Genomic DNA, 142,117 nt, shown 5'->3' with positions numbered 1-142,117 from the left:
CGGGGCCGCCGCGCACGCCCCCCTTGCGCACTGGCGCCTTCCGGGGACGTCCCTCACGCCCCGCCGTCCTGGGGACCCTTCGGAGCACCGCTCCGGGGCCGGCGGGACCCCTGAGCACTGGGGCCGTGGGGAGAGCCTAGAGCCGGCCAGCGTGATGCAAGGCGGCTGCGATTTGGAAGTTCGTTTTGTGACTGGTCGATTGTCGTCTTGCTTTTCACCATAAAGTTTAGAAATTGTTCTGTTTCTTGGTGTGGAATCCTTGTGTTCGAGCGGAGCGGTCCTGGGAAGGCTTGGGGGCTGACGTTTCTTTGGGCGTCCCAACAGGAGACGGCCGGCGTCGCGGGGCCAGCCTTCCCTGCCTGACGCTTAAATCCTTCCGGCCCCAGCTTTACCATATTCCCCCATCCCGAATTTTCCCAAGCCTTTTTTTCCTTCTGATCAGGCCCACAATGCCTTAAGGCATTTCCCTCCCCTGTTGAAAGTCTTTGCTGTGGTTGCCCTCTCTGCTCGCTGTCCAGCGCCACCCCTCATTCTCGTGGGACTTTGTGGCTATGCTTTCAGGACTGACAAGCTGCCATACAAGTTCGTTCTTCACTCCACGTTCACCAAATATGTGTTGAGGTCTATGTCGCATTTTCCCCAGGCTCTTGGGGCTTCCGTCATACTGGTGGGATTGAGATATTGGGGTTAGGGGGTGGGGGACCAGATAAACTATAGACATAAGCAAATATTGGAAGATGAGAGGGGGATGGGGAGGTGCAAGGGCAGTTCAGTGGTTGAATTCTCGCCTGCCATGTGGGAGACCTGGATTTGCTTTCCCCACCCATGCACATCTAAAAAAAATCAACGAAATGGAGCTACAATAACTGGGTACTCAGATGGAAAAAGAATGAAATGTGACCCCCAGCACATAGCATACAAAGCAAAAAAAAAAAGGGGGGGGGGTAGGGGACAGGAGTAGCCGAAGGGTTTTAAGTAGAAGGCTTACTGTGTTGTTATTGAGATGGTGGCATCTGAGCAAAAACTTCAAGGAAGTGCTTTCCAGCAGAGCTAACTGCCAATGCAGGGGTCCCAGTGTTAGAAGCCTATTTTCCTTAACTGGAGAAATAGAACACCGTGACCGCAGTGAATGCGGAAGGGAGAGCGTACAGGGAGTTGGCATCTGGCAAGTCATGAGGGGAGCAGAAAAAGTAGAACTCCAGAGGGAGATTGGAGACCGAGAAAGGGGCTAAAGCAAAGAACTGATACGTTTTTACCTATTTTAGATCGGTGGTTCTCAAACGTTTTGGCATTGGAACTCCATTACTCTTTACTGGAAGATCTAAGAGAGTCTTCGTTAATGTGAGTTATAGCTGTCAATATTCGTTTTAGAAATTAAGATGGAGAAAAATTTTAAATATTTAGTATTTTACTTAAAAATAATTAATGAAACCATCACATGCTAACAAAAAACCCATTGTAATGAAAAACTGTCTTCTAAAATGATTTAGTGAGAAGAGTGACATTGTTTTACAGATGTCTTGTCAACATTTGAATTAATAGAAGATAGCTGGGTTCTCAGTTTCTGCATTCAAACTTGGACTTTAAAGTTACAGTTGAAGTAGAATAGTTGAGAGTACTCTGGAGGCTATTCTTATGCAAGCTTCAGCTTGATATTGCTATTTATCATGATTTGCCAAACCCCAGTCAAAACCATTCCTGCCAGCCCTAAAGAACACCTAAGGCTCTATCTGAGGTTCTACAAAAGTTCAATGGCCCTATGATTAGTTTCCAGAAACCAACAACCTCCAGATAGGTTCCTAGGACAGGTAAGTCCTGAAACCCAGAGGGACCAGCCTCTTCAGGATATTCACTAGTTCCATCCCCCAACCCATATTATCAACAGCCCTTTCCAACAGGAAAAAGTTAGAATGGGCATAACCTAAATACCCCTAAGGATTGGGAAGAAGACCAAAGGAGAAGGTGGAGTTATAACAGATAAGATAGAAGTTAATGAATGAATTTGATTACTGAATCAATACATTGATATTTCTTTTAGTTTCCAGTATCTCAGAGCAGCTATGTTCTAGCTTGCTGGCTGCCGGAATGCAATATACCAGAAATGGAATGGCTTTTAAAAAGGGGAATTTAATAAGTTGTTCGTTTACAGTTCTAATGCTGAGAAAATGTCCCAATTAAAACAAGTCTACAGAAATGTCCAGTCAAAGGTATCCAGGGAAAGATACCTTGGTTCAAGAAGGCCGATGAAGTTCAGGGTTTCTCTCTCAAGTGAGACAGCACATGGCGAACACAATCACAGTTCCTTTCTCATCTGGAAGGCACATGGTGAACAGAGCATCATCTGCTAGCTTTCTCTCCCGGCTTCTGGTTTCATGAAACTCCCCGGGAGGCGTTTTCCTTCTTCATCTCCAAAGGTCGCTGACTCATGGACTCTCTGCTTCGAGGTGCTGCAGCATTCTCTGCTCTCTCTGAATCTCCTTCATTCTCCAAAATGTTTCCTCTTTTATAGGACTCCAGAAACTTATCAAGACCCACCCAAATGGGAGGAGACATGTCGTCACCTAATCCAGTTTAACAACCACTCTTGATTAAATCATATCTCCAGGGAGATGGTCTGATTACAGTTTCAAACATACAGTATTGAATAGGGATTATTCTGCCTTTATAAAATGGGATTTAGATTAAAACATGGCTTTTCTAGGGGACATATATCTTTGCAAACCAGCACATTCCACCCTCTGGACCCTAAAAAAGATATGTTTTCTCCATATACAAAATACATTCATTTCATAACAGTATCACAAATCCTTAAACCATTTCAGTAGCAATATACATGAAATACAAAGTTAGAAACGTACAAACTCCTATCAAAGTTAGTTACACGCATGATCTGTTCTAAGGCAAAATTATCCTCTGGCTTTGGACCTCTGAAAACTCATAACAAGTTATGCTGCCAACATACAAAGGAGGACCAGTCATAGGAAAAATATACACATTTCCATAGGGAGGAAGGAACACAGGGGTCACTGGACCCATACAGTTTCGAAAACCCTCAGGGCAGAGTCCATTAGATTTCAAAGTCTGAGAGTTATTTATCCTCGGGGCTTTTGAAAGTGGCAGTTCCACACTTTCCAATGGCCTAAGCAAAGGCCTGCCTCTCTCTGAATGCAACACTGGGGGGGACATTGGGGAGATCACCTTTTTCTCGGCTCTACCCTCTCCAAGCATTGGGGCTGCACCCGGGCTCTCTGCCATCTCTGGGGCACACACTCAACTCCTCCATGTGGTGGCAGCCAGGCTCTCCCCAAACCCCAAGGAATGTGCTTCACCCTCTCCAAGACCTGAGATGGCATGACTCTCCCACTGCAACAAGGTGGAAGGTCCATTCTCTGCCTTTGGGGCAAACTCATCCTCTCCAAGGGCTTGGGTGGGTCCACTCTCCTTGCCCGAGACTTCTTGACTTTAGAGTTCAGCCTCCATGGTTTTGCCTCTGAAGTTATTTTTCCTCCAGTGTGTCCCTTTGCTGAACCCCCCAGTCCAGACTGACAGTGGCTCTGTTTATACAGGTCCCACAGCACTCTCGTTGGCTTTCTATGCAGTAGCCTTGGATTATGCCCATCAGACATAAGGAGTTTCCACAAATCCTTCCTGGATAACTCCATGTCCAAGCCTGGCTTTCTCTGAAGTGGCTGACTGGTTCCACATTTGGTTAAATCCTCACATGGGGCACTTTTTCTCTGGGGTCTCTCTTCCTGGAAGCCCACAATTTTCCAGAATATCAATTTCTAGTTTCTTTGTACTCAAGAGTTCAGTTCTCAGCTTATCTCTTTCCTGTCGCATTTCACTATAAGCTGTGAGGAGAAACCAGGCTGCATTTTCCACATTTAATTTGGAGATCTCTTCTGCTAAATATCCAAGTTCATGGCTTTTAAAATCTGCCTTCCACCCAAAGCCACTAGTCAATTTTGCTAGATTATCTGCCATTTAAAAACAAGGATTGCCTTCCTTCCAGTTTGCAATAACACGTGCCTCATTTCTGTCTAAGGTCTCGTTAGAGGTATCTTTAGAGCCCACATTTCTACCAACAGTCTCTTCAAAGCATTCTAGGCCTTCTCTATCAAGCTTCTCACAACTCTTCCAGAATCTTCCCCTTATCCATTTAAAAAGCCATTCCAACATGTTTGGTATTTGCAAACCGCAGCAGCAGCACCCCACTCTCCTGGTACCAAAATCTGTTCTAGTTTGCCGGCTGCCGGAATGCAATATACCAAAAACAGAATGGCTTATAAAAAGGGAATTTAATATGTTGCCTGTTTACAGTTCTAAGGCTGAGAAAATGTCCCAGTTAAAACAAGTCTATAGAATTGTCCAATCAAAGACATCCAGGGAAAGACACCTTGGTTCAAGAAGTTCAGGGTTTCTCTCTCAAGTGAGAAGGCACATGGCAAATATGGTCACAGTTTCTCTCTCATCTGGAAAGGCACATGGTGAACATGGTCAGGGTTCTTCTCTCATATGGAAGCGCACATGGCGAACACAGTGTCATCTGTTAGCTTCTTCTCCCGGCTTCCGGTTTCATGAAGCTCCCCGGAAGGCGTTTTCCTTCTTCATCTCCAAAGGTCGCTGGCTCATGGACTCTCAGCTTCGTGGTGCTGCAGCATTCTCTGCTCTCTCTGAATCTCCTTCATTCTCCAAAATGTTTCCTCTTTTATAGGACTCTAGTAGACCAATCAAGACCCACCCAAATGGGTGGAGACATGTCATCACCTAATCCAGCTTAACAACCACTCTTGATTAAATCACATCTCCAGGGAGATGATCTGATTACAGTTTCAAACATACAGTGTTAAATAGGGATTATTCTGCCTTTATGAAATGGGATTTAGATTAAAATATGGCTTTTCTAGGGGACATACATCCTTTCAAACCAGCACAAGCTAGAAAGAAAAACATAAAATTGTGGAATTATAACCCATATCAAACTCTGAAATCTGTTCTGTAACTTACTGCTGTGGGGTGCTTTGAAATGTATTAGTTTTTGTATATATGTTATTTTTCACAATTAAAAAAAAAGCAGCCAGGTCAATCTGCAACTTGAATAATCACAAGTTTTTCCTTGGGTAAACCATCGTGCTTTGGTAGGCAGTAGAAATACTTTGTGCCTCCTATCAGTTCTTTCACATAACACTGAAAAGATGTGTCCTCCACCCTAGACTCAGAGTTAGAGCACTGAAGCTATGAAAGTCAGCATTACTCCAACCAACAACTTAGAAAAGCTGAAAAAGTGACCAGACTTTGTCTAGAGAGACGATGAAGCTGAGCTGGATAGGACTGAGGTAAATCAGAATACTGTGTAAAGGATGATATGGTCCATATTTTCAAACTTCGACCTCTATACAAGACCAAAGGGAGAGATGTTTATTTAATGCAAAATTTATATTTTGGGTAGCACATTATCTAACTTAACTTGTATGATCAGTTTACTTGAACACCATAATTATATGGAGTCTTGAATAGGATGTGAGATCTTTTTGGCTTGTACAGGTTAACATGATGCCCTGATATATCCCAGAGTAATTTGGGCAGAGAATAAAAAAGTCTGCTAAGTCCCCTTGGGGGACTGGGGAGAAAAGAGGAAATATTCAACTTCCCCATCTGGGCAATTCCTGATAGTCTCACAAGCAGTGGAGACAACCAAATCAATAGGCTGAGCCCTCAGTCGTGGGGTTCACCCCTAGGAAGCTTTCTCCTGCAAAGGAGTAGCTAAGCCTACTGATAATTTTGCCTAAGCATCAACTCCAGAGATCCTCTTTTGTTGCTCAGATATGGCCACTCTTACTAAGCCAACTTGGCAGGTGAACTCACTGCCCTCCCCTCTATGTGGGACATGACTCCCGGGGTGTAAATCTCCCTGGGGACTTGGGACAGGAATCCCAGGGATGAGTCAGGACCAGGTATCATGGGAATGAGAAAGTCTTCTTGACCAAGATGGGGAAGAGAGAAATGAGATAAAGTCTCAGTGGCTGAGATATTTCAGAGTTGAGAGGTTATCCTGGAGCTTATTCTTACGCATTTTACAAATATCCCTTTCAGTTTATGGTATATTGAAGTGGCTAGAGGGAAGTACCTGAAATTTTTTGTTGTTGTTGTTAGTACCTGAAACTTTTGAGCTGTGTTTCAGTAGCCTTGATTCTTGAAGAAGACTGTATAACAATATAGCTTCTACAATGTGACCCTGTGATTGTGAAAACCTTGTATCTGATGCTCCTTTTTTCCAAGGTATGGGCAGATGAATTTTAAAAAAAATAAGGAATAAAAATAAATAAATAATAGGGGAGAGATAAGGGATAAAAATTGGGTAGACTGAAATACTATAGGTCAATGAGTGGGTGGGGTAAGGGGTATGGGATGTATGAGAGTTTTTTTTTCTTTTTCTGGAGTGTTGCAAATGTTCTAAAAATGATCATGGTGAAGAACCCACAACTATGTGATGATATTGTGAGCCACTGGTTGTATAATATGGTTGGACTGTATGTGTGTTTCAATAAAATTGAAAAATTTTATTTTTCAATTATAAAAAAAGATGTGTCCTCAAATATTAAGACGGAGTAAAACTGGTCTCTTTCCTGCGTCATCCAGACATTCTTTGGGGAAGCTGTTGTTCTGTTTGGCTTGGTTGTGCGCACGTGGCAGAGGGGAGTGCGTGACCCTGTTGCAGAGTGTGCAGCTGTCCTGCTCCTACTCACCTCAGCTTTTCACCAGCCATGCAAAGGTCAACACAGTGGAAAAGGCAAATAAAGTCCTTTATAACAAAAATAGTTTTGACTTCATGGATTCCCTGAAATTTCTCCCCCATCATTTTTCCTTGGCTGAGAGACATAGTAAATGTACTGTTTCATTTTATTTTTTGACTTTGGTTATTTGGCAGACATTTTCTCAAAAATGAATGAAATGGGCTGTCACCCCAAAGAAAACAACGGAAATGCCATTTCAGAGGATGCCCCTGGCTTCTGTGACAGCTGAGGCAGTGTAAAAGAGAAGAGACTGTAATTGACGGTATTTAGATAAAGATGTCAACACGAATGCTTTTTTCCCCTTACCTTCTGAGTGAAGCTGTAAGTCACCACCGTTACATAACTTGATAATCAGTGACCGCAAGTGCTACTTGGAGGCCACACCGTGGACTCAGAGGGCTGATGACCTGCCTGTGGGAAAGCCTATGTAAGAGCCGAAGGAATTTAGGAGGAAGTTCATCATTTAAGCAGAGACCCCCCTGCACTGGCGAGGATTTATATTGTTAGGTGTCACCAGAGCAGCAATTACAGTCGGATCCATTCACCAACCACTGGTCTGTTTCAGAAATGCCTGAACAGTGAGTGGCTGGCGCCTCGCAGGTGTTCGAGAGATGTTGAGTGTTGAAAATGGCAGGACGGAACTTAATCCAGATGACACACTGGGCCCAAGCAATTCACCAAAATCAGTCATGCCGAAGAAAAGAGATAGTGGAAAGCACGTGCTTCCTGTGATCGTAATAATAGCTAGCATCAAGGACGTGGGAGGTGTGCTATTTTACCTTCTGTCGTCTCTGGGATGGATTACCTTCATCTCACAGATCATGCATTTCCGGGAAAGTAATCTGCTCTACGGCACACACTGGCAAGGGGCTAAACAGCATTTGAGCAAAGTCCTTCCAATTCTAAAGTATAGTCTTAAATATACTGTTTGTGCAGATCTAGCACATAAAAATCCCATTAGGATGATTTGTAATTGGTTATTGCCTCAGAGGAGAAAAAAATTGGAAATATTATAAGCTAAGTAGATAATACTGAAGGAATATCAGACCAATGTGAACGTCTTCATATAAGTAAAAAATTTAACTTGAAATATATTGAGTAAAGATAACAATATCTCTATTTTTTTGCATAGAAAAAAATTCCTAGTATCTGCTAGTGACGAAATGCAGTCCAGATAAATTTAATTGAGCCAGTCATTATTCGTTCTGATAAAAAATAATGTTTGTTTCAAATACAGGAGGACAGCAGATGATACTCTGATAAAAATTACTTCTGGAAAGAGCTCCAAACTTGTAGATCCCAGCTAACTTGGGAGAAAACTCAGTTGTTTCTATGTTTATTCACAGAGTGATGTTGTCATTAGAAACGCACTTTACGAATTATAAAGCAACGGACACATTTTTCATTTGCCAAATTTGTAGTGAATTCTTTGGCTCATGGTACATACAAGGATGGAACGAGATCTGAAGCCTGGCGTTGCAGTGATACTAGCTGGAGAAACACATCTGGCAGCACATAAACATGACCTGAAGCAGAAATTAGTAAGTGCTAAAGGAAGGTATGGAAACAGGCCCCAGGAGTTCACAGGAGGAGAGGACTGCAACTTCCCAGTGAGGGAAGGGGCGAAGAGGTTGTTGAGAAAGAGGCTTGGAGCAGTCCTTTGAGTGGGATGCAGGATTTGTGCTTAGTGAGAGGAGGGAAAGCCTTAGGAGCCCCTGGGATGTTAACCCTCAGCCCAGGAAGGGGAATCCCAGTCAATGTTTCCTGCTCGAAACTTTCCCATTACTTCCAGTGACTTATGGGTTACAAGGTCCTCCACTCTTCCGTCTCTGCTTTCTTTATAAGGCCAGAAAAATAAGTGAAGGTCCAAATCTTAGAATGACAACAGGACAGAACAGCTACTTACTAAGTGCTTTCCCTGTCCCAAAAAGTTATCTAAATTACCTCAATCTTCACAGCAAACCTGGGTGGGTTATTTTCCCAGTGAGCAAACAGCCATAGGGAAACCGCCAGCAGCTGGTAAGCAGTGCAGCAGGGTCCAGTTCCAGGAAGGGGCTCTGGACAGGGCCCGCCTGCGTTCCCAGGCTGTCCAGAATCCTAATTCCTTGAAAAGTTGCAGCGTTGGTTGTGTTTGTTTTCGGGATAAGGGGAGACGGGGCATTCAACTTTAATAAGCTTAAAAAGTGCCACACTTTCATATGAAACTTAACTCCACAAAGGATAGGTCAAGTCTACTTAAAATTTAGGCCTAACAGTCACCCCCAAGTGAGCCTCTTTTGTTGCTCAGATGTGGCCTCTCTCCAGCCAACACAACCAGCAGTCCCACCACCCTCCCCCTCTCTGCGTGGGACATGATTCCCAGGGGTGTGGACCTTCCTGGCAACGTGGGACAGAGATCCTGGAATGAGCTGAGACTCAGCATGAAGGGATTGAGAAAAAACTCTAGAATGAGCTGAGAATTAACATCAAGGGATTGAGAGAACCTTCTCGACCAAAAGGGGGAAGAGTGAAATGAGACTAAGTGTCACTGGCTGAGAGATTCAAAACAGAGTCAAGAGGTTATCCTGGAGGTTATTCTTATGTATTAAGTAGATATCACCTTGTTGTTCAAGATGTAATGGAGAGGCTGGAGGGAACTGCCTGAAAATGTAGAGCTGTGTTCCAGTAGCCATGTTTCTTGATGATGATGGAACAATGATATAGCTTTCACAATGAGACTCTGTGATTGTGAAAATCTTGTGTCTGATGCTCCTTTTATCTATTATATCAACAGACGAGTAGAACATATGGAGTAAAAATAAATAATAGGGGGAACAAATGTTAAAATAAATTTAGTTTGAAATGCTAGCGATAAATGAAAGCAAGGGGTAAGGGGTATGGTATGTATAATCTTTTTTTTTGTTATCGTTTTATTTCTTTTTCTGTTGTCTTTTTATTTCTTTTTCTAAATCGATGCAAATGTTCTAAGAAATGATGAATATGCAACTATGTGACGATATTAAGAATTACTGATTATATATGTAGAATGGAATATGTTAATGTTTTTGTTTGTTGTTAATTTTTTAAATTAATAATAAAAAAAAGTGCCACACCTTGCAGACTCCACTTCAGCTTAGTTTAGTAGAGCTCCGCAGAAAGAAAGTTTGTTTGACCCATCCTTTCCGAAAGCTGTTTGATCTTGGCATTCCTTTCCTAAAACAAAACGGGCAGAAAATTCTGACACACACGTGGGGAGGCAGGGCCGGTGGCCCTGAGCGGCGGCTGAAGGCTGCGGACGCCGAGAAATGGCCCGGCGGCCTCCGGGTGGGGCTCAGCGGGCCGCCTCGGGGCCTGCGCGCGGGGCTCCCCTCGGAAACGCGCCCCGAGAGCTCTTCGCTCCCGGCTCTGCTTCTTTCCCTCTCGCAGAGACCAGCGCCCTGAAGCTACGGCAGAGAAAGGAGAGGGGACTGCGGGCGCGCGGCCTTTGGCCTCCCTTTGCCCGGCGGGGCTGCGCGCCCCCCGCCTGCTCCAGGCGCCCCGAACGCGCCCGGACCCCGGGGCCGCCCCGTCCCTCGCAGCGCCCCACCTCCCGGCCCTCCTTCCCCTTCCCTCATTTCCTAGCCTCTGTCCTCTGGCCTTATCTGGCCCCGGCCTCCCTCTTATCACTCCATCCTCCTGCTTCCTCCGGGCCCCTCACACAGCAGTGGCCACCGGACAGGCCGGTCCCCAGACGTTCGGGTGCGCGGCAGGTGGGCCCAGCACGGGGGCCCGAGGCAGCCCCGGAGCAGCGCTCTCCTCCTGCGCCCCCGCCGCTCGCCCGGCCCCTCTCCTGCCCCGCACCCGCAGGCCCTGCTCGGCTGCGCGCCCCCGTCTCTTCCAGGAGACCCAAGGCCCCAGCTAGGGGCACTTGTTAGAAAAATGTGTCTTTTTACATTAAAATAAGACAGAAAGAGACGACGAATAACACGCATATCCCTTCTATCTGAAAATCAACAACCCTTTGTATTTCATCAAAATTTCCTGGTTTTTTCCTGTTAAGTAATTATACGAATGCTGTGTGTCTGCACGCCCTTTGAAAACCGAAAGGAAGCGGTGCAGAGAAACCCGCTGCCTCGATGACCACCTGAGTCCGGTTTTCCCTCTTTGCAAACCCCACCCCCGCCCCAACACCCAGGTGCCCATTTCTGCAAGCAGGGTCTTCCGAGGCACCAGTGACCCTTTTAATAGCGTGTATATCAAGAGCAATAGAGAAGTGTTCTTAGGTTTCAAAGATTGATAAACGGTTCTGTGCTCTGCGTATAATTCTCTGTTTTTTTCACACTCTGTGCTTTTGAAATCCAGCCCGTTGAGGGGTAGAGACGCGCTGGCTCCTCTTTGTTGCTACGTCATGGGAATATGCCACAATTTATATGGCTGTTCCCCCGATTAAGGGCACCTGGCTGTTGGTAGTATTTACAGTTTCTAGCAGCATTACCTGTCTGCTCAGGTGTGCACACAGGTGCTGGAAGCTTTGAAGCGTTGTATAAAGGTAGGTGCGTGTCTTCATAGCTTTACTCTTAGCTCTGTGTTTAACGTGTTCCTGAGCCTGCACCAGGCGAACGGGGCTGTAGCCTTGGCGGGCCTCAGGCCCTAAGTGGCCCCAGCCAGCAGCTGCTCGTCACACTCAGGGTGACGGAGCCCACGTACCTGCACCCTGAGAAGGCAGCTCCTTCCACTCTCGGGGCCCATCTCGACCCTGTGCCGCCCCTTCCCTCCCTCCCACTCCTCCCCAGTCCTACCATCCCAGCATCCTTCAAGAGTCCCTTATGCTTACTTCCTCTGAGTCAGCTTGCAAAAAAGTAGAAGCTTTGGAAGAAATGCATCTAAAAGTGAGTTTGAGGGGGGCGGGCCATGGCGGCTCAGTGTCAGAGTTCTCACCTGCCATACTGGAGACCAGGTTTCGATTCCCGAGTTTGAAAGAAAAAGCCAAATGTGGGGTGTGCACACCTCAGCTGGCTTACTTGCCCCTGCTACCACGACTTATGATCGAGCAAGGGCCGTGGATTTAGCCGATGTGGCTGAGCATCAAACCCACCAGAGAGGCTCTAAAACTGTTTGCTGGCTGGCGACAATGGCTTCTCCGGCAAGTCTGATGCAGAGAAGAGTAGGGGAAGGGCCTGCCTGTCTGTCCGTGCAACCCCCTTGCTCTTAGAATAGGCACTCAGCCACTCCTGGTGGAATGAACACACGAGGAAACAAATGCAGCAGAAGCTGGGGAGGGGGAAACTGAGATGCACTGAGAAAATGCAAACCGTGTGTGGACTGTGCATCGGATACGCTGAAAAACCCCCCGAGGCCGGTGGTCCTGCCACATCCCCCAAGCACCATGCGCAGCACCTTCCAGAGAAACGCGCACTTCCTCCTACAAATTGGCAAACTGACGGCTGATGTGAAGACGATCAGGTGCACAGGTGACCTCCCTGCAACTGATTTGATTATTCACGTAAAAACAAAAGCCTAAAGCAAAGTACACCTCACAGAGTATTTTCAATTAAATAAGCAATGTCACAACATCCTTTTTTTAGGGTCATGTGGGAATTCTTGCTCTTGGTTTCTTGAGGAAAGGAATTTGCTAAATATGAAACAACTTCATATTGCAGAAGACAGCAATTTTTGATTTGGTGGAAAATGAAATCTAAGATAAATGCCTCTCAGCAAGGCCCCATCTAGGGGTATTGACTCCAGGGTGGTAGCACAGGGGAGCTATGCACCTTGTTTCCCGGGTAATTTATAAATATACCTGTAATGCTTGGAGTGGGAGTTGTGGAAAGTCAATATATTTACACTCATGAGGTTGAAAGCTGATCAGACATTCCTTTTTTTTTTTTTTTTCTATTTCTGCTGGCATTCTCTTTGGCTTTTGGCCAATCTCCCTCCCCATTTATCTCCTCTTGGTCCCTGCTGTTCTGTGATAAGAAATGGAGCAGGTGGATTAGTGTCGTGACACCAATGCGTGTTTAACACTTCTCTCAGCCCTAGGGCTTCTTAGAATTCACATATCTAGACTAGAAGTGCTAATTACGTTTCTCATACTCAGAGGCCCAGGGCATAGAAATTCAAAAATTTAAGGTGGTAAGTACGGCACCTTTGTGAGAAGGAGCCCACCATTTGACATTGTGATAAAATAAGCATTATTAATGGATAATTCTATGCCAGAGAGCTTTCACACACTTGTAGGGTGGGCTTCAAAGAAAACGGTTGCAGGGTTATTCCTTTTTAGCAGTACCTGGGAATGTTCAGTGCACTAATGCTATCTGAGCTTCTCATCCACACTTCCCATCAAATCTCTGAAAACAATTGAGGTGGTTCGTGTTTCCGGGTGAGCTGTGCCCCCCACGACCTATTCCAGTCCTGCCGCAGGCCTGTGCACGGGACCTTACTCGGACACAGGGTTCTTGAAGACCTGATTAGGTAAGAAGAGGCCACCCTGGAGCAGATCCGAGAGGCCTGGGGCCCTTATACAGGAGGAAATGGGGGCTGGAGACAGAAGGCCACGGGGGAGCCAGCCCCGTGACCGCAGAGGCAGAGATTGAAGTGCTGCAGCTGCACACGGTGGCCGCCAAGGCCTGGGGCCGGGGCCAAGAGCTGGGGGAGCCCCGGGGCCGCCTGCCCACACTGGGCCTCGGGCTTCTGGCCTCCCCCTCGGGGGAAGACATGTTGGTTGTTTTAAGCTGTCTGTGGCTCGGGAGCCCCTGGAAACTAAGACAGGTGTTGCCTTATGGGATCGAAGTCTCTTGTGAATGAGACCATGGTGTGTGTTTATTCACTTCTAAGCCGGCTGTCACTGCTCACTCCACATTCTGTAGGGAGACACAGCATGCCCCGGCCCGGCCGTGCTCCAGAACCTGTCTGGGCACAGCGCCCCGAGAGCCCCCTGGGCGCCTCCTGAGATTTACGCTTCAGAGAGTCAGCTTTGCAGAGGTGGTGGTTGGTTGTTTCGGGGAGAATTACCTCCATTTTTAGAAAAGTTAACCAATAACATATACATAGCTATCAAATTACAGAAAGTTTCTTTGATATTTAAAGCTGCAAAATTGCCTCAAATTGGTTCTGGGCCGAATTAGGGCTGCCTCGTGCCTTCATGAAGGTGATGTTTGTATATTGCAATGGGCCCTTCCTCTCTAAATGAAGGGTTTGCCTAGGCCCTGGTTGATTTTAAAGGTCTTTAGGGTCCCTTTGAATTCAGAAGTCTCATTTGTATCATCAGACACAAGGTTGTAGCAATCCCCACACTAAAAATTGGTGCTCGTTGTGTCATGCCTGGCCAGGTTTAGGTTTCCGATAAAAATGATACAAAACTTATAGCGATAGCTGCTGAAACCCACTGTTCCCACTTCCTATTTGATGTTTTAAATTCCTATTAGTATTAATAATATCTAAGTTTTTTTTTTTCCAGTATGCTCATGATCACACTAAGTAGCTCTGGGCTTTAAGCAGGCTCACTTCTTCTGAGCAGCTCCGAGTGAATGAAATCTCCATCTCAGACTCTGTGGAGACCCTGGAGTGCGAGTTCCTTGCCCAGCTGTGTTCACCCACAGCCCTGGCTTATCTCTGCTGTGCGACACACACGCGCGGAAGTGAATGGGGCATTGATTCAGACAGCAGGTGCTTGTTCCCTAATGGGCACACCTTTTCCTTACTCCTCACCCTTTGTGCTGAGTATTTTCTGTCCCAGATTTCCCCAAATTAGCTAAACCTTGAATATCAATAGTGCACATGGCACGTAAGCCAAAAAGGGGTTTACTTCCAGCTGCTGTCCTCTTTCTCTGTAGGTATCTTTAATGTCACCCGGGAAATAGGACTGCTGGTTTTATGCGATGATGTTAGCTCCTTGTTCTAAATTGCAGTCGTGCTTTATTGCAGTCACAGATTACCACTTTGATAAATAAGGAGTGTGTCACAACTGTGGGGTTTTTAGAAGTCCAGACGGTGTCTATCCTACAGCACACCTGTGGAAATTCTGCCTAACCAGCACACTTATAGAGTGTGTTAGGGAGCAGAGGAGCACTTAGCAAACTTGGAGGCTCGTCCTTGCTTTCCAGGGGGAGCGTGAGTGGAGAAACACATGGTATTTTATTCACTACCATAAGCTTGCCTTTAGTAGTGCCCATGTACAGTAAGTGTGCAACAAGGGGTTATTTTTTATTTATTTTTAATATTTTTATCGAGGAATCTTCTACACATATATAGCCCATCCAAAGTGTATAATCAGTGACTCACAATAGCATCACATAGTTGTTTATTCATCACCATGATCATTTTTAGAACATTTGCATCACTTCAGCAAAAGAAAGAGAAAGAAAAAAACTCATACATTCCATACCCCTTACTCCTCCCTCTCACTGACTGCTAGTATTTCAATCTACCCAATTTTTTTACCCTTTATCGCCCCTATTATATATTTATCTTTTATCCTCATTTTGTCACTCATCTGTCCATACTCTAGCAAAAAGGATCATCAGACACAAGGTTTTCACAACACAGTGTCACTTTGTGAAAGCCATATCGTTACACAGTTGAGAGAAGGGTTTACTGGATGTGCCCCTCTGCCTAGGGACTCGTCTTCTCTATTTTGATTCAGGATTATCTCAGCTGCCAGAGAAGGGTGTTGAGATCCACTGGCAGAAGCCAGAAGGGAGCCGGTGGCCTCGTGGCCCTGACCAGGCTCTAACTTGGCCACAGCTTGGCCTTTCTGTCTCTCGAGTCTTCTTTCAGATTCCTCAGCGCTGCCTCCCTTCTGGGAAGCTCCGCAGCTGTCTGGGGGCTGCCAGTCCCCCCAGGGCCGCTAGGCATCCGGGCTGAAGTCCTCCGGCAGTGCTCAGACTGTCCTGGCCTCGCGTCCCCCCACATGGAATCTCGTGGCCTTGGCTCAGGCTCCGCTCCGGGGCCACTGGGGGACTCTGCGCCCCCAGAAGGACCCAGGCCCAGGGAGGGTCGGCAAGACGTTGTTAGGGTAAAATTGCGTTCCCCGAGGGGTGTGATGCAGCCCCAGTCCCCAGGACCTCAGCATGTGGCTGTAGTCGGAGGCAAGGCCATTACAGCTGGAACTAGTTGACAGGATGTCATACCGCAGTAGGCTGGCTGCCTCCAGCATGGCTGCTGACCTTGAAAGAAAAGGACAATTCAACTCCACCAGTCGCAGGGGAAGCTGCGGGAGGAATGAGGCAGAGCCTAAAGCCCCAGGACTCGAGGCAAAACGCCAGAAGCCAGAACAGGCAAGGAAGGATTCTCCCCAAAGGGTACTGGGCATCTGGGACTCAGAACGGTGAGACCATACATTTCTGCTATTTTTAGCCATCTGGCTTGTGGTGCTTTGTTATGGAAGCCCTGGGAGACTCCAACGGGGTGGGCCCACAAAGAGGGAACTGGCTTCCAGGCAGGAGCAAATGGGTGCTGGACAGAAATCCACCCCAGCTGCCCCTTACGGACACTTGGGCTGAGTCTATGTGTTCAGTTGCCTTCATGCTGTACACCGCACTTTCATTATTCTAAGACACACGTTTTCTCACATTCTCTTATTTCTTAGGTCGGGGCCCCCCACGGTGACTGCCAGCTGGTGGCCATGGTGATGTGGTCGTTAACATTTGTGCCACTTCACGACTCATCAGAGCAGTGCCAGCAGCTCAGGGAAAATCCAGAGACACAGGTGGGGCAAGTGGGGCACCCACTCAGCCCGCAGGAGCCACGTGGTTATGGAAGAAGGGCTGCGGGAAATGGATCCAAGCTGCTCGGTTACCTCCCTGAAGCGGGAGTCAAAAGGAAATTCTCTCTAGAGCCTTAGGGCCAGCTCGAGAGCCAGCACTGGTAGATTTCAGTGCTTTCATGGAGTCTTTTTAGAAATGCTGCCTCACCACAACTCTTTACAGTGCAGAGATTATATAAAAAAGCATTGTGCCCTGGGTTAAGAGGCAGCATTACCTCTTAGTGATATATAAAGTAATGGTGCATCCTACATCTGAAGGCATTTTAGATTTGATAAAATATGGCTCCTGTGCTATGTCAGGATCAGTTAGGAAACGAAAGGAAATGTGAAGGAGTCTGTCCTCTAGCCAGGAGGTAAAGGCAACTATTGGCTGTTGTGTTAGTTTGCAAGCTGCTGGAATGTGATATACCAGAACTGGAACAACTTTTTAAAAGGGGAATTTAATAAGTTACAAGTTTACAGTTCTAAGCCTATAAAAATGTCCAAACTAAGGCATCCAGATAAAGATACCTTAATTCAACAAAGGCTGATGGGTCAGGAACCCCTCTGTCAGCTGGGAAGGCATGTGGCGGCATCTGCTGGTCCCTTGCTCCTGGGTTCCATTACTTTCAGCCTCTGCCCTGTGGAGGTTCCTCACTTTGCTTCCCTGGGGCTGGTTTTCATCTCTTGGCTTCCCTTGGCTCTCTCCAGGTTCTGACTTGCTGAACATCTCATAGGAAGGCACACAGCAATGTCTGCTGAGCTTCAAGCATCTCCAAACATCATATCTTTGCTCTGTCTGTAGGCTCTGAAGTTTCTGTAGGCTCTGCCATTTCCATCATTTTGGACTCTCCAAATCTTTCCTCTTTGGAAGGATTCCAGAAAACTAATCAAGATCCACCTGGACTGCGTGGAGTCACATCTCCATGTAATCAAAAAGTCACACTTATAATTGGGTGTGCCACATCTCCATGGAGATAACCTAATCAAAATTACTGGTACAGTATTGAATTAGGATTAAAAGAAACAGCTGCTTCCACAAGATTGAGCCAAGATTAAAAAATGGCTTTTCTGGGGTACATAATTTCAATCCGGCACAGCTGTATTTATGCACATGTAACAATACGTAGCCGATGGCACTGGCCAAATGAATGGCTTTGAATTTCTGAAGAAGCAGTGATAACTACAGAGAACACTCACCTGGGAATGAGTACCCTCATCTGGGAATGAGTCAGGGGCTCTCTGCTCTAAGAAGTGGGTCTTGAACTTGGCATTTAAGTAAGAATTTGACTCAGGTGAGCCAAAAGGAAGGCAAATGAGAACATTCTAGAAGGAATAGGTAGTAACAAGAAATGGAAGTAGAAATATGTACCTTGAGGAGAGAAACAGTCAAGATTGGTGGGTCCTTCAAGCAGATTGTTGTCCCCCAATGTTCATGGCAACTTTACTCACAATGGCCAAAAGGGGGACGCAACCCGAGTGACCATCGACAGAAGGATGGATAAACAAAATGCCATTTATCCAGGCAGGGGAATGTTATTCAGCCATAAAGAGGAATGAAGTTCTGAGACGTGCTGCCACATGGATGAAGCTTGAAGACATTGTGCTAAGGGAAAGAAGCCATTCACAAGGGATAAATACTCTCTGATTCCACTTACATGAACTATGTAGAATAGGCAACTTCATAGAAAAGAAAGTAGATTATAGGTTACCAGGGACTCAGGTGGGGTGGGGAAACAGGGAGTTAAGGCTGAATGGGTGCATAACTTCTGTCTGAGGTGATGAAGACATTTTGTTTATGGGTGGTGGTGATGGTAGCATTACATTCTGATTGTAATTAATGCCACTGAATTGTACACTTAAAAATGGTTAAAATGGTGTTTGGGTTCAGTGGTAGAATGCTCGCCATCCACGCGGAGACCCGGGTACAACTCCCAGACCAGCACCCCCCCACCCCCCAAAAAAGAAAGGCTAAAATGGGAAATTTATACATTCTATGTTACCACAATAAAATAAAATAAAATAAAATAAAAAGAGATTAGAGGCTTTTAGAAGAAAGCTGTGCTTGAGGCCAGATTGGAAAAGAGCCCAAATGTGCAGGCAGGGCGGCTGGTTCCAGTCCCTGGCGATGGGAAGTCTGAGCAGCGATGTTCTTGTTCAAAGCTGTGCTGAGAGAAGGCAAACCCAGAATCAACGTGCAGGAGAGGAAAGGGCCAATGAGGTGGGGGGGCCAGGGGACAGGATAGAGAAGGAGTGCAGACTTGGGAGAATGAAAACCAGGTGAGAAATCTGAGAAAGAGAAATAAAAGCCATGGAAGGAAGTGAAAAAGCAAAATATTCATTTTAACAACAACAAGAAAATCATTGTGACAACAGCTTTCCGGGTGGTTCAGCATGGTCGCAGGGCATTTTCCCAGACACCTAGAGCGGTTTCTGCAAAAACGAACCAAAGGCTAGCAGAGCTGCAGTGGCTTTGACGCCTCCTTTCTCCAGGAGTGCGTGCCTCCCAGGGCTCTTTGAAGGTCTAAAGGTGGCAACTTCTGAAGGGTGGAAGGACCTGGGACCAGCAACCTTTCACCTAGTCGCGTCCCCAGAGCTGCTCCCTGCAGTGCAGCCCCCTCCCCACTTGTGCGGGGGTCAGGGCACCTGGCGGGATGCCGCACTCAGACCATCTTCCTTCTCCAGCTGCTGTAGCTGCTGCAAACTGACGAGGACCTGTTCTGTCCAGGAGGACAGAGGGGAATGCAAGACTCTTTTGGGTCTCCAGAGGCAGGGGATCCCCACTGCTCCTCAGCAGGGTCATACCTGCCCATGCAGCCCCACATTTCTTTGGGGATTTCTTGCAGCCCCTAAACCGAGAAGTCCCTTGGCCACCATGGAAGGAGACAGTGGCTAGCAGCCTAGAATCACCCCGGGCTCTGCCTCACCCTGGTTGGGAGAGGAGCCTTGGAAGAGGAATTTCACTGCTTTGAGCCTCTTTTTCTGCATCCGTTAAATGGGCGTAACTGGAGAACCTATATCATAGGGCTGTTGGGAAGTCTGCATGGTTTGTACACATTAGGAATGTGAACTAGTCCTGGAACTTTGTAAGTACCCAAACATGTAAGCAATTAAAATATTCATGCCTTTATGAATTTTCCTGACATTGAAAAAGTATCATCAAGTTTACAGAAGCTATTTAGGAATGCTGTCCTTATGCAAGAGTTGTGTTCGATAAAGCTGTAATAGCTGCACACACTTGGGAAAATCGCTTCCCCTCACCAAATCTATAAAACACAAGATTCCCCACCCGTACCCCTAACTGCACCACGAGATGAATCCAAGAAAAAAGGGAATTGCCAAAATATGTATATTTTTATGAATGACCCATAGGATAGGGGAAAAGCATACAAAATGTAAAAATCAGAACAAGTGGTCTAAGTTCACAGGAAATGGGGATAGAGGCGCGCGTTGGTGAGGTGGGGGAGCATTCCGCAAGTGGAAAGGTCTCAGACGAAGCTGAAGGTGGGACGTTCTGCGGGACGACAGGCGCAGTTTGTTCCACAAGCCACGGCCTGGCAAGAAAAGACTGAAGGGTTCTGGAGACATGAGAACTAAAGGCAATGGATGGAACCAGTGGAGTCCTGATTTAAAATAAATAAATAAATAAAAGCACATTTCTCAAGACCATTGATAAAATTTGAAAAGATGGAAGTAGGTGTTATATGACGCCAAATAATTGCTGTTATTTTGTGAGCGTGACAATGGCACCGATGCTGGAGAAGAGATGTGTGCGGAGGTGAGTAGCAGCAAATCAAGCTCATGCCTGGAGTTTGTTTTAAATACTTCAGCAAAAGTAAGGAGAGGGAAGAAGAAAGGAAGAGAGAGAGGGGAGAGGAGAGGGGGACATCCATGATACCCTAGTGACACATCTTGATAATAATTGAAGTTGACACATGGTTATATGGGGATCATTTCACCATTTAACCTCTTATACAAGTAATAGACAAGTAAAAGTATAAAATAAAATTATTTTAAAAATGTTACCCCTTTTTTCTAATGGGCAAAATGTATTACAATAGCATATAATTTTAGCCTTTTAAAACTAAATTATTAGAGACAAAAGTTAAATTTCACATCTTGTGCTTGTCATGAATAACTTATTACAGAATGAATATGACATCACCGCTATTACCCAAAGTATCTAAATACTACTCTCTAAATTTCTCTGTACAGATTTTCCTTGAAAACGGTTGCCTGCTGCAGTTGAAGAGCACAGTAAGGTGGGTATCATGATGAACCACACGCTGAGCTTATTCCGAGTGCAAGCCTGATAGAGACGGGGGAGTGCGATCTGGTGAGGGTGGGGGAAGCGGCAGAGAGGGTTGCAGTTTCACATCTGGGCGGTCCAGGAGGATGGTTAGCAGAATTACGAAATCGGAATATGAACCATCATAGGGGAAAGATGCGAAGCTCAGTCTGGACGGTGAATTAAAGGGGGGCCTACAGTGTGCACTGCAAATGGGGGTCTGACTCAGCTCTTTCTGGCCAGCGATGTGGAAGGTGCCTAGAAGTGGGGGCTAAGGGCTGAGCAGAAAGGAGAGTGCGAGAAGGCAGGGTGGGGGGAGGTCTCAAGATAAATCGGGAAGGAGCACCCACATCCAGGAACGGGGAAAGAAATGGGGGAAAGGGACATTTGGGTGTTAGGGGGACCAGGAGACACAGAGGGGAAGGAGGGCTGGCCTCTTGCCACAGTGGGCGTTATTTCCTCCACACAGCCAGAATGCTCAGGGCAGCCTGGTACTTGAGGGGTTTCCCACGGGTTCTTGATCATGGCCTTAGCTCTGCCAAGAGCTGTGAGAGCGCCTCTTGGGGTGAAATGCTCGCCCCCCACCAAGTGTACAGGTAGAAAATATACAGAGAGTAGGTAAAGTCTAGCTATATAAAATCTACATAATTTTGGAATATCAGTGCATGACCTGGGTTGCCTAAGAATGGGCTATGGTCAGTTTTGAAGTGTTAAAACTCACGAACTGTCAAAGGACCAAGATCTTCAAATAAGGGTAACAGCAGGTAGATGCTAAGTGGCCAGTAAAAAAAAAAAATCCTTTCTTTAAAAAAGAAAAAAAAAAAGAGGAAAATAGTTAGAAGAAGGAGGGACTCGTCTCCCTGTGAAAATGGTTCAGAATGATGCTGAAGAATGAGCCTTTGGATTGGCAATTAAAACATTCTGTTGATTGACGGATTTGGTGATAAAGGAACACTGAGTAAGTCGCTAGTGTGAGCAGATAACCAGAGTCATTGGAGACTCTTTTTTTTTTTTTTTTTTGGCATGGGCAGGCACCGGGAATCAAACCCGGGTCTCCACCATGACAGGTGAGACTCTGCCAGCCACTGAGCCACCGTTGCCTGCCTGTTGGAGATTTTATATTAATTATAAATGTTATTATTTAAAGAATAATGGAGACTGCAGGTTGAAGTCAGAAGGCCAAGAGGGGACAGTGGGGGATTTTTTTTTTTTTTTAACATGGGCAGCCACCAGGAATCGAACCCAGGTCCTCTGGCATGGCAGTCAGGCATTCTTGCCTGCTGAGCCACCCTGGCCCACCCAACAGTGGGGGATTTTGGAATGGCAAGTAAAAGCAGACAATCAAGAGAGTTCAATCCTCAAGGAATAGTTCCTCAGAGAGAAGAAGGAAGAAATATAAATGACGGGGAGACACAAACCTACTTGGGGTAGCCTGAGTGGGAAGATGTCTTTTCCTTTGCGGTGGAAAGTAAGTCCATCTCCTGGAAGTGAGGACAGTGAGCAGCCGAGGCCCAGGGTGGAGAGGTTTGGGGCTGTAGAGGTGAAGGTTGAAATGGAGAGATGAAAAGGATGCTAAAAAGCATTAAAAAGCAGTACGTGCTCTTCTCAGAGTCCACGAATTCACAGTGAATCCCAATGACGTTCTCTTCTGACCTCCCAGGAGCACGCAGCAACAAGGGGAACTCATCAGTAAGGTGGATGGTAAGATTCCTACCCAGGAACGAGGGAAATTAAGGAAATGAAGACTCCCATATTGGTAAGAAAATGAACTCATCAGAAACGCACTGATCCATATAAGGCTGGAAGTCAGAAAGGAGGTGATGGCCCAGGAAGTCGGAAGGGGGTCCAGGGACTGAGGGTCACAAAGAAATAAAAAATCGGAGAAAGACAGGGGTGGGGCAGACCAGGAGGCCGTGGTGGGAGATAGGGATTCCATATCCTTGGTAGTGCCTTACTTAGAAACCAAAGAGTTCCTGAATATGTACTCAGAAAGCAAATGTATAAGGAAAAAAAACAGAGATGATAGCAATGATTCTCACTGCTAGAAGACAGAAAAAGATGACAGAATTCCTCATCATGGTTTCTGTAGGGGTCTTCCTTCAGTCTGGGCAGCCAGGAGGCAAGTGAGGGCTAGAGCCTCCCACCCCACCCCGGGGACCCCACGTGGGAGGATGGCTGCTGAAGAGGTTCAACAAGCTTCCAGGGCCATGCCCAGCCGTGTGGTCAGCAGGGCCTACTAAGAGCTGACACGCTGCCCCAGGGTTCTGGGCCTGGAAAGGAACCCCGAGCCCCCCTCACAAGGGCCATCTGTTGGGGGACAGGGGTTAGGTCGGGCCGCAACTCTAGCTCTCCTGCAAGGAGGGGACTTGAGGGCACGGCTGATAGTCCTACCACCGCACAGTAGGGGGTGTTACCCCCCAGCAAATGATGGCCTAGAGGGGCATTTGGCATCTGAAGGTGGTGGGTGGGTGCCCAGCTGCAGAGTGTGTCTGGGTGCTGGGTGTGTGGACAACCCGCACATGAAGACAAGCCCAACCAGGAAGGAAGGAAAGCCGCGGGCATCTGGTCTACCTGGTGAACTGTGTGGAACTTGAGTTCGTTTGCTCTTCTCCACCAGTGTCTAGACTGGGAGGGCACCCTTTTCCACCCGCGGGAGGCACGGCCCCTCCGCCTGCCCACAAAACCCAGTATGGCCACTGCTGGTCCTTTGACTAGAGCCACAATTTCATCCCCTCTGAACTTCTGAAAAATCACCTGTTCCTTGAAAGTTCTGTGGACCTCCCCCTCACTTCCTTTATTGAATTTGTTTGTGAAAGTCTTTGAAAGTTGACTTCCTGCAGACGGTTCTCATGCCCTGGGAGAGGTGGCAAGCCCGCCTTCCGCTTGTTGCACACTGCGGCAGCCTCCACCGCTCCCAGAGCCACCAGGACTGATATCTGGGGGGAAGCGGTGCAGGGCACGGGTGGCCTGGGTTCCATTTTATTTTCTATGTTAACAAAATGTTGCTTTTACAATAATGAAATGAAAATAAAAGGACAGCATAAATCAAATAGAGAATTTAGTGTACTTTTGAAGCCTTTTCATGTTTCTCCATGATATAAAATCTTTTCCCTCTGCGAAGCAATCAAGGAAAGGGTGTTTCCCTTATCCCCTCACCCCCACCCTATGCCTATGTCCTCTTCTTCCCTGTTCTTTCCTTCCTCCACCCTCCTTTGGCTCCCTTTTAAAATACGATTTCCTGATTTTATTGCCAACAGTAATCCAAGAGCAATATACAGTGGGAAAAAATGGAAGAAACTTAAAAAAAGCCTCTTTGCTATCCTGTCATTCTGCAAGGCTTACTGAGAGGCTCCCAGGGAAAGTCCCGGGTCAGTGGTTCTCTGATGGATTACTTCACTCACCGAACACCCTGCCCGGCTCCTGCCCCTGACCCAGGCACTCTCTGCCCCTCACCTGAGAAAACTAGGCTGTGGGTCGAAGCTGTAGGTTCTGCTCCTGGTACAGAAACTGAGTTTAAGAAAAGAACCCCTGGAATGTGATACTATTTTTCCCCCATCCTGTGAGACATAAATAATTTTTGGTAATTTCTTCTAGGATAGTTGCTTCTACCCAAAGAGTAGAAAAAAAAGGCTTATGACCCAAATTGGGTTCAAATCCTGGCTTTATCTATGCGAACTTGGGATACTGATATTTTTGAGCTTTCGTCAGTTAACAGAGAGTAATAACCCCATGAGAGCCATGTGGGATTTCAGCGAGCCAAGCGTGCAGAGCACCAGCCCTTTACCTACCTGACTTGCCTGGCCTGTGAGCCCTCCCTCGGTGGAGAGAGAATCACCCACAAATTGAAGCACAGTGCATTAGAAACGGCAGGAAAGGTAAGCTCGTCCTGCTAGCATCAAGCCAACGTGTGATGGACCTCATGTGAGTTAAGCCTTGTACCGATTTTGCAGTGGGGTGTTTCACACCCAGGAGCGCGGTTTCATGAGCATCCCTCGCCGGCTGTCTGCTGTACAGAGCTGGCGAGGTTGTGCAGTGAAAATTCAGAAGTAGGTGCTTCTGAGGCACCTGGGATCTCTCTTGGGGGAATGGCTTCCTTTCCAAAGGACAAGCTCTAGTAGACAGTCACAAGTTAATACTTGTGAGGTGGAATAATGGAAGAACGTGTCCTTACGACCAGGCAGAGCTGGGATCTGTGTGGGGTGGGCAAGGGACACTTCTCCGAGCCTCCCTTCTTTGGGCTGACACCCCGACTTCCTCCCTCCCAAATTTGAGGATGGATTCAAGGCAGAGTCTGTGTTAAATTCAGTGTGTACATGGGAGACACTTGGTGCATGACTGACAGGGCTGTGGTCCCGCCTCCCGGGCCCACCTGGCCCTCACACCTGCTGGCTGGCTGAGGCCATGTGGCTTGGGCCTCAGGCCCCTCAAGACCTGGGTCCAGCTTTGAGTTTGCCTTGAAGTGACCCCCCCTCACATTTTGTGGGTCTCAGGTCCCAGCGGAGCTGAGGGCGAAGTGGGGGGGACCTGGCAGGGACAGGGCCGGCGTGGAGGGCAAAGGGGTCCAGGGACCTGCAACCCCACACCCCAGCCAGAGGAGGGACAGAGCTCTGGACTTCGAGGGGGGTTTGGCCCCGAGGCTAGGCCCAGGGGCAGTCATGGTGGGGGGCAGTTGGTAGTGTGGTGACCACGGGGTGGGCTCAGGAAGCCGAGAGCGGGTCGGAGGCGCTGAGGTGGCCCCGCGCCCCGCTGTGCGTCCCTCCTCCAGCTGGGTCGGGGTTGGGTGCCTGGTGTGGGCGGGCGGCGGCCTGGGAGGGGCCACGGTGTTGTCCCCGCGCCCCGCCCCGCCCTCCCCCACCGGGCCGAGAACTCCTTCTCCAGAGTTCTGTGTCCGTCCACACGCGAGGGGGCGGCGGCACCCCAACCGCCCTGATGGGACCTCGGCGAGCCCCGCGGCCCAGCCCTGGGGACGGCCGTCCAGACCTGGGGGACAGAGGCTGAGGCCGGCGTGACCAAGCCCCGGGACGCCTGCGGACGCGCAGGCAGAAACGCGGGAGCCGCCGGCGGGGTCGGGCTGTCCTGCAGGCGCCGGGTTCTGGGTTTGCATCAGCGACAGCGACCGAGATGCAGTGGGGGACCCTCCCCGCGGCGCCCCCACCCCCTCCCCACGGTGCCAGGTCCGCTCCGGGAGAGTGGCAGGGCCCGGGATGCGGGAGCCCTCATGCCCCTGAGCAGTAAGGAGGCCACTAAGCGGCGACTGTCCTGTCGTGGCCCCGAGCGTTGGGTGGGCCTCAGGCCACACCTGGCCAGGTCTGCGTGGGCGCTCCGGGCTGCCCCACCTGCAGGGACTCCATGTGGTGCCCCCCCAGCCGTCGGGAGTCAGAATAGTGGGTGATTCAGCCTGGGGGTTGGGAGGGCATGTTGGAAAAGCTCCCCAGGCTTGGCTGGGTGCCCTGGGTGTGTGTATGGGGGGTGGGGGTGGGGCCGTTCAGGAGGCAGAAGCTGGGAAGCCGCATCTGAGCCCTTTCCTTGCCTGGGAGGGGCTCCCCGAGGACTCTGGCAGAGCAGGTGGCCCAGGCTGTGTGCAAGCGAGCAGGCGCACTGGTGCAGGCGCACAAGACGGGGCCAGCTTTGGTTCCAGGGGTGTCTGCATTGGGAGTGGGGTGGGTGGGTGAAAAACCTGGGCAGAGAAGCAGAGGCAACTCTTTTCTGGGGCTCCTGCTGGTGACAGGGTTGGTGTAAATGGGAACTCAGGACATCGGTGTCCAGGTGGAAAGCACACAAGCTCCAGCCTGCCGCATCTGGAAAGATGTTTTGGAAAATGCACTGGTTAACTTTTCTCTTCCTGAGAACCAGATGCTTCAGATGATTTTCATTGAGGTAAATGTGGAGCCAGTCGCTGCACAGGTGCCCTGCTGGAAGTTAACGCCGTCTGAAGGCTGCATGTTTCCTGCTAAATGTGAATTTTTATTCCATAAATATGCATTTATTCATCTCAAAATGAACACAATACAGCTTTCTGCCCTGACCTTCTCTGGCTGGATGAGGAAACTGATGTAAAACATGCCACACTAGAACCTGGTTACAATTTTAATACCAGTGTAGAATAAAAAAGTACCTGGTGGTGCTTTATTCCTTTGTATCGGGGGGTACTTTTAATTCCCAGGGAAAGGGCTTCACCGAGGTCACCAGCCCGGGCCGCCTCTGTAAAAGTGCTGAGAATGTAGCATCTTGCTCCAGTAAAACCTGTGCCCTTTTATTTTTCTTACTCTGCTAAAAGCTTGGGCAGCGACATGCTAGGAGTCTAAACTGGAAATGATTTGATTTCAGGACAGTTCTTTTTAAACGTACCTGGTTTTCTGTCATTTTTCTTTGTGAAAGTCTCAGCTATGTCTGAAAAAAAAGGTTGTTAAAAAAAATTTAAATGTGCTCTGCATTCTTAATAAAATTTTCATTCCATTTAAAAACAATATTCAGATAATGTCTTAGTTACATGCCCTTTGAAAAGTCATGCTTTCATTTTTTTCTGTCCTCATGTGTTGATTGTGAAAGCCTAAAATTCTGGGAAAGGTGAGGGGTGCAGAAGGAAGAGGGTCTGAGGACCGCAGGGGAGGGGCTAGAAGCAGGGAGGTTGGGGTCACAGGCTTCAGATGGACCTGGGGTTGGGATTGCTGGGCAGGGAGCGTGAAAAGGTACAGGTGAGTCAACTTGGCTTCCAGCAGCTTCCTGGGGGCCCTATCATCCTTCACGTTGGGATTCGACACTTGTACAGGTGTCTAGACTATGAAGTCCCTTTAAACTAAAGGTGGCGGCAGGCAGTGGCATGTGTGGTCAGTGCCAAGCACCAGTGGCTTAAGTGCCGGCACCTGGGCAGGGCCCTGCTTCCTCCAGCTGTTGCTACCTACCGTCCGCACAGGGTGCCCCGGTGGAGCACGGGGCTGCAGGTGAGGCACCTGGCAGGCAAGGGGGCCGCCCTCCCCTCCTCTGGTCCTCCTGGCGGGAGCGTGGCCAGTGCAGCTGGGAAGGCCCTGGGCTTTGGAGAGGCTGCCAAAGCCACTTAGCCTGAGTGAAGAGACCCAAACCTACTCTGGCCTGCCCCACTGTGATCGGTGACCGCCGCTGCGCCTGGTCCTAGGAGCCCCTGGGGTCAAGGCTGTGGCCGTGGGCGGCCCCAGACTCTCCTCTGCTCAGGGTTTGTTTCTGTGAGTGTTATTTTTCTTCTGGGGTGGGGGTCAAGTCCTATGGGGGGGGCGGTGCAGAGGGAAATGCCCAAGGAAGCCAGACATGGAAGGGCTTTAAAGGGGAGCCCCTCTCCCCACTGTCCTGCGATGGGCTCTAACGTAACCAGAGACCCCGTAGTGTCACCACTCAGCGACTTCCCTGCCAGTGGGGAGGGGCGGTGGTGTTGGGCATGACGATCAGGGCCCCTGACTACACTTCGCTCTGGTCCCTGGAGGGGGGTGGGGGGCGGCTAAGGGCCCAGGGACGGGGTCAGGGTGCACTGAAAGCGGCAGCGGGCAGTGGAGAAGTCCGGCCAGGGCGCACCACGGCAGAGCATCCTCTGAGGGCAGCTCCCACGCCTTTGCTTCCCTTGTGAAGAGGCACCTTAGGCCACCTTTGAATTTCGCATGCTGGCAGCCCCAACGCCACATTGTTCAGTTCAGCACTTTTAGTCCCCCACCCCCACCGAGCAATGAAAAACGGGGTGCCGGGCCCAGGCGGCTCATGAAGGGAGAGGCACATGGGTTCTGGGAGCGATGGAGAAAGGAGTCAGGTAGGAAGGGCGGCCACGATGAGGTTGTGATCAGGTTTCGGAAAGTGGGGTTCGGGGCTTCCGTCAGGGCTCACCTTTGTGGAGGGGCAGAGGGACAGGCCCTTGGTAGCCGGGGGCCGGAGGGCTGTGTTAGGGATGGAGAGTGGAAGCAGGGGGAGTCCCTCGGGGGCCCTAAAGACCAGAGCGGGTTTCCTGGGTGGGCGGCCTCGGGGGGCAGGCGGAGCCCACCCGGCCCAGAGCCCAGCACCCTCAGGGTCACGGGCAGCCGGCCTTTTGGTTGCTATCCCAGTTGAGTGCGTTTACTAAGCATGTTGAAAACACCTGGGTCGGTTAACGCTTTTGGTAGGCACAGTGTTATCAAAGTGCCAACGCTCCTTCTCCTGCTGGGAAAGGGGGTCAGGGAAGAGGGAGCCACAGGGGCTCGGGAATGGGGTGTGGGGGAGGGTCCGGGACGACCACATGGGCCTGGGAAGGATGCGGGGGCTGGGGGGTCCTGGAGCCGCGCAGACCCCCGCAGGCTCGGCGGCTCCGATGCAGGGCACGCGGACTCACAAGCAGTGTCACACACACGCGTTCCCAGGCGGCTGATTACATCAGAAAGATGAGCTTATGGGGCAGCCCGCACGCATGAGCCGGGAGGGCGGGGTATTTTCCTGGGGCAGGGGGCCCAGGCGCAGGCTGAGGGCTCCTTGCTGGTGGTGCTGGGGCAGCCGTGGGCAATGGCAGGGGGCAGCACCCCTGTGCAGCTGGAGCTGCCACGAGCTGCTCTCCCTGGGCCCCAGCCCACCAGCCTCCTGCTTGCATCTGCTGTGCCTGTCATTCACTGGATTATGATTATCTCCCCCAAACAGGAGCTCATGTCTCTGAGGGAAGTTCTCGTCCATGCGAATTTACCTCGGCCTACCCTTTAGGCAACTTGGAGAGTTTGGCTTCAGCGCCAGCACGTAGACTGTGGAGTGGCGCTTATGGGGAGTCGCTAGACAAATCAGGTGGGCCCAGCCTGGGCCTGAGCAGACCCGTGGGGCAGGGCCGGCTGATTGTAATAACAGGTGCCTCTGGACAGGTGTTCGCATGAGTCCCTGGACCCGAGGATTCTGAGGCTGAAGGAGGAGAGAAGTAGCAAGTAGAGAAAAGAGAGATGGAGGGGTCGGGAGAGCAGAGAATGGGGTTTTCCCTCACCCCATCCCCCAGCTTGGATTCCTGAGACTGGCTTTTGGGGAGAGAGGTGAGAGGCCTGAGCCAATGCAGGTTGTATCCGTGGCACCGTTTGAGGGGGTGGCAGGGAGCGTAGGCCAACACCTTGAGGTTTGGCATCTTTGGGGGCACGTCAGGAGATGGCACCCAAGGCAGGGAGGGCACGAGGCTCTGGGGATCGGGGCAGCTTCCTGAGCGGAACTGCAGGGCGGGACCCTCCTGTCTGCCAGACAGCCCTGGGGTGGGGGTACAGAGCTAGCGTCTCTGTGAGCCGAAGAAAATGATTTTTAACATATGTGTCATCCAGCACCGTGCAAAATGTTGAAGAACAGCTTGTTAATGTTTGGGGACAGCAGGAACGTGAAGCTTTTAGGAAGCAAGAGCTGTAGACCACTCCCTACAGCAGCCCATTTGCAGCTCGTTCTATGTACACACTATGTGGTCTCCTCTCTGTTCAGTAGAAGTGAGCGTGGCTAAGTGTATTAAGTCGTGGGTCCCGAGCTGGCTCTCTGGAGCTCAGAGGTGCCCAGAGGTACCCGAAGGTGGGTGTAGGGAGCAGAGGGAGAAGGAAGGACGAGAGGGAAGTGAGTGGTTGGCACTAATTGTGTTGCATCTTCAACTCATCTATTGAACTTCTCTCTTTTGCATGTTGAGCTTCTGATCTGCTTTCACTATGAAAGGGGTGTATCTGCTTTCAAAAGTACGAGCACCGCCATCATGTGGGCTTTCAAAGGTTAAATTTTAGCCCAAAGGACCTGGCCACCGTGTGCTGTGCAGTTGCATCTCATGTAACTACAGCACCCAAATCGAGACCCCTGGAGAGGCCGATATTCCCCCCAGGCTGCCTTATCAGTATTGGAAAGGCACCTCCCACTCCCCTCAATGGGCCCGTCCTTGGGATTTTTCTCTCTGACAACTGGGCCGCAGAGGTGAGCATGGCCCCATTTCCCTGGTGAGGGGAAGGGCAGGGTCTGGGCAGGACGAAGTGCAGCTTCTAGTGTGCCTGCGGGCCAGGATGGGGGCTCCCAGGGTGCGGAGGAGTCAGCTTTGGGGGCAAAGGCAACGGGGAATAGATGGAATCTTACACTTAACCCCCTCGTATGTGCGCCAAGCCTTGTGTGTGCACCGAGCCTTGTGTGTGCACCAAGATTCCTTGCACTGGTTCCTGGTGCAGGCAGAGGCAGGTGAGGCGCCGGGCTGCCTCTATTCTCAGCTTTGTGACCCTTGGATCTGTTTCCTTATGTGTAAAATCAAAGTCCTTATGTGTAAAATCAAAGTATTAACCAAGTGCTCAGAGCCTCCTTTCTGCTGAATACCCGACTTCTGGGTGAGTGTGTTTCTCGTGAATATCTACTGATATCTGGTTTCCAGCATTCGTTAAGTATTTCTTTTACAATATATGTGGTCCCTCATATGTAAAGAATGGTTTTCAATACAGAAGTCTAGCTTTGAGCTTCAACAAAAGTTGATTGAAAGCTTTTATTGTAACAATTCATGTTGGAAAGGTTCTGGATTAATGCATTTTTCTCAAGTTTTTTTGTACATGTCCCAACACAGGCTGTATTAGATATAAATGGTCATTAAATTTTGCATCATTATTAAACACCATTTCATTTACAGAGTTAAAGTTTTCTAAAAACATTTTTGTAGAAACATAGCTCTAATATAGCTCACACATGAATATACACTTGCACACGTTTTCCTTGGATTAGTAGGAAGTCTGGAAGGACATCTATCAAGCTTAATCACACCTTCCTTGGGGAAAGTCCAGTTTTTAGTTTATGTTTTTTGCATTATTACAATGAAATAACTTAATTTGATAATTTCATGCTTGTAAAAGGCCCAGAATGGGCCTTTGTGACTATAAAGTATCTTGATTTATTGGATTTGTAGATGCAATTGCCCTATGGCCCATGTAATTTAGGGCATGGAATTAAACAGTATCATTCTGTTAGAGAAATGATGCCCCTTCCCTGAAAGGTTTTGGAGTTGAGGGTGTTCTCTTTGGTATGTATTTTGGGGAGGATTCACAGACAGTTATGTATGCAAAGACTTCTCCCCAAGCACTTACAGAGGCTTGAGTCCAGAGGTGACAAATGGGTTTCATCATATTGGCCAACAGATTGGCTTGTGACTGCCTAGCGGGATGTGTTAAGGATTCTGAGTCCTACCTGGGTGCCATAGGCACGAATGCCATGTCTGGGAACTGGCCTGACAGAGGCATAAGAGGGCAAAGGGGAGGGCTGGTCGTTCACCAGGTACTTGCCATCCCTGAAGCCTAGGATTTTAGGCAATAAGTTTCTTTATGAAGGAAAAATGTTTATCTTTATCCACCTTTCTTCAGGACTTACCATCTTTACTATTTATTACCCTTAATCAGATAGCCTTCCACACAGTTATGGAACTGTCTCATGGCGGATCAGGTTAAGACCAAGGGGGCTGTGCGTTTTTGCATCTCTTTTAGTAGCTACTATGATAAGATTCCTAGAAGAACGACTCAACAAATAACGATGAGCGGAATAAATGACCAAACCATTTGTTTTGATAAAGTGAAGTACGGGTAACAAAGATAATCCAGTAGGATTGGACGTCAGTTAAAACAATTTCATTGCTGTTTATTAAAACATTTATCAATACTGGTGGTAGGCTGAAAAATTGAGTTCAATGATTTGTCATTTCTTCTTTGACCCCCTTCATATCAATTCATGGCACCAAGAAAGTATTAAATGGCTTGACTGCATCGACAAGGAGAAGCTCTTTTTTTTTTTTTTTTTTTTTTTAATTTAACAGTTTTGGCCTAAGAGGGCACAGTATTGCATATATCCTAGATGCCGAGCGAAAGCTATACACGCTGTTTCTTTTCATGAGCACAGGCTGTTGAACAGAGAAAAATGCAGAAAGGAAGCTCCACTTGCCCAAGCTTTTTTTGAGTTGAAGTTGTAGAAAGAGGAAAGTGCTTAGTCAACCCCAGGGTCATGTGACACTGCCAGGATGTGGGGTCTCCACACGGCTCAGGCAGAATTTAAAAGCAAAATCCTGCCTAGACATACCACCCACTCACCCCCAGGGGAACAGGCGACCTGCTCTCTAAACAATGTGTGTTGAGCATCCACTGCACGCCAGGCTCTGCAAACAGAGTGATGGACAAGGGACAGTCCCCATCCCGCGATGCTCACTGGAGCCAGACGAGGAGATCTCCACTGGTGTGTCTTGCCAGGAGTGGCAGAATTGGGACTTGGACTAGGCACCTGGAATCCAAACTCAGCGCTCTGCTCTCCGCACCGCTCGGCCCCGCCTAACGTACGAGTGCCTGGCTAAGCACTGCAGGGTTGCACGGCTGCCCACTCTTTGCCCCTCCCTGTGAGTCCCATGCTTCTCCGTGCTGTGTGGAATGGCATGCATGCACGTGGAGGAGAAGTACTCACAATGGGGATCACTTATGCCTTTTTCTGGTTCTTGGGTGAATCATATTCATTTTCTGAATAACAACCCAGAATCTTAAAACTAGTCATTAAAACTAATGTGTGAATAAAATATGCAAAGTTAATGGGTCATGCCCTTAATTTGGTTGGATAAGACCTGCAGACTAAATACACACACACACACACACACACACACACACACACGAGATATATAATATATAAATATATATATACAAAATAAATACTATATACTATATATATACAAAAACAAATCCTAAGGTGCATTGCACTCAGTAAGTTCAGTATTGTTAGATGAACATTCTATCTCATGAATGTGTTTGCCTTAGATTGCAGCATGAAATTGTTTTCTTACTGTTGGTCGTGGTAAGAAAAAAACTTTTTAAAAAACTGAAACATTGGTTTAAAGACCATCAGATAAGGTACTGTTTGTGAAAAAATTAGGATATAATTATCCTTAGCACTCACTGGGGTATAATGCACGTGTGCACTATTTGCCCTTATAAAGGGTTCTCAGCAGCAAAGTAGAATCTGGGTGATGAAAGCAGCATCTGGGTGATGCCAAATAGAAGGTATTTGGCATCAGTGTGTGCTGGACATTCTTTTATTAGACACACGTGTGCATGCACACACGTGTACATACACACGCACATACAAGTGTTGCAGTTACTGGTTTCCCTGTGTCTCGGATGCTTGCATATTGTGGTTTCCTGTAGTAAGTGGTTTCGTTATTTTTTGAAATTTATTTGTTTTGTCATTTTAATTGCATGATATATCAAGAAATCTGGGGAAATCAAGTTCCTAGCTGAGGCCCTTTCCTTTACATAATCTGATTATGGTGAAGTCTGTAGCTGCTTGGACTTTAACTAGGATTGTTAAATATTATGTACTAACATTTTAAAACAGAATTAAGTTTGTTTTCATTTAATTTCTAAACATTTGTCAGTGAATTTTGCCTGAAGGTATGTGTAATAAAAATAACTTAGACTGTGTGATAAATTGGTCAAGAATTAGACTAACAACTTGGAAAGATAAGAGTGATTGCCCAAAATCAGAATTTGTGATAATCTGGTCAGGAATTAGACTGATAACTTGTAAAGATAAGAGTGATTAGCCAAAAAAATGAACACTGAAAAGACATTTTAGAAGTTTTTAGAGCTATTGAAGGATGCACTTTTGGAAGCACTTGAGAAAAAAATGGACTTTTCTAGGATATAACTTAGTTCAGAGATATGCACAGAATCTCAGTTGCTGAGACTACTGGGAGGAAGATGCATTTAAATATCGTAGGTTTCTTCTTTGCAAGGACTGAAGGAGACCTATTACTTCCCGAGAGCAAGGTTATAGCGTCATCTCCGAGGCAGAAAGGTAGAGACGTCTTCTGCTCCTGGGGCAGGGTTCTCAGAGAAGGGTCTGCCAGGACAGCGGGCGAACCTGGGGGGCTGGTGGAAGGGTGCGGGGGTGCTGCTGGGTGGGGCTGGGCCTACCAAGGTCCAGAGGGAGCAGCACCCCCTCAGGAGGCTGGGTCCTCTGCGGGCGCGGGTCCTCTGCGGGCGCAGGTCCTCTGGACCCCTAGCGGGCTCGGCCCACGCCTCCCCCCAGCCAGGGCAATGTGCCGTTGCGCGCTCCCAGCAGCCTGACGCCACCGCGTGCGGACTTGGCGCCCTAAGTCCTTCCTCCCCCTTGCCCCTCCGCCCCCACCGCATACCTGCTCAGCTCCTTGTCTCCGGGTCCCTTCCTCCGTGCCGCCCGCCGTCCACCCTGTCCCGCAGGAGAGCCTCCCGGCGGGGCCCTCCGCTGCATCCAGGGGCAGCACCGCCGCTCGCACCCTGTGGAGTCGGCGCGTGGTTCCCTCCGCTCCCACACGTGGGACCGTGCGGGCCGTTTTCCTCCCTGTGCCTCGGTTCCCCGCTTCTGACGTGGGACTCGGGCACTGCTGGCCGCGTGGTTCTGTGACTGCGTCTGGCCCAAGCTCTCCATGCGTCGCAGGGCCTGCTGTGCCCACGGCGGCCACCTGCGGTCGGCCACCTCCGCGGTTGTGCCCACGGCGGCCGGCCATCTCCGCGGCTGTGCCCACGGCGGCCACCTGCGGCTGGCCATCTCCGCGGCTGTGCCCACGGCGGCCGGCCATCTCCGCGGCTGTGCCCACGGCGGCCACCTGCGGCCGGCCATCTCCGCGGCTGTGCCCACGGCGGCCGGCCATCTCCGCGGCTGTGCCCACGGCGGCCACCTGCGGCCGGCCATCTCCGCGGCTCCGCTGCTTCCCACCCTTGGCCCATATGCTTGCTGAGGCACTTCCTGTTCTGGAAATAATAAAGCCAAAGATTGCTTAAGATCTGCTGTGTCTGCTTCTTCACCTCCTACTACCTTTTTCCCCCCTCTTTTTAGACATTATTTTTTTAAGGTATTGAGTAGATACAAAAATTACCATGTTTTGGGGGCTCACAAGCCTGCGTATGGGTCGCCACCAGACCTTGCAGCCCCCCTGGGGGGGGGGAGCCCCTTCCTTCCAGGGCCCTGCCGGGTCTTCCTTCAGTGCTGCCACCAGGCCCTTATGTTTATCTTGCCCTGACTTTCCTCTTACTTTTGCCTAAAATCAAGTGTACATTTGGTTTTGCGTGCTTTGGAAGTATAAACTATCTGGACATTTGCTTTTTTGAACCTAACATTCATCCATTTATATTGACATAAAGAATTTCATCATATGAAGATGGCACAATGTATTCATCTTTCTATTGAAACACACTTGAGTCTTTTGCCATCATACGCAGGTTTGCTGTGAACATGCTTGCACTTATATCCCAATGTATGTATGCGTGAGGTTTTCTAGGATTTGTATCTAGGAGTGGAATTTCCAGGACATTTACTCTAAATGCCCTTTATATTCACTAAATATTAGAGTGTTGGCCCCCAAGTGGTTACGTTAATTGATAACACCATCAGGTATATAAGTGTTCTTGTCAGCCTTTGGCTGTGTGTGATGGCATCTGGTATGTTAAAATTGTGTTATCTGATTAATAATGAGGCCAACAATCTTTTCATTTGTTGCATGGTCATTTGGGTCTGTTCTTTAGTGAAGGACCTCTTCATGAGTTTTGCCCATTTTTCCTTTGGGTTTTTCTTATTTATTTATTTATAATAGTCCTTTGCAATTCTAGACAAATAAGCCCATTTCTAAGTTTGTGGCTTCTTGTTTCACTTTCTTTCTGTCCTTGCCCTCACTTTTGAAACATTATTTTATCACTGGTTTCCGGCAATTTGGTGTGCCTTGATGTATTTTTCTTTTCTTTTTAAAACTTGGCTGAGGTGACATTCACATACCATAAAATTTACCCATTAAAGGGCGCAGTCCAATGGCTTTTATTGTCTTCATAGACTTGTGCATCTTTCACCACAACCAGTTTTAGAAAACCTTCATCACCCTAAAAATAAACCCTGCTCACCTTAGTTGCTACCTCTCAATTCTCCCATTCCAGCCACCCCCACCCCACTCCAGCCCCCGACAACCACTAATCTACACTGTGTTTCTATGTACTTATCTAACTTAACATTTTATGCAAATGGATCGATCAGCATGTCGTCCTCTGCGTCCACTTCTTCCACCTATCATCGTGATCTCAAAGCTCTCCGTATTGTAGCACGGATCTGTATTTTCATGCCTGTTCATTGCCAGGTAATGTTATTTTGTATGGACTTATCACATTTTGTTTATGCATTCATCAGTTGATGGACATTTGTATTCTTTGGGGCTGTTATGAAAATTATGGCTGTGAACAGTCATGAACAAGTTTCTGTGTGGACATATGTCTTCATTTCTCTTGGGTATATACCGAGGACTGGAACTGTCACGTCTTATGGTGGTCCATTTTTGAGTTAATTTTTGTTCATGGTATGAAGGAGGGGTCCAGCTTCAGTCTTTCGCATGTGGATTTCTAGTTGTCCCCTGCACCACGAAAAGGCTCTTCTTTCCCTCATTGAATTGTCTTGGCAGCCTTATTGAAATCAATCAGCAGAAAGTGTGAGGGTTTATTTTGGACTCTGAAATCAATCCCATCAATCTACGGCTATATGCTCCTGCCAGAACCACAGTCTCTAGATGTCTGAGTCCTGCAATTTTGTTCTTCTTTTTCAAGATTGTTTTGGTCACTCTGGGTCCCTTGAACTTCCATCTGAAGTTTAGAAGCAGCTTGTCAATTTCCACAAAGAATTCAGCTGTGAGTTTGATAGGAACTGTGTTGCATCTGTTGAATGACTTGGGTTGTATGATCATTTAACAGGTGTGGTTTTCGGTATTTCTTCTGCCTGGGATCTTTGAGCTTCATGAATCTGTGGATTCATAGTTTTTATCATATTTGTAACATTTTCAGACATTATTTTATCTAATACTATATCTGTCACCTGCTCTCCTCTCCTTCTGTGACTCCAATTTACATATATGCTAGGGTAGTTGATATTGTATTAAGTGGTCTCTGAGGTGCTGCTACCTCGTTGCTAATCTTTTTTCTGCTTTTCTTCAGCGTGTTTCAATTTTCAAATATTGTATCCTTCATCTTCAGCAATGCCATTTGTTGTCCTCTGCATTCTTGAGTGTAAGGAGCATATTGGTAGTAGCTGTTTTAATGTCCAAATTTTATTAAGATCCAGAAGTGACATTTCCTTCTGATAGATTCCTTTTCCTAGTTATAAGTCATGCTTCTTTGCATGCCTGGTTATTTGTTTGATGTGACGGCACTCATTGTGATTTTACATTGTTTCATGTTGAATTTTGTGGTAGTCCTGCAAATATGTTGGACTTTGTTCTGGCATCCAGTTATAGGACTGGGGATTGGTTTAAAGCTTGGGATTGTCCTCAGCTAAATATCCAAATTTATTGTTCACAAATTCTGCTTTCCACATACCCACAGAACAAATTCTGCTAAGCTTTCTGCCACTGTAGAACACAGATCCCCTTTCCTCCACTTCTGGTAACATGCCCGTCAATTCCTTCTGAGTCCTCCTCGGCAGCACCTTTCATGTTGACATTTCTTCCAACATTCTTTTTAAGGCATAATAGGTTTGTCCTGTCATACGTCTTACTGCCCAAGTCCAAGGCCATTCCACATTTTCAGATATTTTTTACACCATCACACCACTTTTAGTGACCAAAGTCTGCATTGGTTTTTCTATGGCTGCCATAACACATTATCATAAATCAGACCGCTTAAAGCAACACATTTTGATCTCACAGTTCTGTAGGTGACAAGTGTGGGTTGGCCCGTCAATAGCTCTTCAGCATCATCTCTCACCATTCCTTACATATTCCCGACACTCATGATAACGACAGCTGGTGGTGCCTTGTGGACATCATGTTGGTCACATATCTTTGCACTTCTTATATTCTTTCTCCTTTCTTTATTGACTGCAGTCCTTATCTTCTAAGAACCATCTGTAGACCTATCTCTTCTAGAAACTTGGACTCTGCTACTGACTTAAGCTAAGTAGCCCAACTCTGTGTGTCCATAATAGCACATGGTCCTTTGTCCCCTCTTACCATTTTGTATTAGAATTACCGATGTCATGTCAATTGCCCTGAAGGACTGTCTCTGTCACCTCTGTCCTCCCAGAGCCTAGTAATTGCCTGGTACACAGTAGCAACTCACTAGGAGTTGAGATGTGCAAGTCCAAATGATACCATTCTTTTCTAATCAAGTTTTCAAACACAAATAAGATCTTCTATCACCTTCAATAACTGTGAATGACACATACCACTACCAGAAATATAATTTGGCAAACACTTTGGGAAAGCAATTCCACAATGTCAAGAGTCTTACAATATTTAGACCCTCTGGGTGATTCTACTTTTAGGTATTTATCTTAAAGAAATAATTTACTTTTTATTTGTTAATATATAATTTTTTCAAATAGGACTACATTAAAATGTTTTTAAATTCAAAAGGCACTAAGGATGGACAGTAAAAAGTTAGCTTGCTGCCACAAAACCCAGACATCTAGTTTCTTCTGTTTCTTTTTAGAAAATTATTGTGCGTTATTCATCCATATCTCTGTGCATGTGTTCCTCCCCCACCTCCAGTTTTACACAATAAAAGCATGCTATCTACATTGGACTATATTTTGCTTATTCACTTACTAATAACTTGGAAATTGTGACATATCAGTACATAAATAGCTTCTTCCTTTTTAAACAGCTGCATGGTATTCCAGTGTATGAATGTACAAAGATGAATTCATGTTCTGTTATTGGACCATTGCTATTATAAATAATGCTTTATTGTATAACCTTGTTCACAGAGGTCATATTGTATGTGTTAGTTTATCCACAGGATATGTTTTTAAATGTGGAATTGTGAGATCAAAGAGTATAAACACCTAGGCTTTTGACAGTATTCGGTTTGCTAAAGCTGCTAGAATACAATCTACCACAAACGGATTGGCTTTTAAAAAGGGGGTTTATTAGGTTAGAAATTTACCATTCCAAGTCCATGAAAATGTCCAAATTAAGGCATTCACAAAAGGATGACTTCACTAAAGGCCAATTGTACCTGGCGTTTCTCTGTCACATGAGAAGGCACATGGTGATGTCTGTTGCGCTTCCCTCCTGGGTTGGTTTCAAAATGGCTTTCTCAGCTCCTGTGGGTCCTTCTGGCTTCAGCTGGGGTATTTTCTTTCTTCAAACATCTGTTATTAAAGGACTCCTGTAAGCTGATTAAGACCCACCTTGAATGGGTGGGGTCACATCTCCCTGTAAGCAGCCTAATCAAACGGTCCCACCCAACAGTGAGTCTGCCTGCGCAAGATTGGATTAGGAGAACGTGGCTTTTCTGGGGTGCCTAACAGCTTCATGCCAGCACAGACAGGTGTTGGCCCACCGCCTTCCATAAGCTCTACCAATTTAAGCTCCCACCAGCATAGCTGACAGTACCTTTCTCCAAACCCTTGACAGCACATTTTCTCCAAAATTTCTGGTCTGTTGCCAATCTGATAAGTGAAAAATTTCAGGGTAGTTTTAATTTGCATTTCTCTTCTCATGAGACATATCTTTAAATAGATTGATGAGTTATCTCTATAGCTCTCGCTAAATGAACCAAGTCTGTTCATATTCTTTGCTCATTTTTCTACTAAGTTGTTATCTGTAGAAGCTTTCTCTGCATTAAGGAGATTAGTCCTTTATCATGAGTCACAGGTTTGGTGTTTTTCTCTCAGCTTGTTATTTCTTGACTTTGCTTGTGGTTTTGACACTCAGAAAATTAGATTTTGTTATAAAGTTAAATTGATCAATCTTTTCTTTCATGGCTTTTGGAGTTTCAAATCCCAAACTCAGGATTTCCTTACTTCAAGAAGCAGTTTTAAATATATAAATAAGCTTTGCATGTAAATGTATTCATTGTATCCTTTATAAATTTACAAAATTGAGAGCAATATATAAGTTCAATAACTATAGAGATTGATTACTTTGTGATGTAGCGACACCATGGATTACTATGTAACCTCTAAAAATAAACTTTATAACAAATCCCTAATAACATACAGCAATAAAAGGTTTACAGACATGAGCCATGAGAAGATGTCTGTGTTCACATCGAGACCAGAGTCAAACTATGTATTGAGGATCATCTCAATTAAATAAAAGAGGGAGATAAAATGATGGAAGGCACATACTTGTAATTGGATGGTGAGAAGATTTTACTATTATTTAAAAAATACATTCCACTTCTTCATAATCTTCTAAAACAAGCAAATCTTTTTATAATAAGGGGAAAAAAACGAAGCCATATGGAAGCTGCTGCAGCCCCAGCATGCATTGTGTGGCATGCGTTGTGTGGCGTACGTTGTGTGGCGTGCGTTGTGTGGCGTGCGTTGTGTGGCGTGCGTTGTGTGGCGTGCGTTGTGTGGCGTGCATTGTGTGGCATGCGTTGTGTGGCACGCATTTGTATGGTGTGTATATAGGAGCCATGCAGCTTTCTCCCGTCAGCAGTCCGGCAAGAAACCAGCGGTGGTTTGTCAAGAATAGCGCTCGTTTATCCTGATTTTCTCCTTTTCTTCTCCTCTAGTAGATGTCAGCTTCTTGGGGAACATAATCTTTTATTTATTTCATGTGTGGAGACACGGCTCAAATTAGAACGATACCCTAAAATCGGCAGGTTTAATAGGGAGTTTTCATTTCTCTCTTTTAAATTCTTCTAATAGTGGCCTGGATTTCTCTTTTTTCCTTCTTCTTTTTTTGGGTTCTATCTACTCTAAAGCTGCTCTATCTACTCTAAAGCTGCTCTATCTCCTCATTACCCATGGTAGGATCTTTTCTTTCTTTTTACTTTTTTATTGTATACTATAACATATATACAAAGCAAAGAAATAAAAAAGCAATAGTTTTCAAAGCACTCTTCAACAAGTAGTTACAGCATAGATCCCAGAGGTTGCCATGGGATACCATATGATCCTCTCAGAGTTTTTCTTCTAGTTGCTCCAGAATACAGAAGACTAGAAGTCTTAAATATTTTGGAGGATCTTTTCTTTTTTTTAATGGGCTTTATTGAGTTATAATTTACAAACAATCACATGCACCTAAGTTAAGTGCAGTGTAAGTACTGACAAGCATTGATTAAGTAATATATTCTGGAATACTTAAAAGAGTAGCAGTTAACTTAAGATGGAGTGTCCAAAAGAGCTATAAATGTTTGAAAAGTTAATGGCTTATACAGTAACTATACACAGTTAAATAATTAACTTCACGGAGGAACCCAGCTTTGCTTGTGGTATAAGATAGTAAGAAGTCAAGTCACGACAAACCACACTCCAGCCAGGAGTTGAGTTCTTTCAGGGCTGAGACTGCAAAGATAGAGTCCAACGTATTTTTAGAGTTTTGATTTCTGTGTTGCTTTTGCATTATTTCTTTGTCCTCTTCCTTTTTTCTCCTAAAATGCTGCAAGGCATTTGTTTATTCTTATATCAAAATTAATGATACTTGGAGACAAATGGAATATCTCTATGTATCAGGAAAATCCTTTCTTTAGGATTTTGTCACACGAGTCTGGCACATATTTGCAAGACTGAAGAAATTGAGATCAAGTAGAGGATGTGATGGCAAGTTTAGTAAATATCAGGAAGGGGCTCCCCAACAGAATACAGTGTTTCCCAGGAAAGAGCCCATTTTAAACGTCTAAGCTCATTTCAGAAAAGGAACACTTGAAAACCTTCCATCTGGTGGAGCAAGGGGCTATGCGTGTGCACTCAGAGTATGGCACGGTACCTGTGCAGGGTCTTTCCACGCTGTGGCAGGTGGCACTGCAGGACATGGGGGGGTGGGGGATCTCAGTGCTGTCATTTGGCTGTTTTCCTTCCACGTCCCCTCCCTTGAGGGCAGTCTCGGGAGCAGCTTTGTCTCAGCGTCTCAAAACTGCTGCTCTCCCTATTTTCCTAAAATTGGTCCTTTTTCCTCTTCCCCCCAACTTCTTCTCTAAAGAGTCCTTAGAAGAAACTCCAAAAAAGGTCCTCCCCTTCAAAACCATTTTTTATTTTGAATACCAAGGGATCTAACTTTTTTAAAACTTTATACTTCAGATAAAAAAATGCAAAACCTAAATATCATCAATATGCTTGATTGGCACAGGGAAGCCTAACTGCACTGATCCAACCTGGAAATCTTAACTGGAAAAGGTAATTTTTTAGGTCTTCAGATAGAATATTTTTCCATCTGCCTTGCCAGAAGTTGCAGTGGTTTGCAGAACATCCAAAGGATTAAATATAATTGATCTTGAACATTGCTGTATCCATGTGGAAATGATCTTGAGATTACAAATGTGTGTTTATTCTGACTCAAAGTAACAGTAAAAGAAATTTAGTGAACAAAGTCAGGAGTCTGGCTATAATCAAATCATTGGAAGATCGTGGAAATATAGATTTCTGTAAATAATCAACATCAGAAAGTTGCTAGGCTATTTGTAGAGAAAATTTACCCTGCAATTCTGTGTAGGTAGTAAAGTCCAAAGCCCGAAAGGACTAGCTCATGGGACAGCTACCTTAAATTCCTTTTTGGAGGTATGGTAGAATAAAATTATAAAGAAATAATTGCAAATATGCCACAATACTACTTAGGTTAAGGTTGTTGACCAGTTAGCATCATACTGTTTTGTTTTGTTTTGTATGAATCATAGCAAACAGTTTCGTTGTTTTTCTCTCCAAGATGTACTTGTCTCTTTTCCCTACTAAATCTAAGCCCCTTTTGGCCAAGGACTTAACTTATTGCAGTAGTTTTCAAATTCCTTTGGCTTTAACCTACATTTAAGAAATGCATTTTGCATCAGAGTCCAAATCACGCAGCACAGAAAACAGTTTCCCAAACCACACCCTTACTGTGTGAAATGCACTCTGATATGTTTTAGTCTTACATGTCATTAGGGAGAAATGCTGGTCCTGACCCCGAGGTTGAGCACATGGCCTCCGGATGGGGTGTGAGCCCTGTTTGGACAGGAGTGTCTTATGGGTTTGGAGTCCTAGTGCCTTGCAGGGTCCTGGCACATGGTAGATAATCTGTGCATGCTCACTGAGGGTATAAAGGAAGGTGGACAGGTAAGGAGGCACGGGATCAGGTGGAGGAATTCTCTGCAGGTAGATTTTGCCCATTACTTGCTGTCACATGGTAGTTCCGTTTGCCTGTATTTGTGGCAATGTCCCCAGACTGGCTGAATCCAAGTGTCTTCAGGAGGAGCTCAGGCAAGTGGTTTTGTTTTTTAAATAAACTTTTCATTTTGAAATAGTTTCAGATTTCCAGAAATGTTGCAAAGATAATGCGGAAAGCTCCCAGACACTCAGTCCCCATTCCCGCCCCATCGTTAAATCTCACAACTCTGGTGTGTGTTTGTCCCAGTAAACCAACCAGCCTTCAGCTATTGTTACTCACTAAGCCCCGGACTTGACTGGGACTTCCTTAGTTTTTTTCTAATGTTCTTTCTGTAATCCAGGAGCCCACAGGACACTCGGTCATCACGTCTCCTTAGGCTTCTCTTGGTTGTGACATTCTCTTGGACTTCCCATGCCTTTTGATGTGCTGGACGGTTTTGAGGCATCTTGGTCAGGCATTTTGTAGAAGGCCCTTCCATTTGAGTTGGATGTTTTTCTCGTGGTTACACAGGGGTCGTGGGTTTTGGGAAGAAGACCGCATAGGTGATGCCAAAGGGTCCGTGGTATGCATTTGACTGCCCTGGGGACGCTGACCTTGATCACTGGCCGAGTCCCAGCTGCCAGGTTCCTTCTCCTGGAAGCTGCTTCCCCTCCCTTCCTGACTATACACTTTGGAAGGAATTCACTGTGTGCAGCCTACACCTAAGGGCTGGGGGGCAGTGCCACCTCTCCTGGAGGGTGGAGTAGCTTCATCAATTATTCGGAGTTCCTCTGAATGGGAGGTTTGGGTTTTCTCCCCAATTTATTTGTTTATTCTGCCATTTATGTCAGTGTGGACTCATGGATATTTATTTTATACTTTGGACTGTAATTCAGTCCCACATGAATCATTTTGTTCAAATTGTTCCCACTTTGCCCAGCAGAGCTCTTTCACGTCAGCTCCCAGTCCTGTGGCGTAGGCCTGTCTTAGCTATGGATTTTGTGGACTTTGTGGCATTACAAGATGTTCCAGGCGTGTCTGTGGATTTTCTGCCCCAGCCCTGCCCCACTTCTCCAAGGAGCCGTGAACCCTTTCATGGAGAAGGGCACCTAGGGACCAAGATCTGGGTTCTGGGTAAGCTCATTGTTCCTGGGGTGTCCTCGCTCTCCACCCCTTGAGTGGAGGGAGCTGGGTGATACGTGTGTGCTAGCCTGTGTGTGTCTGTAAGCACTGACATCACTGTAACCACTTCTACATCCAGCTGAATCTTTATTATAGTTACCATGAGCTCACACTGATGTCTGACTCTAATCCAGTACTAAATGGCTTATCCAAGCTTTCCCTTCTAGCTTATCTGTGTAACTTCCCACCAGCCGCCATCTGTTTACTTATGTTTTCATTCCCAGTGTGCATGTGGCACTTTCAGAGTTGTTAACTTGTACCTTCCTGAGAAATAATCTTATAACCTAGAGTGCAGTGATTTATCCAGCTTCTTTTGTCTCTGTTTTCAGTTATCTTCAATGCTTCTTAGGTCAGCCCCTTTATTTCTCCCTCACCACCTTTAATGAGTTATTTCTTACATTTTTAACACAATTAGATGCTCTCATCACATTCTGCATTCCACCCTGGGATTGCCCTGCCTCCTACTTGACTTTTTAAAATTTGTATACATTAAGGTTCAGTCTTTGTGCTGTAAAGTTCTATGGGTTTTCTACAAAGTATAGTGTCATGAACTCAGTACTACATGACCGTACAAAATGGCTTCACCCTCCAAAAAATGTGTCCCCTGGGCGTGTGATCCGTCAAACTTGGTTAGTCCTTCCCCTTTCCCAAACCCTTGTGGAGTTTGATCTGTTTCCCATCTCGATAATGTTGCTTTTTCAAAAATGTCACATGAATGGAATCATAGATTAAGTAGTCTTTTCAAATGGGCTTCTTTCTCTTATAATATGCATTAAAAATTCCTTTTGTTGTCTGGGTTAATAACTCATTCCTTTTTTTTGTTTTGAGTTTTTTTGTTAAATGCAATTTTATTGAGGTATATTCATATACCATATAATCATCCAAAGTGTACAGTCAATGATTCACAATTATCATCATCTAATTTTACATTCAACACCACAACTTTTGAACATTTTCATTACTCCAAAGCATACACATAAGAATAAAAATTAAAATAAAAAATAACACCCGAACACCCCCATCCCCCTTATCCCCCCTATTATTTATTTATTTTTGTCCTTTTTTTTTTACTCATCCATCCATACACTGGCTAAAGGTAGTATTGGTCACAAGGTTTTCACAAGCAAATGGACACATTATAAAAGTCATATAGTTATACAATCACACTCAAGAATCAAGTCTACTGGATAACACTCAACAGTTCCAGGTTTTTCCTCCTAGCTACTCTAATAAACTAAGAACTAAAAAGGGGTATCTGTATAATGCATCAGAGTAACCTCCAGAATGACCTCTCGACTCTGTTTGAAATATTTCAGCCATTGAGACTTTATTTTGTCTCATTTCTCTCTTCCACTTTTTGTTCAAGAAGACTTTCTCGTTCCCATGATGCTGGGTCCCAGCTCATCCCTGAGAACTGTCCCACGTTGCCAGGGAGATTCACACACCTGGGAGTCACGCTGCATGAGGGGGGAAGGCAGTGTGTTCACCTGTGGAGCTTGCTGAGAGAGAGAAGCCACATCTGAGCAACAAAAGAGGTTCTCTAGGGGTGGCTTTTAGGAGCTCACTCACTTTGATTGCTGAATAATATTTCATATTATGGGCAGATCATAGTAGTCCATTCATTCATTGAAGGATATCTCATTTGCTTCCAGTTTCTGGCAATTATTAATAAACCTGCTATAAACATACATGTGCAGGTTTTTGTATGGACATAGTTTAAAATCAACTAGGACGATCCCTAAAGGCACGATTGCTGGATTGCATGGTAAGACTAAGTTCAGCTTTGTAGGAAACTGCTCAACTCTCTCCAGAGTGGCTGTACCATTTTTGCATTCTCATTATCAACAATAAGAGTTCCTGTTGTTCTGCATCCTTGTCAGCTTTTGGTATTGTCAGATTTTTGGATTTTAGCTTTTCAAACTAGTGTGTAGTGGTATTTCGTTATTGTGTTAATTTGTGATTCCCTAATGACACAGTGTTGAGCTTTCTCATGTTTTCATTTTCCATCTGCACATCTTCTTTGTGATGTCTCTGTTCAGAAATTTTGTCTACTTTTTGAGTAGTTTGCTTTCTTATTGTTGTGTTTTCTGGTTCTTTGTATATTTTGATACAAGTCCTTTATTGGCTATGTGAGTGGCCAGTACTTCTCTCCTAGCCTGTGACTTGTCTTTCCCATGTGGGATTTAATAAGCTCTTGAGTGATTCTGAATTCTGGTCCAGCCCCTGTGTCTGACAGAGACAGGAGAGCAGGTACCTCTCTGCAGGCACCTTCTCCTGCCTTTCCACCGCTCGCTGGCCTGGCTCCTGGGACTCTGTGGCCTCATTGGCAGAATAGGGACAATAAGTTGCTCTCAGAGAGCAGGTATCTTTCAACTTTCATTTCCAGGATCCCATGACACCCTGACCTTCTGAAGCCCTCCTGGCACGCCAAGTGCACAGTCGGCACCCTCCTTCCTAACTGTGCCCACAAAGCCGACAGGCTGCGCCGTCAAGAGTCGTCAGTTTCTTTGTGGAATCCCATGACTCCGGCGGCCTGGCAGCGCGACCACGGTGACGGCCTGCGGGAACGAGCGCACGGTTCCAGCTTGTCCCCGAGGCCCTGCCTGCAGCGGTGGCCCCCAGGCTCACGTGCACCCCGCACTCGGATGCTAGTGTCCAGTGAGAGAGTGACTGGGGGCTTAGGATTCCCCTGTGCCCATCCTCAGTACAGAGCGACCCCATTTCCTGCAGGAACTGTTTTCTTCCTGCAGAAACACTGCTTGGGGGGAGAAGGCAAACCAGACCGCTCCGAGCCGAGGGGAGGAAGCTTTCCCCCAGCAAAACACCTCGAAAATAAATCAGGGAGACCTTAGAGCGCTCACCCGAGAGTGCGGCCCTCCCGCCGGGCTGGGTGTAAGGACAGCGGCTAGCACGGCCCACGGCCAGGACGCGCTGACGGCCACGGGGTAGCCCAGTGCGGCTCCGGAGTCGGAGTCTTAACTTGACCATATCTAGCCAAGAGATTTTCGGGGTTTTCTTAACCCCCCTAGACCTGTTTTACGGGTACAGGTAGATAACAGGCACACCTGCTTTGGATTGCTGTGTCACAGAAATCAGCAATGCACAAAAGTGCCCACCCTGTGCTGTTGCCTCAGCCACACACACACCCCGACAGCTGCTGGCTGAATGAGGGCCCCGGGTGAGGGGGCGCCCAGGTGTGGGGGCCTCCGAGGGAAGACCACATGGCCAGGGGCATCTCAGGACCTGTGAGAGGCCAAGGTCCCTGCTGGGAGAATTCCCTGGCAAAACCACCCTGGGGGGGAAGGCTGTCCCCCCTGCCCAGGAGACTTGGGCGGAAGGAGCAGGGGCAGGACAGAGGGGGCCCCAGAATGGGACATCCCGGCTGTGGAAGGGTCCCCAAAGGCAGCGAGGGCCGAGAGGGGTATGAGGCCGAGGAAGGGCCCAGCGCTGCTCAGGTCGTGGGGCTGGGGGCAACAGGAGGACAAAATGCAGTGGAGGGAGCAGGGCTGTGGGCTTTAGTTCTTTTCAGGTCATTAGGGACGCAAATGTGTTGTTTCTGGGGACCAAAGAGCCCATGGAGGGGGCGGGCGGGAGGGGGCGCAAGGCTGAGGGCCATGGACTGGGGAGGCTGCAGGAGCAGGGCCGAGCTCCCAGGGGCAGCTGGGCAAGGCAGGGAGCCCGCCCCCTGTCCCCCGCACCTGCCCCCGCGCCCTCCTCCATGCCCTCCATGCCCTCTGTGCCCTCCGCTCACTAGGGAACCAGGCCCTGCATCCCCCTCCCCCTGACCCCCCTGTCCCCCCACCCCCCCATGCCCTCTACACGTCAGGAGGCAGGAAGGCGGGAGGGAGGTGGCGACGGCCCGGACACACGGACACGCTGCCCAGCAGGCGGGAGTGCTGCGTGTGGGGAGCTGGTGAGGTCCTGCTGGTCGGACCTTCCCCAGCCCTTCTCCCGGCGCCTGCACAGCCATCCTCACATGGTGACTGAGCTTTGAAACTTATTTGTTTTGAAAACTTTTAGAATAAAAAGTTGGAAGACTGGCACAGTGACCTCCCTCCTACTTACTGGGACTCATCCGTTGTTTGCGTTTTGCCTTCAAAACTGTGCCAGTTTTTTGTGACTGCTTCATCCCTCTGGTGGGTACCATTGTCCCTTCCACACCAAGACCTTCCCCACTGCAGTGTTGACATATCGTGGTTGACTTAAGAAATTAAATGAGAATTCTGGGGGAGTTTTGCAGAAGCCGCAAACAGCATGCAAGGACGAGCAGATGATACAGAAAACATTTAGAAACACAGAAATGTGCGATACATGTATAGTTTCGTATAACATCAACCTGTTTTATCTTTTAACACTGTAATTGTACACAATTTCCTTTTTAATGTTAAAATAAAAAAGTTAGATTTGCAAAAAGAATGTGAAAACCCCCAGGCAACACGCAAAGGGCTGGAAATGTAGAGAGATCTTAAAAAGTGTAGTAACTCATAAGTGCATAAAATGTGTATTTTTTTCCGAGGCGAAAAGCACCTTTCCCTCTTTTGGCAGGCTGGCCCTGCTGTGGCCAGGGTCTCCTCCAGAGCTGGCCCGTCCTGGTGGGCAGGGCCTGGGGGCACCTGAGCCTGCCTTCTCCCGGCCTGGAAGCTGCTGCCCTGGGGGACCCTGGGGGACCCCGGGACGCTGGCTTACACTCCATGGGAGTTTGAGTGACCTGAGGCAGGGCGCCCTGCCCTGGGGCATTTCAGCGTAATTGCGCCTCACAGGGTCGCAGCTGTCGCAAGTGGCTCAAGACCAACCCTGGAGGGCCAAAAAGCACCACTCAGCTTTTCCAGATCGGGTGGCACTGCCCCTGAGCCCCGGCGATGTTGAAGGGATAGCTGCTGTGCCTACTTGGCTTTGGTCCCCTGCTTACCTTCCAGAAACAGCGCTGTTCTCCTGTGGCCATGGCACAGTTATGCACGCAGGACACATGCACAGTCGGACGCATGGCTGCACCCAAGTCTCCCCAGAGCTGTGTCTTTATAGCCATTTCCTTTCGGGTCAGGACTGACCTTCAGACCCGACATTGCTTTTCATCCTGCTTGGTCTGGGGCAGGGTCCCGGCCTTTGTATTTTCCATAACGCTGTTTCTGAAGCACCCAGGTGAGACACGTTTTTAGCCCTCCCTCAGTTTCGGCTGTCAGGTTCTTTGCTCGCTTGTCCCCTCACCAGCAGTGGTACCCTTGAGCACAGGGTGGAGGTGGTGGCTGCGAGGTCCCTGCCATGGGTAAGCCTCTCCCACGAGGCGACAGCGGGCTCCGGCCATTCCTCTGCGTGCACGAAGCCTCGGCCCTCCCGGTCCTCTGAGCCTGCAGCGCCCGGTTCCTCCGTGAGGCCGCAGGGCCCCTAGGTGCCTTGGGTGCAGGGACGGGGTGTGAGGATCTGAAGACCAGGGTATCCAGGGCAGGCCATGGGGTCGGGGGTCCTGGCTGGAGCCGGAACAAAGTCAGGTTCCCTAGAGAGAGGGCAGGAGGCCGTGGGCAGGGTGCGGGGGGCTGTGCGTGGATTCCTTGGTGGAGAAGGGGAGAGGCCCCAAGGGGTCAGGCCTGCGTGACTCAGACGGGAGGATAGTGAGCTGTCCGGGGGACAAGGCGGCTGGAGGATCGCCGTTACCTCGGGGAGCGGGAGCCACCAGTGTAACTCACAGGCCAGAAGCCATGGCCTGGAGGCAGTGCTTTTATAGGGAGCAGTGCTGGGAAGTGGGATGGGGTCCAGTCACTGCCACCTCTAACCGCTCCCCGAGGTGAGGAGGTGCTGGACCCTTGGGGGCGAGGGCAGGGGCAGGTGGCTGCAGGAGTGGCCAGAGAAGAGGGCGCTCAGGGCCCTGGGCTGAGAAGGCCTGCCTGGCGGTCAGGATGGGAGGGCGTGAGCTGAAGGGGCAGCCCTCTGCCGGGGCCAGGGGGACCCGCATTCGGGTCCTGTGGTCTGGCCTCTCTGCACTGCTCCAGCGTGCGCCAACGGCAGGACTGAGGACAGGCAGAGGGGCGGGCGTGGCTGGGCTCCAATAAAACGTTATTTATGGGCCTTTAAATGTGTTCCATATAATTTCCACATGTCACCAGGTATTCTTGTTTAGATTTTTTCTTTTCTTTTGGCAACCTTCTAAAAATGCAAAACCCATCCTTAGCCCATAGGCTCTACCCAAGGCTGGTGGGACCTGGTGGTGGGGGTGTGGGGGCGTGGGGGTGTGCGGGCGTGGGGGTGTGGACATAGGGGTGGAGGGTAGGGAGTGGGCGGTGTGGGGGGGGAGGAAGGTGAAGGCGGAGGCGGAGGTGTGGGCGCGGTGAAAGCCGAGGTGGGGAGGGGGTGCTGCGTGGCCGGGATGCTAGGGGAGGGCGCGCATGGAGCTCCTGCTGCCGCGAAGCAGCGGGTCCATTGGGCAGATGCAAGCTGGGCCTTCGCGGGGCTGACTCCGTCAGCAACAGAAGACTGCTGTGCCTACCACGAACAGTTAAGGGCATAGCAGAAGGCAGTTTCTTGATGCTTTAATTTTTCAAACATTTCAAAATTTCTAATAAAGTGGGTAAGCCTTCGTCCTAAGCCGCTCCCCTTGCCTGAGGTGCCTTGGAGTCGGGATCTTTCTCGAATCAGCTGTGCAGACCACGGCTTCCGGGCTCCCCTGGGTGGGGGCACGTGGATGCTGGGAGGCCGAAGGGCCGTGCCCCCCGGCTCTGGGTGCAAAAGGCAGAGCCCACGCCATCCTGGCCAAAATGGCTCCACCCAGGCACCCCGTACCCTGTGGTGCCCCTGAGTTCCCTGGCTGTCACTTCGGGTGCCCCATGCTCCTGGGTGCCACCACCCCTCCCAGCCATCACAGTTCCACTCGCCTCCCGGTGCCCCTCGGTGCCCCCACCCCTCCCGGCAGCTGCTCCTACCCCCAGTCCCCGTCAAGCTGGGGGTGGGGAGGGGGCCATGATGCCTGGGGGAGATCCGCGGGGGCGGCCCCTTCTGTCAGCCGCGGCTGCTCCCCGCCGCCTTGCCTGCCACCTCCTTGCCTGTTGCTGCGGAATCCGTGATGAAATCGTAAGTATCATAGAAAGAAATGGAGATGGTATCAGCCCTTGGCATTTGTAAACGGCTTTCCCCTCTCCACGGAGGGCCGGGGGCCAGTGAAACAGGAATGAAATCTGACGCTGTTGATTCCTTTCTTTTTTTTTTTTTTTTAAACATTTGCTTTTGTGAAATATAGCATATATGCAAAAAAAGCAATTGCTTTCAAAGTACATTGTGACAAGTAGTTACAGATTTCAGAATTTGGTATGGGTTATAATTCTACACTTTTAGGTTTTTCCTTCTAGCTGCTCCAAAACACTGGAGACTAAAACAAATAGCAATGTAATGATTCAGCAGTCACACTATTTGTTAAATCCTATCTTCTGTGTTATAGCTCCTCTTTTTCCATTGATCCTCCTCACAGTCTTTAGGGGTATTTGGGTCATGGCCTTTCTGACGTCTTCATGATGAAAAGGGGCATTAGCAATGTGGGATAGGGCGACAGAACTAGTTGATGTTCTGGGAGAGGCTGCCCCTCTGGGTTTTAGGATTTATCTGGCCTAGGAACCATCTGGAGGTTTTGGGTTTCTAAAAAGTAAGCTTAGCGTGTGAAACTTTTTGTAGGATTTCAGAGCCCTGGGTGTTCTTTCCTGTTAGCAAGAATGGTGTTGGTTGGTGGTGGTGGGGGGGGGGGTTGCAAACATGGTGATTAGCAGTCACTGATTCCATTTGAAATCATTTCTCACTGGTTCTTGCTTATTAATAAAAGTGAAGTTTTTTTTTTTTCTTTTTCATTTCTGAAATGCATTTTAGGGTCAAATCAGACTCTAATTCTCCTATTTAAAAATGCAGACTTCCCGCCTGCCCCTGTCTGGGCTGGGAAGTGGCGCTGCCAATGGGCGGGCCGCCCTGGCCGCCTCCACGGGGGCTCAAGCTGGCCTGGCCTGCACACCGTGGCCCCGGGGTCGGCCCAAGCAACACAGCCCTTGGCTTCCTGCACTTTCCAAGACGTGCAGGACAGAGAACAGCCTCACCACAGAGGGGAAAAGCTGCCAGTGGAGGAAGTGCTGAGAGCAGAGATGGACTGGGAACTCCGGGGCTCCACGGAGCCTATCGAGGGCAAAATAGCAAAGTACTGTTGGGGGCCCGTCTGGGGAAGTGACACCTGGACGGAGAAGTGATTGCAAACAGAGGCAAGGCAGGGAAGGGGAGGAATCGCCTGAGCCAAGAACTGCAGCCTCTACGAAAAGGAGGAGGAGCTGGAGGTCCAGAGAGCTGGGGCTTGGCCAGGAGCCATTGGCCTCAAAGAGCTATATGTTTGTGTCAGGTTTAAAATGTTTCTTCTGTTTTGGTTAGAGATAACTAATCGTGGGTGCTGACTGAGTACTTGTTGAGCTGAATTCACCAGGAGGTTGCACAAGTTGTTTTGGATTAAATCTGTTTTGCAGCAGGAAGATTTTGTGAGGTTGTGCCCGCTTGGGTTTGGGTTTGGGCTCTGGGAGACAGCAGCCCCTACCCTGTTAGGGACCAAGGGGTGGGGGTGGCACATGCCTTCCAGCTTCTCTCTGCCTGTCAGTGCTCATAGGTGAGAACGGTAGCTCACCCTGGACAAGGGGTGCTAATGGAAAAGGGAGCCAGGAAGGGGGGGGAAGGCAAATTCTGACCCAAACTGCTACAGCTAATGATAAAAACAACCTCCTAAGGGGGTGCGAGGGTAGTTCAGTGGTAAATTCTCATCTGCCATGCGGGAGACCCAGGTTTGATTCCTACCTGTGCAATTCCCAGAAAACAAAAAAAATTCAACAAATGGTGCAGCAATAATAGGATACTCACATGGAAAAAGAATGAAATGTGATCCCACCACACAGCATACAAAGAGGTGAGAAAAAAAAAAGCCAGCCTCCCTCATCTTCCTCCTCATTCCATCCACATAAGAAGAGAAAGTGTTTAGTGGATTTCATTGTGATTTACATACAATGAAATGTACACGTGTTGAGTCTGTTCCTGGGGAAGTTTAGCAGCTCGGTCAAATGTAGAACATTTCCAGCCTCTGAAAAGCTCTCTCCAGCTCCCCCTCTATCTAGCCCAGGAAAACAGTGACCTGCTTTCTGTCACTGTAGATTAGATCTGTCCTTCTAGAACTTCATATAAATGGAGTCATATAGTATGTCTTCTTTCACTGCATAATGCTTTCTATATTCATTTATGTTTTTGCGACTATTAGCAGTTTGTTCGTTTTTCTTACTGACGTTTGACTTTTTTCATAGGCATGTTACTGTCCCTCCTGGATAAATACCTGGGGTGGAGCTGGTGGAGCATATAGTCAGTGTATGTTTACCTTTCTAAAAACTGTCAGGCTGTTCTCCCAAGTGGCTGTTCCATTGTCTCTTACCACCAGCTGCGTGGGACGGTCCCAGTTCCTCCACAAACTTTCCCCTCTCAGTGCGGTCTTCACTCCTAGCCATCCAGCGGGCAGGCGGCGGACTTGCCTTCTGGTTTCACTGGGCATTCCTCAATGGAGAAGCGAAATGGAACCTCATTTGTGTCCTCACTGGCTGTTCTTGGGTCTTATTTGGTGAAGTCTCTTTTCGAGTCTTTGACCATTTTGATGGCATTGTTTATGGTAGAATAGGAGTCATAGGGGTTCTTTAAATACCCTGACGCAAGTCCTATGTCATATGTATGGGGAATATTTCCTTCCTGCATGTGGCTTGATATTTCATTTCCTTAATGGTTAGTCAATTTTGAAAAGCAGAAAGTTTTATTTTTGGCAAAATCCAACAACCGGTTTTACTTATTCTTTTATGGACATTGCTTCTTATGTCCTGCCCGAGACTTCTCTGCCTACACCTAGATTTCCAAATAGAAACAGCATGCACGACACATATATAAACTTAAATATTCCAGCAGCCACACTGCAAAAGTAAAGAGCAGTTGAAAGAATTTAAATAACATGATTCTTTAACCCAATAGATCCAAAATATTATTTCAGCATATAATCAATATAAAAATTACTAATAAGATTTTTTAGTGTTCTTTTTTGTTCATCCTGTCTTCAAAAGTCAATGTTTATTTTCCGCTTTTGCCTGACTTAGTTTGGACTTGCCGCGCGTTTCAGATGCTCCACAGTGGTAGCTGCCCCACTGGACAGGGGATTCTAGAAGTTTCATCGGTCTTGATTTTGACTTAAGTGTACGATCTAATTTGATTTCATTTTTGTTTATGGCATGAAATACAGGTCAAATTTTTCTTTTCCATAGGGATAAGCAGCACCTCATGGTGTACTGAGAAAACCCCTGCCCTTTTCCCGTGGCATTATGCTGTGTCTTTGTGAAAACCAGTAGCTCCTGCATCCGGCCCTGCTCTGAGGGCAGCGCGGCTGCCTTCCCGTTCTGGCTGGGAAGCGCTGAGATCAGGTCGCGCAATCCTTCCCACTCTCTTCCTCTTTCTCAAGCTTGCTTTGCTCTTTAGATTGCTTTCCTTTCCATGTGAATTTTAGAATCGGTTTCTACAGCCAAGCCGGCTGGGATGTGGGTGGGGGTGGGGGCGCGTTAAGGCTGCGGTGGATTTGCAAGGGGCCACGTGCCAGCCGCTGCCTCTCCCGGCCCGCGAGAGCCGCACGCCCTCCGTCCACCCGGGGCTGCGTGCCTTTCTCAGCAACGCCAAGTTTGTGTCTAGATTTATGTTTTTTGATGCTATAGTAAATGGTATATTTTCCTAATTTTCATTTTCCAATTTGTGGTAGTCGCAAGATGGGCCCGTCGTGGTCCCCCCCATGAGTGTGCGGAGACCTGAGAATATGAGGGACACGCTGCCCCTGGGATGAGGTCCCAGGATTACTGCAGGTGAAGAGATTCTGCAAATGCAATTAAGCTCCCCAAAGGGTTGCCTCGAGTGAACTGAAAGGGAAGTGGTCGTGGGCTCCTGTCCTCGGCAGGTGACCCCGCATAGGGGACCAGCCCTTGCTGAGAGATGTTCACCATGTGACAGGACGGTGTGGCAAGGACCTGCGCCGGCTCCCAGGAGCTGCCAGCCACCTCCCACCGCCTCCTGCCAGCCCCAAGAATGAGCCCCATGAGGACACAGCGATGGCCACGTGGATTTCCACCTGGGGACCCTGAGCACAGGAGCCGGCCGAGCGCTGCTGGACTCCTGACCTAGCGGGCTGTGAGCTGGTTTCTGTTGTTTGAAGTCTCTAACCCTGTGGTGGTTTGGTACACAGAAATAGGAACCTCGCATGAGGACTGTTTGCTCATATAGATCTAGAAGTAGAGCAGATCGTCGCACATTAACCTCACCGTCTGCAGCCATGCCGAATTTGCTTGTGAAGTTTAGTTGTCTTTGGCAGACTCTTTAGGATTTTCTTCTCAGATAATAATGCTATGTAGAAATACTGTGTTTCTCCTCTGCCCCCCCCATCTGTGTGCCTCTTGTGGTTCCCCCATTTGTTGTACCAGATAGAAACACAGAAGCTGAGTGGGAATGGACACCGAGGCCCTCAGCCGGAGTCGCGGCTGTTTCCCACAGATGCCCGGGGCGTGGTTTGAATGGTGGCCCCCGAAGGCCTGTCCACGCCCTAATCTCTGGGACCTTGACCGTTAGCTTATCTGGACCAAGGGTCTCTGCAGCTGTAATGGAATCCGGGATCTGGGGCCTCAGGCCTCAGGGGTGGTGTGATGGGCCCCAGCCCCACAGCAGGTGCCCTGAGAGCCCAGAGGGCCGAGGGGCGATGGGGTGAAGTGAGGCCTGTGATCGGGGACCCTGACGTGGTGGGGGGGGGTAGGGTCCTCCCCCGGGACCTTCGGAGGGCACAGCGCCCTGCCCACACCTCCATTTGGGACTGCAGGTTTCCGGCACTGGGAGGGGACAGCTTTCTGTCTTTTTTAAGCTGCCCAGCTTGGGTATTGTGTTGTGGCCGCCTCAGGAAACAAATACATTCTTCATACGGCGAGGAAGTCCCCTTCCATCCCTGGTTTTCATGTTTTTGTTTTCTCCTTTTCAAGAATGGGTGTTAGATTTTGTCAAATGTCTGCTGCGTTCCCCCCCCCCCATTATTTTGTCAGCGCTGTCAGTCTGTCCTGCGGGCACCCCATGGGGTGTTGCCCACCAGCTCGTGGCTGTCACCCCTGGGGACTGTGGTGAAACTGATGGGTCCTAACGTGTTGGGTCAAAATGGAATTAGGTCAGAATGGATATTTGTGCTCTGGTGCGTTAGAGAAACTTGAGGAAGTCACTGCAGGCTTTGTAGGACAAAGCCATATCTTAAAATCGTTGGGAGAAGGGGAAAATGGGGTTCCTGCATTTATATTGGATGTTTCTCTATAGAACAGAGATCATGAACTGGAACAAATGGGTTCAGTTTGGCCTTGAGAGAAAATTCATTTGAACTCCAGAGTGTTTTCAAAATTAGGAAATTTCTAATTATATATTGAAACATCGAGCATCTTGCTTCTCTTGAAGTATTCCGCACGTGTCAGCGCAGCTCTGCACCCCAGCAGGGCAGTCTTGGCCCTCCAGGAAGAAGGTTCCTGTCACTCTGTCACCAGCCCCCCTGCCCCGGGCACTCCTGCTTGGTAGAGATGCCTTCACAGCCTCAGCTTGAGGGCCTCTGCCAGGGCACTCTGCAGCGTCGAGGATGAGCCGCTGAGGAAGGCTCAGGGGAGCTGCAGTCCCTGCCACCAGGCCGACAGCCACATACAAAGAGGACTTGGTGGAACTAACCTGAAATCCAAGCAGGGTTTTCATATCGTTCAGTACCGAAGAGAAGGAAATAGGCAGACGGGGTGACTGGCTTCTGGAAATAGATAGCAGAAAGAAGCAACAAAAAATCAAAATGAAAACCCTAACCCATGCACAGGGAAGAAGGCAGTAAAAAAAAAAAAAATAAAACAAAACCCAAACTCTCCTGCTGCAACTGAAAAATGATTAAAGGGCCACCTTATCATGCAACATTAGAGAGGCAATGGCAAAGCAAAGATACAGGAGATTCTGTTGAAGTGTGGTATGTTTCCAAAAATGCCCATATTGGCCCCAACCCTCTGCTTACTACAAAGGATGCCTAGAGGGAAAAGGGGAGCCGAGCAAAGCTTGAGGGTCCTCAAAGCTGCCCTCCAGTTTGGAAAGTGGTCATGGGGCTGGTGACGCCTCTGTAGACCATCACTGGACAGTCCCATCACCACTGGATCCAGCCTGAGGCACAGACATTTGCCTTCCTGGGTTCTGGATTGGGCAAATAATGCCCTTATCAGTGTGGGACAGTCCCCTGCTGGCCTGAAGCTGGGCTGGGCAGGACTTACAGGGGCCTCAGAAGTGACAGCCGATCTCCCCAGCAAGCTCTGTATTCAGTCCCGGCTAAGTTTTCCTCTTTTCAGCCCCCAAAACTTTCAGGCCACAGAACAAAAGTGGTTAGAACCTGCACAGCCCTAAAGCTGAAGCTCCACAAAAGGAAGACAGGGCGAGACAAAGAGGCAAGTGTAGCAGAAATTCCCCCTCAGTATAATGGTGCAAATAGGATGTCTACTGTTGATCAAGGTTAAGCAAGATGAAAAGATCTGACATAGCTGTTAGGCAAACATGTCATAACATGGGAGACAGAAGTGAGAAGCAAAGAAAATAGCACGCAGAGGGTAGATGAAGAACCCAATTTGGAAAAAACATAATCAAGGAAGAAAAATGTGTATTCCTTATGTGTGTTGCACTTTATAGAAAGAAAAAAAAAAGAAAACCGAAATTGCTCAAGGACAATATAAAATGAGAAGGTGAAGGAAAGAAAAATTGCATAGGTAAGAAAACCAAGTCAAAATCAAAACACCATGTTTTTAAAATCCAATAAACTGGAGAAAACAATGCAGAGGGTGTTTTGAGATAGAGTGTGAATCAAAGGAAAATGGATGTGAAGATAAATGTAAAGATAATTGGTGAGCTAGAGTGGGAAATGAAGCATGTGAAAGAGGAATCCATTCAGATTTATAAAATGAATAAAATTTTATGGTAAGAATGGAATCCGCAGGTTGAAAGATCATACCATACACGGAGGAAAAGCAGAGAGAGACAAATTGACACCAAGCCATAGTTTAGTGTCCTGGGGCTGCCGTAACCAAATCCCATGAACTGGGAGGCTCATGGCAGCAGAAATGTATTCTCTCTCCGTCCTGGAGGCCAGAAGGCTGCAGCCAAGTGGGGGCAGGCCGTGGTGCTTCAGAGACCCCGGGGCGCCCTCCTCGCCTCTGCCAGCTTTGACGGCTGCCAGCACTCCTTGGCTTGTAGGCCACCCCTCTGCTGTCTGCCTCCTTCCCCACGTGGCCCTCTCTCATCTCCTTTCTGTCCCCTGCTCTGTTGTCCTACAAGGACACCGGCCGTGGAATTTCGGGCCGCCCTCCTCCAGTCTGACCTCAACCTAACCTATCCTCAACCTCATCTTAACTTCTGCAAAGACCCTATTTCCAAAGAAGGTTACAGTGACAGGTACCGTGGGTTTGGGACTTCAGTGTGTCTTGTTGGGGGTCCTAGTTTGACCCACTGTGTACCTAAGATAATAACATTAAAGGGTGCTTTAAAGATTATTCAGGTATCCCAGTGGAAAACTCAGATTGCTTCCATGGGGAAAAGCGGGTAGGATTCAGATCCCAGCACAAAAATCTGGGGTCGCAAAGGTCAGGGAGATGATTGTCCTCTTACTTGTCTCTTTGGGTTGTAAAGGAAGATGTGAATCCAAAATATCTAGCCAGCTCCGTTTTCATTTAGGTCTGGAGATAAAAGGCAGATCTTCCCAAACATTAAGTCACCTATAAGCCCTTCTTTAAAAAAACAAAAAACAAAAAACTTGAAAAAGAAAACAGCCTGTCAAGAAATAGATGAAAAGAAAGATGTCCAGGGAGGGAACCCAGTGGTGGGGAAGGCGGGATTCCTTCCACTGCAGCATCCAGCCTAGCAAGGGGGACACAGGTGGTGGCGCAGCTGGAAATGGTCTAATTGCTGGTGGAGGCCAAAGCACCTTGAGCCCTGGCAAGGGCGCCGGGGGTGGAGGGGTACCGGGAGGGGTGCTAGGGTGGCGCGCCGGGAACCCTTTAGACCTCTCTGGTCTCTTGAGCGAGGCTTCCAGGCTTCACTCAGGAATGTGCGTTTTCATTCACTTCAGTTTCCCTTTTCAAAATGTGAATAACATTAAATTTTTAAAAACTGGGAGCGCACAGAGAGGGTTCCCTCAGGACGAGCGCCCTCCCTGTCTGGCTCGGGAGCGGCGGGCAGGTTGGGGTGAGCTCATCCCGCCAAGGCCGGAGGTGCGGGTGGGGGGCGAGCGGTGACCCGGACCTGCCCGAGGACCCGCGGCCTAGCGGCGCGTCCGCCAACCGGGTCCTCCTACGGGCCACTCGGCAGCCCGCGGGGTTGGAACCGGCGGGGTCCGCGCCGCCTCGGGCCACTCGGCTACCTGCGCCCGCGCACCTGGCCACCGGGGCCACCCGGGCTCGCGCTCCCCACCCCCTGCGCCCTCTGGCCTGTCCCGGCGCGTCCCCGCGTCGCCCCCCCTCCGCCCCCAGCCCCGGGCGCCGACCCGCGCCCGCTCCCCGCCCGGGCCTCCTCCCGCCACGTGACGCCCCCGCCGCCGCCCGCCCGCCCGGGACGCCGTTCCGGCTCCGCCCGCCCGCCTGGGCCCGCCCGCTCCGCCCGCGCCACGGCATCTGCTGCAGCGCGGCCGGCGACGCCCGCCCGACCTGCGCGCACGGCAGACGGACGGACGGACGGGTGGCCGCGGGCCTGGCGCGGCGGCGGCGCCGACATGGCCGCGGCGGAGGCGCGCGTGGGCGGCCCCGGGGCTGCGTAGCCCGCAGGGTAGGTGGTCGGCCAGGCGGCGGGGGCGGGCGGGGGCCTCCGGGTCCGGGGTTCCCGGGGTCCCCAGGGTCCCCACGTCCCCGAGGCCAGGGCAGGCTGCACAGCTCGGGGCTCAGAGGAACCGAGCGCGAACCCGGGAGCTGGGGGCAGCGGGCTCGGGTCTCCGGACCACCCTGGGCGCCTGCCCGGGTCCGAGGCGCGCAGTGACGGACCCCGGGGTCCCAGCGAGCGGACCGGATCGCTGAAGCCCGCGCCCCTGCTCGCTCCCAAGGCGCAAAGGAAAATGAGAACCGGAAAACAAGCCGGTACAAAGTAAGGAGGGGACGAAACGTGACATGTTTGCCTTTGCATCCAGGATGGAAACCGGGACCCTTTCTGTGCCTCGATCTTGCGGACCCTCGGCGAGGGCGACCCTGGGCGAGACTTTGCTGGTGCCAGCCCTGGGCTCCCGAGCGGTTCCCTGGGCAGGATAACCCGCGGGGCCCCGCCACTCAGCATCAAAGTTTAGGGACGCTGCTGGGGCTCCTGATTCAATAGACTCCTGTAATTTTGAATTTTTTTTCCAGCAAACGTGTTACTTTTATGTTTTAGGAAACCAATAAAAACTAAAAATAGACCCACCCCACTTAGGTCCTCCTTCTTCCAGGAATCCCTCCCCGCGCTGCCTCCCGGGCGCGATCGCAGGCCCCTCCCTGCGCGCGGGGGGCCCTGCCGGGGCTGTGGGGGCCGCGCTGAGCTCGGGGCCGGCGCCCCTCCCGCCCCCCGGTGGCGACGGGCCCGCGCTCAGCTGTTGGACGCCGGAGCGCGGAGATTCCAGGCTGACCTTTCCCGGGCGCGCGCCCACACCGCGCGGTGACAGGCTCGCAGATGCTGGGGTGAGGGCACTCTGCAAAAAGGGACGGGTCTGGAGAAACTGGCGTTCGCGGCCCCTGGCCCGCCAGCTCCTTTCTTGGCGCGTTGTCTTTTCCGAGCTGGAAACCCATTCGACTGGGTCGTGAAATCCATTGCGTGGAACATGCTGGGTGTTTGTTAAAGGCGCAAGGAGAGAACCCGCCATTCAGGAGGTGTCTCTGTCGTGGGGTACTTGCCTCCGCGAAACTTTGTTTTCTTCTCTCCCTCCCACCCCAGTTTTCTACACACATGGATCTATGCGTCAGGATATAAAATGTCCTTCCATATTATGAGTCATGGTCAAAAAAGTTGAAAAGCCACTGCCCTAGATAAATTTTCATACATATACAACAAGCAGACGCATTCATGAGCGTTTTTGCTGCACGGCCCTCATGCAAAAAACTCTGGAAGCCACCTTGAGGTCCCTGCGCAGGGGAAAGCCCCGGTTTCCAGTGAGTGGAATGGGTTTTGTATTTCCGCACAAATGCATCTCAGGGTTGAGGGGAAAGAAAAGCAAGTTGCAGAATTCTGTGTACATTTATGTAAAAGGCAGAACTTGAGAAAGCTGAGCTCCCTTTTAGGGGTGCATTCTGGGCTGTCCAAGTACTAAAGAAAAAAACGTAAAGAAGTGAATCACATGAAAGTCCAGCAGGAAGAAAGGGGCTTGTGAGTTGGAAGGGTGGCTTGGAGGCTTCTGGGATGTTGGAAACTTTTAATTTCCTGACCTGGGGCCCATGCTAAACGGGTCATGAAAGTTTCTATGTTAAATTTCCAAATAAAATCTTTTAAAGTCTGGGCATCACAAAATGAAGAAGACTGAAGCTATAATCTGGTGTTCTTTTGAGTTCGCTCTTAAAAGAATTATCCTCAAGGAGAGGTATCTAGTGAAGGTCAACCATAACACCCAGATTTGATTTCATACACTGTGTGGTGGGTACACATCAGGGCTCAATAAATTATCTCTAGATTTTTTTACCTTAAATAATTTGTAATATTTGAAAAATATTTAGATGAAAATTACAATTCAGAGGTAACAGAACACTTTGGTGTATTTGTGTTGGAAAAACAGGAAGAAAAAACTTGAGGAAAAAATTAATTTTTACAAAATGTATTGAAAAGTGTATAAAAATATAACTAATCATCATGGACCTTCATGCAGAATTTAAAATGTGAGCTTTTTGGTGTATTTACTTCAACAATTTCAGAACTTCAGTCTCTCTAGGCACATTTCAAGTGTTCAGTAGCCACATGTGACCCGAGACTCTTGTGCTATATATTGTACCATAGTTATTATATTACATTATTAGCAGAACATGTCCATCATTGTAGAAATTTCCATTGGAAAGCATTTTCTGGATATGATCCTTAGTTGGTTGTATAAACCAGACATTAATCTCTTTGTGCATTTTGTGTCTTAAGCAATTCTTCTAGAGAAATATATTCTGAATTTTTTTTTAAGCTTTAAGGGTTGCATTTTCCCACGCTTAATTCTTTAATTTCCCTGGCACATGTATTACATATGTGTATAGAAATGTATATGCTCTTGTTATGCTGTGAGATCAAGGTTAGTTCATTTTCTTTACTGATACAGAAGGGTGCTGCCCCAGGCCCAGTGGTTGAAGGCACTGCCACCTCCATCATCGGGATAGTTCAGATAATTCTCTCGCTGATTTCTGGGCTCCCTACTCTGGTTCATGGTTTTGTCTGTCTCTCTGCAAATATTATTGAATGTTTAAACTACTGTCACTTGCCATGTTATATATTACTTAGTTCTAAGAATTAAAAGAAAATTTCCATTATAGGATTTCTCTGCCTATGAGGTTTTTAGAAATATTAAAGTATTTTTTTAGTTCCAAATGTGGAAGATTTTGTGTTATCCTCTTTGTATTCCTAGCTTACACTGTACTGATTCTTTGAAATTTGAGAATTGATTTATAGTCTCATGGCTATTTTTCAACCACTCCTTGAATGATTGAGAAGAATATATATTCGCAGACAATTGGGATAAGGTTGTGTGTGTGTGTGTGTGTTATCCAAAGATTTTTTAGCCTTATTATTTTTTCTGTCTGATCCATCAATCTCTGCAATAGGTATATTAAAAATCTTACAGTACAACAATGAATTTTCTAAGTTTTTCTTGTAGTTCTGTCAACTTTTGCTTTATGAAAGTTGAAAGTATATATAAGTTTAGAAGTGCTCTAGGTACTCTGTGACCGGGACCTTTGGCCATTATGTCTCCCTTCCCAAATGCCTTTTGCTGTAAAGTCTTTTTGTTTCATATTACTGTAACATATTCTCTTGGCTAGGATCCACTTAGAATATCTCTTTCCTTATTCTTGTATATCATTTTTCTCCTTATGTTTTAGTTTGTGTCTTGTGACAAGGTTATAGCTGATTGTTTGTTCTAATTCATTCTGAAAATCTTTGTCTTTTAACAGACACTGTCAAATTAGGTTTAATATAATTACTGACATATTTAGGATTAAAGGTAATATTTTAGGATTTTTAATCCTGTCTTCTCTGTGTTCTGTTTTCTCTTTGCCACCTTTTGGACGGTTTCTTATTTTCTTCATTTTGGTAATTTCCTTTGATGTATAAACTGAACTTATACATTTAATGTATAAACTGAACTAAACATTTATTAATTGTTCTATTCTTCTGCTGGATACTTTAAGAACCCTAGATTACTTTAACTCCCAGTTAATCTCTTGGTTTACATGTGGTTGTCAACTTTTGCTTTATAAAAGTTGAAAGTATATACAAGTTTAGAAGTGCCCTAGGTTCTCTGTGACAGGGACCTTTGGCCATTATGTTTCCCTTCCCAAATGCCTTTTGCTGTAAAATCTTTTTGTTTCATATTACTATAACACATTCTCTTGGCTAGGATCCACTTAGAATATTTCTTTCCTTATTCTTGTATATCATTTTTTCTCCTTTTAGTTCCATCTTGATTGTTTTCTGCCTCCAATTTAACATTATTTTTCCCATTTTTAAGAATCTTTTCTAATTATTCCTTCCTGCTTTATGGTCACCTTTTTTCTTCTCCCTGATGTACATACTGTGGAAGCTTATTTATTAAGGGACTATTGATGACAAACTATACATGAAATGTTTTTATTTTCCTTTCATTCCTGAATGATGGATTTATTGGGTGTATAATTCCAGGTTGACAATTCTTTTCTCTCAGCCCTTTGGAGACAGCGTTCCATTGACTTCTCCCTTCCGATGTTACAGTTATATAATAACCATTATTTGGGGGACCCGTCTTTTCTTTTTTTATTGAGATACAGTGTAACATGAAATTTGCCATCTTGCCCATTTCTAAGTGTACAATTCATTTGCATTAATTACATTCACAATATTGTGTAACTTCACCACTATCTATTTCCAGAACTTTTTCATCATTCCAAATAGAAACTCTGTACCCATTAAGCAATAACTCAGTCTCTCCTCACTCAGCCCATGGTAACCTCTATTCTACTTGCTTTCTCTTTGACTCTGCTTATTCTAAACACCTCATATAAGCGGAACCATAGAATAGTTGTGTTTTTGTGGCTTAGTTCACCCGGCATAATGTGCTCAAGGTTCATCCATGTTGTAGCATGTATCTGAACTCCGTTGCCTTTTGTAGAAGAACAGTATTTCATTGTCTACATGTGCCATATTTTTTCATGCCGTCATCTGATCAAAGCTTGGGTTGCTTCCACCTTTTGACTATTATGAATAATAATGCCAGGACGAACATTGGCGCGCAGTGTATCCGAGTTCTAATTTCATTATACTGTTATATGTCTGGGGATGGGATTGCCAGGGCTTATGGTGTTTTGATCTTTAACTTTTCTAGGAGATACCATACTGTTTTTCATGGTGGGTGCAACATTTTAAATTCCCAAGAACAACATATGTGTGTTCTAATTTTTCCACATTCTCATCAACACTTATTATTTTCTGTTCCGACTTTTTGAAGATAACTATCCGGGTGGGTATGAACTGGTATCTCATTGTGGTTTTGATTTGCATTTCCCTGCTGACTAATAATGTTGAATATCTTTTCATGTGCCTTTTTGTCCATTTGTACATCTTTTAGAAGAAATGTCTGTTTAAATCCTTTGCCCATTTTTAATTGGGTCATTTCTTTTTTGTTATTGTTTGTTGAGTTTTAGGAGTTCTTTATATATCTTGGTTATTAATCCTTTATCCAGATATTAATTCTTTATCTGATATATGATTTGCAAATATCCCAATCTTTGGGTTGTCTTTTCACTCCTTTAATAGTGTCCTCAGTGCACAAGATTTCTAATCATGATGGAGTCCAGGTTATCTATTTTTTTCTTTTGTTGCTTGTGCTTTGGTGTTACATCTAAAAAACCATTGCCAAATTCAAAGTCATGAAAATTTGCCCCTATGTTTTCTGCTAATAGCTTTATAGTTTTAGCTCTTAAATTGAAGTTTGAGGTTTTTTAAAAATATAAGGATTATGATAAAGGGCCAAACTTCATTCTTTTGCATGTGTGTATCTGGTTTTTCCAGCACCATTTCTTGAAAAGCATGTCCTTTGAATGGTCTTGGCACTTTTGTCAGAAATCAGTTGACCAGAGATGTGGGGTTTTTCCTGGCTGTATTCTATTCCATTGGTCTATATGACCATTATAAATAGTATGACACTGTTTTAATCACTGTAGATTTAAAGTCGATTTTGAAAGTCTCCAACTTTTCTTTTTAGAGTTGTTTTGGATTTTCAGGGTCCCTCGAAATTCCATATGAATTTTGGGATTTGCTTTTTCCATTTCTGCCAAACAGTGCCTTTGGGATTTCGATAGAGGTTGCTTTGAATCCTTGTATTGGTTTTGGTCTACTTGTCATCTTAACAATATTAAGACTTCAATACATGAACACAGGACGTCTCTCCAGGTATTTAGGATCTCTTTAATTACTTTTAGCAGTGTTTTGTAATTTGCAATGTGGAAGTCTTTTGCCTTCTTCAGTACATTTATTCCTTAGTATTTTATTCTTTTTCATACTACTGTAAATGGAATTCTTTTCTTTATTTCCTTTTCTGATTGTTAATTACTAATGCATAGAATTACAGCTGATTTTTAAATTTTTGTTTATGCTATTGAGAAATGTTTACACACATACATACTATACATGGTGTACAATTGGTAGCTCACAATATCATCACATACTTGTGTATTCATCACCATGATCATTTTTTTTATAGGGAGGGCAAATATCTTTATTTTTCTAACTAGAATAAAAGAACAGAAAGTGAGAACAACTGCCTCATAAGTTTGACATTGATTCCTGGCAAATTCTAGCATAATTATTAAAAAATTATTTCAAGGAATTTAATGATGATTTGTAATAATTGGTCAGAATAAAAATGGTTCATAAAGAATACGTCTTTACAAAGCATTTCCTTTTCAGATTGAGAACAGGACTGTCATATAATGGGTACTCCATAAGAATTTATTTAATGATAACCTAGTGTCTGTTGTTTTCAACACAATATTTAACAAAATTGTACTTGGTCTTTGTAAATAAGGAGGTGATCTTCAGATGACAATAGTGCTTCATAGAGGATAACTGCCAAATGGCCAAATCCAGGAAACAGCAATTGTGTAGTATTAGCCTACATGGTTTTACTGGTTGTGTGCTGAACTTAGCTTTCTTGAGGTGTAAATGAAAATGTAGCATTTTTAATGAAGGTACTAAATAAAGATACTGAAGCCATGATGATCAGATTTCTCAGGAGGGACATCTCATCTGGTAGATGATTAAAAACAAGATTTAGAATAACCTCAACAGTCCAGACCCTTGGGCTAAAATCAACAAGGTAAGAGTCTGAAAGGATGGATCTCATATCCTGTGCTTTGGTTGTACAATAAGGAAATTCAAGTGGTAAAGATCTGACATTATATAATCACCACACAAACTTCATATGAGCTTGCATTTATGATTCTGTTTTTTAAAAAAACACAATTAGAATTTCCCTCTGTCATAGACGTCAGTTAAATTAATGGACTGCAGTGTCCAGATGAGAGGAAATTACAGCATTCCTGTTCTGTGGTGGTCGTTTTCCATTTGGAATTCAAGTTTTGGATATCATCACACTTTATAAAGAGTGTGACAAGCTAGAGTGTTTCTACAAGAAGATAAGTAGGTATAGTGGTTCTCTTAGGAACCAAATAATTCAAGGAATGCTTGACAGAATTGGTAATTTGTGGAATCAAGGAAGAAAAATAATAGTTTTTACTATCTAAAATTGTTTTATATGATGGTTACCATGATAATTTTTTAGAACATTTGCATCACTCCAGAAAAAGAAATAAAAAGAAAAAACTCATAATATACCTTACTCCTCCCTCTCGTTGACCACTAGTATTTCCATCTACCCAATGTATTTTAACCTTGGTCCCTCTATTATTTGTTTATTTTTTATTCATATTTTTTACTCATCTGTCCAAACCTTGGATATAAGGCTCATCAGACCCAAGGTTTTCACAATCACGTGGTCACATTGTAAAAGGTATATTGTTATACAGTCATCTTCAAGAATCTAGGCTACTGGAACACAGTTCAACAGTTTCAAGAACTTCTCTCTAGCCATTCCAATATGCCGTAAACTTAAAATGGGATGTCTATACAATGCATAAGAATAACCTCCAGGATAACCTCTCAACTTTGTTTAAAATATTTCAGCCACTGAAACTTTATTTTATCTCATTTCTCTCTTCTCCCTTTTGGTCAAGAAGGCTTTCTCATTCCCATGAGTCTGTGTCCCATCTCATCCTGGTGAATCCTGTCCCATATTGCCAGGGAGATTTACGCACCTGGGAGTCATGTCCCACATAGGAGGAAGGGCAGAGAGTTCACCTGCTGAGCTGACTGACAGGCCACATTTGAGCAACAAAAGATGTTCTCTGGGGAGGGTGATTCTTAGACCTAATTTTAAGTAGGCTTAGCCTATCCTTTGTAGGAATAAGTTTCATATACAAACTGACTTTTGCATGGTGAATTTGTATCCTTCAACTTAACTGATTTTGTGTGTATGGATTACTTAGGGCTTTTTATCTACAAGATCATGGTATCTGTGAACAAACATAATTTTACTCCTTCATTTCCAATTTGTGTCTTTTTTTTTCTTTTTCTTACCTAATTGCTCTGGCTAGAATGTCCAACACCCTGTTGACTAGAAATGGTGACAGTTGGGCATCTTGTCTTGTTTCTGATCTTAAAGGAAAAACTCTCAGTCTTTCACCATTTTTTCATGTTTGCGTTTTATCATGTGGAGGAAGTTTCCCTCTAGTTCTAGTTTCCCGAGTGTCTATCATAAAAATGTGTTGGATCTTGTTAAATGATTTTTCTGCATCAATTGAGATGATCATGTGTTTTTTCTTTCTATTAATGTGCTGTATTGCAATGATTTGTATATGCTAAAGAACTCTGGCATTGCTGGGCTAAATCATGCTTGGTCATAGTGAATCATCTCTTAGTATGCTGCTGAAATTTTTTTGAAGATTTAAAAAATTTTGTTGAGGATTTTTGCATGTCTATTCATGGAGATATTGACCTGTAGTTATCTTTTCTTTTAGTGTCTTTGTCTGGCTTTGGTGTCATTCTATCTTAGTAGAGTGAGTTAGAAAGTAGAAGAGTTTGAGAAAGATTGGTGTTAATTTTTCCTTAAATATTTGGTAGAATTCACCAGTGAATCCATCTGGTCCTGGGTTTTTCTTTATTGGGTTTTCAATCTGATTCTGAAATTTTCTTTGATAGAATAAGTTTGATTACTGGTTCAGTCTCTGCTTGTTATATGAATATTCAGATTTAACATTTAACATTATTATTTTATAGTGAAGATAGTTACAGTTCTAAATATCCCTCTTAAGACTGATTTCGGTCAATTTCCTAAGTGTTGGTGTGTTGCATGTGTGTGTGTGTGTTTTGTTTTTGCACAGGCAGGCTCTGGGAATTGAACCCGGGTCTCCGGCAGGGCAGGTGAGAATTCTGCCACTGAGCCACCATGGCCCGCCCTGGTATGTTGTGTTTGATTTTCATTCTTCTCAAGGCGTTTTCTAATTTTCTTTGCGATTTCTTCTTTGGCCGATTGGTTGTTCAAGAGTATGCTGTTTAATTTGTGCATATTTGTGAATTTTCCATTTTTCTTTCTATTACTGATTTCTAGTTTCATTTCATTGTGATTGGAAAAGATTCTTATGATTTTATTCTTTTTAAACTTACTAGATCTTTGCTTTGTGATCTCATATCCCATCCATTCTGGGGAGTGTTCCCTCTGCAGTTGAGAAGAATGTGTATTCTGCTGCTGTCGGGTAAAGCGGTTGGTAGATGCTGTTACTTTTGTTGGTTTATAGGGTTATGTCCTCTTTTCCTTACTGTTCTTCTGGCTTCTATTATTGAAAGTGAGGTTTTGAAGTCTCCAACCATTATTGTAGAGTTGTCTCTCTCTCCCTTTAATTCTGTCGGTTTTTGCTTTGTGTATTTTGGGGCACTGTTGTTAGGTGCATGTTGTGGATTGAATTGTCTCGCTTCAGAAGACGTGTTCTTGTCCTACCTCCTGTCTTGTCACTATGATCCTGTTGGGAAATAGTCTTTAAAGATATTAGTTAAGATGAAGCCAAATGAAATTAGGGTGGATCGTAACTCATTATGACTTCTCTTAAGGAGACAGAATCAGTAGGAGACAGACACAGGAGATGGGCCTGGGGTGGAGGCAGAGATGGAGTTATGCTGTGAACTGCGGGGCATTGTGCGTTGCAGCAAGTCCCTGCCAGAAGCCGACAGCATCAGAGGATGCCTGGTGCTGCAGGCGCTTTGATTTCAGACTTCCACCTCCACAACCATAAGACAATAAATTTGTGTTGCTTAATCCAAGTAGTCTGTGGTCTTTGTTACAGCAGCTCTGGCAGTGTGTGTGTGTGTGTATTTATAAATGTTGTGTTCGTGATAGATTGATACTTTTATCAATATATAATATCCCTTTTTGTCTGTTACAACTTTTTTTAAAATTTAATATCTTTTTTTATTTTCTTGCATGGGCAGCCTCCAGGAATCAAACCTGGGTCTTCAGCATGGCAGTGAGAATTCTGACACTAAGCCACTGTTGGCCACCCCTTAATGTCTATTTTGTATGATGACAATATAGCCACCCAACTCTCTTCTGATTACTGTTTAAGTGGAATATATTTTTCTACCCTTTTACGTTCAACCTTACTGTGCTTTTGTATGCAAACTGAGTCTTTTGGAGACAGTTTATAGATGGGTTATGGATGTTGTTTTTTTAAAACCATTCTGCCTATTCTGTGCCTTTTAATTAGAAAATTTAATCCATTTAGATTTAAAGTAATTACTTATAAAGAAGGACTTTTACCATTTAGCTGTTTATTTTCTGTATGTCTTATATAACTTTTGCCCTTCAATTCTTCCATTATTGCCTCTTTGGTTAAGCTTTTTTTTTGTACTGTGCCATTCTAATTCCTGCCTTTCTTTCTCTGTATATTTTTAGGTTATTTTCTTAATGGTTACCTTGTAGATTATAATTAATATCTTAAACTTATAACATAGTTTAAATAATATCAAGAGAACCTCAATCGTATATAAAAACTCTGCTCCTATACATCTTCAACCCTCTCTCTTAATATTGTTATTGTCATAGATTATCTCTTTATACATTGTGTGCCCATTTACAGATTTATTATTTTTTTATGCATTTGGCTTTTAAGTCATATGGGAAAAAAGAGGAGTTACTAACCAAAAGTCTAATGACACTGGCTTTTACATTTACCTGTGTAGTTACCAGTGCTCTTTCATTCCTCTATGGCTTCATGTTACGGGTTGGTGTCCTTTCATTTCAGCCTGAAGGACTCTCTTTAGCATTTTTGGTAGGACAGATCTACTAGTAATAAGCTCCATTAGCTTTTGATTATTAGGAAAAATCTTAATTTCCCCTTAATTCTTGAAGGAGGGTTTTGCTGGATGTATAATTTTTGTTTGTTAGGGTCTCCTTTGGAATTTTGAGTGTATCATCTCACTGCCTTCTGGTCTCCATAATTTTTGATGAGAAGTTAGCAGTTAGTCTTATTATAAATCCCTTGTACATGAAGTGTTGCTTGTCTCTTGCTACTTTCCAAATCCTCTCTTTGTCTTTGGTTTTCAAAATTTGAATAAAACGTATCTCAGTGCAAATCTCTTTGAGTTTATCCTGCTCAGAGTTCATTGAGCTCCTTAGGATTTCTATACTCATGCCTTTCTTCAGATTTGGGATGTTTTCAACCATCATTTCTTCAAATATTGTCCTAACTCTTTCTCTCTATCATCTCCTTCTAGGGCTCCTATGGTACATATGCTGGAACTCTGGGTAGTGTTTCACAGGTAGCTCAGTCTCTGTTCATATTTATTCATTATTTGTTCTTCTTTTCAAACTGGCTAATTTCAAATGCCTTATCTTCAGCTTTGCTGATCCTTTCTTCTGTCTGCTCAAAGCTGCTTTTGAACCCCTCTGTCTGTTACTGTTGCTTTCAACTCCAGAATTTATTTGATTCTTTTTTATAATTTCTGTGTCTTTATTGATAATTTGCATCTAATTAATACATTGTGTTCTTGATTTCCTTTAGTTGTTTGTCCATGGTTTCAGTTAGCTCACTGAGCATAATTAAGACAGTTGATTTGAATTCTGAGAGTAGAAATTTCAATATCTGATCTTCTTTGGGATATTTCTGTGAATATCCTTTTTTTCCTCTTGTGAATGGGCCATATTTTCTCATTTCTTTCTATGTTCTGTAATTTTCTGTTGAAGTGAACATTCAGAATATTTTCATGTGGTAACTCCATTTAGTTGGGAAGCCATAAACACAAATAATTGAGGATTCCAGAAGAAGAGTTTCTGTCTCAAGTGACACCCTTTAGTCCTCCAACCTGCTTGCTTTCTCTGTGGATCTCAGACTCAAGATTTCAACATCTGCTCTTACCAGAATTTCAACCTTGATAGCCTCTCCTACAGATTTCAGACTTGTCAGCCTCCACCATCGTGAGACTCAGTTCCTTAAGATAAATCTCTTACTTTATCTAATAGACCCTGACTGATACAGGTTGTTTCAGTGAAGAGATTGACCCTAGAACTTCTACAACACTCCACAATGCCTTTTACTTGTCTTTGGCTTTTAGAAGTTCTTTTTTCCCTTTCCTGTTCTACATAGTCATTACCTGATCAAGGTAATGTTTCTTCCCTAGAAAAGCATTCTCCCTCCCATCCCTTCTTGTCAGTCACTCTCCCTCTCTCCCAACCAACTACTCTCCTAACTTTTATCAGGATAGATAATTTTTAAGTGTTCTTGAACTTTGAGTAAATGGAATTATACCATTTATTGCTATTTTGGTTTTCTTTTGCTCACATCATCTTTTAGAGATTCATCTGTGTTGCATGTGTAAGTTGGTTTTTTTTAAATTTTTGTGTCTTTTTTTTCTCTGTAGAAAAGGTTGACAAAGTATGGCCCATGGGCCAATTCCAGCCCATTGCATGTTTTCGTAAATAAAATTTCATTGGAACGTGGCTGTGTCCATTTTGTATAATTAAGTAGTTATTACAGAGACCGTATGGCCCACAAAGCCTAAACAATTTGTATCTAGCCCTTTACAGAGAAGGTGTGTTGACCCCTCCTCTGTAGTATTGAGTTATATGGATATACTAGATTCTATTTATCCTTTATCTTGTTGATGAATGTATGAGTTATTTTCAGTATTTTGGCAGTATGAGTTTTCTTAAAATACGAATGTTCTTGAAACTACTGCTGTGGACCTCTTCTTACATCTCTTGGGTAAATACTAAAAAGCTGACTTGGGGGTCTTGAAGCAGAGTGGTTGCATTTCCAGGAATATTAATGATGTTGACCACATTTTTATGTATTTATTGACCATTCAGATTTGTTTTGCAAAGTTCCTGTGCAATTTTTTTGGTCCATTTGTATTAGTTTCTTGATCTTTTCATTAACGATATTTATTTATTTCCTTTTATATTCTGGATAGGAAACATCAAATTTGCAAATATTTCCTACATGTCTGAATTTGCCTATTTATTCTCTTAATGGTAGCTTTTGATGACCATGTCTTTTTTTAATAAACTTCATTTTATCAATGGGGGTGAATATTAGAGCTTTTTATATATCCTACCACCCTGCGCCCCTCCCCCCCAATTTTCTCCCAACTTCATTTTTGCTCCTATATGGACACATATGTCTGTGGTTTCCTCTAGAAGTTTTATAGTTTTCGTCCTTATATTTAGGTCCATAATTTATCTGCAGTCAATTTTTTGTGTACCATGTGAGGTAGGTCAAGATTTATTTTCCTTATGGACATCCAGCTGCTCTACATCATACATTGAGAAAATGTTTCTTTTCCCACTGGGGTTCACTGGAGTCTTTGTTGAAAAATCATCAATCGTGTGTATATATATATATATATATTTGAGTCTATTTCTGACTCTATTTCTGTTCCACTGAGCTATCAACTTTTGCATCAGCACTACACTTTAATGACTGTGCTGTGTAGTACAACTTGACATACAGTAGTATAAACACTCCGGTTTTGTTGTTCTTAAGGATTGTTTATGTGCCTTGTGTGTCTATGGATTTTTCTTTTTCTTTCTTTTTCTTTTTTTTGCATGGTCAGGCACTCAGAATCAAACGGCTCTCCAGCCTGGTAGGCAAGAACTCTGCCACCATGGCCTGTCCTGTGTTTATGGACATTTTTAAATTGGCTTGTCAACTTCTATTTTAAAATGTCTACCAATAAAATATAATGAAAAAATAAAATAAAACAAAAAGTCTACCAGACTTCTGATTGGGATTGCATTGACTCTACTAATCGATTTTGGGGAAACATGGTGTATCAGTATTGAATAAGTTCTTCAGTTACTCCCAGCCTTGTTTTGCAGTTTTCCATGCAGAGGACTTACCCATCATTGGTTAAATTTGTTTCTAGGCCATGTGATTTTTTTGATGCTATTGTAAATGGTGCGTTTTTAAAAAAAAATTTTTTTCCTACTGTCTTGTTAGGATATAGTGATTCAATTTATTTTTAAATATTTACCTTATATTTTATGACCTTGCTAAATTCACGTATTCACTCTGATAATTTTTATATTTTGGAAGATTTAATTAATCCATGATCGTGCCATCTGCAAACCAAAACTACATTTAAAGCTTCCATTCCAAAATCTGAGCCTTTTATTTCTTTTTCTTGCCTTATTGCACTGACTGTGCCCTCTAGAACAATATTTAATAGAAGAGGTAAGAAAAGTCATCCTTGTTTTGTTCCTGATCATGAAGGGGAATAGTTTAGTATTTCACACTCAAAGATGATGTTTAATATGTAAATTTTTTTGTAGTTTCCTTTACCATAGTGAGGACATGTTCTTCTATTCCTGGTTTACTGAGGTTTGTTTTTATGAGTAGGTAGTGGATTTAAAAAAAGCTTTTCTGAAATAATTTTAGATTTACAGAAGAGTTGCTAAGATTGTACATTGCTGCTCTTTACTCTTTACTGACCTTCCTCTTAAGTCACCTTGCTACATTTACAGAGACTTAGAAATTGACTTTGGCATAGTACTGGTGACTACACGACGATTTTATTCACATTTCCCCAGCTTTCTCACTAACTTCCTTTTTCTGTTCCACATCCAGTCGATGTGCACCATTGTATTTAGTTGTCCTTTCTCCCACATCTGCTCAATGTGTGATCATTTCTTAGGCTCTCCTCATTTCTCCCGACTGTGACACACTTAAAGAGTATTGGCCAGTATTTTGTAGACAGTCCCTCAGTTTGGGTTTCTCTGATGTTTTCTCACAATTATACTGCAATGATGGATTTGGGAGAAGAGGCCATACATACCCTTTTCATCACATCACATCAGGGACACATGGTATCAGCATCAACTGGTAATGATAAGCTGGCCGGGTTGGGTGTCTGCCATGCTTCCCACTGTAACATCACCGATTTTCTCTTGTGCACCTGTCTGTTAGGATCAAAACCACCTTCAAGAGGAAGGGAGGAAAGAGGATCAAATATTTGTGGGCATATGTTAAAACCACCATGGGAATGAATACATATTTTGAGGGAGACATTTTTAGGCTATGCAAATACCTATTCCTTCTTAGAATTTTGCCCACCAATTTTGGTATTCCTCAGGGGATCTTGTCTGCAGCAATTATTATGGTATTCTAATGGTGATTTTCAGTTTCCTTCTTCCTTTCTTCAGTTATTAATTGGAATTTTTCTCCAAGGATGATTTGACCCTTTCCTCCCATTTACATATTTATCCAATCATTATTTATATCAATGTGTATTTATGGATATTTATTATAATCTCTGGGTTATAATCCAATACTATCATTGTTATGTTGCTTAAATTGCTTCAGCTTTGACATTTGTGGCATTTTAAGATTGGGTTCTCTGTCCTTTTGACATGGCCTGTATTTTTGAAGCATTTCCTTTATGTCTAGTACTACATAATACTGCAAATTCATTTAGTATTTTCCTTGTGCCAGCCTTAGAATCAGCCATTTCTCCAGGAAGCCCTGGTTCCTTTGATTGGAGGATGGTATTTAGAAACCAAGTTCTGGGTGCTGGGTGTGCTCATTGTTTTTGGTTGTTGCTGTTTCAAGGCTGTCTCATTGGACAGAGCAAGGAAGTAAGTGTGTGTTCACTCACTGTTGATTTTTTTCAAATGCTTTTTTGTGTCTATTGAAATTATCACACAGTTGTTTTTCTTAGTCTTGCGATACGGTGGATTTACAAATCACTGACACTTTAAAGGATATTTATCTTATATTTTTAGGTGCTTTACTGTAGGCCTTTCCCCTAGAATGCTTCCAATATTGTCTGAAAAAAATCTTCTTGAGGTAACTCTGTAATCCTTTTTGATATGACATGGGGCATTTCCCTTTTTCTTGTTATTCTGAATTGTCTTGGCTTTTTTTTGACCTTTCCCATTCCAAGTGAACACTACTGTTCATTTATGAAGTGGTTTTACTCTTTGGCTTATGACTTGGTTTTATGAATTAATTTTCAACTATTAAAATATTTTTACTAATTAATTGGTTTTGCTTTTGTGTTTTTCAAGTTTCACAGAGTCCTGCTGGATTCCTTGAAGTGGCTCGAATATAGAGATCAATGTGAAAAGAATATATATACTTATAATATTCAACCTTTCCATTCTCCCAGTTTGTGTCTCCTTTATGTCCTGCAGTGATATTTTATAGATAAGGGGCATTTACACCTTCTGTTAAATTTACTCCCAGACCCTTGTAACTTTTTCATTTTCCTCTATGTGTAGAGACTACATGATTTGTAAGAAATGGGATTTTTTCTTTTCCCTTATGATTTTCACAGTTCTTGTTTTCTCACGTTTGTGTCATTTCACTGGTGAGGAGTCCACACACAATGACAAGTGGTGGTGGCAGTGGACAGCTCAACTTGTCCTTGACTTAATTGGAAATCTTTTACCATGCCACACCTTCCTGGGACGTTGTTGCTGGGTATCTGACATTCTCCTTTGCTTTTAGTTCTCTAAAGGTTTATAGCATGAATGGTGTCAAGTTTCATTAGGTACATTTTCTGGATCCATTGGTCTCTGAAGCCCCTTTCTGGCCCTGTAATATTGGGCAGTTACTTACCTTCTCTGTCCTAGGTTTCCTCATCCATAACATGTAGCTAACAAGTGGTCATCTTGTGAGGTTCTTGGGAGAATGATGCACTAATGCTTAGCTGTACTCATTCCCCCCTGTACCTTTTTTTAATCTCTTAAGGTAGGATGTTATTTTAATTTTAATTATTTTCATAATTATATTGAATATATGATTATTGGAGCAGCTTGCATTCTTGGGCAGTCCTTATGTATTGTGATCTGGATTTAACCTAATATTTTATTTGCCTTGTATTTTTTATCATGTAATATTCATGAGTCATAAAGTGGCTGTTTTGTTTGTTTGTTTTTGCTGTAGCAAAAGGCATAATGATAGATTCTTATAAAAATATTGCACAAGAGCTTAGCAGCTCAGTAGACAGCATTCCCAATGTCTTGGAGTGATTGACACCTTTGTCTTTTGTTAAAGATAGAGATAGAGATAATTCTTTCATGAGGAAATTCAAAGTTTGGCACACTTTGTAAAATTTGGCCTTTGATATGAAGGAGAATTGATTTGAGCTCTTCTGCATGTTTCACCCTGAACATCATATTATTTAATTTTGTGTGTAGAGATTTTAATGCTTAGAATATTTGAGAAGGGTGGTTCACCAACAATATACTGAGTGCTTCCTATGTGCCAGGAGGGGGTTTGGTGCTCTGAGCTATCCTCTGCTTTCAAGGAGCTTGTGGACTGGTCAAGACTGTGTAGAAAGCTGGAGGCAGAGCCACTTGTGTCATTGAGGGAAGCTCAATGTCCGCTCATAAAATTGAACTTTCTGATGTCTTTCTATCTGTCTGTCCATCTGGCTCCTGCTTACCATTCTGCAGAAATTCTCCCCATGTCAAGGTTTTCCTTCTCGTCCTCGCACGTGGAATGGCCATGGGGGCTAAGCCCACACACCAGGACACTCCAGCACCCACCCCCTCAGAGAACGGGCTTGCCACCTGGATGCCTGGTGTTCTCTTGCTCCTCAGAATTGGCCTGGTGGGCCAGCTGGCCACAAGCATTCATCTGTCACCGTGTTTGCAGCTTGGCTTTTATTCACGCCATTTCCTCAGCTTTCAATGCATTTTCCCCAACTAAAGTTCAACAAAAATGTTCCAGGCCCTGTTCAGAGACTGCCCACAGCACGGTCCTCCCAGCTCGATAAGAACCTATAATTTGTAATCTATAGTCCTTGTTAACTCCGCACCTTTCATCATGGACCATTGTATCTAGATGTCATTTCCAGATGGCAAGCTTCCTAGCGATAAGGTTCAAGCACCTGGCATAATGCTCTGCCTGCGAAGAGCTATTGCTTAATAGCTGCCACTCAAGTGCCTACTACAGTTGTGCTACAATTTTGCAATGTAGGCACTATTATTTCTGTTTCAAATTGTGAAGAAACTTAGTATCAAAGAGTTTGAGAAACTTACCCAATGCCCTATAGCTAGTAAGTGGCAAAACTGGTTTGTCTGATTCAAAAGCTCTTGCTGTTTCTTTTATGTGGGCTGCCTTGGTGCTAAAAATAAATGGTTAAATAAATAAAATTATTGAACAGGTACATTTATGGTAAAACTCACGGCCCAATTGTGCTTTGCTCTTGCTGCCACCCATGGAGACTCTTGGCATCTCTAAGAGCTGCATGGACTCACTGGGTACTCCCACTTTGGAATTTCCTTTTAGGTTCTTTATTGATACTATTGGATAAGGTATTAGTATCTGTTTTTGGTTGATTTTTGGGTCAGTGAAACAGACACTCCAGCATGGTTTGCTTGGTCTTTGTTTTGTTTTTAGTAACAAAATTTTGCATTTGCTGAATAACCTGGACCAGGCAACCAATAAGGCAACAGTAGTCAGCTTAGCTTTTATAAAAGCTCTTTTTATTTCTTTCTATGGAGGTATAAAATACATGCAAAACTTTTATAAAGTGTACCAGTATTAAGTATGGTTTCTTGATGAACTTTTGCATAATTGTGCACCTGTGTACCCACCACCATGCGTCAGGTAGATGATATGCCATCCGTCCAGAAAGAGAAAATCTGTGCATATCTCCTGGCCACTGCATGCCCTCAAGGCAACAGCCTTCTGATTCCTGTCATTGGTGTTAGTTTTGCCTCTTCTTGGGCTGTGAGTAAGTGTAATCAAACAGAATGGGTTCTTTTGTATCTGAGTTCTTTCATTTAGTACAATCCAGGTTGCTTTATCTGTGTGTAATTCTTTATCTTTTTCCTTTTTTTATGTTCTTAGCATTTGATTGTATCCATATGCCACAATTCGTTAGTCCACTCTCCTGTTTATAGCTACATGGGTTGTGTACAAGTTAGGCTGTTGTAAATAGAGCAGCTGTGAATAGCCTTTTGGTGGGCATTTGTGGAGTCTCACCTGGGAACATATTGAGGAGTAGAATTGTTGGGTCATGGGTTAGGCGTATGCTTACCCCCTGACCCCATGTTTGGTAAATTCTGCCAAACAGTTTCCTGAAAGGGAATGAATCAATTTATGCCCCCACGAGCAATGAGAGTTGTGGTCATTGTTGCACACTCACCACTGTTCATACTGCCCTCCCCTTTCACTGCAGGCCTTCTGTTGGGTGTGGCACAGTGGTTTGCATTGGCCTTCCCTTGCCGGTTCATCATGTTCAAGCCTTTCCATGTGTTCCCTAGACAAGTTAGATAGCTCCCCTTGCATTTCTATCAGACTGTTCATCTTATTGATTTGTGGGAACTCTTTATATATTCTGTATAAGAGTCCTTTGTTGGATATGTATGTCACAACTATCTTCTTCTTGGTCTGTGACTTTTTCATTTATTCTCTCTAGTGAGAAAATAACGATAATGTCATTTGATAAACAGCAATTCTGAATTAGTGAAATCCAGTTTACCAGTTCTTAAAAAGTGTTCCTGTCCTGTTTAAGAAATCTTTGCGTATTCCACAGTCATGAAGATATTGATTTTCCTTTTGCATTTTGAGTCATGTTCCAAACTGATCTTAAATTAATTTTTGTGTATGATGTGAAATAAGGGTAGGTAGGGAAATGCAGTGGCTCTGGAATTATTTTTTTGACAAGACTTTCCTTTGCCCACTGAGCTGCTGTCATGCCCTTTGGGAAATCAAGGGCTCCTCGCATACATTAGGGTCTGCTTCTGAACTCCCAATTCTGAACTGTTGTTCTCTTTGCCTCGGGGTTAAGCCCCAGCTATCACTTCTGTGTTCCAGCCAGCAGGAAGGAGGAAGAAATCAAAGGGTATGTTCTTCTTTCAAGGACTATTCCCTTCATTTGTATATAATGCCTCTGTCTACATCTCACCATCAGTAACATGACAATTTTAATCTTCAAGGGAAATTGGGAAATGTCTTTAATCTGAGGGTTTGTGCCCACTGAAAAGTCAGAGATTCTATTACAAAGAAAGAAGGGAAGAACAGATGTTGGGGAAAATTGGCATCTTTGTCATGCCTTCTATTTGTGGGCACTTTGTAAATGCCGGATAAATATTTTCATTTTATTGACTCAGCTACCTCCCACTGCAGCCTTTTTGGCTGACACATGCTCATGGTCACGTGTGCAGATATCACATGTCTTTACAGGAAGAGCCTCCCAGATCCACGAAACAAGAAGTGGCCAAGTCGCTATGGGCTGCTGCTTCCTGGTGAGAGAAGTGTCCAGACCTTGCTAAAGTTCCTCCCAAGCTCTCCTTGTTTCCTCTTTGTGCGGCATCACCATGACCAGAGCCGTCCCCAGACAGGGAACCCTAAATCAGGGGCGCCCGAAGGAAGGTGTGGGTCAGCAGCTCTTGCTCTCCATGGCAGGAGGGGGACAGGATGGAGCATCTTTGGCCTTGGTGGGCTCTAAACACCCTTGCCCTTTATATTTTGGGAAAGAGACTGGAGGTATGGATTCTAGTGCTTTCATTTCTTGTAATTTTTCTGTCAGATGCCATAGGAGTCAGTCAATGGGGATAGGTTTCTTATGGAAATCCTCAGTATTACCAGGCCTTCAAGAAATGTCTCTGACACTTAAGGTTTGGGTGAACTCAGTGTTAAATTTCCTTCCCTCTTTCGTCCCAGGGAAAGGTATTCTGAAATATACACAAGAGTGGCCCCGCTTTCTTCCTTTGTGCTTCAGGCAAAAAAAGAAAAAAAAAAAATCTGTTATTGTTTTCATTTTCAGACCTGAGTTGTTTTATATAAGTATAAATATTATAATGGTTTTAAGAGTTTAAGTGGCATGAATGTTTTATGACAAAACATGTCAAATAGCTTTTTAAAATATTCAGCTTAGAACTTGTTCACATGTTCATTGAACGAGTATTTGTTGACAGGAGGCAGATGTAACTTCAAATTTTGACCAAAAACAGTTCACCTATGCAACCCAAAGTGTAGAAATCTGTTTGCGTTCTGCAGTTTAGAATCCTAAGTTTCCTTGATAGTTTTAATCCACTCTCCCAAATAAATTTAGTACTCAACTTCTGTTTCTGAGCATGAAACAAACAAAAACACATCAACAAATAAACAACAACAACCTCAAATCATGCAGCATGTAAAGGAGCCAGAGTCCAAGGGCAAAGTTAGAGGGTACAGTCCCTGCAAGGCCCCCTGCTGCACCTCAGGGCCGCCCCCTGCCTTCGCCTCAGGCCACCTGGCTGCAGATTGGGGTGGGGGTTCCCCATGCTGCGCTGAGGCTCAATGGTTCACCGGAGAGGCTCCCAGAGCTCAGGAAAGTGCCACCCTGACGATGGCAGCTCTGCCGTAGCAGGAAAGAGGGCATCTGGGTGAGAAGAGAGGCAGAGGGTGTGGCCTGGAGCTTCTTGATGTCATGTGTCCCCCTCCAGTATCGAAGCACGACAATACTTGGAGCGTTGGCAACCAGGGGCACCCAGGGGGCTCATGGCCAGAGTGTGTGCTGGGATTTCATTCCACGGGCAGAGCTGGATGGACACCCAGGCACCCAGGTGTCTCCAACTGGACTCAGTCTCCAGCCCCCGCCCCCAGGGCTGGAGAGATGGGACAGGTGGGTGCGAGCACCAAGCCCTGGCCACGTGGTTGACCTTTGTGGTGTGACCGGCCCCCACCTAAGACGGCAGGTGTGGCCAGCTCCTCCTTTCCTGTCATCAGCATAAACCGAGGCACCTCGTCAGCATAAACAGGTGTGGTTGGGGGCCCAAGCAAGACACTCCTGTCACTTGAGAAATTCCAGGGATTTGTAGGTTACCTCCCAGGAATCAGGGAAAAAGGCCAGCCAGAGTCTTTATTTCACAATCGTTTATTCTAATGTTTGATATGAAATTTCAGGGAAGCACAATACGTGCATGCGAGCATCTAGTGATGCTGCCACTTTGCTTTATTAATGAACTTGAAGAGTAAATTCCATACATTAAGGGCACTATCAAGAGGCTGCATCCTTCTTCCATCTAAGTCAAGGTTTAAGGCATGTCATCAACACATAAAAAGTAAAAGTTAAAAATAGTGAAAAAGCAAAATGAAAGTTGCCAAAGATGTTTTGACTCCCTAGAATAATTAGGCTGCGGAGAACCCCTGGGTAGCTGGGTCAGCTGTGTTTCTCCACGGAAACTCTGTGTGCAAACCTACAACTCCGTGCTGGGGGAAAGGAGAGTGGGCATATTTCATGCTACAAAGATAACCATTCATGGACAGCAGCTCCACTGGTGAATAGGTGCTTTTTGCAGATCAGTTAGAAGAGAGATCAGAGCATTCTTTACATGTCCAAGGAGAGGAATAAGTCACTCCTGACATTTGGTGGGGACCCTTGGTTTGGACTGGGCACCTCTGCCCTGGAGCCAGCCATGGGCGGGTTGTCCTCCTAGCTGGCTGTGGACCCAGCTGGTGTTCATTTTCCTCATCGTGACTCCTGCCCCCCACTTTTATTCTCATTAATTTTTAGCCTTAGTTTTCTTTTTTTGTGTGAAAACCAAATTCTTGTTTTGTATGAAGAGACATCTGATCAGAAAACTATTAAAAATCTTACAAAACTATAAAATCTTAGCCAACTTTAGCACAACCACTAAAATTTACTTCCAACAAGACTTCTGCAACTTTCTTTAGCCATCCGCTTTGTCCTCCATGCTCCTGCTTCTCATTCTGAAACTATCAGTTATTTTACTTTAGGGGGAAAAGTACTCTTTTACCTTACAAAAACACTTCCTGCATACTTTACGTATTTACCAAAAAAGATCTTGAAATCAATCTTCAAGCCAATATCCTACAAAACACAATTCTTTTTTCTTTTTTTATTGTGAAAAATGGCATATATACAAGATGGTACATTTCAAAGCATATCACGACGATTAGTTGTAGGAAAGTATTCAGGGTTCAGTATGGGTTAATTCCACAATTTTAGGTTTTTACTTCTAGCTGCTCTAAGATACTGTAGGCTAAAGGAAATATCAATATAATCATTCAGCAATCAGACTTGTTTGTTAAACCCGACCTTCTCTGTTTAACTCCACCATCACCTTTGATCTTTCTCCCACGCTTTAGGGGTATCTGAGCTATGCCCACTCTAACTATTTCATGTTGGAAGAGGCTGTCGATAATATGGACTTTCCCCCTTTTATGTCTGCTTGTCCTGTTTCTGCATCTTTGCTTTGCAAATCTTAGCAAATCTTTAAGCTGTTTTGAATTTTTGTGGGGAGTGTGTGCTGACACCTGGTTTTGTCACCTGGAGCTAAAGTCCTGGGGGCCATGGCTGAAGACCGAATGCTTTGGGGGGCTTGCTGTCCCCCTTCCCCATGGCTGTGTCCCCCCCTCAGGGAGTGCTGCCCAGAAAACGTGTGTTACTGGGGATTGTGGCGTTTTACCCTTACATAAGGAGGTGAGGGTGGAGCAGCAGTTCTCATAGCATTGCCCTCTTCTCCTGGATTATCTGAAGCTGCATTATACAAGCCTGTGTAGTTTATTTATTGACTTATTTATTTGTTGTGCAGAAACGTATCTTGTGAGAAAGGAGACTTCCCTCCAAGTCACCTGCAACTCTCTGAACTATAAGACAATTCTTGAAATAATCATTTAACATGAGGTGAGGATAACTTCTGGGGGAAAGTGAGGGCCTGAGGACTTATGGCCACACTGGGTCCTTGAAAGTCTCTTCTGGAGGCCGGCGGTGCACGGGCTCCGGATATAATCAATCTACTCAAGGATTTCAAGAGCAGTGAAGATGTTTGGATCCATTTCCTCGGCCTTGTGTTTTTAAAAAATGGGACTCTCGTTGACGTTGCCTGTTCAATATATTATTTGTACACATGTTGATAAGAGTGTCACCAAAGCTTCGCCCTTGCAGCTAGCATAGACACTCGCGAGTGCAGTAGCTTTGAGCCTCGCCCTGATGTACGAGGCTGGGCCCGTGCTCACGCACCCAGTCTCTGGGATGGGGCTGGGTTCCAGGGAAACCGCCGGGGGTTTTCTAGAAGGGCATGCAGTGGCCAACGCTGAGACGGACAGCGAGCTTGGGTGCCCCTTAGCAGGGTGGGGCGTCCAGGGGGGCCAGTAGTCTGGCCCCTGCCACCGTGGCGCAGGGAGCAGGGTGCAGTGTCCCCACTGTGTGCTTTAAAGGCCACACCTCATCACCGCCGAGAGAAGTTTAAACGTGCAGTCTAGAAACTTGTCCCCTGGGGAGGCTGTTCCCGTTCCCAGAGGACAAGACGAGGGCTAGGTGGGCTTGTTTGGCCGTGACACTTTGAAACCGCGGTGGAGCAGGAGCTGTTTTTTTCTGACACGTCTTGTCCAGGCTGTCGAAACAACGCAGGTCGCAGCAGTCTTTGGGCTTTTGTGGACCGCACACTCGCCAGCACACTTCACCAAGGGACGGCGTGTGTTTGTCATGACTTCCCTATGCCTGCTAGCCGCGTTCTGCCCCGCCAAGGCGTCGAGGATGGACAGTGACCCGGGTTTTAAAGCCTAAGTGTGGAGCTCAGATTTTTCCTAAGTGTGGAGCTCAGATTTTTTAAAATGATAGTGAGCGCCGTCTTTCTCTCTGGCTGTGTGTAAGCAAAACAGAGAGGAACATCCTGTTTTTTTCTGTTAGGCCGACAACTCCAAGTGCCCTCGAATGGGCTGCCGCAGACAGCAGACGGCCGTGCAGCTGCGACCACCAACCCAAACCATGCACCTTTGGCCTCTTCCCTCTTCTCCTACAGCTGCAGGTTCACTCGGCAGCCAGGCTGCCTCCGAGATCCCAGAGGCAAAGTTTTACCGAATGTTTTGCCTCTGGCCGTGGCATGTCACTGTCTCTGCAGGCTCAGTGTCGCTTTCCTCGCTTCTTCCTGGCCACAAAGCCAAGGCTCCTCGGTTTAGGTGTTTGCTGTCGGCCTCCTCCTCGGGTTCCTGTGTCTCCGGGCTCAGGGTGCGCCCTGCTCTGCACAAGCTCCCCCATAACCAGAGGCAGTTTATTTGGTCGCTCCCACTCAGTGTCCAGGGTGGGCTTGTCGGGCACCCCACAGCCTGGCCTGCGGACACCCAACCCTCCGGGGAGGGCACCCGGAATGCCCTGCTCGTCACAGCCCAGATCCAGGCCCGTGGCGCTGCCCGGCAAGGAGGGGCCCCCTGGCCGGAGGCCCTGGACCGCCCAGCCCGCTGTGGAAGAGCTTATCAGCTGAGCCCACAAACCCAACTGGTTCTGCTCTTTCTCAACCAGATTCTCGTATTTGACAACCTACTTTTAGGTTGTTGTGATGATTAAATAAGATGACAACACACCAAGCGGTCAGCACAGAGTCTATCAAGGAAGGTCCTTTAGCACAATGAAAAAAATAATGAATATCAGATGTTCCAAGGAGCGAGCCTGAGGCGGGGGGCGGGGTGGGGTCCCTGGAAGGTGAAGGAGGTGCTGGGGCAGCCCTGGGCACCCGTGGCCCCTGGGCAGTATGCCTGGCCCTTGTTATATGAGCTCAGGGACCTCTCGTGAGCCTCAGTGGCCTGATTTATGAAAGGAGGGCAATGCTTATGGTTTTGGTGCACGTGATAAGGGTCCTTTGATGGGGTAGCGATGTGAGAGCCTGGGAAGGGGTTGGAGAGCCCATGGGAGGTGAGGACGTGGGGATTGCAAAGCCCTTTCCAGAAGTTTCCCTGAGGAAGGGTGGGAATGGTGTGGGGGAGTGGTCAGTGTGCCTGGGGAGAAGCGTCCAGGAGGGTGGCCGCGGGGAGGGAATTTTGCGGGTGGGCTGGTAGGAGAGTGGCCCTGTTAGCTGAACGGAGCAGGAGGTGGGGATGTGAACAGGGAGGAGTGAGGACAGGACCGCAGGGGGCACCTGGAGCTGGTGGGCAGCGGGCACCCCTGGCTGGCCTGGGCACCTCCGGAGCCCCTCCATGTCCACTGCGGGTGCCTCAGGCTCTCTGGGGACGCTTCCCATGCGCCGAGCCGCCCCCCGAGGAGCTCGTGGGTGTCGGCTGCACAGTCTGTTGACACGGCTGCACAGGTCATGCGTGCTCTCCACCTTTCTCCCCACTGCGGTGGTTTTGGGTGTGGACTGCGGGTCTCACCCAAGTGCCTGAACCAGCTTCCTGCCAGCAGAGGCTGTGGCTGGTCTCCCTAACCCTAACGTTTCACCCAGGGCCAATGAGGACCATCATCTCCCTGGCAGGCGAGTGAGATTCAAAGGGGAGCACCCACTGTGGCTCCAGACACTGGACCTCACCTTCCAGGGACGGCCTCGGTGCCCCCTTGCCTCAGGGCCTGGACCCTGCAGCACAGACCTGCCGTCACCCGGCCGTGGACTGCTCGTCGCGCCTGGTGTGGATCACGCGCTATGCGCACCGCTGTCGGCTGTCTTTGTCCCTGAAGACTAACCATTTACTAAAGCAATGACAGCACCTGACCATGGCTGGGGAGGCGTGCTAACGTGGGGCTGGGGGGTCGGACGTGATGTGAGGCCCCAGGGCCGGCGGCAGTGCCAGCTCTGCACAGACACTGCCAGGGCGCGTGGCTCGTGGCATGACGCGAGGACGTTTTGGCTTAGCCTGCTTACTGTCGCTCTCTGGCACCTCCCGGGAAAACCCGCTGGGAACCGGGAAGGGGACTTCTCAGCTCTCAGGCTGCGCAGAGAAAGCTTGAAGAACAAACAAAATAGAAAAACCACTCCTAAGCGCAGGGAGACGGGCCACGCTGAGCCAAAGGGGGGCCATGTCCCTCTGGGAGAAGAATTGGAGGGAATGCAGCTGACGAAGGAAACCCAGCCTTTCTTCTTTCTTAGAACCTTGAAGTCCATTTAGTCCCCGTTTCTATACATTGAACTTGCAGAGACAATTCTGTTTGCCCTCAGCCTGCTGTTTACCCAGGAAGGCCAAAGGGCAGCTCCTGCCATGGAGCTGCCTGCAAAGCTCCTGCACTGGGGCCCGCCGTGAGGGGCCAGCAGCCGCCCCTGCCCTGGCCTCTGGGTCCCGGGCAGGCGGGTGAGCAGGCCATGGGGCGGTGCCCCGGGAGGGTGGACACCTCTTCCTAGACGCTTACCTGCCCCACCCCTGAAAGGGAGTGAGTTTGAGAAACTGGGAGAGGTGCTAACATTTGGTTGGGATGAATGAACTAATGGTAAGTTCTAGAAATTGTTTCAAACATAAACACTCTAAAGATGTAAAGCACGTCGATACTAATGAGGTAATGAACTCATCGCCCCCCTGGAGGGGGACTGGCACCCCGTAGGGGACAGGGTTGGCCCACAGCTCCCGGGAGCAGCCTGTTGCACGAGCACAGTCATGAGGGCAAGCCGGGCCTGGGGGGACCTGGTCAGTATTGGGGACAGTGGGCCGGAGAGCAGAGCTGCACGTGGACATGTTTGGGGTTTCCCAGAAGAGAATGGTCTGCGTGAAAAGGCCCCACTCGCCCAGCTAGCAGCCCCCAGAGAGCTCGTAGCGCCCTCACCACCTTGGAGCCGTGGGTGGCCCTGCTGGCCGTAGAACCTCACTGTGAAGACCAGTTACCCTCTTGGGCCAGCTGCGCAAGCCCTGGCAGGAGGGCACAGGGCTCCGTGCGACCCCAGCCTGCCTGCTGGATGCCCACGCGGGGCCAGCACGTCGTCATCCTCGTAGAAGGTTTTCCCGCGTGCTCATCCTTCACTCCGGCAGCGGCCCGTCACTGACTGTTTCAGCAAAGCCCTCCTTCCGCCTCACCAGCCTGGCTTTGGTCCTTTTCCTTACTCCGCCTCCATGTGCTACGGTGACACCTTCAGTGGTCGGTGCTGGGCGTGGCGTGGAGCGGACGGAGCCAGAGGGGCGGGCTCTCTTCGGGGGGCAGCAGGGCCAGGCGCAGGGCTAGGACCCCACTCTGCCACTCACTGGCTGTGGGTCCTGGGGAGGCCACTCAGGCTCTTGCTTCCTGGGCTTTCCCACGAGTCACTCTGGGGTCCAAGGGCTGCCTCACCACGAGGAGAAAGCAGAGGACACGTGAGAGCCGCTTGGCTGGGGGGGCACGAGGGCAGGGAGGGCTCCGGCGGGGAGGCAGGTGTCCTCCATCCCCTGACTGCCGGGGGCCAGGGAGCCCGCAGGGCTGATCCTGGGAGTTGGGCTCGCGCGTGCCCACATGTGCACGCGCGCACACACACACACACACACACACACGCGCGCGCACACACACGTACATGTGAAACTGGGAGCCTGGGTAGCTGGGTGGCTTGTGTCCATATCTGCTTTCTAGTGGTGTTTTTACAAAATGTTGCTGTGTGTTCTGAAGGGAAACTGAGTAAAGAGTACCTGGAATCACTATGATTTTTTAAAACCGCATTGTAAATCTATAATTATGTCAATGCAGTTCAAATAAAAAATGGACATGCAACCATGATACAAAACTAATGAATTTTTATTTTTTTTCACACAGGTCCTGCCTGATTCCCACCCAAAAGCCACTGACAGTTGTAAGTCTAAAATATTTTAATTTTTTTATCCCCTACCTCAGTACCTTGCATTCATTAACTGTGTGCAGCACTCTTGTAGCAGACCTGGATCAAAAACTGGAGCGCAGCCTGATTCATTATTTGTTCCTTACATTGCCTGAGGTCCGTGGCACTTTTCTGATGCCCACAGGTGACAGGTGATGGTTCCGAGGTGGTGAGGGTCCCTCTCTGGACTTCCTTTCCCGGCTGGCCGCGGGGGCAGAGCGAGCTCGTGATGGGTGCCCCTGCTTTGGTTTGGGGAGCCCAGGCGCCGCCCCCACCGCAGGCCAAGGCCGCGCAGGGAGAGCGTGGGCGCGACCCACGGTGGAGCCAGTCACGCGGGAGGGGCCTGCCTGGCCGTGGAAGTGGGAAGGGGGTGCCGAGCGGGGCGTGGGGGTGCCGTGGGGGTGGGGGATGTGCCGCGCCGGGGGGGGGGGGTGCCGTGTGGGGAGGGTGCCTTGTGCAGAGGGTGCTGGGTGGGGAGGGCGCCGAGCAAGGGGAGGGGCCCACTACCACGCCATCGACCGGAAGGGCTGCGCTTCTGGCCCATAACTTTTCTTTGTAGCATATCGAAGGGAAAAAAGGTAGTTTAAAAAAAATGGAATTCAGAGAGGTCCAGCCCTTTGACACCAAGAGAATCTGGGCAAAGACTGTTAACCGGGGAGGGGCCTTCCCCGAAGCACTGGGCGTCCCGCGGGCTGGGGTTCGCGGCTCCCGCGTTGGCTTTGCCCCTGACCGCAGCGGAGGAGGCGTCCCCGGGGGGGCGTCCTGGCGCCGTGGGGCTTCCCTGGGGCTTCCACCTCGGGCTCCCGAGTCTTCTGGGGGATTTTACTTCATGTACCTCGAGGGCACCGGGAAGACACGGCTCCCCCAAAGCACGTTCCTCGGAATACTCGGTCCTTGGGATAACTAATGGAAAAGGGGACCGTGGTCAAGTAAATCTTGGGAAAAAGCAAGCAAATATGGGGATATTAGGCTTATTTCCAACAAGACCGATTATCTAAGGGGCTAGTAGGGTACATGGTGTTTATCAAACTTATTTCACTGTGGAACCCGATTTCCCCAAATATGCTGCGGTGCTGCATTCCTGGAACACTCTGGGGGAAGCACTGCTTTAAAATTTAGGAAATTGATACAGACGATAGGGTTTGCTGCTTTTTCCTGATGACAGCAAAAGAGCTGGCGCAGGAGGGTCACCGGCCCAGCACGTCACCCTGTGTGGAGAGCGTCCTTCTGGCCTCCCAGCCTCCACGCCCCTGTGTTGTCCTCCTTCCTTTGCAGCCACCCCTCATCAACCTGTCCTGTGCAGACTGACCTCCCAGCATCCAGGCCCCTGCCCACCCCCAGACCCGTCTCCTCCCAACCCCCTTCACCCACCCAACCCCCCACCCCTGCCCCGGCCCCTCTTCCCTGCACAAGTGCAGCTCTCGGGGGCACTGCCAGCTCCATCGGGCACACCCAGAGGCCACCACTGCCTCTGCCCGTGCTGTCCCCTGGGCCCCTTCTCCCAGCCACAGTGACGGGGACTTGCTCTACTCTATGCTGACCAGCCGGCCCCCTGCCCCACGTCCTGGGCCTCCGTCTCCCCCACGGAGCCTTGTGGCCCTCCCCCCAGGTGCCTACCCCCCTCCTCATGCCTTTTGTTCCTACATTAGTGCTTTGCCATGGCCCCTCCCACAAAGACCATGCTGCTCGCCACCTCTGCATCTCCCCCTCCTTCAGGCCTTTCCATAGGGCCATCTTCTCCCCCTCCGCCCCCCACTGCCTCATCCTCTGGCTCCTCTGGGCCACCTTTGCCTGGTCTACCCGATCACCAGCTGGATATCTGCATTTTACTTGTGCGTCTCCCCTTGGTTAGAGGAAAAGCCCCATGAGGGCAGGAGATTTTGCATGTTTGGCCACACGGGTATACCCCAGCACCTGGAACAGCTCACCTGGAACAGCACCTGCAAAGCAGCTGCTCCACATAGACTTGTTGACCAGCAAAGGAAAGCTAACAAGAAAGGTGTCAGTGTAATGGAAGCCCTGGCTGGGCTGGTTTTCCCACCCCCCTGCCTTCCCACAGGCGTGGTCAACACATGGTAGGCAGACTCGGCGGCTGTCCTTTTGATGTCCTGTCCTGGGCTGGGCGTGTGGTCCAAGCCAGGGATTTTGAGTTTTCTGGGAGAAGATAACAATAAAGACATGTTCCACAGCTTCTCAAGAATTCTCTTAGCCATCTGCAAATGGACCATGAGACTGAAGATAAATATACCCACCCACCAAAATCGCATAAGGAAAGACTGACTAATCCAGGCATGTACTACGAATACAAGGAGAAGACTCAATAGCAACAGAACTCAGCATTCTCCAAACAGATAATACACCAAGGGTTTAACTTCTTGAGAACACTGAAAAAGTTGGCCATATGCTAGGCCAGAATAATTTAATCCAGAAAGGGATATTAGAATAGCTACAGAAGAGATTCAGAAAACTTTCACTGAATCTATATAAAGTCCTACATGAATAAATAAAATTCTCAGTGTAGGTAATGCTACAGAAGGTCATTTGGCCTGGTTGGCCTGTCTGATTAATTTTTTCCAGATATTCATGCATTAAATTTCATGTTCCCACAGCTCAGAAGATAGAAAAAGACTCTTTAAGAGAATTACCTAGCCCTTAATGCAACCTAAGAGCCAATGCAAAATAAAACAAATATTTACCATCAGTGATGAGAATAAATGTATTTATTATACATTTAAAAATATATATATCTTAAAATGAATTATTTACTGTGACCAAAAGGACTTACCCCCAAGAACACAAAGATGACTAAATATTTGGGGATCTTATAATGAACTACACTGCAGCAGTAATTTTTTTTAAGTTTGAGCTCAGAGTCTCATGGGATATTTAATAACTAGAAATATTACTTCAGTATTATGATACAAATACTTGTTTCAGCCATTAACACATTTTAACAGCAAAACCCCACAAATATTTCCACCCAGTTCAAGACATGATGCCTGCTCACATGTGTGAGTTCTAACCAGTGCGATTAGATGGGAAAGATAAGTAAAAAGTTTGTTAGGAGATAACTAAGTTTTTATGGACATTATGATGACAGACATGTACAATCTTGAAAATGAATTATAAAACTCTTGAGGCAGGGTGGGCTATGGTGACTCAGTGGCAGAGTTCTCGCCTGCCATGCCGGAGACCTGGGTTTGATTCCTGGTGCCTGTCCAGGCAAAACAAAAAAACGAAAAAATGAAAAACCAAACCAAAAATCTCATGAGGCAATTCCATGAAATAGCCAAGTAAAATGACATACAACCAGAAGCTGAAATAGTAGAGACGTCATGGTACCAAGAGTACCTCAAAGAAGAAATGTATGTTTCTTACCTTTCTATACTAAGTATATATAGTTTTGTTTTAAATCAAAATAAATAATAAATATCTTAAGGACCCAGAGTATAATTTTCAATACTTGGGGATGAGAAAAGTCAAGTTCTAGACCCAAAGCTCAGCTGAATTTTGTCGGTTGTAGATTTTCCCCATTTGGGCAATTTAAAGTCTGACATGAAGTCTTTAGTTAAAGAATGATTAAAAATGAACTTACATCTCAGTCATTTATATATTCCCAACTAAGCCGATTGAGACCAGGCATCGCTAGGAGGAGAACTGGGTTTGAAATTTCTCCCAAGAATATACTTGAATTTTCTTTCTCAGTTCTTAGCTTGGATAAAGCAAGCAGATCTCCGTCCTTTGAGCGAAGGGCTCCCTGCGCTGCGGGCTCTCTCGAGGTTCAGGGCAGAGGCCGCCCTTAAGGGGCCGTAAACAAGCAGCGGCAGAGTGGGCAGCGCAGGTTTGGAAACACGTGTGCTAGGCTGCTCTGACTTCCGATGGTGGTGCCTGAAAGTATGTGAGGAGGAGCAAGTCCATGACCTTTTCTCGGGCAGCTTTGTTGTTTTGTGAACTTGAGATACATAATACCTTCAACAGAAATAGACTCTGAGGTGCTGAAGGATCCACTGAGGCACGAGCCCTGGCCACTGGGGACCTTTGCTTCCTGGACCAGGACTCAGAGCTCTTTTCACTCTGCTCTGTGTATGGCCTTGACTCCTAGTAAGAGGTTGTTTTAAAGTGTGCCTTATGGAAAAGATGGCCTGTTTTACGATTATATTGTTACATGGCACATTTTGGAAAGCTATGCAGTTTTATAGAGGATACGATGTTTAGGAGACATGGGCTGCTCTGTTATGTGACTTCAAACAGGTTACTTTCTGAATGTTTTGAAATTCTGGAGTCAATCCCTGCGTCTTAGAGTGTGGTTAGGAAGAAATGAGAACATGTAGATATGTCAGCACTTCTCTGTGAACACAAAGTAGTACCACAATCCAGGGTATTTCTTCTTCTAGCTACTGACTGGGACTGGATTTACTGTCCTGCCTTAAACAGCTAAAAAAATAAAGTACATGAGACAAGGGTTTTCGGTCATTGGGCAACAGATGCACTAGACTGTGAGTCCGAGGGAAGGAAAACAAGCAAGGGGAGCCCTACAGCCTCCCAGCTATTGTGCAAGAAGGGAGCCCAGACAGAGCCCAGTGGTCTCCCAGAACTGAGGAGACAGAGTTGGGGATTTAGCGAGGCTGAGGCAGCTGGGATTTGTAGGCCAGGGTACCAGAAAGGAGAGGTCTTCTGAGGTTTTCTTGGGAGCCTTCAGCTGAGTAAGGGTTATTGCATGTATGTTACAAAACTATATAAGGCTGGAGAAAGAACCACTGGAAAGGAAAGTAGAGAATAATTCTTGGAGCTCACACAGGGCTGGGAAGTTTGCGTTCTTATCTTTTAGGCTGGAACAAACTTGTAACAGAGGGCGTAGGTTGAGTTCTCAGATGTGTATTGCCTCAGTAGTAAAGTAAATTAACCCTAGGCTAAAGGCTGCTCTGATCCTGCCTTAAAAATCTTAGAAACAAAACCACAGAGGACCAGATGGTTGATATCTTAGTCCCTGTGAGCTATGCAGTCTCTGCTGCATCAGCTGAGCTCGGCTGTTTAGAATGTGACAGTGGCCACAGGAAACAAACACACAGATGAATGGAGGTGACTGTGTTCCAATAAACTTAATTTACAATAGAGAGCAGGCCATATTTGGCTGTAAAGAATCCTTTGTGAAAGATCAAGCTGTCTCCAGTAGGTTACATGCATCCCAAAACAAAGCTCAAGAATGTCTGAACGTGTACAATGTCTAGCACTTAATCAAAGTTTACCAGGCTTTCAAGGAAATGGGAAAATTCAATTGTGGAAAGGAAAATCAATCAATAGAAACAGACTAAGAAATGATACCAGTGATGGAATTAATAAAGATATTAAAGCAGTTGTTATAGCTGTGCTCCATATGTTCAAGGAAAGCATACATATATTCAGGAGAGGCATGGAAATAGTAGAAATCATTGTACCAAGAATACCTCAAAGAGTGGTGACTTGTGATTAGTTGGTTTCCATGGAAATGTGTCTCTACCCATTCAAGGTGGGGTTGCTTACTGGAGCCCCTTAAGACGGAACCATTTTGAAAAGAGCTACAGAGCCTGTGCAGCCAGAGACCTTTGGAGATGAAGAAGGAAAACGTCCCCAAGGGAGTTTCATGAAGCAAGAAGCCTGGAGAGAAAGCTTGCAGACGTCACCACTGTTTGCCCTGTGCCTTTCCAGTTGAGAGAGAAACCCCGAACATCGTCGGCTTTCTTGAACCAAGGTATCTTTTACTGGATGCCTTAGATTAGACACTTCTATAGCCTTGCTTTAGTTGGGACATTTTCACAGCCTTAGAAACACGTAAACTTGCAACTTAATAAATTCCCCCCTTTAAAGGCCATTCTGTTGCCAGTATATCACATTCCAGCAGCTAACAAACTAGAACAGTCAGTAAAGCTGGAGAAGACTTGAACGGCACATAATCAGTTTGACCTAATTAATATTGTAGAGATGCTATACCCAACAATAGCAGTATATGTATTCCTTTCAAGGAGAGACCATACTATGGGTTATAATACAAATCTCAACTAATTTAAAATAATTGAAACCATATAAAGAATGTTCCCTGACCACTGTGGAATTAAATTAAAAATCAGTAACATAAAAATATCTGAAAAAAATGTTTTGCATCTAAACAACACACTTCCAGATAACCCAGGGACATTTCCTGGGCCATGAAACACACCTTAGAAAATTAAAGGAATAGAAATCATACAATGTATGCTCTCAGACCACAATATAATTACACCGGAAATCAATAACAGATAGTTGGAAAATTCTCAAATATTTGGAAATTCACACACTCCTAAACAACAGACGGATAAAAGAGTAAATCCCAAGTAAAATTAAAATATTTTAAAATGAAGAGTCAGCTTCCTAAACTGTGTGGGATATAGCTATGGCAGGGCTTAGGGGAAATTTATAGCATTATATGCAAATATTGGAAAAGATAAAAGACCTAAAATTAATAACCTAAACTTGTACCTTAGGAAAGTATAGGAATAATAGCAATAATAAATCAGAAGATATGAAATAAATGTTAGAGCCAAAGTCAAAAAAATTGAGAACAGGAGACAGTTGAGAATATCAATGAAATTAAATCGTCATCCTTTGAAAAGAAATATAAAATGTTTAGCGTGTGTCTAGCCAGGCTATAAGAAAAATGAGAGAGGACACAGATGACCAACAGCAGGGATGGAAGTAGGGCCACACTGATCCAGGGTCATTCCAGGGCTAAGTAAGGAAATGCCACAAACACCTCTGTGCCACAAACTTGATAACCTAGATTAAGTGTACCAATGCCTTGAAAGATAAATGCAAATCCCAAAACTCACTCTGGGAGAAACAGATAACCTAAAGAACCCTGTGTCAAGGAGATTAAATTCATAGTGAAAACTTCCAGAGAAGAAGGCCTGGATGATCCACGGGTAGAGTTCACCAAAGGGCACATGCGTCAGAAAGAAGTCAAGAGGCTTCCTGGGAGATAGTGGAATAGGATAGGCCAAGTTCACCCCGTTCCAAGGCACAGCTGGAGACGTGACAGAAAAATGACTGGCACAGCAATTTCAGGGTGTAAGTGACCTGAAAGGGTCTTCTAACCTATAGGTCCTAGATGAAAAAGTTGAGGAATTGAGATGCAGAGACCTGGAGACCAAGCTACTGCAAAGGGTCTAACGTGCCCCTTTCCAAAGGAAAGGAGCCCTCAAGAGTGCACAGACAGGGAGGTGGGGGCTGAGAAAAAAAAAGTCAAGAGGGAAATTAGAAACTAATCTGCACTAAATGGAATCATATTTCCAAATGACTACAATGCAGCTATAACAGTGCATAGAGGGAAATTCAAAGCACCAAATGCCCATATTAGAAAAAAAAGGTCTAACGGCTCAGTGTAAAGAATTGTTGTCATTCTTCAGCTATTTGAATGCCTTTCATGGAAAATCATGCTTCTTTCATGTCATTGGAGAAAACAATTAGGAGTGTTGACAAAAAAAGGCAACTGTTGGTTTTTCATAAGAAAGAAAGAGTGTATCAAAATTCCCCGGCTTTCTAGGCCAAGCTTCTCCAGCAAGACATGCGCCTTGAGGTATTCTTAAGGGTTCTTTCCAACTCGAAATTGCAGAGAACAATGATAGTGGAGTAAAACCGTATGTCTATAGTTACCATGCACGTTTGAAATGACATCTTGTGTAGCAGGTAATGCAACATTAGAACGAGCAGTGATTTGCAAAACTATGGAACTGTAGAATTGGAAGCCTCTGGTCAAGCAGCACTGCCTCTGTCCCTGCCTCTTCAGCAGCTATCAAGGCCTCGGATGAAATAAAAGGGGGTCCATCCAAGTTTGCAGTGAAGATCAGTCATGGAAATTCAGATCATTGAAGATCGTATTTAGGACTCAAAGAAATATGCATCTACCACGCCGCCAGCTAGCGATAGGATATTACAGAAAACGAGGCAAGGGGTAAAAAAGCAAGCTGGCTGTTTGCCATTGGCAGTCTTATTTTGTGCTGGAAAGTTAATCTCTGTTTTCTCCCATGAGTTTTGTGAGGGTCACATGAAGTAAGATATGTACTAGTTCTTTGAAAGCGCCAAGCAGTGTGTACGTGCCACTAATAAGATCCTCCATGTGTTTTTCTCCTCATGTGGCTCTAGACTGCGACTGTTTTTCCCAGCCGCCAAAACAGTTCTGCTTAAAATGACGAAATGGCAAGTAGTAAAAGCTGAATTGCACAGAAAAACCACACTGCTGCTTTACAGCAAGCAAGGATTTGCCTCAATTAGCTTTTTAAAGGCCGTTCAATTAGCGTTTCTCTTCTGTACAGCAGCTTCTTTATCTTTTATGGGTTTGATCTTGCTTCATTAGTTGCCCCTGTCAGAGCCCAGACTGGAGTGCAAAAGGCTTGAGAACCAGAGGGCATTGTGGAATCCCAAGGCTGAAAGTTACATTTTATGACTTTTTATGGGAGAGGAAGCATTTTTCCCCTTTCAGCGAGTTTTAGATTGGCTTGGTTTTCATCCTCGGCGGTAATAGCTGCTGCTTGCTGAGCCTTTCTCGGATGCCAGGCCTGGTGGGCTTTGTGGAAGCTATCTAATTTGATTCTCCACAGGCCCCGTGTTGAGGGGGACTCATCGTTCCTATCTCAGAGTCAAGGAAGCCCAGATTCTGCAAATGCTGCTGATTGCCTCATGCATCATAATTCCCGCAGGGTGACACGAAACCTGGAGCTGGGGTCTGAGTGCACCGGCCCTGCCACGACCTGACCCCCTGCAGGAACCAGCGCAGGGCGTTGGGCTGAGCAGCTCTGACAGCGACCTGGTGGACAGGCCGATGGCCGGAGACGCCTGGCCACATGTCCACAGTGGTTGATAGCAGCCGCCCGCGGGGACAGCATGGGATTGGGTGACAACGAACTTGAAGGAAAAGTTTTGACTCTGTGACTGTGGCAAGTCAGTTTAGTGCTCCCCCAGGCCCATTTTTCTTGCTCAGAAATGAAATGAGTAAAACCATGGCTCTCAGATGGCCGCGGTGAGGAGCAAACTGGCAGTGCCTCTATTAAGGACTTCCTAAATGGCTTTGAAAGGTTTGTAACTGAATTGGCAAGTGTGTCTGGTCAGTTACGATGGGCCTTCTTTAAGTGGCAAAGTTTCTGAGTGTTTTAATTTTTTTTCAGAATTATTTGATTATAGGCACTGAGTGAGTTCCCCGAGACTCTCTGTTGAATTACAAGCCCTCTACCCTAAGACGCTCTACTCATCGGACCACCTGTTTTAGAACAGAGTGGTTTGGGGGGACTGATTATTTCCTGATACCTTTAAGGGGATCCTGGACAGATGTTTCTGTTCCCTTTAGGTAGGGTGGGCACACAGGCTAGGTGCACCCCTGCCCCACGTGAGCTTCCCAGCTCGGCTGCCCCAGCATGCCTGCTGACAAGCCCCTTTCCGTGCAGTTAAGCGTTCTGTCCTTCTAAGTCCGTTTCTGTTACAACTGGGAGATAAGGGAAAGTCTTCTTCTCTGGGGGCCGTTCAGCGCCCTGACGACAGGGTGCCTTTGGCCATCAGGTTGGCAGCCGGAGGTGGGGACCCGAGACGGGCAGTGTGGGGATGCCGCACGCCTGCAGCTAGCTGGGTGCCTGCCTCCAGGCCTTTTCTTCTAAAGCTGTTTATTTTCTTTTTGGTTTAGGAATTTTGAAACTTCACCTACCTATTTCCATGCTTGCCCGGGTTTAGTGGCAGGAATGGAACCGAGCACAATAAACCAAATGCATTTTGTCCGAGGCTTTCGTGAAGGCTGTGCCAAAGGCATCTCTACATTCAAAGGAGACTTTGGAGACCTTGAATTATGTTTCTTCAGTGCAGGTCACTCTTTCATGTCCCCTGCACCCACCCCGGTCCCTGCAGACACACAGACGCTCTTTCACACGCAGACCGGAGCTTGCACGGCCTCGCAGTCGTGGTTACCTGGTTCCATGTTTGTCTTGTTCACGTTTTTGTTTTGCAAACAGCATCCATGCAAACCACCTCCCTGCCTTCACTGGCGCGCACCCTCAGGAAAACCCCAGGTCGTCCAGCTCTTCACCATCATTCCAGAACTGAGGTGGCAAGGATCAGGTTTCCCAGAGCTTTGGGGACAGGACCTTGATGGGAGGGAAACTGTCCCCTGTGAAGTGAGACCATCACTTGTGGGGTGGCACACTGGAGGAAGACAGGGGAGGGGGCAGGTGGGGTTCATGTCTGGAGCCCGGGAGCCTTGGGGTCCAGCCTGCCCCCGCCCCCTCCCCCCCCCCCCGTTGGATGCACAGGGCGCAGCGTGATCACGTGGGTCTGTGCAGCCTCCCCATCCGGCTGCCCCTGGAATGTAGGCGGCAGCTGACCTGGCACTGAGCCCTGAGGTGGTCCACAGCCCCTCTCTCGCCTCGAGGGATCGCGGGCTCCTGCGAGCAGAGGAGGGAGCTCGAGGTGGGCCTTTGATCTTTTGTCGCAGCTGCTCCCTGGGAACTCGCGGGAATCAATGCCTGTTTTCCTGGAGCCTTGAATGGCCTGCGACCCAGCTTTGTGCGGCCTGGGGAGTTCACGGCTGCTGTGCATTGACAGCTGAAAAGGGGCACACGGGGGGGATGGCCCTTCTTGTGAAAACCAGGCAGAGGGAAAATGGGACCTCCATTTAACACAGCGGAATTTGGAAATCCCCCCCACCCTAGGAGAAGAGGTTTCTCAGGCTCCCCTCGGCCCGACGGGTGTGGGGTGGGTGAGGGGACAATGGGGCTTTTGTCACAGCTGTGCTATACGCAGGAATACAGCGTGCATAATAAACGGGGCTAAGTAGAAGTTGATTCAACGCTCCCTTCTTTTCTTCAACACAGAAGTAGAGAGAGACAAATATCAGCCATGATATAATCAGCCAATTCTTTGATTTCTCCTTTAAGAAGGAAAAAAAAAAAAACGAAAAAGTAAGCAATGTTTACTTTTATTAATATACTGAGCCGGTTCTGTAAACTGCCTCCCATTCATTTGTGTTTCCAAACATCTTTGAACCTGGCCTCAGGTTCCACACAGGCTGGCGCAACACGCCGTTCGGGCCTGTGCGCCCTGCTCGGCGGCGGGGGACAGGGCAGCAGCCTGTTGACTTGTCAAAATGAACATCCCTGGGAGCTCGGAGCTGGAAGCCTGTGCCCTGCGTGGGTGCCCGTGGCGCACGGGCCCGGGGAGCACCCCCAAACCGCAGCGGTTCCTAAATCCTCGGAGCAGCCGCTCCTTCCTGGAAAAGGCCTCGTGGGGAGCCCCCGCCCCCGCCCCCGCCCCGGCCCTCCGTGCCGGCTTTCCCAGGAAGGATTTATGGTGCTTCCTCCCGGCCCAGGCCTTTGCGTCCCTCTGCCGCAGCTCAGCCCGCCGCCCGCCGCGCTCTGTCGGACGTGCCCTTTGAGCCGGGAGCTAAGCAGCTGCGCCCGTCCGTCTGTCTGTCTCCATGCTCAGCAGAGCTGCCGGCGTGGCAGCCAGTGGCTGGACGGATGGGGACACGCAGCTCCCCGCAGTGCCGTGCGTGTGACCCCTGACCCAGCGCTCAACTGCAAATGCCAAATTTTAGGAGCAGGCATCCGGCGCGGCCCTGCTAACCGGAGCCCTGGCTCCCCGGCGCCCATCCCTTGTGGAGAATCGTTCGAGGCTCTTTGATTTGGCAGGTCTTCTCCACGGGCCTTTGCAGACCCACTCTGTCTTCTGGAATCTTCCTGTCCCAAAGATAAATGTCAACAGACTATTTGCATTTTTGCAGTAAGAAGAGGGAGAAGCCTTTAGAGTTCTGTAGCATTTGCTTCCACTGCTTTGGGCGGTTAGGTGGATCAGGCTGTTTTACATGATTTCATACGATGATGTAATGTTAAATAATGCAAAACAGAGCACCCTCTGTGGTATCTTTAGCCAGATTTGCTAGCACAAGTGGGCTCGAGTCCCTTAGCAAAGGATGCAAAGAAACACCTTCCCTCCTCGGCGGAAAGTGTCAGGAAAGTTGGCTTCTAAAGGACTGAGTGCTCTGAGCTCACACGACCTGGTTTCTGGCCTCATCTCAAGTTACAACCCATTTCTTTTTAAACCAGAGATTTCAGTGTGAAATAGTTGTCAGCATTCTTTGGGAAAATAACATCATAGAATCATGGTGGAAAATTTTAGAGAACGTGGGGGTAAAATGTAGGTAAACACCCAAGTGCAGGGACTCTTACTCTCCGTGTTAGTTTTATTTTTACTACCACGGCTGTTTTGAAGGACGTCTGCTTGAAGGCAGAGCAGAGGCTCACCTGCCAGCTGTGCAGGTGCGCGAGGTTGTGTGGGGACCCAGGGCCTTGGACTCTGTGGGTCCGGCAGCCTGTGGTTCTGCTGGGGTGGGGTTCTCATTTGGTCGTTGGTGCCCCCCCACCCCCCGTCAGTGTGAGCGTGCAGCGGGGAGAGCAGTGCTCACTTTCTGATGTCCCTCACCGTCTCCTTTAGGGACACGTTTTCCAGGAAGGAGAGACCTGGGCTCAGCTCACGCTGCATTTCCACACCTCTTGTTTCTGTAGCTTCAAATCCATAAGACTCTACTATTAAAACCCTTCAAGACCAGCCTTGTTGGTCAGCGTCTGTGGAAGGGCCAGCAGGAGGGGACTGCGTCCACGCGGGGAAGGGGGGAGATGCAGCATCTCGTCCTCCTTCCTGCCTACCTCTGTCAGGCGGGAAGTCGACTTAAATCTTTCAAGTCTGAAAGCTTCCTCCAAGGCCTTCCATCCCGCCGCTGCAGCCCTCCCCTGCCCGGGCCTCTCCTCTCCCCGGAATGCTGGCTGGTCTTTGCAGAAAACTGGGGTCAAGCAAAGCCCGGGTTCCTGCCTGTGAGTGCCCTTTCCTTGCTCCTCCGAACCCCTCTCCTCTGCTTGTGTCCTCTGCCATGATCAGGGCCTCACCTCTTGGTGTTCTTAGGAAGGCTCTTTGCAGCAGCCGCGAGCTGGAGTCTCCGGAGGGGAGCGCACAGGGTCTCAGGGCTCGCGGGGGCTGCCACGTGCACACATGGGCTTGAGCCACCCTGCCTGATCTTGAGGGTCTTGTGCGGTCGGCCCCGTGACCCTGTCACCCCCCAAACAGAGCATCCTCTGGGGCAGGGGCGGCATGGTGAGGGGCCTGGGCCCTGCCCCCGTCCTGGGGGCAAGAGTCCCCGCGGCCTGGTCCCCCCAGCCCCTCCAGGCTGGCGGGTGACCCTGTGGTTCTTTTTCCTCTAGGGCTGCCCATCTGCTGGTGTGGGCCAGGTCCCAGGCCTCCTCTGAGCTCGGCCACCCTCTGACCCAGGTAGGTGGGCCTGCTGCAGAGCCCCTGCAATCCCCCTCCCCTCTCCCATCCCCCCTTCTTGCCATCCCTGTCCCCCCAATGCCCTGTCCCTCCCTCCCTCCCTGTGCCCCCTCCCCATCCACTCATCCCGCCATCCCCATCTGATGTGGGAGCACACCCAGGGGCTTTGCCAACAAAGTGGGCATTTGGGAACTTTAGGCTGGAGGGAAAAGCAGGGTTGGGGGATAAAGGCTGGGAGTGAAGTTACAGAATCTACTTTTCACTCAGTAGAAAAATTCCAAGAACGTGCCATGGGGTCCTGCCGAGGGTGGTTTTTTCATCCTCACGGGCAGGCAGCTTGCTGCAATCCAGCTCGTGTGCCCTCCCTTACGCTTTAAAAGGTGTTTGTGAGTCGTCTTACTGTAAAGTACATGAGAAGTGCTTGGAGAAGAGGGAGGTGTCACGGGTACCAGGAGCCGGGCTGCAGTGCACTGCCCGCATCACCACCGGGGGCTTGAAGCCATGGGCCTCACGCCATGGCGAGGTGGTGCCCGCCCGCCCGCCCATGCGCCCAGAACCCCCCAGGTTGTGCACGAGCTGCGCCACTGAGCCCAGTTTCTATTGGAGGGACGCCGTGGCCGCCACGCCCATGGGCAGTTTGCACTCCTCGCCGCCCTCAACACGCCTGTCCAGCAACCTGTCGCAGGCCACCAGCCTTAATTCCCGCCTCTGATCCCTCCCCTTGTGTTGCTCCCATGCAGGTGCTGGAGCTCTGTGAGGCCCCCGCCGCCCCTCACCCCCCTCCATCCCCCTCCCTGCCACTCCTGTCCCCCCTCCCCCTCCCTGCTGTCCCCCCACCCTCCCCGCCCTCCCCTGCACTGTGGCTTTGGTGATGAGGGTTTAGCGCATTTCCAGCCACCTGCCGCAGGGGCTGTGGCACACTCTCAATAGACCTAGGGGGTCCCTGCCCACCCCCGGGGTTTCGTCCTCCCAGGGGGGTCTCATCCTCTACCCAGAATGGGGCCTGCTGAGGCATCCCAGGTAAGGGGCTCACTGGCAAGTGGTTCTAGGAAGATGCCTGATTCCGAGGCCCAGTGAGTCGTGCTTTCTGAGGCAAAGGCAGCGCCGGGGCAGGGGATCAGCCGTGGGGCCCTGGGGCCAGGTGAGCCGCACAGAAAGCCCAGAGCACGGGACAGCTGGCAGGGACACCTTGGCGCCAACCTGCGCGTCCTGCGGCTGCCGAGCCCCTCCTGAAGCCCTTGGGGTGCAGCCCTGCGGACGCACCGCTGCCCGGGGCTGTCCCTGCGCTGTGCCCCGCAGTGGGGTGCGACAGCAAAAGCGTCGTGTCTCACTCTTCTCGTCAGTTCTCTCGTATTTATCACACGGTTGAGTGTTTTCTCCCAAGACTCTCACTAGCTGAACCACTTCCCGATTCACTCTGCTCTGGGGGGGGGGGGGGGGGGGTTCTGCTTCTCCAAACGATCCTAACAGAGCTCGTCCACTCCCCACTCACACGCGTAAAGGGGACATTTAGCAGAATCCGAGAACCCTGGAAGCCCCTCTGAGTGCCGTTTGGGTCACTTGGTGACACCTGCGAGCCCGGCCTCATTTGTCACAGTTTCCTGTGAACGTGGTATCATCACTTAGAGCAAATGATGTGCCGATATGTAGGGATTTAGGAGTATTTCAAATACATGATATATACAAATTTGAAGGGTGCAAATCGCAGGAATTCATCTCACAAGCCCAGTTAGGAAATGGGGGGTATCACGATGCCCTGAGTTGCAGGAAGGTTGTTGAAGCGGGTCCAGGCTCTGCCTGTGACATTTATCACTTCCCGAAACAAGGCATGGACGGTCTTGCCCTGCCAGGAGGCCCTCATGGGGTCCTGATGTTAACAAGGCCCCTGGGCGCCTCTGCCTCCTGCGGCCAAACGCATGGCCTGTGTGGGTTCCTGGGCGGGCTGGGCAGGGACAGGCAGGAAGCTGGGAGGAGGCCAAAGTGACCGAGTGCTCTGGGCCAGGTGATGACCCCCAGGCTGTGAGAGGAGCAGAGGGATGCCAGAGGCATGGGGGCGGCTGGGGGTACCGTGCTGAGCTCGCCCCAATGCGGGAGCCCAAAGGACACAGGGCTGGTGGCTCCACAGGGAAGGTGCCAGTGCCCAAAGGCCCCCGCAGAGACATGCAGCGTCCTGACCCCGGGGACCCCAGCCCGGGAATCACGCGCTGCAGACCCACAGAACCGTGGAGCCTGCAAACACGTCGTTTCTGAGAAGATACCTTCCTGTTCCTCTGAAGCAGCTCACCCGGCTAATGCGTTTATTCCGCGCCCAGCTCCATTCTTAAAAATATGACTTTTCTTGCTATTCTGGAACTTAGAGGCGTCTATATTTAGGATGTTTAGTTTTATAGGGTCCTTTACAAACATACAAAGCTGTATTTTTAGAGCCATCTTAGGTTTGGAAAGCACAGAGTTCCCACGGATCCCCGGCCACGCTGTTTCCTGTCACCACGCCGCGTGCTGGGTCGGCGCCTGTGCGCTAGGCTGCAGGTCACCCCTGCAATGCAGCCGCTCCCACACCCTAAACGCACCTGCGGCCGCCTCTGGGCCACCCCTACCCCTGCTCTTCCACCCAAAACCTTTCTCTCTGACTTTGAAATCCAAGATCTTAGGGGAGAGCAGCCACAGGGGCAGGCCGCCAGGCTTACACACTGTCCGCCATGGCGCCCCAGACTCCTGCGGCGCCCCCAGACCCCTGGACCTCTATGGCCCCCAGCAGCCCCCTCCATATACCCCTTGCAGCCTCCGTGGCCGTCCCCGACCCCCAACAGATTCCGGTCTCCTCACCCTGCCAGCCTGCCCTGGGGCAGCAGGAGCTGATGACGAGCTGGCAGAATGCTGAGAGGACAGGGGGGTGCCAGCGGCTTTTCCTCCACCCCTTGGGCAGTGCCCCAGCCGAGCGTGTCCTGGGACCGTGGGCTGCCCTGAGTTGGCGGGGCACTGCCGTCTGTCCAGCCGCTCCGCCCTGCCCTTGGCTCTGGAGACCATCGGCTCCACCCTGGCTGAGCGCAGCGGCCGTCTGTGGGGGAAGAAGCCCCCAGGGGACTTTGCTCACTCACGTTAATGACAGTCACAAAGCCGCGAGCCCAGGTTTGGAGCACCCGGTTAGGCCCCGCGAGCAGCGCTGGCGCCTGGAGATGAGGCGTCCTGAGCAGGGGTCTGCGCGATGGGTGTACCCGCGGAGCAGCGCAGCCACTCGAGCTGGCGCCTTCGATTCTTGCGTTTCTCGGCACTAAAGGATGTTCTCAGACAAGACACGTGGGCACAGCCTGGTGGCGAAACTCGGAGAAGGATGCAGGATGCAGGTGACCAAGCCTCCCGGGAGACCCCCGTACCGGTCAGGAGGGTTCCGAAAAGCCTCCCCCAAGAGGCTCGAGCCGCAGGAAGCCTTAGCTGGGGGGCCGGACTCGCGTCAGCTGGGGACAGACACCCCGGACGCTCCTTGGGTTCCGTGTGGGCGCCGGCTGCGGACCCGCCTCCCGGGGCACATCAGAGGCGGAGACCCGGGGGACGTGACACCCCGCGGCTGGCCCGGGCTGGGGCCCAGGAACCTGAATTCCATGAAGTGTCCCGGGTATCAGTGGCCTGGGCCTGCTGTCCTCCTGCAGGTTGTGAGGCTATGTCCGCAGAAGCTGCTGCCGGGCACGAATGCCAGGGAGGCCCCCCGGCTGCCCACTCCCCCACCTTCCGCGTCTGCCAGCGCGGAGATCTGTGTGCCCGCTTCGGGATATTTCCATACTGTTGGTTTAAAAAGAAAACGTTTCCTCGGAGCGCTGTTTTGAATGTTTTATATAAATCTTTCTACGTTCTTTTTTCTGTGCGGAAAGCAGGGAAGCACTCAAGAGTTTTTCCAGTCCGGCTGCAAGTAGGGCAGGGATGCCACGGAAATCGCCATGCCCTCTGGGGTGGCAGTTGTGTGGTACTGAATATCCTTTAAGTGGCAGCCTCGGGAGCTTTGCCCCAGCTCTGAGCTCTCAGGTGATCCACACGCTTGTGACTTCGGCCGGTCAACAAGGAGTGGCGGCCTGTCGAGGGAAGACCAGAGGGTTTTAGAGTCTATGAGACGATGACGGCCGCCTGCTAAGATGCAGGAAAAGCTGTAGCGCAGCCCCAGCCTCTCTGTGCTGGCGTGCTCAGGGGACCCTTCTCTCGTGGCCCTCATGGTGTGGGGACAGGGGGTGAAGGCGCCAGCACAGGCAGTGTCCTCTCACTGTCCCTAGCTGGCCACATTTGCTAATAATTGCTCAGAAGCATAGGCTTAGGATGCAGTGGCTCAAGACACCCCAGCAGGAGTGTCCAACTACACCAGGCTAGGACAGCATTGCAGTGGCTTTTTCCTTTTTAAAGTGCCTTCTAGAAGAGCAGGTGCCTGGCTATTTGTGGGCAGAGTTCTGCATTTAGGGAACTGGCGACACAAGAAGCAGCTCGCAGACCCTGTCGGGCCCCCACCCCGGGAAGGCCTGCAGACCCCAGTGCCTTCCCTGGGGACTCTGCCATCACAGCACCCTGGCCAGGCGCCGGGAGAGGGGCTGCCCCACTGGGGGCAGTGTTGATGGACAGGCCCAAGGAAGCCGGTGTCGCATGCCAGCTGTCCCCAGGAATCCAGCTTCACATTCTGAGCTTTATTTGGAAGTGGCGTGTGAATGGCGACGGCGGGGCCTGCAGGCATGGGGGCAAGGGGGGGCGGGGAGCCTATGGGGGCCCCAGTGTCCCTGTCCCCTATCACCGGGCGAAGGGGATGCCCCACAGGCACAGGATAGAGGTGGCAGGTACCAGGGTCTCTGCCTGCGGCGTCCCTACCTGTTGGATGGCGGTGATGCCAGCTTACCTGTGTCGCCAGGGGAGGTGGAGCTCAGGAAACGGAGTGGCTTGGGGGGGTCTCGGCGGCCCCACGGGAAAGGACTTTGTGTGACTAAATATTGCCTGATTTGTATTGAAACTTAATATTGTTTTACCTATTACTTCGGTTTATTGACTAGGAAGTTGGAATTTGTCTCAGCCAAAATGGTGGGGGGTGGGGTGGCGGGAAGAAGCAGCGCCTGAGTTAGGCTTGGGGGGCAGGGATGGGGGCCTTGCAGTTGTGTCCCCTGGGAACAGTCTGATTGATGTCAGCAGCATCTGGCACGTGTACGGCTTGGGTGACACAGGTAGGGGCGGCTGATGCAGCAGGTGGGGTCCATCTCAGACGCTCGCTGGGACACCAGGCAGACGGGCTCTGGGGGGCCAGGCGTGGGGGCAGCTGTGGGCTCCAGGGGCGCTGGGCATGGTTTGTTAACCCAGCAGAAGCTCTAGGGAGGAGGGCGGGCCTGGCAGCACCCTGCTCTCAGCCTCCACCCCTGTCTTAGAAACTTGACAAAACGTTTATCACTTTTAAAATAAAATGAAAAGAACCAGTGAAAAATCCCTTTCTGTTTCAAAGTGAGCCTTTCTGGGTGAACAGTTTGCTTTGCCTCGGGTGGATTTATTGGAAGTGGCATGCAGGGCCCGAGAGGACATTCTCAGGCCTTACCCAGGGACGTGCCTAGTAGGACGCGGCCTGCTGGCCTGGGGGGGGGCAGGCAGGGAGCAGGCGCCGCGGTCCCCTTTCCTCACAGAGCCGTACGTCCTGGACGCTGCTCCATGGAAGAGGCTGGAAACGCAGAGTGCCATTTGTCATTTAAAACAGCTGGCCAGGTCGTGTCCTGGGAAAGCTGGGCCAGGCTCACATGGTGTAGAGGGAAGTGATCAGATTCAGGGCGGTGCCTCCAGGGAACGCCACCACCTGGGGGGACGCGGGGGGACGTGGGACTCTTCTCTTCGTAAAGCACCTGGTCTCCCGGCTCCTTGTAGGAGAAAGCTGGGCTCCCCTCCTCCGCGCAACCGCTCCTCCCGCCGCACCCCTTTCTCCCTCTACACCACTTCTTCCCGCTGCACCCCTCCTCCCTCTGCATGTCCCCTCCTCCTCCCTCCGCACACCCCCACTCACACCGATGTTCCCCCGAGGCTCGGGGCCTTCGCACATGCTCTCCTGACCCACGCTGCCTTCTGCTGAACACCTGGTTCTCCCCTAGACTCAGCCCAAGTACTGGGCCTCAGACCTCAACCGGCCAGCAACCAGGCAGAAGAAACAAGGCTGCTTCCTCTGTTGTCCTTCCACCCAGAGCTGCCTGCTGACCGCTTTCCCTCCCTCCAGTCTCTCCTCACAGCGTTGGTGGTGTGGGCGCTGGGCTAAAGCTGTCCACAGGGCCTGGAGCCCCCTTCTACGTTGCCCCAGGTGAGCAGCTTCCCACCTGCACGCAGGTGCTGCTGTGTACTTTTGGTTCTTTTCTCAGGGTTTGTCCCCCCCTGTCCCCCCCCCATACCTCCCAGAAATAACCTGGCCTTCCTATCCCCTGGGAAGTGACCTTACTGGGGCAAGAGGCCCTGGTGCTAATTAGCTAACTTGGGGACCCCCTGCCCTGCGCTGAGAGGCACAGGGAGAGAGGCAAAGGCTGCCAGTCAGAGACGCTCACTCCAGAGCCAAAGATGGACGCCCAGGTGGGCTCCCAGGGGTGCGTTCTCAGTGTCATGAAGGAGCCTGGTCACTGACTCGTGTGGCTAGTTGTAAAACCTGGGCCTTGTCTCGGGCTCGGGCATTCCCGCCCTCACCATACCCTGTAGCCCCAAGTCTCCCCAGGCGCTTCCTAAATCAAGGTCCACTTGGGGCCCTCAGCCCTGCCGTGTCCTTGCAGACCCTTCACGTTCCTCACTTTTCTTCCCGAGAGCTGCCCTGGAGCCAGGCCTCACCTGCACAGTGTGTCCTCGCTGCGCTGCCAGGGGGCCTCTCGGTGACGTCCCAGGCAACATGCTTCAGCCCCACCTGGGGCGTCCCTGGCCACACAGGCACCTTCTCCCGTGCAGATGGGTTTCAGAGGCCCGTTACGAGGAAGCCCCTCGGGTGGGTCCTGGGCCCCCACAGTGGGCTGGCTGCTCTCTGGCTTCATGGCTCTTTCCTGGGCTCCTGCCTTGGGCGGCCTTTCTCCTACTGGGCAGCTGGATAGGCGTTCTCTCATCCCCTCCCCACTGCTTCTCCAGCTGCCCTCTGCTGCTTCTCCACCCCCTCCCCACTGCTTCTCCACCCCCTCCCCACTGCTTCTTCACCCCCTCCCTCTTGCTTCTCCCCCTTCTCTCCTGCTTCTCCACCCTTCCCCACTGCTTCTCCACCCTTCCCCACTGCTTCTCCACCCTTCCCTCTTGCTTCTCCATCTCCTCCCTCCTACTTCTCCACCCCTTCCTGCCGCTTCTCCACCCCCTTCAGTACCCTCCATGGAGACCAAACTCAGTGGCTCACCTCCACAAGCTTAGGTGTCATCTTCACTCTGCTAGACAAATTACAATGAAACAGCCATTGTTGAATCAGGCAACAAGGGGGTTCTGGAGAACTTTGGGTCTTTTCTGCACCCCTTCTAGAAAATATTTTGAGAGATCCTGCCAAGTGCTTTGAACCAGGGCTGGACTTGATTCTCTCGCTCACTTTGCCACCACAGACCCATCCTGGCATGTCCACCCTCGTGAGCTTGGCCCCTCGAGTCGGTGGCCTGCTCCCCTCAGAGGCTGGCAGTGCCCCCAGGCCAGGACCCCTCCTTACCAGTGCATTCCTAGGGCTGCCTCTGGGCAGCAGGGCTGACGGTGTGAGTGGCTGCGTGTCCATGAGCCCCTCTGGACTGGTCTCCCTCCTCTGCCCCCTGTGCCCTGGAGCTCCGTGTCTAAAACAGAACCCCTGGCGCGGGGTCTTTCCACTGGGCATGTCCTTGCGTTGGAGTGAGTTTGCCTTGAGGTCCCTCCTGGCTGCCCAGGGGAGATGCCTGGGACGTGACCTGAGTTGGGCTCAGTAAAAAGGCCCGGGCTGCAGGGCGGCTCCCAGAGGGTTTGCCAGGGGGACAGGTGCTGGGGGCCTTGGGATGGGAGAAGTGGGCGTCTGGGTGGGGAGGAGGGGACACTCACCAGTAAGGTCCCTGAGGCAGGAGGGTGGCCACGGCTGAGGGGGGCATGTGGCCTCTGTGGAGCACGAGGGACCTGCCATCTGTGCTGGGGTCACAGGTCCCACCGTGAAGGGACCCACTCCGGTTCCTGGCTCTTCTATGGGACAGTGATCGGGCAGGACTAGCCTGGCAGCCGGACCAGAGGAGGCAAGGCTGAGGACCTGACGGTGGGTCCGAGCCTGGGCTGGGGACGGCTGGGCCGCCTGCGACCATGCACCGGCCATTGGGGTTTCCCCTTCTCTGAAATGCCTTTTCGATGTGATGTTTTTGGTTTTCTTTGCAGTTCCTTGCCCGTCTCAGCAATAGCAGACCTTCTCTGCGTAGCCTGGACTCTTCTGTTGGTCACGTATCACGAACGTCACCTTCTGTCGTTTCTGGACAGAAGTTTTTCGTTGTGATGTAGCAGCTTGATTGACGTTTCCCTTTATGGAGAGTGGTCTTTGTGTTTTTTAAAAACCCTTTCCATCCTAATAGAATCAATATGCTTTCCTACGTTCCAGCCTAAAGTTTAAAGTTTTACTTTAAACCTGCAGTCTTTATCTGGCATTGATCTCACGTGCACTGTGTGTGTTTCCCGTTTTCTTCCCTGCGTAAAAGCCGGAGCCTGGGGCCGCGTTCACCGCTGCCTCCCCCTCCGGAGTGTCTCTCTCTCTCTCTCTCTCTGTCGGTTCTCTTTCACCTGCTTTTCCTGGAGAGAAGTCAGGACCTGCCCACCTGCTTGTGAGACTGACCCAGTGGCTCTAGGAAGGTCTTGGCTCCCCTCAGCTTCTCCCGAGTCCATACATAATTTAGGTTGTCTCGTGGAGTTCCACAGAGCCTTGCTGAATTCTGATTAGAACGTCTTTGAATGAATATACAAATGTGGGGAGAACTCTCAACTTACAATAATTCTATCTCCAGTTTTCCTGTTCGGGAACGTGGTATATTTCATGGTATATTTCTCCATTTCTCCGGGTCTTTAATGTCTTTTGGTGTGCTCTTATAATTTCCTCCACAGAGACCTTGCAGCTCTACTGTCAGGTTTATCCCTCATTGTTTCTGTTTTGTGGCTAATGTACATGATACTTGAAGTCCCATTTCTGTTTCCTGGTATTTAGAAATGGAGGTGATTTTGTGTTTTGATTATTACAACCAAAAACCTTCCCGGACCTTCTAATTCTGGTATGGGGTGTGAGGAACCCGGGGGTTTCTGTGCACACGGTCACCCCATCTGCTCCAGCGTCTGTCTCCCACGTCCCTTGGCCCCCGCACCGCCTCCTCACCCAGGAGGGACATGTTTGGAAGAAGCCGTGATAACAGGGGACTTTATCACGTTTCTCCATTACTGGAAACGTGCCTGATGGGCCACTGCGGAGGGGTTTGCTCCTGACAGCTGCCGCGTAGTAGATTTAACTGTTAGAGGGGCCATAGGCCTGGCCTCTCCTCCCCTGCGGGAGACTGAGATACAGCATCTCCTTCTGTCCAGCTGATGTCCCATCCACAAAGGACATGGCATCCCCTCGCGCCAGCTGACATCGTCACAAAGGGCACAGCGTCCCTTCACGCCAGCTGATGTCCCACCCCACAAGTCGCGGCGTCCCCTCCTAACAGCCGATATTGCACGGGGGACGTGGTGTCCCCTCATGCCAGCTGGACGGTCACTCACAGGCGAAGGGGGTGACGGGCGTCATCGGGCCCCGGGATGGGGCAGGAGCTTTCCTGTCGTTTGCCGTCCCTCCCTGGCTATTACGCTGTTTGCTCTCTTGTCAGATTTCCTGAGTCACGTGGGTGGCCTGAAGTTCCCAGCCTGCGGTCTGACCTGCAGGATCATTCGTGCCCCCTCTGAACTTGGTTAACTCATTTTCGCCCTCCTGCCTCTTTTAGGCTTCATTTCTGAACACACAAGAGTGCAGAGTCTGGTTGACAAACCTGAGGATGTTTTACGGTCCTGGCAACACCCGCTGCCCGGGAGGCTGGACGGTTCCCCAGCAGAGGGGCAGGCACAGGCAGCGCTTCCCACACGGGTGAAACCGGGCAAAGCGCCAGCCGCTTCCGGCACACTGGGGTGGGGGGAGACCACTGCGCAGGCGGCCGGGTCCCCAGTCCTGGGGACACAGGGATGAGCCTCAGGAGCAGCTGGGTGGGGGGGGTCCCTCGGGCGTGGTGGGGCCAGGCTTGTGCCCACCTTACCACCCGCGGGTGTGACGGGCAGCAGGGCGGCGGCGGGTGGCCCCTCTTCTCCTTTCTCCTGCCGACGTCTCTGGGCATTTTTAAAAAAGCGATTTAATTGAGAAATCTTCCCACGCATACAGCCCATCCACAGCGTCCGCTCGGCGGCTCGCAGGAGCATCACCACAAGCCCTTCTGGAACATCCGTGTCACTTCTGGATGGCTTTCGCCTGAGGGCAGGGACCTGCCCCGTGCGCTGATGCCCAGACACGCTCCCCCTGGGTCTCCTGAGCCGGAGCCGCGGTGGGTGCCCACCAGCCTGCCTGTCCGGCTGGCCCCTGTCTCGTGAGTGTGACGAGAAACAGGACTGCTCTTAAGATAGGTGTAAACACCGGCCCAGGCCCGGAAATGGGCCTCAGGAGCGCGCGGCGGGACAAGGGAACCGGCGGCCAGGAGGTACGGGTGGTATCGGGCGCCCCGGGGTCGCCGCCAGCCCCGGGATCTGGCCTCAGGCCGCCGCCCCGCATGTGTGCCCTCACGCGGTCCCGGGATAATCGGCAGGGCCAGGACGGAGCAGATGGCGTGGCCTTCTCTGGCGTCCTGGCAGATCTATATCACTCGCTCCGTATTTTTAGAACCAGGGGGCCTGAAAATCATGCCCTGCGTCGTGCGGGGGGAAGACGCAGTCTCCCGGGTGACAGGTGCTGAGACGTTCCCATACTTTAGGCTCGCAGCGGTCAGGAATCGAGTCTCCAGGACCGTCCTGTCTTCGCTGGAGGATTCTTGGGAGTCTGCCAGAAAATACAAAGTAATCATAAGTCTTTTTAAAGATGTGGCGAGAAGGTGCATCAGGTTTCAACCAAAGGTTGGACTCGGCAGACGGCCAGTGCTGGGCACCCACACGGGTGCGGGCAGCTGCACACAACCACGCAGCTTACTTTTCTTAAAAACTGCCTGAGCTTTAGAAACCTCAGCCACAAAGAACTTGCTCTGTTGGGACAGACCCTGTTATTTTGCCAGAGGTGCTCGATTATAGCATGAAAACAACGTGGATGTTGTGTTCTCTGGTGCATATTTATGGAATACACAGGTAGCGATTAAAACGTTAAAGCTGTGAATTTGCATTCACCATTGAAAAAGACTTCCTGAGGAAATGAAGGCGAGTTCACCGTCGTGCAATTCAGTCCAGCGTGTAAGAATGGTTTTGCACTGGTGTTGGCTAGGCGAATTTAACACACAAACTCAGAGAAAGTCTTGCGAGAAGACAGGCAGGCAGTAGGGGGTATAAAAGTGTTTTGAGACCTGACTCATTTTTCGGTCTTGGAGAGAACGTTGGGTGGGGTGGGGAGTCGGCACTGGAGGGAAGGTCTCACCTTCAAATGAGCACGGCCCTGGCTCAGCTCTGGGCTCGACCTGTCTTTGGAGCAAGTGCAATGCTGGCATCTCCCCAAGACAGGTCGTGGCCCGTGGCCTCTGGCCCTGGGGACAGAGAAGTGGCTAAAGATATCCCTGGGGAGATGTCACCTGTGCGAGGGGCCGTGAGTTTTTGTGTAAACCTCTTTCCTTTGTACGCCTGCGTGTCGGTGAGCACTGCCGAGCAGAGCGCGCAGTCCCTTCCCTGCACCCCTCACATACTCTTATGTGAGCGTGAGCATGTGTGCACCACCAGCTCCAACCACATTCCACGTTTGGAAAGCGCGCACCATTCCCCGGGATGCCCACACAGGATGCTGAACCCCACACGCATGGCACGGCTTCCGCTTCTACCTCGTGACCCAGCGTGTCACAGATCTTGCACGTTTCTGCCGTCTTTCTGTGGGTTACAAAGCGCTCTGAGACCCATTTTCTTCCAGCTGATTTTCACCAGCAGCCCTTTGGCAGGGAGCAGTGGGTTCACCAAGGTAGGAGCTGAAACTCAGGGCACAGCTGGCCAGTGGGTGAGCTGGTGGAGCTGGGGGTCTTTCCCCTGTGTTCCTGGAGCCAATAGTGGGTCTGCAGAGATGCCTGTGCCCCCCAGCTCAGCCCACATGGGGGCTGGGGAAAGCCCACCTGCCCTGACCTCTGGGCGCAGTAGCCATCACGCAGGAGGCTCTGGACCGTGCTGGTTGCTCTCCTGAAGTGAGATGCAGGGGTGGACTCACCGGGAGACCTGGCAGCTGTGCGGTGGAGGAGGTGGGAGCACAGCCCCCAGCCCCAGAGTGGGCAGCCCCGTGCCGCATGGAGGGCTGGGCCGTGGCTTGGCAGCATGGCTCCCTGTACAGCCGGCTGGGAAGGCTCTGGCTCAGAGCGGTTTCACGTGGGCATCCGAGACGGTGGTGTGAGCTGAGTGTGTGAGCCCCGCCCCACAGGGTGCAGTTCCTTCCCAGAGGACAGACGTCTGCATGTGGCCAGGTCTGGGGGGGTGTCAAGTAGGCCCCAGGTGCACCCAGAACACAGCAGGGAGCTCAGGGGAGGGGTCCCACCAAGGCCACTGTCTCCTCCAGGCCTGGCAGGGTCAGCATGGAACTTCCAGCCAGCACACATCCACTCTGAAGGCTGCAAGGGGAGGGCAGGAGGGCAGGGAGGTGCCCTGTATGGCTGGTGGACTCAGAGCCGACTCAGGGATGGGCGAGGAGTGCTGCAGGTAGGGCCAGTGGGCAAAGATGCTTGAGCCGTGAGCACAGCAAGCCTCAGTTCTGCTCAGGAAGTAACTGGGCGCGGGGGGTGGGGGCGGGCTGGGATCTGGCACCATGGAGAAAGCCTTCCTGACCAAGAGGGGTGAGGGAGAAACACGAGAAAATGAAGTGTCGGTGGCTGAGCTATCTCAGAGTCGGGAGGTTACCCTGGAGGTTATTCTTATGCATTCTGTAGATCTCCCTTTGTAGTTTACGGTGGACTGGAGAGGCTGGAGGGAAGTTCCTGAAACTGCTGAGCCTTGATTCTTGAAGACAATTGTATAATGATAACGTTTTCACAGTGTGACTGTGTGATTGTGAAGGAGCTTGTGTCTAAGCTCCTTTTATCCAGGGTATGGACAGATGAGTAAAAATAAGGACACAAAATAAATAGATAATAAGGTGGATAAGGGATAAAAGAAAAATTGGGTGGATTGAAATATTGGTGGTTAATGAGAGGTAAAGGGTATGGGGTGTATGAGTTTTTTTTTTGTATGAGTGCTGCAAATGTTCTAAAAATGTTCACAACTACGTGATGATGTGAGTTCCTGATTGTACATTATGGATGGACTGTATATGCATGAAGATTTCTTAATAAAAGAATATATATATATATATATATTTTAAAAAAGAGTAGCCAGGTGGTGAGTAAAAGGTGGCGTTGTACAGCGGCGTGAGCTCCGAGCCCTGGCGGTACCCTGAGGCTGTAGGGAGTCCTGAGGCCGAGGTACGCTGGCCCGTTGTGGGGCGCCAGTGGGGTCAGCAAGCGCCAGCCTGGGCAGAGATGCTGCTCATAGGCACCTGGCTTGCGCATGTGCCCAGTGCCCACTTCCCTGGCCACTGCCTCTCTTCGTGCCCCCCAACACACTGGTTGCTCGCTGCCATCCTGAAGGCTGGGCCGGGCGTGGTGGTGACAGGGTCCTGGGTGGTTGGAGCGATTTGGGACCTACTCCCCGTGGCTGAGCTGCCCCCTGCAGCCTCCACTGTAGTTTCCGTGGGAGCACCCATCTCCCAGGGCCCACTCCATCCAGGCCAGCCAGCGCCCCACAGGGCCTCTGCACGGGCACCCGCACAGACAGGACGGCTCACCTGCACACGAACCAGCCCGGGGCCTCGGGTGGCTTGCAAGGGTGTGTGGCGGCGAGTGTGCAGGCAGCTGAAGCACTTGCGGGCACTTGGGGGAGGCTTTGGGTTGCTTCCTTGAGTCTAGCCGGCTGAGCCTCACGCTGAGGGCGGTGACACTGCGTCCGTGAGGCACAGCGGAGGGCGGGGTCCATCCCCGCAAGGCTAACCAGGGCGCTCTCCTCCTCTCTCCGCAGGCAGGCTGTGGCCGGGGACGGCCCGGCCGCCGTGATGCACGTCCCCCTGCTGCTCCTGGCACCCCAGCCGGGCCCCAGCCCTGCGCCCCCCAGCCCGAGGCCGCCCGTGGAGCAGGGAGTACGCGAGGTCTGAGCTGGCACCGGGAAGGATGCCCCTCGCCCAGGCCGGCGCCCAGCGGGCGTCTCTGCCGAGGGCCCGGCTGCCCCTGCCCGCGGGTGTCTGAGTACGACTCGTCACCCATGGCCACCTTCCCCTGCCGGCTGTGCGGCAAGGCCTTCCTCACCCTGGAGAAGTTCACGGTGCACAGCTACTCCCACTCACGGGAGCGCCCCTTCCAGTGCCTGCAGCCCGACTGCGGCAAGGCCTTCGTGTCCAGATACAAGCTAATGAGGTGAGGGGCGTGGGGAGACCCACGCCAGCCTCGCGGACGCTGCCCAGGCCCCTCTGCATCCGCAGCCACCCGCTTGACTCGGGAGGGTGCCGGGCAGACCCGCCATGCCTGCCGCTGCTCACTGGGATCGGAGTGGGCATCACGGGGGGACCGAAAGGAGGGACCCTGGGGAGGCTCGGGCCCAGGATTCATGCCCACGAGTCTAAGCAGAGAGGAACGCGGGCAATGAGGGTGTCTGGAAGGGGGTGGGAATTTGGAACAAGGCTGGAAGGCTCAGGGCAGAGCCTGGGCACCTGCTCACTGGTCCCGCAGCGGTGACGGTTCTGTAGGAGACGCGGGTTTCTCCGGGGGTTGCTGGACCGGCTTCCCGTGGGCTCTAGCACACAGCAGGCTGCCGCAGGCAATGGACACAGGGGGACGAAGGAGGTGTTGCCTTCTTTCTAAGAAAGTGACCCTTTGATTCAGATTAGCTTGGGACTCTGGAACCAGCTGCCCTCTGCCTTGTGGTCACTCCAGGCCCCTCTGTGACCAGTTCCAGCAGGGGTCCTGAGTGGACAGTGGAGGATGGACAGTGGACAGTGAGTGGTTCGCTTTGGCTTGGACGTGGTGTCTTACAGACACCCTGTCTTTCCGGGAGGGTGTTATAGAACGTTTTTGTATCTGAAGGTACAAGCTCAAGTTGTCAGCAGGACAAGGCTTGGCCTCTGCAGACAGATCGCCTGGGGTGGCTGGTGTCCCAAGGGCGGGACGCCACCGATTTGTGCCTACGTGTCCAGGAGCTGGAGGGGGGTGGCTTCCCCTGTCGGAAACATGAACATGTCATGCTTGGCGCCTTACATGCTATGTTTAGTAACTAAAACAGACCTTTTTAAAGTTCAAGGGTGACAAGCTCAGGGACCCTCCTCCCTGAGCTTGTAAAAAAGCCAGCGTGCAGCTCAGGGTTCAGGAATGCTGAGAACTGTGGCAGCGATGGGGTTGAGTGGGCCCACAGCTCATCTGTGATTTGCAAATATAAATACCTCGTGGCTACTCTGAGAATCCAGATCCATTGGGGTGGCCACAGCTTGTCCCTGAACCTGAGACTGGAAACAAAAAAGTGCCGAGAAACTTACAAATGCCATTAGGAGGAAAAGCTTGGTCCTCTAGAAAGGGGCTTCTTGAGTTTTACGGACTAGATTCCATTGCCAGCACCTTCAGTCGAGCTGCAGAGCTGGTGGCCTGGCTGGAGATGTCTTGGGGAGAGCGGAGCGGGGGCGGTGGCGCAGGGCTCCCAGGGTGAGGTGGGGGGCTGGCCCCAAGGCCCCGGATGGGGTTCCGAGGGGCCCCATCGCTGGGTTCTGTGCAGAAGGCGAGAGGAGGGGTCACCTGGGGGAGATGTGGGGCCTGTATCGTCCTGCAGAAAAAACGCTTCCCACAATCATGTCTGAAGACGCTGGCCCACATTACCTGTGCCCGAAGCACGCGCGGTCTGGGCGCCATGGGCGGGGGCGCCCTCCGCCTCGAGCGGCAGCTCCTGCGAGCTGGTGGGGTGGGGTCTGGGAGGAGGGAAGCGTGCAGGCGGGAGCCCCGCGCACCTGTGACCGCCCCCTGCCCCCCGCAGGCACATGGCCACGCACTCGCCCCAGAGGTCGCACCAGTGCGCCCACTGCGAGAAGACCTTCAACCGCAAGGACCACCTCAAGAACCACCTGCAGACCCACGACCCCAACAAGATGGCCTTCGGCTGCGCGCAGTGCGGGAAGAAGTACCACACGGCGCTGGGCTACAAGCGGCACCTGGCCCTGCACGCAGCCAGTGCCGGCGACCTCACCTGCGGCGTGTGCGCCCGCGAGCTGGGCACCCCCGAGGGGCTGCTGCACCACCTGAAGGCGCACGCGGAGGAGAAGGCGCGCGGCGGCGCCGCCAAGGAGCGGAAGCACCGCTGCGACCACTGCGAGCGCCGCTTCCACACGCGCAAGGATGTGCGCCGCCACCTGGTCGTGCACACGGGCTGCAAGGACTTCCTGTGCCAGTTCTGTGCCCAGAGGTTCGGCCGCAAGGACCACCTGACGCGCCACACCAAGAAGACGCACCCGCAGGAGCTGCTGTGCGAGGGGGCCCCGCGGGCCGCCCCCCTGGCCGCCCCCCTGGCCGCCGGGCCCCCTCCGCCTCGGGGGGCCCCCGCCCCGCCCGGCCCGCTGCTGCCCGAGCCCCTGGTCCCGGGCCCCGCCCCGGGCCCCCCACTGCCAGCCCTCCAGAGCCTCAAGTACGAGGCCGGGTCTACCTCATTCTCTCCCCTGGCCGGCTCGCCGCCCAAGGTGGAAGCTAAAGGGTTTGGCGCCATTGCTTTGCTGGAGGAGCTGCCCCTGCCGGAGCCTCAGCCCCCCCACAAGCTCACCCCAGGCTTCGAGCTGGCCAAGGGGGGCGCCGGCAAGGGGCCCCTGCCCAAGGAGCGCCCCGCAGATGCTGTGAACCTGCCCCTGCCCGCCTCCCTGGACCTCTCGCCCCTCCTGGGCTTCTGGCAGCTGCCCCCGACCGGCCCGGCCGCTTTTGGCAGCAGCGCCCTACCCCTGGGGCCGCCTGAGCCCCTGCCGCACCGGCTGGGCTGTCTGGGGCAGCCTGAGCCCTCCCTGGCTCTGGGCGCTCTCGGCCTGGGCCAGCTCCCCCTGCCGCCACTGCCCCCCGTGTTCCCCACGGGCTCGGGCCCGGCCATCCTGCCTCACTTCCACCACGCCTTCAGATGACTCGGCTGCTGGGGCGGACCCCCGGCCAGCGCCTCAAGGCAGGGGGCGGCCCACCCGTCCCGGGGGGCCTCCACGCGTCCCAGCGACGCTGCTGCCGCCGGGCTCGGCGCCTGCAGCCTGGACGGGCCTCTCCCGCAGGGCCGTGCATGTCTGTTCAGGGATTTTTCTACCTTCAGGTTTGGACGTAGCTTAGTTATCACTCTCGCCGTAGCCAGCCTGTAGTCTTCTAGAAACAATTTCTTGCCGAACAGTAGATTTCGCCATGAAAGAGAAGCATTGTAAACCTAGTTTGAGTATTTTCCACAAAATGCTACAATGTGAGTTATTACTGACTTCATTTATCTTAACCGGCTGTCAGTCTCAGCTGACGGAAGAAATCATGTATCACTGTGTAACCCTGTTAAGTGATAGAATAATCCAGGCATCAGTCAAAGAAAGCATTTTGCTGACTTTAATATTGAGTATATTTTTAACAGGAATTTAAGAAAATATTACTGGAATTTAAATATATATATATATATATTAAACAAGAATTTTCTTTGCTCTATCTGGCTTATACTACTCTACTTTTAAGCGCCTCTATATTGTTTTTAATCACCAATAAAAGCATTTTTAATTCATCTACTGAAGTCATTATTGGTTTTTCTTTTCAAAAGGACTGAATTTTGCAATGTAATGCGCAATTAGTGAGTTTTATAACCTATGAACTGATCTTTGCTTTTCCGTGCCACCCACCTGATATGCAGTCCAGGCGAGTTCCTGCATCTGGCAGGAGCTTGGCTCTTTCTGAGTAGAGTGTTGATCACTGCAGACAGGAGCTCCTACGCTTCAGTTACGCCAAAGCACCAAGACCCATTTCTCTTTCTGACATACAGTCAATACCGGTCACAGCACCATTTACCAAATTAGTACAAGTTAGAAGTTCTTCCTCATCATGCTTCCTTACATCTGACAAGGCTTTTTAGTTGTGTTCATTTTTGAGCAGGGTGGGGATGGGAGAGAAAGGGAGGCTGCAGACCAGATGCGTGCAAGCCTGCTGGGGGGTGGGGAGCAGCGTGGCCTCCTGCCGGGCCAGCCCCCATGCCCCTCTGGCCTCTTTCCGAGGGGGAGAGTTGGGGCTGGAGCTAGTCCCCTGCCAGAAGCTTGTCAGTTCCAGGACACACACCTGACAACTTACCTGAGCCTAGAACCCTGATGGGTTTGCTGCACCTGTGGGGGTGGGGGGTGGTGCAGCTTGGGACTCTAACTTAAACTGAGACAAGGAAGATGTCTTAATTTTCCTAATAAAAATGTTCTTGAACTTAAAAAGTTCTTACATTAAAAAGTATGAGCTCAGCAGGCAAGAATGCTTGCCTGCCATGCCAGAGGACCTGGGTTCGATTCCCGGTGCTTGCCCACATTAAAAAAAAAAAAAGTATGAGCTAAGTATAAAAGAATTTACAAAAAGAGTGTATTGGGAAGGTTTTTGTAAGCTGTCCCTTCCACTGCAGTGACGACGTGTTAGAATAGAACAGCTACTAATTATAGCTTAAAGTTTATCAGAAAAGCATGCCAAGGCTGGGATCGCACCCCTATGGCAGAGGATGAAGCTAGGTTAAAAACAACTTTCCTAGGGAAGCAAATAATGCCTGTTTTCCAATGGCTAGTCCACTAAAAGGCCCCCTATCAAAGCAATGTTTTCTTTAAATGCTTGTTAAATGACCATTTAAAAAACATGAAAAGTGAACCTTTAAATCAAGCCTTACCATACAGGTGGATGGGGTATTTAATGATTTTGTTTGGAAATTCTGAGTGCAGGTGTAAATAAGGAGAGAACGGAAGCCAGTTTTCACAAGCTCGAGTGAATCCTTGGCGGGACATGGCCAAGAGCCCACTGTCCCCACCTGGTGGCACTCCTGGGGCACAGCCACTGCTGGCGTGTTTCAGGGGATGAGTCTGAAAGCAGGAGAAAAAGTTATTCAGAACGTCATCCTCTCCACATGTTAAATCTCATACGTCTCTTTGATGTCTCAGTTTTTAAAAATGATTCACAACATCCCCAAAAGGCCCTAGTGCTACAGGAATCCCTTACTCAGTGTCCATCTTGGGGGAACTGCCCTTTTTTGGGGGAAAACTTTTGCAAAGAGCACAGGGCGACAGCAGCCTTCCAGGTCAGAGCGGGAGCCCTGGTCCCTGCCCATCGGCTGAGGGTGGAGAAGAGAACAGCCTCTGAGCTGTGCTCCCTGTGACTGCCCAGGAGCTCCCAGCTGCTCCCTTCGGGAGCCCTGGGGCAACAGGCAGCTGTTTGTTCTCACCTGGTTTCTAAGGGTTAGTCTTTTTTAGGAGATTTCATAAATCCTTGTCTGAGTTTTGTTCCAGAAGCAGGGTCCATGGCTAACCCTTTGCAAATATAAACAGATTTGTTATTATGTCCAATCAAAACATCAGCAAGAAAAAAAGTAAAGTGACCATGGAGTCCCTATGTTATATTCAAAAATCTTGCTTCTCCCTGCTTTTGTGGCAATAGACACCAACAAGGGGAGCCCCAGCCCTGCCTCTGGGCCTGTCCTTCTGTTCACGCCATCTCCCTCTCTGGGCCCCACAGCAGCCAAGGGAAGGGGACGTGGGTGGGGGGATCAGATGGCCTGGCCTGGGCAGGGTCCCCGAAGTTGGGCTGTGCAAGAGGGGCTGCCCCGTCTGCCGGGGGCATCCTCCTATCAGCGTTCAGCGAAGCAGCGACCAAACCATCCTGGGACTTGGGAAGCAGACGCTCAACAGACAGGACTAGAAAGAGTCTCAGCCTTAGTTTCACCTAAAGACGTGCCTGTGTCCTTCCGTCAAAGACACAGGTCTTGGCCCTGACCCCACTTAGGTTTGCTACAGCATTAAGTTAGGCAGGAAAGACCCTTAACCCAGTGAAACCACTGGCCCGAGCTATGGGCAGCGCTCACACCAGCCCTGCTGTGGATCCAGCTCCCAGCACTCAGCCCCCAGCCTTGGATCTTGGCTCTGCCTCCCTGAGATGGGTTCGTCTTCTGCCAAAGGCCCAAGAAGGCAGCGGTGCCTACTGGCTGCCCAGGTGGCCAACCTGTTCCCAGGCAGCGCTGGCGTCTCAGCGGGGGTGCTGCAGGGAGGGCCCACCTTCTTCTGTAACAATGCTCTAAGTCTACCTACCATCTCATGTCCCTGGAGTGCGACCCTAAGTGGCTCAGCCCCACCCCAGGCTGCCTGGACTCTCCAGGTCTGGCTCCTGACCTGGGGCGCAGCTGTGGGGCCTGCACTGCCTAGAGTGCCCCTGGGGGGCCAGGAAGGGGCCCAGCCCAGGAAGTGGCAGGAGGCAGGGTGCATTCCCAGGATACGAAAGCTTCTCAAAGGGATGGGCACCCGGGCCCCACCTGTGTGCCAGGAGGGAGCTCAGCTCACTCGTCCCGGGGAGAGATGCCAGCAGGAGTGAAATGCCCTGCAGTCTGGCAGGCCACTGGCTTTGTGGAGGATTCTTACTCTCGTCAGGTTTCTCCATTTCCCACAACCTTCTGCTGTACGCACGAATGTCCTCATGCTGACTTTTAAAAGCCTGCGCCCTCAACGCCCTCATGTGCCCGTGCCCGTGCCCGCTATGCCACCCAAACCCTCTGCATGGTGTCCTTGCTGTGTCCATGCCCTTGCTGTGTACTCACCTTCCATGCCCTCCATGCCCTCCTCCCCTTCACTGTCCTGCCCTCTGCTGAAAGCTCCTCCTGCACCCCCCACCCCAGTGCCCTCCTTGGGCTGCCTCCCCTACCACCTCCGGCGTCTCCTCTCAGGCCTTGTCTATCCCTGCTTTAACAGCGCCTGCGCACAGTGCCAGTGGACGAGAGACCCTCCTGGGCACCCTCTGGTGGCCCCCAGCCTCGTGGCTGTAGCCCTGGGAACAGAGTGTCCTGGGCGAGGTTTGGGCTGGCCCCTAGCCCTCCCCAACTCCTCTGAGAGTGAATTTAGGACAAAGTTGTGCACATAGGAGGAGCTGCCACTTCTTCACTCAGGAGAGCAGGGCGGCAGCTGGGGACTTAGCTGGACTCGGGTGGGTAGAGGGCAATGTCACACAGCTTTTGCCACAGTAGAGCGAGGCCCGAGCTTCTGCAGCCGCCACCTGGGAAACTGAGCTTCCCTTCACATGCTCCCGCTGCCCAGAAGGGCTCCCGGGGAGCCTCAGCGACCTGCAGGCACACCAATGCAAGGAGCAGATGAAGCCATGGCAAAGGACACACACTCTAAATTCCAAAAGCATCTTAAGCCAGAAAGAAACCAAAAAGGCATCTCCTCAAAAGAGTTAACAAGACAATTCTATTTGTGGGCCAGAGATTTCAGCGGGAAGTCCCAGAATCACGGTGCCCATATCTTCCCATGCATTTCATTCAACAAGTATTGAATAAGCTCCTCATATGACTGTGGAAAAGGCAAACGGGGAGGAATGTAGCAGTAAATAAAGATAAACAAAAAAATAAACAGGCAAGTCTCTGCCTTCCTGAAGCTTGCCTTCTGGCTTCTTTGCGGGAGATGGAGGCTCGGGGAGCCCCTGCCCAGTCTAAGTTCAGGAGGCAGAGGGTGTCATTGGGAAGGCCATCCCTATTGGCCAAGAGGGAAGGACGGGGGCACGTGGGTGTGACAGCCAGCGGGGGCATGTCTGCTCCGGGCAGAGGGAGCAGCCAATGCACGGGTCCTGGGGTGGGGCAGGACTGAGAGCAGGGCTGGAAGGCAGGCCCAGCTGGTGCTACAAGTCCTCACCCAGGCCCTCTGAAGGACTTTGCCTTTCATCTAGGGACATCACTGTGGTCACAGACCACCAAATTCAACACCATCTGTGGAGCTCTGCGAGCCTGGCAGCTACTTTCTAATGGGTCAGGATGGTGTCTGTTGATGTCCCACCTGGGATGCAGGACTTCAGCTTCCTGCACCCTTGCTGCTACCTTGAAGAGGGTGCTGAGTTCTAGGGAGAAGTCTATGACACTGCTTCTTTTCCACAAGACGCCCAGCACACCTTCTCCCCCACTCCCCATCTCTCTCCCACCTCACCAGCTAGAAGCCAAAGGGCCAAGGGGCCAGGCCTGTCGGCATGTAACCCCAGCGAACTCACAAATAAGCTTTCAGCCCAAGCCAAAAGGAGGGCTTTCCACGGGAAGGAAGCCTTATAATACATTCTCTGCAAACACAGAAAAGGAACCACATATACAGAAACTGTCTTTTCTGGAGGACGCTAACAATGACACTCTAAGGAAATGTTAGTCAGGGAACGTTTTGCCAAATAAATATGCAGACAGTTTGGAATTATTTTTTTCTCAGTGGAAACTAAAATCTACTTCATTGCTAAGTTTTCACAGATCAGGAAAAGCTAACGACTTTCAACCCTCACATCTACAGCTAATTAATTTTTGACAAAGAAGCCAAGGCTGCTGCGTGGGGAAACACGTCTCTTCCACAGATGGTGCTGAGAAAACGGCGCTCCGTATGCAATCGGACGCAGCTGGACTTCCACCTCACACCTCGTACAAAAACTAACTAAAAGTGAATCAAAGGTCTAAACTAAGAACCAAAACCATAACATCCCTAGAAGAAAACACAGGGAAGCATCTTCAGGGCCTTGTGTTAGGTAATGGACTCTAAGACTTTACACCAAAAGTGCTGGTAATTAAAGAAAAGAGATACATGTCCTTTATCAAAATTAAGTGGGAGAAGATTTTTGGAAACCATATACCTGATAAAGGTTTACTATCTAGAATATTTGAAGAACTCCTACAACTCAGAAAATGAACCAACCCAATTAAAGAATGGGCTCAAGACTTGAATAGACATTTATCCAAAGAAGACATACAAATGGTCCACAGGCATGTGAGAAGATATTCAAGATGATTAGCCATAAGGGAAAAGCAAATCAAGCCCACAATGAGATGCCGCCTCATACACATTAGAATAGTTATTATTGAAAAAACCTGAAAATAACAAGCATCAGCAAGGATGTGGAGAAATAGGAACACTCAACTATTACTGGAGGGAATGTAAGATGGAGCAGCCTCTGTGGAAGGCCGTTTGGCACGTGCTCAGAAATGCAGAACTACCACGTGACCTGGCAGTTCCTTCTCTATGTATATACTCAAAAGAACTGAAAGGGACCTGAACAGACACCCCATGTTCATAGCAGCATTATTCATGATTGCCAAAACGTCAAAGCAACCCAAGTGTCTGTCGATAGATGAACGGATAAACAAAGCGGAATATACACACAATGAAATATTATTCTGCTCTAGAAAAGAATGAAGTTCTGATCCAAGCGACAACACGGAGGAAACCTGAAGACATCATGTGGATTGAAATAAGCCAGACACAGAGGGACAAATAATATATGATCTCTGCCAATTAGAAATAACCAGAATATGCAAATTCAGAGAGTCAGAAAGATTACAGGTGCAGGGTGGGGTGGCAGCTACTGCTTCCTGGGTCGAGTTTCTGTGTGAGTGATGGAGCAGCTCTGGCCACAGAGGGTGGGGATGGGAGGCCCTCGCTGTGGATGGGATTAATGCCACAGAATTGTGTGTTTGCAAGCGGTGCCTAGAGGAAGCATTCCGGAGAGGCCGTGAGCGCCCGAGGAGGCAGGCCAGCACCGGGAGCCCCAGCACGGGGCTTGGGCCCAGCCAAATGCTTGGACCCAGATGCAACTCGGGGTGCCGGCACAGCCCTTCCTACCCCGTCGCCCCCCAGGGCCCACCAGCCGTGGCATCCACATGGACTCACCTTTCCCAGCTGGGGCCGGGCTGGCCTCTGATGCCCTGCTCTGCAGCAGGGCCCCCACGGCCCTCATAACAGTCGGCTCTTTTCTGGGGCCCAACTGAGCTCCCCGCTGTGGAGAGATGGGGCATGGTGCTGTGGACGGGTCCTGTGCCAGCAGCCAGCACCTGCAAGGGCGCCCAGAGGCAGGGGCCACCCCACGTCTGCCTGTGGCACTCCCAGGCCACCTCGGAGCCCCTGGGGAAGGGGAGCGGGGACCCCTAAAAGGAGGCAGGGGGATAGATGAGCGGTGTGGCGGCAGTGCATGGTCACAGAGCGCTTCTCGTTTCCTTCACACTGGGAAGATGATTTCCGTTTTAATATGCAGAGAAGAAAGACAACGGTGGGACACTGCAACGTTGTGCAGGCGTGCACACACACACAGCCCAGGGCACTGCTGTTGTGTCCCTGTGCCCACCTGCGGCAGCACAGGATCCTGGGCCTAAAGCGGCCACCAGCTTTCTACCTATCCAGCCAGCCTCGTTTCCATGGAAACCGCAGCACAGCTGTCACCTGTTCCCCCGCCAGCAGGCAGCAGCCCCCAGCCAGCACAAGAGCTGTTTATAAAGGCCCGTCTTGGTTGCTTTTGGTAAAGGTCAAGACACATTTTTAAGGTGGTTATGTTTAAAATAGAAACACATTTCTGCTCTGCTGTTCACACAACTTCAAGAGCAAAAAGGTGCCCTCTCCTCTCCACTGCCGTCTGCGCTTTTCCAGGGGCAAGGCCAGCACTGAGGCTACGGCAGGGGACAGGCGTTCCTGGGCAGCCATCAGAGACCCCCCAGGCACCACAGGGCTCCGGGAAGCAAGGAGCAGAGCCGGCCAAGACCCTGATGATGCTGGGGTGGCCACATGGCCGCCTCCAGCGCCCTCTTCCCGGGACCCCTGTCAAGAAGGGACTGTGCTGTCCTCTGCCTAGATGCAGCCACACACCCTGCTCGGCCAGGCGCAGGCACCGTCACACCAAGACAGCATCCCGGACCCAGGCTGCCCAGCTGCACCTGCTCAGAGAATGCGGTGCCACCCCAGCAGGAAGGGGCTGGTGAAGGGACCAGCAAGGGGGCTGTGGAGAGGGCGAGGGAGACAGTGGGCGGGAGGAGTGGCAACTGGGTCTGCTGCCCTGCAGGTACAGACTGGTACCCCCACTTCACAGTCACACTGACAGCGTCCCCACTCCCCCCCCGCCGCCCGCAGTGTGCTGACCTCCCTGCGGCTTCAAGTGTAAAAGCAGAGCCCTTTCACCCTAATGCCTCCCCACCGCACACTTGTCTTCCTCTCCGCCTTCCACCCGGACACTCGGGGTGCGGGTCCCAGAGGTGTGGCACCCACGTTCTCCACCGCGGTCTCATTATCACTAGGCTCTCCCAGCCCTCCCTCTCATGCCAGCGCCTGCTACCCCACCCCGCTGACCCTGCCCCCCAACCCGTGCTCTCCTTCCCCTCCCTCTTCTACGCCACCCCCACCCTCACCAGGGCGCCCGCCCACACAGCCTTCCCTCCTTTCCTGGGGGGTGAGGCCAGGAGACTGACCACCTTGGGATGGGCAGGCTTGACCCTGACATATGGACAGGCTGTTTAAATACCCGAGGCTTCACCCTAAGATACTTCAGACGCTGTGCAAATGTTTTTTCTCTGACCCCAAACATGCTGTTGGCTGGAAAGCACCTGTGCTGGTTTGAAAGGATGTATGTACCCTAGAAAAGCCGTGTTTTAATCCCAATCCCATTTTGTACAGGCAGCCGTTTCTTGTAATCCCTATTCAGCATTGTATGTTTAAAACTGTAATTAGATCATCTCCCTGGAGATGTGATTTGATCAAGAGTGGTTGTTAAGCTGGATTAGGTGATGACATGTCTCCACCCATTTGGGTGGGTCTTGATTAGTTTCTGGAGTCCTATAAAAGAGGAAACATATGGAGAATGAAGGAGATTCAGAGAGAGCAGAGCAGAATGACACAGCCACGAGAAGCAGAGGGTCCACAAGCCAGTGACCTTTGGAGATGAAGAAGGAAAATGCCTCCCAGGGAGCTTCATGAAACGAGAAGCCAGGAGAGAAAGTAGGAGATGACACTGTGCTCACCATGTGCCCTTCCAGCCGAGAGAGGAACTGTGACTGTGTTCACCATGTGCCTTCTCACTTGAGAGAGAAACCCTGAACTTTATTGGCCTTCTTGAACCAAGGTATCTTTCCCTGGATGCCTTAGATTGAACATTTCTACACTTATTTTCTCGGCCTTAGAACTGTAAACTAGCAACTTATTAAATTCCCCCTTTTAAAAGATGTTCTGATGCTGTTATATTGCATTCCAGCAGCTAACAAACTAGGACAGCACCCCAAAGCTTGACCTCTAGGGTCAAGCATCAGCAGTCAGATCGCCACACACACATCCTGGGCCAGGGCACGAGGGGTGGCCCAGGCAGGGCACACGAGGGGGTGCGGCCGACATGGGGGTGCATGGGGTACACGAGGTGGGGCGGTCCACATGGGGTGCATGGGGTATATGATGTGGGGTGGTCCACATGGGGTGCATGGGGTACACAAGGTGGGGCGGTCCACATGGGGTGCATGGGGTACACGAGGTGGGGCGGTCCACATGGGGTGCATGGGGTACACGAGGTGGGGCGGTCCACATGGGGTACATGGGGTACACGAGGTAGGGCAGTCCACATGGGGTGCATGGGCTACACGAGGTGGGGTGGCCAACATGGGGTGCATGGGGTACATGAGGTGGGGCAGTCCACATGGGGTGCATGGAGTACACGAGGTGGGGTGGTCCACATGGGGTACATGGGGTACACGAGGTGGGGTGGTCCACATGGGGTACATGGGGTACACGAGGTGGGGTGGTCCACATGGGGTGCATGGAGTACACGAGGTGGGGTGGTCCACATGGGGTACATGGGGTACATGAGGTGGGGCGGTCCACATGGGGTGCATGGGGTACACGAGGTGGGGTGGCCCACATGGGGTATATGGGGTGCATGGTGTGGGGTGGCCTGCATGGGGTGTGTAGGGTGGGGCAGCCCTCACAGGGTGGGGGACATACCTGAGCTCTGGCCGGCAGCCTGGCGGCTGTCTGTGTGGGATCAAAGACTCGGCGAGCAGCCTGACCCTTGCAGAAGCTGAGGTGCCTCTGGGCTGCAGTTTCGTTGAACCTCCTCCTGTAGTAGGGGCACTGGACATAATCTGGAGGGAAGGGCCACGAGATGGTTACTGCTTTCACACCAGCTGTGCGATGGACAACAGGTGAGGAATCATGGGCTTGGCTTGGACACGAGGACTGGTCCCACATAGCTGTGGCCTGTGTGATCTGCCTGTTAGAACTGCCCTCCAGCAGGCCTCTGGGGGTTCCCTGGGCATCTGGGGTGCCAGCATCAGAGGGACAGGGCATGTGAGGGCTGGGGAAGGAGCCCAAAGCGGCTTTGGGCTGGCCCTGATGCCAGCTGCACACGCGGGACCACACTGCTCCTGCAGCTACTGGCTCTTTTCACACCACAAGGTGAGAAGCAGATCCCACTCTTGGGAGAGGTTAGTAAGAGGGAGAGAGGTGGGGGCTGAGCGGAACACAGTGGGGTAGGGCGGGAAGGTGGGCCCAGCATCAGCTCCGCGTGGAAGCGCAGTCCCAGGCAGCTGCCGGCACTAGGACCTCGTGTTCCTGGGCAACGTCCACTCTCCACATTTGTCTTTCATTTGCAGTTACCAGACACACTTGGCTGGAGAACGAAACGGGAAGTGAGAGAGAGCCAAGGCCTTCTGGGGCCGGGGGCCGCTTGGAGTGCAGCCAGGGCTGAGCACACGGGGCTCTCGCTGGGCTTGTTCTGCTGGGGCGCGTCCCAGGGACAGCGAGTGGACAGGCAACATGTGAGCAGCTCTCCCCCAGGACAGGCCTGAGGCCACACCAACCCCAAGCTGTGCGTGGACTCTGACGAGGTCACAGCTCAAATCCCTACACGTGTGGACCTGCCTGTAACACCGTGAGCCTTCAAAGTGGAGTCTCTGTAGGCTGTCTCTGTAAGCAGGTTGGGGAGCTCTTTATTTGGATAAACCATTTCCTAAAAACTCATAAAATGTTCGAATGGTAAGCACTGGAATTACCTGGATAGCCCGCTAGAATGGCGTGCGAATCCTTGATTCAGCACTGAGGGGTCACCTGCGAGCCAGGCTGTGCTTTACACCAGGGACACGACATCTCCTCCAGGGAGGAGAAGGCCATCCAGACAGCAACCCTAAACAAACAGGACTGTGGCCTGGAGAGGGTGGGCAGGGCCGGTGGGGGTGCGCAGGGACCAGGTGTCCGGTGTGGACCTGGACCTCCGCTGGCCTGGGGAAGCCTCTCTATCCTTGGGGCCTGCAGAGCGCCTCCTGCACAGGCCCTTGTGGGCACGTGCTACCGACCCTCATGAGGGGGCAAGGCCCAAAAGAGCTGCTCCCAGATGCTGAGCAGCAGGGACACAGCCCAGAGAAGGGGCAGGTATGGGGGCGGCTGCCATCCAGAAGGCTGGAGGGCCTTCTGGAGCGTGGCTGTCGGCTTGCCTTGCTCCAGGGTCACGGGCTGACAGTCAGGTCCTGCACCGGGAAGGCTGCGGTCATACCCTCCTCGGGCCCAGCTGCCAGGCACTCACTGCCACCCTACCACTTGTGCCATGCCGTCAAGTGGACAGCATGGGGGAGACTTCCCCCCAACCACGCCCTAAGGCACCAGCAGACCAGACGAAGGGGCCGGCAGGTAGCGACTGTGGGAAAACCTGGAAAGATGGCAACACATGGCCACAGAGGCAGCAGGGTCGGAACAGTGAGGGGAGGGTGAGGATGGCGGGGGGGGTGGCAGGGGTGGGGCGGGGGGCAGAGGCAGAAGGGGTGGAGGTGGGGGGCAGAGTTGACTTGGGCAGCTGCGGTGGCTGGGGTCCTGCTGCTTGGCGCCAAGAGCTGGCCGTGGTTATGTCCAACTACAAACACTCTGAAAAGGGACCAAATCTCCTTCCGCAGGCCGACCGTGGCCTGCCTGAGCTGCCCACCACCTTCACCTCCAGCCCCACCCAGCTATGCCCGGGCACGGAGACCACTGTGCATTACTTCTGCCAGTAGATAACTGATTTGAAATCCGTGCCTGCAGATGGTTCCCACGGGGAAGATGGCAGCAAGGAAACCAAAGTAAAAAGCAAGTACCATTTTCAAAGGCAAGCGTTTTGTCGAGTCCCTGTGGCTGGGTGGCTGTGAGCCCTCAGCCCTCACAGAATAATCTCAAGCATGAATGTTCTGTGCCACTGTCCCCAAAAGCTGTGTAACGCCCTGGTGATTTGAATCACTGGCAGACTTGCTTAAGTCAATAAGAAATAGAATAAACACACGCATGTCACAGAAACTGAGTCATGAAAATAGGGTATCATGCTGGGAAAAAAATGGAAATTACTTGCAAACTTGTGCCTACTAGGCCATGTTATATATTACCCTAGCCAGGTGCACATAAATTTTCTAGTACTTAAGCCTGACAATAACAAGGCAAAATAAAACCCTGTACAATTGAAATAACTGAAAAGTGATGAAAATGTGCTGTTAATTGTTCTGTTTGGTGCATAAAATTATAAGGGTACAGGAAAGAATCCAATTGGAAAATTATGTTTTAGCATAAAAATATAAAATGCAGAAAGATAAACTGTATATTTGATAGGGCCTTACAAAAGGGGAAAAAAACAAAAACAAAAACAATAATCATGAGCTGCAGGCACCCAGTCTCTTTTCACTTAATTCAGCTCTAGGACCACCGGCCCCACCCACCCGGCAGCCTCGGTTAGGAAGGGAGGGTAGTTCTCACAGGAACGCCAGGGTCCTGGCCACCCTAAGGCAGCACGTTGCCTTAAACTACATGTTCATTAGCAATCAGAGAAAGTGACAAAAGCACAAAGACTATTCTCTGATGTAGAAGTTCAGACGATTTTTATAAAATGATTATCTATTTGTAAAACAAACATGTTGGGGGAATAATTTACACATGATAAAATGTGCCTATTTTAAGGGTACAGTTCAATGAGTTTCATCAACTGGGTAAATTTGTCTAACCAGCCCAGCTAAAACAGAGTGTTTCCCTTACCTTAAAAAGTTCCTTCACTCCCCTCTGCAGTCAAAATTTCCCCAAATTCAGTTTCAGGCAACTGATGATCGCTTTTCCTGTGACACACATTAGATTTTCCTGTTCTGTAATTTCATATAAATGGAATCCTTCAATATAAACACTTGTGTAGCACCACGTTCCTGCAGCTCATCCACCGCTCTGCATGTCGTGGCTCTCTCTTCTTACTGTTGATTCCACGGGGTCTCAGCCATCCACTCAGTAGTGGGCATTTCCACTTGTCTCCAGCGGCTGCTGTGTGAATAAAGCTGACATGAACATTTGTGGACATCTTTCTGGGGTCATGTTTCTTTTGTTTGTTTTCATAAAAACCTAGCAATGGAATTGCTACTCAGTTAAACGTACACTGAACTTGATAAGAACCTGTGTTTTGATTTGCTAAAGCTGCCGGAATGCAATGTACTAGAAATGGATTGGCTTTTACAAAGGGGATTTAAGAGGTTACAAATGTACAGTTCTAAGGCCGTGAAAGTGTCCAAATTAAGGTATCAGCAAGAGGACTGGACTCTGAAGAAAGGCCGCTGGCATCTGGAACGCCCCTGTTGGCGGGAAAGGCACATGGCTGGCATGTACTGGTGGGTCATTGCTTTCAGCTCCTGATGCCGGTGGCTTCCTCTCTGTGTCCTGGGGTCTTCTCTTAGCGTTTCCGGGGGCATTTCTCTCTTTTAAGCGTCTGTGGGTCCTGCCTCAGGGTAAACGCTGGGTTTCATCACTTAGCATTCCCAGGGGCGTTTTCGGTCTTCAAATGTCTATCCTTCTCTCCATAAGGTCTCTCTCTTAAAGGTCTCCTGTAAGCAGACTAAGACCTACCTTTAATGGGCGGGGTCACATCTCCATGGAAACAACCCACAACAGATCTGCCCCCACAAGACTGGATTAGAAGAACACAGCATTTCTGGGGTACTTACAAGTTTCAACCCAGCGCAATCCGCCTCTGCAAAGTGTAGCTTTGTCCCTTCTGCCCGTGGTGGGAGAGACTTCCAGTTCTCCACACCCTCACGGGTTGTCAGCCTTCAGCGCTGGCTGCTCAAGTGGGTATGGAGTGGTATCTCCTTGTGCCCTGAATGTGAAGCTCCCTGATGAGGATGATGTTGAGTATCTTTTCATGTGTTTATTGGCCTTTACTTTTGTTCATTGTTTATAATTATTGGCCTTTATTTTGTGACATTTCCTTTCAAATAATCTCTTGCCCTTGTCTTACTGGGTTGCTTACTGACTTGCAGGAGTTCTTTCTATATTCTTGGTACAAGTCCTCTGTCAGATGTACGTCTGTGAATGTTTTCTCCCAGCCCGTTATTCGCCTTTGCATTTTCATAACTTGTCTCTCAAACACTACACTTTTTATTTTGATTAAGTCAACTTATCAATTCCTTTTTTAAACTGTTAGTGCATTTTGTATCCTGCCTATGCTAAAAGTTTTATAATTGTAGATTTATATTTAGCCATTATCTGCTTTAAATTAGTCTTTGGGCATGGTGTGCAGTAAAGAACAGGAGCCGTTCTCCCTTTGTGGACATCCAGTTGCTCCAACATCACTTTGTGCTAAGGCTGTCCTCACCCACACGGGGCCACTGTGGCATCTCTGTCAAGAACCAAATGCCCCATAGATGGCAGTTCCTAGGGCTATTTACGGACTCTCTTTTCTTTTCAACAGATCAAGTCACCTAACCTATCCAGCAACAAGTTGCTATGATTACTGTAACTTTGCAGTAAATCGCGTCAGGTAGTTATAGCATATCACTTTGTTTCATGTCATGGTCAGATTCATGTGTCAACTTGGCCAAGCGGTGGTTGGGCAAGTGCTGGCTTGTCTGTTGCAATGAGGACATTTCATAGAATTAAATCATGATCATGTCAGCTGCATCCACACCTGATTCCATTTGTAATCAGCCAAAGGGGTGTGTCTTCTGCAATGAGTAATGCTTCATCTAATCACGGGAAGCCTTATAAGGAGGATTCAGAAGAGACAGCTCTTTCTGTTTCGGCTGGTGAGCCTCTCCTATGGAGTTCATCCAGACCCTCCATCGGAATCATTGGTTTCACAGCCTACTCTGTCGATTTTGGACTGTGCATTCCTGCGGCCACGTGAGACACTTTTATAAATTTTATATTTGCGAGTGTTCCCTGTTGATTCTGTTTCTCTAGAGAACCCTAACTAATACATTTCGTTTTCAAAATTATCTTGGCTCTTACAGATCCTTTGAATTTCCATATATATTTTAGATCAACTAGTCAATTTCTATTTGACAAAGAAAACTTGCTGAGATTTTTACCAGAATGGCACTGAATCCATAGATTATTTTGGAGATAACTAATATCTAAACACAACATTAAATCTTCCAGTCCATGAAAACAATTTATCTTGCCATTTATCTTGATCCTCTAATTTCTCTAAGCAATGTTTTATGGTTTTTCACTTTATAGGCCTTATATATATTTTGTTAAATATGTCCCTAAGTAGTTACTGCTTTTTGATGTTATTATAAATGGTATTTTAAGTTTCATTTTTCATTTGTGCATACTTAGTACACAAAAAATACCATCTTCTTACATGTAGTGACATTATATCCTGAAACTCTAAGTTCACTTTAATTCTAGCTGTTTTGCAGATTCCCTTAGATTTTCTACACTTACACATTCATATCATGTCGTCTGTGAGTAAAGATCATTTTACTTGTTTTCCAATCTTTACGCTTTTGTACCTTTTTTGGGGAGAGAGGGGCTTATTACACTATCTATAATCTCCAACATAATGTTGAACAGAAATGACCAGAGTGGGTCCTTGCCTTGTTTCTGATCTCCAGGAAAGTGTTCAGTTTTTCACCATTAAGTATGAAGTTAGCTATAGGTTTTTCATAGATGACTTTTCACACTCGGGAACGATCTTCTATTTCTACCTCGTTGAGAGGTATTTTATTCTTTTTGTTTTTAACATGCATTGGTGTTGCATTTTGTCAAAGGCTTTTTCTGTATCTACTGAGACAATTACGCTTAAAATATTTTGTTAATATGATTATTTACATTATTTCTCTACTTAATTTAGGTTTAATTTGCTCTTCTAACCCCATGAAGTGGAAGCTTCATGTTATTACAATCCTTTCCTCTTTCCTAACATAAGGCTTTATAGACATAAAGTTCCCTCGAACACAGTCTAAGCTGAATCCCACAAATTTCTATGTTTTCATTATCATTCAGTTCAAAATTTTAATTCTGTATGCTTTCGATTCTTTTAAATTCATCGGAACCTGCTCTGTGGTTCTGCACATGGCCTCTCTGGGGTGAATGCTGCGTGTGCTCTTGGAAAGAACCTGTTGTCTGCTGCAGTGGGTGTCACATTCGACAGCTATCAACTGGGCCAAACTAGTTGACACTGTTGTTCAAGTCTTTCATATCGTTACATTTTCGTTCTGCTCGATCAGTGCCTAAGAGAGGAAGGATGAAATCTCCAAGTGGAAATGCAGATTGGTTACTTCATTCTACCTTTTATCTGGAGTATTTAATCCATTTATATGTAATGGTCCACATGGTTGGGTTCAAGCCTATCATCTTGCCAGGTGTCCTCTCTTTATTCCATCTGTTCCTTGATCCATTTTTCCTTTTACTTTTGAACTGATCTTTCCCCTCATTTTCTCCCCATTCCACTACTGACTTATTGCCTTAATAGCTATACCTCAATATGTCTGAGTAGTTACTATAGTGTTTACAATAGGCATCTTTTAATAGTTAACCTTCAAATAATATCATTCCTATTTAGGTAGGCATAGGAATGATATTACAATAATATGATACAATATTATATTATACAATATAATATTCATATAATAACCCTTACAATAATATACTTCCATTTTTCTCACTTGACCCTGCACCATTCTTACCATATATTTCACGTCTCCAAGTTAAATCCCCATAATATACAACTACTTTTATTTTAACTAGTCAATCATAATTTAAAGCAAAAATGAATGAAATCTTTTACGTTCACCCACATATTTATCATTTTCTGTGCTCTTCATACTTTAATGTAGAGCTGAGTTCCCTTCTGGAATAATTTTCCTTCCACTGCAAGAATTTCCTTTGACAATTTTTACTACTATTGTCTACTGACAATGAATTCTCTCATTTCCTATTTGTCTGAAAATGTTATTTTGCCTCCATCTGAGGATATTTTTTATGGGTATAAAAATTCTAGGTTGATAATTTTTTCCCTTTTCTTCTACCCTTTTATGATTTGCCTTTATGTGGTTTTCTTTGCAGTTATGCTGCTCTGGGGTTGCTGAGCTTCTGTATATCTTGAGTTTATAGATTTCCTAAAGTTTGTAAAATGCTAGGTCAGTTTTCAAGCATTTTTTTCTTCCTTCCATTTATTCTACCCTTCCGGGACCCAGCTGTATTTGCGTTCAACACTTGCTTGTCCCTCTAGTCACTGAAGCTGTTTATCTTTTTTGCCAGCTATATTTCTAGTGCTTAATTTTTACTGCTACATCTTTTAAGTTTCATGATCTTTTCTTCTGCAGTGTCTAATCTGTTACACACACACACACGTTATGTATATATTTACATAATTTCTGAGCTTTGTAGAGCACACAAAAAAATCAGACCTACATCACTTATTATCAGCAAATCTATTTTCTTATCGGCAGCAACCTCAGGGATCAGTCACAGCCTAGTATAATTTTCTCATTTCAGAGTGACTTATGAACTTGCTTGAAAAGGGGGAAAGCAGTGCAGGGGAAATTCTGATTTATCTCATTCCATTCTGTATCAGGTACAAAATCACTCTAAACTGGGACAGGCCCATGCCTTCTGGGATAGGGGCACAGTGGGCTTCCTGGGTGGAGACTTGGTCTCCTTTTAAGACAGTTCCAAGGAAACAGTGTCATTACATAGAACTGAAAAATATATGTAAGGATAAGATAAACGTTATGAAAAAATGACTTACACTGCTTATAAGTTTTAGAGTATAAGAAGAAGGCAGGCATAGCGTCATTTGTTCAGGAGCAAAACATCAAAAGCAAACACCCAAACAGCTAATCACCTGGGTTGGAGGAGAGTGGGGTGGAGATGGGAGAGGCCGACCTGCCTTCATGGCTAGGGAGCATTGCTTTGCTGATTGAATTGCGTTAATGAATTCTTCATGTTGTTGTCTCCAGCTGTATTTCTTCACAGGTAGAGACTACAAAATAAAACAAACTCAGCAAACAACACTAACAGTACTAAAACCTGTCCATTACAATTTTTTTAAGCTTAGATTTGAATTTATAAGAAACAGGGGTATGAAATTTGGAGAAAAGGAAGAACCTGATTTTTGTTAATAGAGCAGTTTTAAATTGCAGAAAAATTGTGCAGAAAGTACAGAAAGTTCCCATATATTCTTTCTCCCCACTACAGTGGAGATTTGTTTTTCTAAAGAACTACTTAAAGGGGTTTAGAAAATACAGTCATAAAAATGTGGAAGTCACAACAGTGAGGAATCCAAAATAGAAATCAGAAAAACAAACAGGACTGCAAAACTTTAAGGAGGATTTAAATGCTAAGATTAAACGTGACTTTCAAGTTAATTGCTAGATTTAAAGCCACTCTAATGGAAACATAAATGAGAATCTTTTTTGCTAAGTCAAGAAAGTACCTGAAATATATTTGGAAATGTAAGTGAGCAAGATTAGAGGAAAAAAAGCTTAAAGTCGACTTATTCCCACACGACATCGCCCCACACTATCCAGCAATGGGGAAATAACACAGAGCGCCGGCTTCCCTGCACTTCAGGCCAGGCGGGAGGCATGGGGAGACACACCAACCTTGCATGGCAGAGCCTCCCGCATGGCAGGCACGTCCGTGCCCTGCAACCTTTGCCTCAAGGAGTTGAAAGTTTTACGCTTTTTGTTAAAGAGTCGTCTACATATGGGTCCGTGCCTTTCCTAGAGGAGGGAAGGAGAGGAATTCTAATACTGCAGATGCCCAGCTCTGCCCAAATGTCCCCATGGCCCCACGGCTGTCCTGGCTGACCTGACGAGCCCAGGCCCCCCTCTCTCTCCACAGCCCTAGCAGGGCAGACCCACCTGCCACTCCCCACCCAGGTTCCACAGGACCAGACCTGGTCTGGGCAGGGACAATAAAAGGCCTCTACAGGGGAAGAGCTCTACTTCCAGTTGGGCCTCCTGTGTTCACTTACCTGCATCCTCCAGTACCTCCCGGGCAAGCACAGGGCTTTGCCCATGTGGGTGACACCGACCCCCTTCCCTTCTGAACAAAGGGCCCCTCCCTAGCGGACATGGAGCGCTTAAGAGCCATCTTTTACCTAGCCACTTTGTCCAGGCCCACCAACATACCCGTCACTGCACCTGGTGGGGTCACAGGGCTGAGCACACCTACAGAGTGAACCTCAAGAGCCACAGATATACTTCATGTTCAACAGACCCTCTTCAAATGGAGACCCCCTAAGACCCCAAACGTCCCAGTGGCAGCCAGTCAGAGGGCTGGGGCCATAAAAGCCCCCTTGAGCCCCCTCCCGCATCAGGAGGCTCTAACCTCAGCCAAATTACAGGAACAGATAGTTCACCTTCAAAATTCCCCAGGGAAATGATACTACCACCTCATTTTGTCAAATTCTGTCCGAAATGCGGTAAGGCTTATAACCAAACCCTCCAAATCCAATAATCAGGGTTCCAACGTGCCACAGCCTACAACTGCATTATTACCTTACATTCATTTTAGTAATTTTTCTTTGTAGACACTGGTGTCCTGTATAATGTTGGGGTATAACACCAGTTTGGTGCCCTGATTTTGAAATAAATCAAGCTTGTAATTCAACTTTATAATCGTCTATCAGGGGACTTAGCATCCAGGAAGCTGGAATCTGTATAGCAACGTATTATTTTGTTCAAATTGTATAAAACCCTGAACTCAAGGAGTTCTGTTTTATATATGTCAAAGCAGAAAACAGAGAGGTTAAAGGACTCGATGGAATTAGTGACAAATTCGAAGCTAAAAGCCAAGTTTCCAGATGTCCCAATTTCAGTGCTCATTCCTCTCGACTGGCTAATTTCCCTGGTGCTTTGACTCTGAACTTTGAATTTTTGATGTTTATGGGAAAGGCAAAAGAGCCAAAACTTCTCAAGAAAAAACTGGCCGTTCTGACACCTCCACCTGTGCCCTTCTGGGTGAAGACGTGTTTCTGAGGTGACTTTCCCGCTGGGCTCGGGGCTGACAGCTGCAGGTGCTGGGCTTCTTTGCCCTCATCCTTCTCTCCACAGCTGTCTCTAATCTTTGCTGCTGCGCTGCCCCCTCCCTGCCTTTCCAGTTCATTTACTAGCAGTGAAACACATCCACAGAACAACCTTATGTTTACCAGAACATCTGCGGCGAAGCGTCTTCCGCAGACCTCGCAGGGAAGTAACTCCTGGCTGCCACCTGCAGGGGAGTCGGAGGGCAGTGGGTCAGGGCAGCAGGTTGGAGCTGCCAGCCCGGAGGCCCCTGGGCACCCCCCTGATCCCAACCACAACCCCCTGCCCCCCACCCCAAAAACCATTCCCTCTTCTTTGGAGGGCCTTTTCTGCCTCACCTGTTTCCTTCCTCATGTCACCTTCTACCTCATAAAAGGAGGAAATTCCACGCCTCTAAGTGCTTTGTGCCTCTACCAGGTACTGTGAGTAGGATCTTTCAGCAAAGGAATAATTCTGCACCTGGTGTGTGCTGGTTATGCATGGGGAAAACGGCACAAATCTATGAATGCATGTTGCATGGGTGTCGGCTTCCTGGATTTGATGTCGGTCTATAGTGACAGAGGAGCAGTCTGGGGGAACCTGGGAAAGGATACATCAGATCTCTGTACTACTGCTGCAACTTTCTCTGAATCTCTAATTATCTCAACATAAAAAGTTAAAAGACAAAATCCAAGGATTGGCAAACTATGACCCCCAGCGGGTCAAATCTGGGGCTGCATGATTTTATATTATAAATAAAGTTTTACTGGAACACAGCACCACTCATTCGTTTACACAAAGTCTAGGCTTTCTCACTTCAACCGAGGAGCTGCGTGGTTGTGACGGAGACCATGTGCCTGCCAAACTGAAAAGACTAGTAAGTAAAGGTTGCCTACGCCTCAATAAAAAGATATTTAAAATCACTTACAGTAGAGTAACATGAAATTTTAATGATACATGAACACCATAAATATAAATATCCAAAAAACTATAAATATGACATGTAAATATTAAGTATAGATGCTAGAAGGACACACAGAGAAATATTAAATGATTATGCCTGAGTAGTAAGAGGCAGAGGACAGACGCAGGCACCCAGCTTCTGAGCAGATCTCTGCGGATGCGGGTGCCAACAGTGGTGACTTGTGTGTCCTAGGACTCACTTGCCATCACCCGGCTCCCTGACTGCTCCAGGGGGACAGCCGAGGGCCCACTCAGCTCACCTCCTCCTGGGAGCCTTCCTCCATGATAGCAGATGCTACCCTCACAGAGCCAGGTTGTGCTTACTTCTCAGTTGTGCAAACTTAACTAGCTAGTGTTAACGCAGGTGGTTAAAAGAAAAAAGAGGATCACCAGGAAAGGATGGGTAGTACCCAATTCCCCTGAAGGAAAAAGTGAAATGAGATGGCATGGACCCACTGGTGGCTCCTATACACTATTTCTCAACTCAAATACTGGGTACTTACTTGCTTTTATTGTTCTTATAAATGCTTACTTTTTAATACATCCTCCTTTAAATGTCACAAAATAAGGCCAAAAAAAATATTTAAAGGCCTTTTGCTCCCTTACTCCTGACCTATGGTAGGGACCACCCAGCTTCATAAAGCATACAAAGAAGCCACACAGCAGCACTGAAGGTGCTGTGAGCTGAGGCGGCTGAGAAGGCGACTGATGACATCACAGTGAAGACGCGGACAGAATGCACTCAGGTACTCTGCAATGAGCATCAGTAATTTCTGAGTTTGACTTGTCAGAGAACAGTTCTAAAACACTGGAAAGGTGGTTTTTAAGCCATTCATGCACAAGTACTTAAACAGAACAGATTTCCTCAACTTATAAGACAAATTCTTTCAGGCCTCTGGGATCCCTTAGGCCTCTTCCTCTTGCTAGCCTCATGAGCCTAGGTCACCACTGGTTCGTCCAAGTTGAAGTAATTCTTTCCCACCCATCCGTTTGTCCATATACTGCTTAGAGACTGCGTGCCATGTGCCAGGCACTCTTCTAGATGGAGGATGAACTCCCCATCCCAGCAGAATTTCTCCCCCAAGAAGAGAATGAAAAACAAGATGCATGCCAGACACCAACAGGTGCTACAGAGAAGGTTAAAGTGGGAAAGGAGGATAGAGTGCAGGGGAGGGGTGCACATGCTCTTAAAAAC

The 142,117-nt window shown here is 48.7% G+C and overlaps 3 protein-coding genes and 1 long non-coding RNA gene across 5 annotated transcripts in view; 2 read left to right on the top strand and 2 right to left on the bottom strand.

The window, feature by feature from the left end:
- Window positions 1–243, top strand: part of SF3B5 (splicing factor 3b subunit 5) — a 662-nt gene extending 419 nt beyond the window's left edge. The window contains exon 1 of the mRNA XM_077143721.1: window positions 1–243. This exon is cut by the window's left edge and continues 419 nt beyond it. The gene's annotated coding sequence lies outside the window, so the exon portion shown is untranslated.
- Window positions 244–88,931: 88,688 nt separating this feature from the next.
- Window positions 88,932–120,474, top strand: PLAGL1 (PLAG1 like zinc finger 1). Of its 2 annotated transcripts, XM_077143719.1 has the most exons (4): window positions 88,932–89,247; window positions 102,513–102,579; window positions 116,740–117,131; window positions 118,732–120,474. In XM_077143719.1, the coding sequence occupies exons 3-4, from the start codon at window positions 116,980–116,982 to the stop codon at window positions 119,852–119,854; spliced, it is 1,275 nt and encodes a 424-aa protein (XP_076999834.1). In that variant the 5' UTR covers window positions 88,932–89,247; window positions 102,513–102,579; window positions 116,740–116,979; the 3' UTR covers window positions 119,855–120,474. The 2 variants fall into 2 exon arrangements, with proteins under 2 accessions (XP_076999834.1, XP_076999835.1); XM_077143720.1 differs by lacking the exon at window positions 88,932–89,247 and having other exon boundaries at window positions 102,501–102,579.
- On the bottom strand, window positions 107,599–112,725 carry LOC143668818 (uncharacterized). Its single transcript, XR_013168571.1, has 4 exons — window positions 110,581–112,725; window positions 109,928–109,958; window positions 109,384–109,629; window positions 107,599–108,379 (listed from the first exon to the last, which is right to left on the bottom strand). It is a non-coding gene; the product is annotated as an uncharacterized LOC143668818 (long non-coding RNA).
- Window positions 120,475–121,614: 1,140 nt separating the features above from the next.
- ZC2HC1B (zinc finger C2HC-type containing 1B) lies at window positions 121,615–140,334 on the bottom strand. Its single transcript, XM_077143576.1, has 9 exons — window positions 140,319–140,334; window positions 140,106–140,167; window positions 138,556–138,675; window positions 137,796–137,933; window positions 132,451–132,457; window positions 129,677–129,816; window positions 126,599–126,704; window positions 122,149–122,233; window positions 121,615–121,789 (listed from the first exon to the last, which is right to left on the bottom strand). Exons 1-8 carry the CDS (start codon window positions 140,332–140,334, stop codon window positions 122,163–122,165), a joined length of 660 nt encoding a protein of 219 aa, XP_076999691.1. The 3' UTR covers window positions 121,615–121,789; window positions 122,149–122,162.
- Between the last annotated feature and the right edge of the window lie 1,783 nt (window positions 140,335–142,117).

Source organism: Tamandua tetradactyla, chromosome 25, assembly GCF_023851605.1.
Source record: "Tamandua tetradactyla isolate mTamTet1 chromosome 25, mTamTet1.pri, whole genome shotgun sequence".
In the NCBI taxonomy this organism is placed as follows: domain Eukaryota; kingdom Metazoa; phylum Chordata; class Mammalia; order Pilosa; family Myrmecophagidae; genus Tamandua; species Tamandua tetradactyla.
The sequence above is the reverse complement of the archived record's forward strand: the minus strand, read 5'-3'. Positions and strand labels throughout refer to the sequence as shown.

Bases quoted from the DNA above. Each gene is read 5' to 3' on its own strand.
- ZC2HC1B (XM_077143576.1), bottom strand. The intron at 138,676-140,105 runs GTAAACATAAGG...TCCCTCCTCTAG, and splicing joins GCTTCGCCGCAGATGTTCTG to GAAAGGCACGGACCCATATG. The intron at 122,234-126,598 runs GTGAGTCCATGT...ATATTTGCAAAG, and splicing joins CCCGGCCCCAGCTGGGAAAG to GGTTAGCCATGGACCCTGCT.
- PLAGL1 (XM_077143719.1), top strand. From the start codon at position 116,980: ATGGCCACCTTCCCCTGCCGGCTGTGCGGCAAGGCCTTCCTCACCCTG. The intron at 117,132-118,731 runs GTGAGGGGCGTG...TGCCCCCCGCAG, and splicing joins TCCAGATACAAGCTAATGAG to GCACATGGCCACGCACTCGC.